Genomic DNA, 143,394 nt, shown 5'->3' with positions numbered 1-143,394 from the left:
AACTTCTCCTTGCATAAAAGTACATTTGAACAATGATAACTTTAAAATAAAAATCTCACCACGAGGTCCATGGAATAGTATATTCTAGTATATTCCATTTCCATCTTTTCTGAGCACTTTAAGGACTTCTCTTTGATGGCGAGTGAGGTTCAAAGCTCATTCTTGATCTTGGAAACAGATGCTGATGAAGATCAAGTGATATGATTGACAGCTCCAGAGCTGCTTCCAAATGAACCTTGTGGTGAGGTTGTTGCTGTTTCCAACATGTAGCCCAATATGGACAAAAAGTCCTTTCAAATCTGCAACATTTATGACACAATTGGCCAAACTCCCTCTGCTGATGAAGATCATGTAAAATGAATGAAAGCTCCAGAACAGCTACTAAATAGACCTTGTTGTCAGACTGATTTTCCAAGTTCAAGGATGAAATTTGAACCTCAATTATGACTTTGATCAACATTTGCAGCTTATGATAATTCAATGAACCACAGGCTCCTTTAACACTAAAAACGTCAAGTCACTCTGAACTGAAGGCTGTTTAAACTTGAAGTATCTCAATGTTTAAATGTCTTTTCTGTGCAAATCAGTGCCAGAAGATGTTTAAATTCACTCAGACCTTATCTGCGACTGCTGTCTTCACTATCCTACTGCACTGCAGCTCTGTTGTCAAGCTCTTAATGGGTGCAGGAATAAAATATTGTGGTGTTTGAATAAGCTTTGAATCGAATCAGGTGGGAAATATGAGCAGAGGCCAGAAAAATCAATGATGGTCTTAGCGTTTAGTGTATATGTGAATTAACAACAGCTTTTTGGATTCTGTATACATGCAGTGCTGTGAATCTGAAGAGCTACTATATACCACAATAACTGTCCTAATACAGTCATCATCAAAGCAAGCATTTCAAAATAAACACATTACTCTAAATCTATTTCCCTCTTTTAAGTAGTAGCAATGAATATCGTTTCCAGTCAGGTGTGACTGCACAATTCTGTCTGATAACAGCATGGACAGGATGCAGCATGGATTCAGGTTCTTTGTGGACATAGCAGGGGATTGTGGGTAGCCCTGAAGGGAGTTACGGCTTGACAAATATTTGAAGTGCGGCCCGGCTCTGTTTACCTCAGCCAAAGCTTCAGGTCGACACTGCTGCTACTGCATTATGCATCACAAAGAAGACAGAGCCGACAGTGAGGGCGTCAGAGTCAGTGAGATTTGAGCTTCTCATGATATATAAAATAAAATGTGTGCTTGTATCACTGCTGTTACTTGTGTTATTTTACAATCATTTGAATGAGGAATTGATTTTTTTAAGAAAACCTAAATAGAATCAATACAATTGATCAAAGGGGACATGCTAAAAGATCCCCGACCTGGATGATTTTCTTTTGTTTCTTAACTTTTCAGTATTCTTCCATATGTTCCTGTCTGTTTGATGCACCTCAGTTACACAAAACAAGTCTAAACAAACAGCTGAAGTCTGAAAATTTCACATTTTTATAACATGTACTTGCATACTGTACATCTGCATTTTTCATCTTATCAAATTCACTGACAGTAAAAGTACAAATGACAACAACATCTAATACATTAGAAGAAATATTGTGAATATTCTAAAAGTGGGACTTGAGAAAAAGGCCACCAAGGAGCGAGTTCATTCCAAATATTGAAGTAAAACCTGTGAAGGGATTCACATTGAGATGTGTTTATTTACAGTGAAATCACAGCATAAAATGTTTTTTTAAGAGGTTCAATAACCTCGCTTGATTATATGCTAACGAAATATGTCATCCACTATCAGTGCATCTCTCAGCATAATTGAATTTGTACAGTGTGTTTGATTTAACTATTGATGCCAGCTGAGCTCTAATAAAAAAAGGTATCTGCCTTCTCGATCATGTAGCTATTGCAGAGGTTGCTAACCATGGAATTGAATTGGGCAGACATATTTCTCACAGCATAATAAATATTTAATATCAAATTGATTTTTGTCCAACAAGAAAAAAGCAGTGCCACTTTTGCACTTCTACAATGGCTACAACTGCATCTGAGGAAATCCAAAAAACAGGTGAAAAGGTTTAAATTAACCAAAAGAAACCGAGCATCTCATTGAGCAGCTCGACACATCAATATCCTGCCAAGGCGTCATCGACCCAAGTGGCCCTCCCTGTAATGAGCTGAGTCCAGTGTTGCAGATCAGAGGCCAGCAGGAATAGTTCATGGGTCCACAGTGGGGATGGTGCTGACTTTGTTGTTCCTGCTTATTCGTCGCTCAGGACGTGGTCTGGGCAGTTTAGTCTGGATTAGTTCTTCAGGTGTGTTTCCCAGTGGAGGCAGCAGCCTCTTCTTGCTGTTCCTGGTCTCAGGTAACCACTGAGGTGGCAGCTCAAAGGGTCCAAACCCAAACTGTGTGGAGTCCTCAACTTCTGTAGGCGTAGCTGGTGCCACCTGTGATGAAGAGGTGTACGCGCATGTGTGGACCGGAGAGGCCCGGGGCGCTAGAATTGAAGGAGGGCCCTCTTTGGTGATGACAAGCCCTCCTCCTGGCCCTTGCAGAGAGTCTTTTTTGGTGATCACCTCCCCTCTGAGACTCCCTAGTCTTGACCCACCCTTATGGTCCTCTTTGGGTCCAGAGCAACCCCCTGATCCTTGAGAAGGGATTTCATTCTCTACTTCCTCCTCTTCCTCTTCTTCCTCAGAGGGTCTGAAGATCTGCTGCTGGCCGATGTTAAACATCTCCAGAAGCTGGCTCCCAGAGCGACCTGCTGTCTCCAGTCCCACCGGCTCCCCTATCACACCCTCCCCCCCCAGAGATGCCAGACCCCCGGTGCTGACCACGTTACGGCGGCTGTAACGTCTGTGAATCCGAGCCAGCAGGTCCAGCCAGCTGTGGCGTGCTGAGCGGTTAACAGTCAGAAATAAAAGTGGGTTGGTGAGCAGGGACACCTTGGGTAGCCAAAGGGCAGTGAGATATAGTGAGATGGGCAGCTCCTTGATGTCTGCCAAAATGGTGCGATAAACCACCAAAGCCCCATAGGGAGCGCTGCAGGCGGAGAAAGCCAGCACCACAGCCAGCAGAGTGGCGTGTAGCTCAGCCTCTCGCTGGGACACATACGGGATGGAGATACTGTTCTGGGGAGTCCGCAACGCCGCAATTATCACCTTCTTCTTCTGGCTGGCACTGAGCGCTCTGCGGATCAGCAGCATGAAGAGGAAGACCAGAGCGAGGGGGAGGATCACCGTGGTGACGTTGTAGATCAACACGTAAACCATGTGGCCCAGGGAGTGGGCGTGGTCGTCTGAGCAGGACGAGGTGACGTACACATCTGTTACGTTGGTAACAGCAAACACAGGGAGGCTCACCACCACTGCGTGGACCCAGATGTAGATGACCAGATCTCTGGATCTTGCGTCGGAGATCTTCCTCTCTAACGGGTAAAGCACTGAGTAGTATCTAGAGACAAACAGACACTTTATTAAGCATAAAAGTATCATATTGCTAGAATGCAATGCATAAAATACTAACACCAGTAACACTAGCTGCAGTATCTTGCTCTGAAAAAACATCTGCACTATATGTAGGCATGTAGTTAATCAAGTAAGTCACATAAAACTGAAACTATGACCCAGAGAGCTTCAAGTAGTTTTGCTGGGAAGACATAAAATTAATGCACCTACTGTATCAGCTGCAAAAATGTAAGAGGTGCAGTTGTTTTTCAGTGAAATATATGGAAACTAAATTTATTCTGCTGCCTCTTAACATAATGACTGTATATTACTGGGGCTTATTCATAACATTTGTCATCATCATACAATGAATGTTTTTGCTCTTGTAAAGTACTTGAAATAGGGAACTTTCTCAACAGTTTGCCATTTTTAATGTGAAGGTGTTAATAATAACAGAATAACAGAGGTATTTTTTTAATTCAGGCTATAAATCATAAAACGAGTGCAACATCCAACTCTGTAAACTGGTTTTACATTCATATGTTTTATTGGAATCGGATGAAAGGATCTTTTTTTGGCTCCATTTTGTCTATGAGGTTACCTTATGCAGAAGTTCAAAACGTGTGGGTGTTTTAAATGTACACCCACAACAGCAAAGCTATCTCTCCTCATATCTGTATCACAGATAATAATATGTAGATTGTCTCTCATCATTTTGTTGTCCCTTCATTGTAAGCAAAACAAATTGCATAAAGGACTCGTTTATTTCTCTGGATTGTCTCCTCATCGGCACATGCTGGAGTGTGTTTGTGTGTGTGTGTGTGTACATGAGCCTATGACTGTGCTGCAGTCTCAGCTTGCCTGTATATCTACCGCCTCGATTGCCCTTATTGAGAATAAATAATTCATCGGTTTGATAGCATTCTGACTGTATTAGTTGCTATGGAGGCAATATAATCTTTGCAGCAGTGAAACCAAGGCTGAGACGAGGCTGGAACAATACAGCATCTGACTGCAATCTCCATGAAAAATAAATTAACCCACACTTACAGTAAATTTGTTACAGTGTACTCTGTGTACTTATGAGGATTTGATGAAATCCTGCATGGTTTCTGAATTTTGCAGAATGAGGCTTAATAGTGTAGCCAAGTCAGTGGTCTTTTTAATTAAGACGATGACTGACTTGATATATCAAATACTACATGTGCACTAATGTAATATCTAGTGTCTGGTTTATTTCAAGGAAACAGAAGCGCAAATGAAATATCCAGAATGAGGGGACTTCTATGCTTTTAACAGTCAAACAGCAGGACAGTCATATATGCTATCGGTACTTTTTTTATGCTAACGAGATATAACTAACTTTGTGTCCTCAGAGTTAATCTCTGCTACAAGCTGCCTGGAATATGTATCATGTTGGCTAGCTAGAACCAACAGAGGATGAGCGCCACATACAAAATTACCTCTAGACTCTAATTTTACTGGTTTACAGGAAGTTGCTTTATTTCTAAATACTGAAACAGTCCATATATAAGTTATAATGACATTGTGGCAATGAGTGTTCTACCCCATAGCTGTGTGCATTAGAGCTGCGGTGATTAGTGGATTCATCAATTAGTCGATCGACAGAAAATGAATCTGCAACTATTTTGATAATCGATTAATCGCTTTGAGTCAAAGAAAAACTGCTAAAATGTGAACAGTTTCTGGTTGTTTAGTCCTCTATGATACTAAACTGATTATCTTTGGGTTGTGGACTGTTGGTTGGAACAATACAAAACATATCCGGTTACATCCTGGGTTTTGGGAAAAGAGTGACAACCAAAATGTGAAATTTTGTAATTTTTAATACTAAAAATTGGCTAGCTGAAAATTTATCAGCCGGGTGAGGTAGTGCTGGAAGATTCATGACATGACATGTGTATGTGTGTGCGTGTGTGTGTGTGTGACGATATGTAGAAAGTCATCTCAGGCTGCTTTTGGCTACAGCTTTTAGCTCTGCGGGGAGGCCTGGGACACGGCCGCTCAGCGTGGCATACACATGCTCCATCGATCGCAGCCCCCCCCCCCGCATCTCAACCACACCACAGGGTGTATATGGAGATTGAAAAAGACTTTCTCCTCTATAACAAAAAAGAGAACAATCTTCCAGCCCGTGTTTGATGTCGCTCCATTTTTGCAGCCTAGATGTTTTTACTTCCAAGCCTCCATTTTCAGGACGACAATTACTGACTTGCTGACTTGGCCAAGCAACATGTATTGATAAACCGGTCAGTCAATCTATTTCAATCATCCATTTCTCTCAAGTGGTACTTCCAAATCCAGTGAAGTGAGTGGTACGTGACCACTAGCCTTTTTCTAACACGTATTTGAAAATCAGTGCTTCTGGATGCAGAGCTGAAGTGAACAAAAAACAAAACACCACTCTTGTTTCTTTTAGTTTTTACCTGTTTTGTAAGTGATGGATTTAAACTTCAAATGCAAACAATTATCTCTGACTAAACAATGTATCTCTTTCTAATTACACTACATATACATAAAATTGAAATGTACTTCATTTCAAACATGGTTTTCCGAACTGACCTGTCGAGTGCGATGGCGCTGAAACTGAGGACAGTGACGGAGCAGAAGAGTTTGTGGAGGAACTTCATGGCCTTGCAAAGCAGCAGAGTGTGAAGCCACCAACAGCAGCGAGGGCTGGCACCGAGTACCACATCAAAGGGAACGCACACCAGGCCGGCGCAGATACCCGAGCATGCCAGGTTCTTGATGAAGCGATTGGTCACAGATTTAAAGACATTCGTGCAGCAGGTGCACCACAACACCGTGGCATTTCCTGTGGGCAGAAGGAGGGGGGGGGGGGGTGAAGAGCTTTAGAGTGAGATCACACACAGTCTCCGATATCCAAACCCTGGTAGAAAAATACTATTAGTTGCATCTTTGTGTTTGTTTACGACTTGTAACGGATCATTTATAGTCCAGTCAGGACACTTGCGTCAAAATTTGAACTACTGCAGTTTAGTTTGGCAGTGCGTCTCTGCTCATGTGATGCTCTGGAACAAATCTGAGCGAGCGTGACGCAGTCTGTCTCTGAGCTCACAAATTCTCTGGCAGAGTCTGAGACATAATACATTTGGGAAGCATGAACACACATTAAAAAGAAACATTCAAAATCAACAAACAATTGAATACAGGAGGAGGCTGTGGAGGTGGAGGGAGTTAAATTTCTGAAAGCAGGCAGCAGTGTAGCAGCGGTGATGCAGAGCTCAGTGTTGTTGTACGTAGACTGAATGAGCACTAAATGTTTATATTGACTGCTTATTGAGGGAGACAAGTCATAGACGTACATGATCAGCGCATGTATGGAAAATGTGACCCTAAAATGACTTTGTTGCCTGCTCCATTTCTGGTAATCTGGTGGCTTTGCATACATTTCCTCTTGGTTTATTTTCAGGTTTTACTAAGATGAGTTAATGCTGGCATGGATGTCAATATTTGGAATTAAAATTAGATATTAGGTATGGAGCTTTTCATATATAACTAACTGTGCAAGTGGACAAAGATCTTCAGAAACATTGCTGCCATTATTTGGTGTCTCACAGTTCTATTGCCAATGTTGTCACTGGTTCAATTAAACACAAACCACTCCAAACATGCTTGGTTGTGAATGTATCCTTAAACAATTAAAATATTAAATATTTATAAAGGTTGAGTACCTAGATTTCTCCATGTTCCACTCATATTTGTTTAGGTTTCCACTTGAGACTCCAATTTCCTAACACATTCCAGAAAGAAAATAGTCAGGTCGCCTGGAGACTCTAAATTGTCCATTGGTGTAATAAATGATGGCCGTCTGTCTAATCTATGTGTGTTAACACTGATGGAGAAAGAGTCTAAAGTCATGCTAGCGGCTCTGTGAGGCTGTATTTATGTACAGAAGTGATTTGAGCTAAATCTTAAAATCACAATGACAAAGCTAACATGATGTTCAGCAAGCATTAAGATTTTCCATGTTCACCATCTTAGTTTAGCATGTTAGCATGCTAACATTTACTATTTAGAAATAGCCGAAATGCAGCTGAGGCTGATGGTAATGTTATTGGTTTCGCAGGTGTTTAGTTGTAAACGAACGTATTCCACAGAATAATAAAATAATAATTTTGGTGGGGGGGGGGGGGGCATTTCTAAACAAACACATTTCAAGCAGCAACACTTAAAAACCTTAAAAATGTAGTTGGATTGCAGTTGCAATTTCATAAACATAATTTCTAAGAGACAGGGTTTGTTATTCAAACATTCAACATCATATATGGTTATTAATGGATTTTATTTGTGTTTATTTTCTATCTTTTCAAACCACTGAAAATCTTTGAAAATCATTTGAAAAATTTGCAGCACAAATACTATAGTTTGTCTTTCTTTTCCTTCCTTAGGGGGATTATGATGCATAATTAACAGCTCATTTGCATTTTATTCCTATTTTTCTCTCCACCTTTTATTACTGGAAGACTTTCTGAGCATATACTCGTTGCAAGAGAACCTCATTGACTGTTAACAGCCATCTTCTTGCAGCAGGAAAGGCAACAACATCAAATCTAGGTGACAATCCCTTTAAACAGATTTCCTCCTTTCCGTGAAAATCCGTAAAAACTGAACACTATGAGCCTTCATTATAGTCAATAGAGAAGAGACAGAGTGTACTCTTGTGCAACCCTGTCTCCTAGAAATTACATTTATATTGTGCTAAAAGACCTAATAGTGGGACACAGCGTGCATCAACAAATCCAGTCCAAGAATGGTTAAAAAGACAAATAAGCAATAAATATATCTTTGTAGTTTTGTCAAGATAGGGTATTTACAATTTAAAGAGCAATTGTAAGAATGGTTTATATATAACATTTTATAGAAATCTCTTTATCAATTAAAACTAACCCGAGTGAGACAGTACACGATCAGGCGCATGGAGGGAAACTGTGGCATTTTAACGTTAAGATCCCCTCATAATTTGGAGCGATGTATTAGTAATGATTGTTAATTAGGTTTAAAAAGGTGAACTTCACACTCCCTGTGGAGTACTGATGTCAGGTCGCACGGGGATACATGTGATACCAGCCTCTCAAAATGCAATTACCCACAGAGTGTTAGCTGTGATTTTATAGTCAGGAAACAGATCAAGATGTTCTCTGGTGAGTAAACCTGTTTTATTTTTTATTTTTCCTGAGGTTACGTGTTTCTGATGTCTGTACATGTTCAAAAACAGGCAAGAGTCAGTGAGAGAAAAATAAACAATCGCCATCAATTGGTTTGCAAAGAAAAAAATCGAATTACTGCCTTAAAAAGATAAATGCAGTGGTCTTAAAGGGAGATATGTGCTATAAAAGCCAGGTCAGATGTAGCAATCAATTCTTGTGGAATAGGCTTGCTGAAATTCAGCCTGAGAGGTTTTAGACGGAGCTGGAAGAAGCTGTGTTTAAGGGAACATAGTGTGCTTTGCTGCCAGTTATTCACTGTGTGTGTGTGTGGATTTTAATAACACACGCAGGACCAGTATTACTGGGAAACACTAACACAGCGGTAATTAATGAAGTACGCTCAGCCTTTTCATTCCATGAAAATGAAATGAAATGAAATTAGCACAAACGTACATACTCATACTCATTTTTTAGATCTCAGCATTACATAAAAGATGATGTTTGCAGTGATATCAATTTAATTTCCTTCACATGTAGATTCTAATAAAGACATGATAATTTAACTTCTGTTTGTGAGTTTTTGATTAAGGAAATAATAAGCTCAAACTTTTTTGGTCCTTTTTTAAAATACGGAGCAGAGGAAGATAAAGGAAAAGTAGAAGAAATGGGACAAGAAGAAGACAAAAAGTCCTACAAACTAAATGATAAAATAGGTAGTTTACTGGCATTAGAGTACTATAATCTGGCATCCCTATAGACAACATGACATTGTCTGCCAGTGCTTTTCAAAACTGTTTCAAATGAGCATTACAGAAATGATTCATATGATTATTTTGTGGTCTGCCACCTTTATGGTTAAGGTTTGGTTGGTTGGTTTAGGCATAAAACTTACTAGGTTCAAGGTTATTGGACGATCGTGGTTATGGAATGAAATGAAACCTCCAACATTGACTATTTTAATTGGACTGTTGTCAAAATCACATGCTTTGTAAGGTGAACATTCCACTCTGACCCCCCCTTCCAGAAATTTTCCACTGGTAACACAATATCACACTTCCTCCGCATTCACCTCTGAGCAACAAACATCATTTCAGTTCATTAATAATTGGGAGGTCTATGTCACGTAAACATAAACATATGTTGTTTTTGACGTCTGAACAAACAATGTACCTCGTTTGAGTCTGGCAGTGGACTTTTGTCACATTTCAACCCCAATCTCTCACCCCTAATTTGTGTGACCTCTCTGCAACTCTGTACTGTCATCTCTCTCTAATAAAAGATTTAAAAAACAAACACTGCTGCGAAGGAGGAGAAGAGAGAGAAGAAGTGGGAAAATTAAAGGAAGAACAAAAAGGGATAGAAGAAGAAGACAGGAGAAGAGCAGGACAGTTGTGGGAAATAAGAAGTCAGAGTGTTTAAATCACAGGGTAAATCTGCATTTTTAATCCCTCATCATTTTCACACTGTTTGCAAATCACCGTAGTTCAGTGCAGGAATGGGGTTTTGACAGGAGCTGTGTGTCCACCTATAGTACAGCTGCAATGGTGTGATGTCACCCCTCCCAGAAAGTGATGTATGTGGGATCACAACACAATATTTCATATTGGAAAAACATATATTTCACACACATTTTTAAGAATTCCCCACTTAAACAAACAAACAGAACTAAGAAGAGTGCTTAACTTTAGCTTATTTTTTCTATTGTGAGACATGTTATCATACCTTATGTCAGAATTATGGTGCACATCATGTCATTTTTGTATTTTGCTAAATCTAAAGACACATTTTTGCAATTGTGGTGAAAGAGACAAGTTTATAAAAATATTATTAAAGCGAGAATATGAGCTGTTTAAAGAGAAATCTATACTATAAATAATAAAATTGTGAGTGTCTAAATGCAGACAACATTGGGACTATTTTTTATTAGTCAGAGCTAGCATTGTCTGTAAAAACCCTTTATCCTTTTGTTCCTGAAATACTGGCCTGGCACTTGAGGGACACCTTGGCAACCATATTAACAGCAGCCAATGGGGATAAAGAGCAAACACTAAACATGATTGCTTTTTCCACTTAACAAATGGCAGTCCAACTACAGGTAGCAACATGAAAAACCCCAATACCTCAAAAAGAAAAAAGAAGAGGCTTCTTTTGTCTGCTTCACACACACATGAAAGTAAGGTGTGTTGTTTCTGGTTTGTTGTTAATAAGCTTCTGTTTTCAGCGAGCGCTTTGAGAAACAAGGTGTTAGAATTCAAACTGTGAAAAATCATTAACACGTTTAACACCTTCTCAGATGCATCCCTGTGGTGTTATGATTACTTTACTTTCATTGAGAGACTTTACTTATGAATGGTAACCAATTGACAGCCATGTATGTACAGCCATACCGTTGTGTAATAATTCCTCACAGAACTGATCACAATTGTTGGCAACAAGCTGATGCCATGCATTAATCTGATTAAACGCTGATCTTCACTGTGAGAAACAAATAAGGACGCATGAGAATTTATTCCTGTCTCTGCTTATTAGTAGGATTGTTTGATGGTATCACACATAGCAACCTCACTGTGACAATAAGACTCAAGAAATATAGTCACGCTAAGTATCTCCCCTTAAAACCTCAAACTTACTATTTGTGATTAAACACTATATACTGTACTGGCCTGAATACAAGACAATATTTTATTCTGGAAATTACATTTGGAAAAGTGGGGGTGGTCTTATTTAAGCACTAGACAGTTACGTGTCCACAAGATCAGAGATCCTTTTCGAATGGAGAGGGTTCCGATTACAATCTGTATATGAAGATGGACGTAGTGAGATGTGACGTCACATGTTGGTTTTCATTAAAGCCAGTGTGAAGCCCAGAGTTGCTGATGTCTTTTCTGGAAAAATTCCCGTTTGGAGCCAGGACATTCCAAATACAGAGTGCAGGGTGTTGCCTCTCACACTCTGGAAACACAACCCGCTATCTCAGACCGAAGGGAATGCTAGTTTACTTCAACACCCACACAGCATGCATCAAAGCTACTATAAGTCTTCAAATCTTATTAACAGAGCAATCATTTCCAAATTGACCACCAGCACACTTATTAGCAATTGAGACCATAATGACTCATTGAAAAAAATGACCCCTAATCCTAACCATCTCACTGCTCATGCCTAAACCTAATCAAGTGGGTGTGTCATGTAGTAAAGTGGGTGTGTTGTGTAGATACTGAGAGAATGCAGATAGGCTTACTTGGGCTCAACAGCTCCTGCAGAGAGTGTTGCATTATGGGTTGTTTGTAGCATTAATGTTGCTAGGCCAGCAAGTGTATTCAGGTCTATTTATAGTGAGTCTTTTAGAGTTAGTCATCCTTAAAAGTGTTTCTTTGGTCCAGTTTGACCTGCAGGAGCTTCTGAAGGCTTGCATAATGTGTTTTTCTGCCACGGAGGAAATAAAGTCATGACAAGTGATGTTGAGGAGCTCAAACAGACAGTCTGAAAAATGCTATCTGTAAAATAAAATACTTTTGACCTCTTCCGAGAGCCTGGCAGGAGAGAGTGTGACTATCTGTCTAAAAGGCTACAAAAATATGTGATTTATGTTTTGCTGTAATGGAAGTATTTCACTTTTACAAGAGAAAAGGATTCAAGGATGATGTCTCTCTTTTCCTTGGATTAATAGTTTCTCAGGGAAACTTTCCTAAAAGGATGAGTGTGAAAGTCTTTTTCTAAAAACAGATGTTGGAAAAGGGGGGGGGGTCATTTTATGTTTGGGCCAGTACAGTAATTGGTTAATTATTGAGTTTTAGGGGTGCTAGTTGACAGATTTTTTTTTTACTTTGGAGAGCCAGGCTAGCTATTCCCCCCGCTTTCTATCTTTATGCTAAGCTAAGCTAATTATCTCCTGGCTCCAGCTAATGCGCAGGCATGAAAGTGGTGTCAATCTTCTCATTTAACTCTCAGAAAGAATGCAAATAAGCATATTTTCCTTTAAAGTTGTGTTACTAGTCAACAGACCAGCTCTGTCTTTAATACATTTGTTTCACAATTTACATGGTGGTACATGGTTGAAGCTTGATGGACATGGACAAGACAGAAGAGGCAGAAGAGTGAAAAGAAGAAGAGGGATTTCGATCCCATGATTAGCAAGTCCTCACTCCTGAATGACAAAGGTTGTTTAACCTTTGGTTATATTTTTTAGTGTTTTAATGAAAAAGACCCTAACATTGACGAATTAATCTCTTAAACATCACTGACTTCTTATGTGTCAGTCACTACAAACTCATTCTGTGCAGCCAAACATTGTGAACTTTATTTTAAATTCTCCCAAAGTTTCCAAAGATACCAAAAACTGTATGTTGGGCTGAATATGGAGAAAATGTATATGAAATGATGCAGATGACATTTGGAATATTAGGATTTGATGAATTGGTGCAGTATTAACTAACATGAGTTTGAATATTTCACTCAGTGTAAATATTTTAAAGCTTCAACGAAGAGTTGGAACAAGTGGATACAGAATATATATGATAGTGTCAACTTTAAAATTACTTCAGGGGAAAATGGTTTGCCACAAAGTGTTACTGAATATATAAAGTATATGTACTACGAATACTGACTAAAGTTTAATGAGCACTCATTGCCACAGAGTGACTCACATTTCCTCTTCACCTCATGCATCTCTTTGTTTCAAGGGAGGAAAATTGCAAGGACATGAACTGAATTGTGTTTGTGTATCATACATGACTTCCACAAAGGGACTTAATCTGTGGAGACATTCAACGTATGTGAACCCTGACTCACAAGATTTGGACACCTCAAATCGGCTCTGGGTATTTTCACAAGGAAATTACTGGCATTTTTCAGTCACTCATACAGATTTCCTTTTGGAAATGGAAATAAGCTAAATCACACTGCCATCAGGGCAGCAAAAGTGCCTTCACGATTGAACCAACATTTCTTGTGTGTCCTTCATAATAAGCACTGTGTGAATGTCTGTCTCAGGATGTCCTTGCTTTTATCATCGTACAAAAACCTTTTTGATGGAGTAAAAAGTGGTTTGAGATTGGAGAACACATGATTTTGAGAGATCTAAACCTCAAAGGCAACCTTCTGCACGGTCATCATTTTTATCCTTCATTATTTTTTTATTCTCTGGGTTATTTACATTTTCACAGCCAGATTAAGAGTTGCCTGCTGATGAAATTGCTTTGATTTTTTAATGCACTGTGGACCTGGTTTATCTGGTGTACAGGTGAAATGAAACAGTCTCCAGTCAGCCTTTGAAACGGCTCTTTGAAGGGTGATTGATCCAATGATTTAGTCATTTTATTTATTTTTGACTTTACAATGCTCTTATTTTCCTTAATTGATAGCCATGTGCTCTGTCATTGTAAATGTAAAGTTCACCTTTTTCAGTTTTGTCAGAAAACTATTTCATTAGAACAAGTGTCATCTTTTTATTTGCAGTAGTTCTGATTATATTTGACATATACACCCAATCATACACCCAATCAGAGTGTATTACAGGTTTATTTTTACAAGCCATGAGGACAGAAATGCAAAGAAATCAGGGTATTTTGAGCTGCACCACCACAAAACTTGCTCCGTGGCACTGCACTGCACAGCAGGAGGTGGTAGTGAGTCAGATCAGTAGTCAGTTAGTCCGTTTTTGTCAGTTTTGGTGTCAGTTTCACTGTATTTCATCATTTTGTGAAAGCTGCAAAAAGCCCAGCCTTTCATTGAGCTCACACTTTTCCCAACAGCAAAACTAACAGCACTACCAATCATGGCTGAGATTGTTTTGCTGTGGGGAGACAGGATGTTACAGTCACATTTGTGACAAATAAGACATTCATGAGAATATGCAGCTCTCATTTTGGGCAGGAGGATTATGTTTCTGGCTGAAGATATGAAGGAGGGGAAGTAAAAGTCAGGACTGTGTGAGACTGATGCTCTGTTACGGTCAATCAATTCACATGGCTCCTTCCTCACTTCCATCTGCAGCAGCAGCAGCAGCAGCAGCCTATGCCTCTACTGGGACCCGAGGAAATATTTGTCTCAGAGCCAGCACAGACTCATCTTGAAGCAAACATAAAATGTGCACAAGTCTTTGCTCCTAATATTTGCCAGATTCATGGCAAAATAGGTCACATTAGCTAAAACCTGTCACCATAGAACCAAGTTCACTACACTGTACCAATTAAGGTAGTGATTTCTCCTGGTGTTGCCAACCTAAAAATATCTTTGATGAAAAAAGGCACCAAATTCACATTATAGGTTTTGCAAAGTCCATGATTGATTGATTGATTGTTTATTTAAGTGTCCTGCACCTTTCTGCTGCCAAGCCCATATAGGCTTACAGAAAACTTAACAAGACTAGGTCAAACCCTAGTATATGGCTGGACTATGTATGGTCAATGTGTGAAATTGTGGCCAATTTGTTAGGCTAGTAAGGATAGTCAGTGATAGTGTCTTTAATGTGAATACCTGGATATTAAATGTTCATGCAATTATCTGTAGTAGTCCCAGTAATATTTGCTGGTAAAGTGTACTGAAGTAACATATCACATGACATGGTTAAGCTATGTTTGAGTCACAAAAAAAAGGTATAAATGCAGTTGCAAGAACAAAACTTTCCACTCATATCTTGGGATGTTTGATTTGAAAGAGAACTTATTTCAATTCTAATTACAACTATTCTAATTATCTGTTAACTCCCCCTGCTTTTTCATCTGTTTCACTTTTCCCAGTCAATGATCATGGAGGCTGCAATGGAAATTGTAAATGAAAGTCCTGACAGCATTTTGGGTGCAAATCCAGGAGGCTCATCTCGACCCAGTTACCGCAGTTACGACCGTATTCAGACCAAATCGGGTGGTGCTGTGCACCACCGCAGGGTTGAGTGGAGATGTGTGGGGGTGCGGGCGTGACCGCTGTGAAACAATGAGAAAATGTTTTATTGATCTGATTCACCAGCTCTCTCGCTACCACCGCTCCCTCTCCTCATTCACTCTCTAGCTCGCTCGACCACAGCTGCCCTCTCTCTCTCTCGTCTTTTTTTCACCTATAGTCAAATTAAGCGCACCTGCAGAGCAGCTGCCCCACACTAAACTGATATAACAGCTACACAAGTCGCATGTTTTACCTACATGACTCATGTTTTAATGCTGTTTTTCATCGTTTGTGATGTGAAAACTGCTGGCTGCTGACAGCGCTGCCAGTCGGAGAGTCAATCACACTGGACAGTAAAGGAGGAGATGGTAGAGACGCTGGTACGGTTCAAGTCAGGGCTCTGGCTGGGCTACTCAAGGACACAGAGTTGTCTCTAAGCCACTCCTGCATTGTCTTGGCTATGTACTTAGGGTCATTGTCCTGTTGAAAGGTGAAACCTCGGCCCAGTCTGAGGTCCTGAGTACTCTGGACCAGGTTTTCATTAAGGATATCTATGTACTTTGCTTCATTCAGCTTTCCCTCAACCCTGACTACTTCCCCCCTCCCTGCCGCTGAAAAACACCCCCACAGCATGATGCTGCCACCACCATGCTTCACCGTTGGGATGGTATTGGGCAGGTGATCAATAGTGCCTGGTTTCCTCCAGCTGTGACGCTTAGAATTGAAGTCAAACTGTTCAATCTTGGTTTCAACAGACCAAAGAATCTTGTTTCTCATTGTCTGAGAGTCCTTTAGGTGCAAACTCCAGGCGGACTCTCCTGTGTCTTTCACTGAAGAGAGGCTTCCGTCTGGCCACTCTGCCATAAAGCCCAGATCAGTGGAGTGTTGCAATGATGGTTGTCCTTCTGGAAATTTCTCCCATCTCCACACAGGATCTCTAGAGCTCAGCTAACCATCAGGTTATGGTCACCTCTCTTACCAAGGCCTTTCTCCCCTGATTGCTCAGTTTGGCTGGGCAGCGAGCTGTAGAAAGAGTCCTGTTGTTCCAAATGTCTTCCATTTAAGAATTATGGAGGTCACTGTGCTCTTGGGAACCTTCAATGCAGCAGAAATGTGTTTGTAGCCTTCCCCAGATCTGTGCCTCCACACAATCCTGTCTCTAAGCTCTGCAGGCAGTTCCTTCAACCTCATGGCTTGGTTTTTGCTCTGATATACATTGTCATTGTGAGATTTTATATAGACGGGTGTGTGCCTTCCCAAATCATGTCCAGTCAATTGAATTTACCACAGGTGGACTCCAATCAAGGTGCAGAAACAGCTTAAAGATGATCAAGAGAAATGGAAAGCACCTAAGCTAAATTTCAAGTGTCATGGCAAAGGGTCAATGTTGATATTTCAGTTTTTCCTTTTTAATAGATTTGCAAAAAAATTCTAAAATTGTCATTATGATGTATTGAGTGTAGATTGATGAGGGAAAAAATGAATTTAAACGATTTTAACATAAGACTACAACATGACAAAATGTGAAAAAAGTGAAAGGGTCTGAATACTTTCTGAATGCACTGTATGGAGGATGTGCACAGTGAGTCTTACCGGGTCTGAGACATGTAAGCAACATTACAACTTGTAGTGGTCAAAGCCGGATGAAAAATATGTACACCCTGCTAACCACCATCCTAGGAAAAATACTTTCCTCCCACATTGTCATACGTTATGTCTGGAACTTTTTGTCCAGACTTGACAACTGATATATTGATGACACTGACATGTAAAGTGTTTTGAGAGGAGACATCTTGGATTATTGAGTTTGAGGTTATTGGTCAGTGTTACAATGTTTGAAATTTAACAATAACATGATAACATTAACATTTTCACATTCTTTACTAAAACGAATGGGTGTTATAGCTACAGTAGTAGAGTTAAATTGTTTACATTGACCAATGGTTTGAATGAGGAAAGTGAGCAAAATTGATGGAAAAATGAAGACTATGTTTTTATCTGTAATCAGAAGATATTTTTGCTCTCCAAAAGTTTGGAGTTGGAGATGTAAAACAACCATTTAATTATGTATTTTACATGTAAAAAAAACAAAACAAAAAAAACATTTAACAGGCTTTGAGCTATAAAGATGGAAAAGATTATCTAAAATTAACAATTCAATCCAACTGACAGTGACCATCTCTTACATTTACATTATCTGGGACCATTAGGCTGTAGTTAAAAGACACAGTATTACTTATTAGGTTACTTTTGAAAGACCTTTCTTTGGTGTAAATTGCACCAAATCTTTTAACTGCTCTTGTACGAAGGATGGCCTAAGGTTCCCTTGCATGCCCTCGATTTGGGGATTAAACCTTGAGGCTCATGGAAAACATCTGAAGCAAGTGGAAATATTTTAAGAAATAAATCCCATAAAAATCTCAGACAGAATTTTAAAGGCATTATAGCCTAAATATTTTAGCCTGCATGAGTGTATGTTACAGGCCTGCCATTCAAGAATGCACAATATGTTCATGTGTAGCCTATGAACCTACTTACCGAGCAGCGAACCTATGAGGATGAAAACCTGAATGGTGGTGGTGAAGTCCCGGTAGGCTTGCTCTCGGATGAGGCGCTGCTGGTCCTCCAGCCCAGTCCCCTCGGTAGGTGGGCTGCTGTCCCACCGGGTCGGCGGGCTCGACGCGTTCAGGAGATCCAGCCAGAGGTGGGCTGCTGAGAAATTGGCTGCACCGTCCCCGACCGTCGCAGCCCGGCTGCCACTATCCATGTCGCTTCACCCCGTGATCCTGACGGTTTTTATTTTAAGAAGGCTGGCGGGATGTCTGCAGCCAGAAGAGGCATTTCTGAACTGCTGTGCTGCTGGTGAGGATGATGAAGATGCCTTGCAAAAAGGAAAAAAAAAATCTACAAATCACAGCTTGTGTGCAAAGGAGATGTCAGTGAGGACGGACACAGGTAGACAAATCGTGCAGCTGCCAGCAATGAGATGATCTTTTATCAGTAAACGGGTCTGATAAATTAGGAAAAAACATGGTGTTACAATCATACATCAAAGCACATGGAAATGACAAGCAGTGGCAGCATGCCGCACAATTTTCCAATGCGGATGCATGGCAGAAATCAGTCAGAGCCACTGAAATCCGTGCGCAGTGAGGTGGGATGCTGCTCTCTGACACCCGGTGCACCTAAAACCACACGGGGTTGCGAGGTGTCCATTCCGGGAATGAAGCTTGCAGCACTGAGAACACACTACCATCACCTCCCGCCGTCCAGGAAAAATATTGTGGCTGACAGCCTGTTACTCTTGCGGCCGCTGCCAATCGCACTGGCAGAGGCTGTTTATTGGTGGACTGGCTGGTATGGGGAGCCTGCAACTGAATATTTCACAGCGTGAGGTGCAAGACTGAAGAGGAGAGCCCCTCCTCTTCTTATAGCACCGAGAAACTCCAATGAATCTTATGAATGTGGAGGAAGGGGAGTGTGGCCAAATGACACACTCATCAGTGATGGTCAATAAAAAAAAGATGGTAAACGTCCTATAGGTTGCCATCAACACTCAAAAAAGAGAAAAATCTATTATAATTCAATGAAATATTGTTGATTAAATATCAGTCTAAGTATTAGACCCTATCATAAATCATTGTGTAGGTCAAAAAGGGGGTGAAATTGTCAGAAATAAGAAAGGCAGGCGACTCTCCCTTCACAGCACTACCACTGTTGTCTTGTTCAGTTTGTTCTCTCGCAGGAGCTTGTGACATTCCTCTTTCGCTTGCTGAAAATACCAAAATAGGAGAACACATACCTCAGTAATAGCTACAAAATAGAATTTTATAGTTATTTTTTAATTAATAACACAGAATCCATTGTGTTGCCTTTTGGGTAGTCAACAGACCCCTCAAAGGAGATGCAAATATGGACCCATTGTTTCATAGAAGGAGAGTAACCCAAGTGATCAGTGGGTAAGGGCATGATGTAGGCTATAAATGAATGAGTCCTTCCAGTATGTGCTTAAGATTTGAACATTTTAATGGGAACATCAATCAGTAAATTCCGTCTGAAAACAAGATTAAAAATATTCAAAAATCTTAAATCATGCTTGGTAATATCATAGTACTCAAATTTCTAATTTTCTAATTCAAGCATTCACAGTCGTTAAATCAGTACACAATATATAAAATGTCTGACATTATATTCAGACTGACAAAAACAAAATTTCTCCCAAATTGGGATCTAGAGAGACGACTAAAAGAAGACAGTGTTTCTTAATATGGATGTGACTGGAGAGATGTTAGTGTCTTTGTCTCAAACTTGGATCAGAATCAGGCTGCTCTTTGATAGTCTGCATAGTTACTCCCACAGAGAAAAGGTTACACCATCAAAGTAGATTCACTTTGCTTTGAAACAGACAAAAGTCCTTCAAAATTTTTTTTAAAACTTTAACATGGGAATAAAAGTGCAATTATTATTTAAATTATCCATTTATGTCATTATGAAAAGTTTTCCTCCAATTCTGTTTCACATTATATTGTATGTGACAACACTTATTGTACAGTACGTGTAAGAAAATTCAAAGATAAATGTAGGAAGGCTGAGCAGCCACTAGATGCCAACATTTGCACAGATGTGTATTCACATTCATGGGGTTCAAGCTGGAAACTAATGAATCTCACTGCTGTAAAACACTACTAATTAGTGTAAAAGGAGGCATTGTAATTACAGGTTGACATACAGTAATAATATGACGCAATTGTTGATTGGCTCAGTGTAAGACTATGGCTAACAACACATCTTCCCATTAATTTTTTTTTGCATCCAATTATCTAAATTACTTCTTTTATATTTAACATTTCTAATCCCGCAACAATTAATGATGATCAATAAATCAGATCATTAGAAAATAAATTGGCAACTATTTTGATGACTGAATAATCGTCATTTTTCTCGCAAAAAGGCCCAAATCTCACTGTCAAGTGTGACTATTTGAAGTTTAACTTTTTGTCATATATGAAAATAAACTTGATATTTTGAGGGTTTTAGACTTTCGATCAAATAAAACACTTTTGAAAATGTTAACTTTTTATACTTTGGGAAATCGTGACAGCCCTTTTCACTTTTTTCTGACACCTTATAGACTAAACAACAGAATATTTTTCTGGTATCAATGAATTGATAACATGTAAAACAATCTAATTTATGGTCAATGCAAGGAAATGTCATGTTTTACATGAGACAAAACTATTCATTTACTCGTTTTATGATGTTTAACTTAAATTATCTTAGAATTATTCATTTGTACAGCATAATTTTGAAAAATGACAGCACAATGTAATCATATCATCACAAAGGCACTGAATTATCACCCAACAATCAAATCTTAAAAGTTTGATCACCAATACCTGTAATTAAGAGTGGAAATACTGCATTTGACTGAGGAGTGTTATAAAATAGAGAGCTTAAAGGCAGAATGAGTAGGATTTTCCTAAAAAAAAAAAAAAAACAATGTATAGACAAAAATAATCCCTCTCAATCATCCCTTTAACCCACTAGAAGTGTGTGGCGGTGCAGAGTTGTGTTTTCAGATTTTTCTGTGTCTGGGACGTTTCTGGGTGTCAACCTTTAGGCAGTGGGTGCATAGCCCCCAGCCAACAACAGCATGCAGGGTGAGGGCAGGACTCTATGATGGTATATGATGGTTTTCCAACTACACCCCCCCCCCACAAACGGTCCTCTCTAGAGCCTGTGTTTGGTTTGTCCATTCTGAGCTACTGTAGAAACATAGCGGTGCGACAGGGTGGACTCCGTGGAAGACGACCCGCCCCCTATGTGGATATAAAGGGCTCATTCTAAGCTAACTAAAACACGATTCTTTGTTACAGGTGAGTATAGACTAATTAAAACATACTTATGAATATCACATTCCATTTCTGCCAATATATCCCCCTAAATCTTATAAGCCGGTCATTTAAATACAAGAACTATCTTTGAATACATACTTAAACATAAAAAGGCAAAATATTGCTAAGGACAACCATTCTGGGCTGCTTGACACACTTGATGCAGCATTGCTTGCTAATAAGTGCTCTTGTTGTCCAAGTGCCTCTTGAAGAACTCCTGGACTCGTTCCCACAGGTCCAGCTGGGCCTCAGAGTGGGCTTTTGGCTCCCCACCAAACACCACAGCACGCCCTGCTGCTGCGTGGAAGCCAGATGGGCAATAAGGCATGTGAGGAACATCCAAAAAGTGTCCAGCTTTAGGATAAGAAACCACCTGAAACGACTCTTTGCCGTGATTCTTCAGCATTGCAGCAGCCTGCTTGGCAAAAAAAGCGCTCCTCCAGTTGCGGTCATCTTCAGAAACAGCAAACAGGAACTGGCAGCTGGCACGCTCTATTGGAATCAAAGATGCCCTGTTCTTCTCCAAGGTAGGGTCCGGTACGACATCGCGTATATCCACAAGCCCAGAATCTGTGAACCTAGCATTCTTTATGACAGGTGACAGTGGAGGAAAAACTATGTCTTTGTAGTGTAATGGAATCACAGTATTTGCATTGCAGCCATTAATACAGACAGTTGCTGAGATCCCAGAGAGGAAAGATGACATTGACAAAGCCAAAGCAACACTATGAGAGATTGATATGATGCCGATCCCAGGACCTTTGACCTGTACGGAGAGATATTGTTGTTATTGTCGTTTTATTTCATAGGATGCAAGATCAATAAATAAAAACCAATACTATCAGCAATCATTACCCATTATTCTGATAATTGTTTTCTCAATTTATCACCTTGAAAAAATCTCTCTGTCACTGCCATAGCTTTGAGTAAACAGAAAGTAACCAGTAGATGGCAACAGTGACACAAATATAGGTCTACATCTCTGATGCATTCTCACTTTATGTTATGAAATAAGACACTGTTCTCACACAATTTACAGTAAATACAGCTGCAATGTAAACTTCTGTTCCATCATTAAAATTACGTGTTATTTTGAGAGGATGGTCAAATGCAGGCTCAGTTCAGCTTCTGGTCACGTGTCTGTGTCTGTATGTGTGTTTACTGTCAGAGAGTACTGCTGGTATTGTGTGTGGCTGTCACTTCCCTATCTGTCCTCCCTGTTTTCTATTCTCTTGTTTTCTTGCTTTTTGTCTTCTCTACGTCTGTTGTCATGGTCCTGTATTTGTTGCTATTTCCCTCTCCCCCTGCCTTTGCTCCTAGCTGCCTTGCTCTCCCAGCCTCCCCGCTAACCGGCTAAAGTTAGCTCCACTTGGCTGGCCGGCAAGCTAACAGAGCTGCCCTGCTGGCTCTGTCCCCCAACCTTGCTGGTCTATTTCCCTTCCCTGGATACTATCCCTCAACGGACTATCAATATTTACTTACTGGACCAACGTTATTTGGACATCACCTTCCCTAGCTGCACTCCTCATCATACAAAATCATCAGTACTATGAGTAGCTTACGACACTCCTGTTTGTGCTCTGTGCTAATGCTACATCCTACTACTAACCCACTTGTCAACTGCTGCTATGGGACCTCTTTTCGGCCCTCTCTTATTTTTATTAACCTTAACCTTAAAAATTACCAGTTTTATCCCCCAATTAATTTATTTCTGCCCACTCTGCCAGCATCCTCCACTACCACTGATACTTTCATCATGGCCCCAGACACACCCACCATCAATATTTCTCCATTAACCCCAACATCCATCCGGTATCCAACATCCAAACTTTATGTTCCCACCGTCCCCCCTCCACTGCACCCCCCATCCTGTCAACCTAGATAACCTCAGACCTCTCTAGCATGCCCCCATTACATTGCCCAATCATCCAACCAATTTTGCCCTCCTCAACACCCGATCATTAAACAACAAAACCCCCATCCTACATGAACTAGTCCTGGACAATTCAACTGACTTTCTCCTGCTAACAGAAACTTGTCAACAACGTGATAATTGTTTTCTCCCTCAATCAAGCATCCTCCCCTGGTTTTGGCTATATCTGCAAACCTCATCCCTCTCATTGCAGAGGTGGTCCTACTTCTCCAACAGATCACTGTCCTCCCAGGCACACAACCTTGGTGTGACCCTTGATCACACCCTCTCCCTCAAGCCCTACATCCACCAAATTGTCAAATCCCCTTTCTACTGCCTTTGCAATATTGCAAAGATCAGGCCGTCTCTCACACACCCTGCTGCTGAAACACTCATCCACGCTTTCATTTCCTCTTGTCTTGACTATTGCAACTCAATCCTCTACAGCATCAGTGCTAGCTCCATCAACAGACTCCAACTGGTCCAGAACACAGCTGCCTGACTTCATACTCACACCAAATCCTGGCACCACATCACCCCAGTCCTAAAAGAGCTTCACTGGCTTCCTGTCTCCTACCGGATCAACTACAAAATCCTGGTCATCACCTACAAAGCCCTTCACCAACTGGCTCCCCCACATCTCACGGACCCTTCCAACCCTCTCGGTCCCTCAGATCCACCTCTGCTGGTCTTCTCTCCACCCCACAAGTCCAACCTTCATAGTTTTGGGTAAAGAGCCTTCTCTAGGGCAGCTCCCATGCTCTGGAACTCCCTCCCCCAAGACATCAGAGACTCAGAGTCCCTCACTGTTTTCCAATCCTGTCTCAAGACCCATCTCTTCTCCACCACCTTCTCTTAGCCCCCCCTCCCAAATCCATCCTTGTGTGTCTGTATTATGTTTGTCTGCTGTTTGTCTTACTAATGGTGCCCCTTAGTGTATAGTGTAAATTGACTTTGAGTTCTCGAAAAGCTCTATAGAAGTACCATGTGTTGTTGTTATTATTATTTCTTATTATTACCATTCAATCTCCAGTACTAACCTCAGGCTGTCTCCTCAGATATGTTACAGCCTCTTCAAAGTATTCTAAATCCAGGTTTGGAGGTTTTTTTGGTAAATCCTGGAAGCCATAATAGGCCAGCGCCAGAACAACAAAACCTTTATTTGCCAAGAGGCTGGCTCTGGGCTCTGTTAGTCGTCCACCAAGAGTGTACATATCAACAATTCCAGGGAATGGACCCTTTCCTAGAAAAACATGAAAATAAAAATAGAAGGAGAATATTGACATCTTTCCAGTTTATGTATATTTTCTCAACTCTCATCAACAAGCACACTATTAACCTGGTGGTATGAAGAGGACTCCTCGTATTCTTCCGTCTCTCACAGGTATCCTCTTCATCCCCTCTGTCATGTATCCTCTCTCATTGGTTTCAGAGGCCAAGAGCTCACCGGTCTCCCCACTTAGTGCTTCTATCTCCACTAGTGTTGGGCTGGAAACATTCTTCTTCATAAATCTGTGGTGTGGAGTCTCTGGTGCCATGGCCCACAAAAAACCCATGGGCTCCACTCCGGTGTAACTTCCTCCCAGAGATGGTGCACGACACACATCCACCTTGCCAGTTTCATCTGCTTTGTAGAGGGCGGAGGCTTTAAAAATCACCCCTTTATCATCAACTAGTTTGGACCTTAATTCCACCATTTTGTGAGGAGCAAGTCCCTCTACTTTTACTTGCACCAGTTTATCAAAGAGACAGCGAACGCTGGGGAGAATTTTTAGGCGGATCTGTGAGTAAGCCATTTCAGTTCTTCAGGTTGGATCAGTAACTCACTGCAATGGTGTGAATGTTGTTTCTCCTTGGTTTGGGCTTTGCTTCACTATTGTTGCTACAACTCTGATGTCACTGCATCTGTGAAGGCAATCAGGACATCTTATTTATTAAAAACATTCTTCACTTAAAGATTCCCTCCAGACATGTCTTAGGACATAAAAAATACTCTGCTTGGAATAATAAATTGTGTCACACATGTTTTTTTCCACAAAAAATGTTCAGTTACCTTAATAAAAATCCTTAAAATGTTTTCTACTGCTTCTCCATCATTGAAAAATCCAGAATCCATGAATATGTTTTTTTTTTATTTCAAAAGTTTAGCTGCTGGACACAAGATGTCTTCTACTTCACTGAAAAGTCCATTGTCAGTCTATGTGCACTGGAGGATTCGAGTTTTCACATCACACTTGTGTAAATTGTGTATTTGACCATAATTGGCTCCAAACTAGTTGTGATGTACACACCTTAAATTCAGATTTAAAGGGAGCACAGAGACACATTCCCCCTTTAGCAAATGAATGTGAAAACAGATTTTTAGTGTCAAACTCTGCACATACATCATTCTGATGAAGCTCAAATATTGAAGTGAAAGACCAAGAAGAAAAACAGATTTTTGAGTGGAGGGGGACTTTAACAGTATCAAAACAGTGTTACTGAGAAACTTTGCTGTGTGGATTCTCACAAATCTTCTACAATTTTCTCCTCATAGGAAATGTACATTTATTTGATGCTACACAACAGGATTTTCTAAGTATATACTTTATAGACCATACTAGGGGGTTCTTAAACTTTTTTTGTTTTGGAACCTAAATTTGATATTTTCCATGTCCCAGGTACCTAAGCTCAAGAATGTACAACTGACCACCATATTGGCTTACAGTAGCTTACTATCAATAAATAAATTAAAACTGAAATTTACAGAACTTCAGTAAATCTTCAACCTTGTTTTACATTTACATTGTCGTACATGTTTGTCTATAACTAATGAGTGCTTAAACCTAAGCACAAAAGGTGTGACATGTTTCTCTATCCATTCCTCCTTCAATTTTCTGTATTGTGTTTACAACTGAGTGACTAAACTTAACCAGGAACTAAGCATATAAGCATTGTATATTCTGCTTAGAAAAAACAAGAACAGCTAACAAAGCAACGCACAAACATTTAGAGACAGGTAACAAAAAACATGTCTGATTACATATAGACAAAATGTAAACAGCAATGAAGATATCTCTCACCTTTCATCCAAATAACTTCAATAATCATGAAAGAAACCACAAGGTGTTTCTTTAGTTAAATGTTAAAGATACTGTAGTTGATGGAGATGGATGCATTCAAGGACAAGGTAATGTCTAACTGGGTGAAAGGTTAACAGCTTACTAGAACCAGTGACAAGTACTAAGCAACAAAAACATGAAAGCTTACTTTACATTTATGCATAAATTCCTCCGGAGGATTTTAGTTATTTAGCCAGTTAGTCAGCAAGAAAATAGCTATGAAGGTTTGAGTTTGATTTTGTTTTTATTTATCGTCCATATTTTGAAGAAACTGACTATTAAAAGTAAGTTTTTTGCAAATTTTGTCACACTGTGAATGTCTATCAAACACACTATCTCCCACCGGCCAGAAAGTGACTGAAAGACATACCTACACAACTGAAGTGTATAGACGTATGTTGACGAAAGTGGCACAAAAAGGAGCACTCGAGTAGGAAGCTACTGGGCGGAACCATTTCACCAACAAAGGGGGTGAGCTCGGTTTTAGATTGTCTGTTTCTGTTATTTGTTTGTGTTGTGAATGCACAGTTCTCTGTAGGTGTCGTGTGCCGAAATATTAATTTTCAATATATGTGTTTTTAAAATCCCGAATGAATAATTTATGGTATATTAGAAAGGAAAGCAGGGGCTAACCCCCTGTAGCTGTCCGTATTTTTGCGGTTTTTTTCACACAAACTTTGTTAATTTACAACTAAGTATAATATATGTATAATGATACAGTAAAAAAAAAACTTTGTACAAGCCAGAGAGGTCCAAAGTTCAGTCTGTGAGTCCAAATAAAATTTACTTCCTTTAAAATATTGAAAGTCTTTGTAGGTTTTTCTTCACATATTCGATTCCATACTGTTTGAGTTCAACAATAAACCGATGAAGCAGGGTTTGGAGCCAGACCATTTCAATTTATGGATGTGGAATTCACCAATAATGATCAGGAGCTGAATTTTATAGTTGATATTACTATCCAATCTACTGAACACAGTTGATGCTGGACGCCAGCGTGAGAATTCAAGTTACGGTAGTTTCAAAAATCAAATACAATACTGTAAAAATGAATGAATATGTAATTATTTACACATTAAATAATTATTTGCCAATAAATATGACCCAATTGAGCTCAAAGGGAAACCATGTCATGTATGTAGGAAAGCTAAGCAGCCACTAGATGCCAGCATTGGCACAAAATATTAACCATAGACTGTATTAACATTTGAGAAAGGTTGAGAGGCCTTTCTTTTACAAAAGCAGCACATTATATTTTGCACTACTAACACAGTATTGTATTTGGAGCATGCCCTAGTGTTGTCATTGTTAACAACACAGTAAGTCAAGAATTGCTCATGAAAGGAAACTCATCTACACCACATGTTCCCCTTATGAAGTAAATTTTCTCATAAGGACCACCTTTCTGCATATAATTTCATGATAATGAGAAAAAGGCAAGGACACTGGACTTATTCAGATGTTTATCAGAAGTTATTGCTCCTTCACAGGACACGGGATTCAGAGGAACAATGTTCCATGAACAAATTAAGGAGGAAGATGTAAGAATAGAGCAGGAAGGGAGCCAAAGGTGGCTGTGGATTCAACAGCTCCGTAGAATCCAAGAACTTGTAAACAATTGATAGTGTTTGGGCCTATGAAATGAAATTATGGCTTTAACTGGTAAAATACTTTTGTATTTTAGGACACTGAGACACTGTCACCCAAACCTTGTGTGCATTTATACTATCCCTTCTGTCCTTGCTGCATGGGGCATACTTTAAGTTTCTCTTCCACTAACAGTGTTTGCAGGAAATGATTCATATTGTTGGACCTGTGCACCATTTGCTAAGTACAATAACATCATAACAAGCACAGAAACTGTTTATTTGGACAAGTATTCAAAGCACAATATAAGAAATTCCCAAAAGTAGAAGAGAAATGGGAAAGGAAAACATGGATAAGGTGTAAAATACCAAATTACATTATCATACAGATATCAAGAGGAGCTTCACAAACTTACTATGAGCTGATACAATTCTTCACGATAAAAATTATTAATAATATGTGTTTAGTCTCTTAGAGACACTGTGAGTTACTATCAGCTAGACAGTTCTGTCTCTGCTCACTTATTACTTTGTATGTTTAAGGAAAATGACTAAAGGATAAATGATTAGTGTATAAAATCAATGAATTATCATCACGTTAAAGCCGAATCCAGTTTATATCTTCTCAGTCAACATTTCTCAATAGTATACCTTATTTGAATGCCATAGCTGCCCCATATACAGTACATCATAAGTCCAGAAAATTAATATCCCATTAATTTTCTTCACAAACTTACTATGAGTTTGTGAAGTTTCTGTAGAGCAAAAACTCTTTATATCTACATAACATGATTTATTGAATGTTGTTTGATCTCTAGTTTTAGGACAGAGATGTTTTCAATTCTCTTGGGGTATAAGACTATGGTGGGGATTTCAAAAATAGGTGATGCTTCATTGCATTGACGCATTATGTTTTGCAAAGTTATGGTGCAGAGAGAACTGCGGTTAGCGATCTCACTTTCTTTTTCCCACTAAGTAATGCAAAGTAAAGTTTTCTTCCCACTCGCTCTCTTCTATCTTCCATCTGCAACCGCAATGTGTAAATACAGTACTGTACTGTCTATCACATAAATAAATATACTATATCAACACATTTACATCATCTGTCATTTCATTCCCCACCTTTTGGATTTAAAAAGTTCTTATCTCTGTTTAGATCTAATACACATACATGCTGTGATGAGGAAGTCTCTGCAGCGGTAACAGCAACAAAGAAAAGACACACGTCAGAGAGGATGTAATGAAACATCCTGACAGAGACAACAGCCAAGGCTCTGTGTGAAGCACTGCAATCACAGTGAACTATTCAAATAATATAGCTACAGGTGCTAGAAGATAATTGTCTTAGTTTGGTTTATTAACATCATTCTAACATATTTATAAAATACATCATACCATTTTATAGAACAATAAAGCCTTTGGCTTATTGTTCCTTGTGTTTACACAATCCATCAACTTCTATCTAGAAGGACACAGGCATTCAATGTTTGACATTAAGACATACTATATATTTTTAAAATGAGGACTGAAAAGCTAGAAAAAGGAAGATAAGGTAAAAACAAATTACATCATAAAGACGATTGTTGTATGATATAGCTCAAGACATCGATGTACCAGAAAACAAAACACAAAAAAGCCCATTAAGATAACCACAGTCCATTATGATAGATATTTTATTTGTATTTTAACATTTTAATTGTTTGGTCAGACAGTAATCATTAATAATCCTATATCATAAAATCAGATTAATTTTCTTGAATTTCTTAGAATGTCTCTTTCACCTTAATTTCTCTGGAGCTGAATTTGTTCACCTTCAATATTAAATGATAACTGAGTATAATACATCTGTTTGTAAATCTGTGTAAATTTGCAAGAGGTCATTGGATAAAGACAGTAACTAAAAAAGAAATTATTTTTGTTGCAATTTTTTTCTTCCTGTGCTGATAAACGTTTCTTTGTCTCCAGGGTGATCACCAACAAGAGGTCGTTTGAGGTTTGTACAAGGTTTTTTTTTGTTTTATTTTTTTAGATGCTATTAATACAGAGCATTTCAGTCAGCCATTCAGAAATCTGCTAAAGATGATAAAATGTAGCTGTACATATTTATTGAGACAATTCTCTTTCATGGCACATGCACATAATACATATAATATTACTATCTTTTATACAGTTGTTGCTGTAATTGCTCTGAATTTGGGGTGTTTTTCTTTTTTGTCGGTTCTTTTGTCTCCCCACTAAATTCTATGTTTTTATGTTGTAAATTGAGCCTTGCGGTTGGCCTGACAGAGTTTGGCTCCGCCCTTTTTTAAACGAGGTAGCCATGGAGACCGCGCGAGAGCGAGAGCGAGGCAGCTGGTAGACTGTTTCCGCTCAGCTAAAATAAAGAGCTGGCGAGTCGAGGACGAGGAGCGACGGAGCCGTACTGACGGAGATAGACGACGAAAACAGTCTCTTTTTGGTATTATTTTTGTCACATTCTGCCTTGGGTGTCTTCGTTCACACAACCGTTAATGTCTCGGATGTGAACCAGAGAGAGGAGGGCTCGCTGCTGGTAACCTTTACGTTGGTGAGTCTTGTCTTTTTTTCCGCAAGCTAAGCAGAGATAGGCCACTACGAGATCTCTTGCTCTGTCGTTCTTCTTCCGTCCGCCTGTTTTTGTCGATTGCATAATAATAAACAAGAAAAACGTTGCTCACGCAAGGGCAACATTTCAATAACTTGTCAAGGAGAATAATAAGTTGTTTGTCAACTAACGAAGTGTGTTATTAATTAAGCTAGCCGTGAGCAGCGACTAATATCTCTCAGGATAAATGTATTTTTTGTCTCTGACAGGTCAAGCATAACGTAGTTTTTACGTAGTTTTTTTTTAAAATCAGAGGACATGTTCCTATTTGTGTTTAGAGGTACAATAAAATTAACAAAACCGGTTCGAGAAGCGAGTCAGTCCTGTCTTAAAACAGTTAACAGCTGTAGCGTTACTGTATTGTTACGTTGTGGTCATGTGAACAATAACAGGGAACAACGCTGTACGGTTAAAAGGCGTTGTCGCATAGTATCCGAATATTATACGCTGTATAAACATGAGACGAACTGAAAACAAAGATCTATTAAATGTATGTGTAGCTGTGTGACTTGGTTAGAACGGGGTTTGCCGGGTTTGTCTTTGTTTTTGTCCGACACAGTGTGTGTGTGAGTGTAGTCTTGGCAGCCCAGCACTCTTTGTTTAAATAGCTCGCAGTACAGTTGCACGTGTCGAAGCGTGTGACTCCGCTTTAGGGCTCCCATGAAGGCAGATGACCACGTTTGAAACAGTTGCAGTGATGCGTTGTTGACTTTGGAGGGCTCAGATATTACTAGCACTGTAATTTCCCACTCTCCACCCCCCCACCCCCCAACCCCCAACAAAAGTTTGAGTCGTTTCCTGATGACTCGGTAGGCTAAGATGTGACATTCACCACAACAAAGGTCAGGTTATTCCAAATGTGAGCTTGATTGTTAAAATAGAGAACATACGTCAAACATATATTTGGGGAAACGAAAGAAGTCAGGGAGAGGAAGATGTCCATGGCTCATGTTTCCTCTAGGCAAATACTTTGGTGTATAGTGTTCAACACTGGATCCATTGATGTTTTGGTTAAGTCTTAATCTCTGTGTGTGATGACATGAGAGTAAGGATGGGCGATATGGGATATACACCATTAGACAATATAAATTTGTTATTGTAATTTGTTACACATCACATCACTTATACTGTTAAAGCTATTCCTGATTGGTTGTGACATTGGATTTTAGTATGATTTTTGTATCAATGTGATCGAAGTATCTTGTCCAGAGTCTCATTTGCTGGATTATCCTAAATCAGCTGATCTTGTCTGGTTATTTCATCTATTGACAGTTTCTCAATTGGTTTTCCAAAACCTCCATTATAGTATTGTAAGGCGGTTCACAATAGATAAGTTTATCCCCCCTCCCTCCCCTCACAAAATGTGTTGTATGTTCCTAAATGCAGCATGTTGATTGGTCAGTGAATGGGACATGATCAAGCATGAGAGACGTAGCAAGATTCCACAAGAGTTATGGTGGAGACACACTGGATCCGTTGATGGATGTCAAGTGGATGGGTCCTATTCATATTGTATGGAGAGCAGGAGGTCCGGCCGCTTGGTGCATGATGGATACGGCACGGCAAGTTGATAGACCGCTCAGTGTATCTGAATTAGAATAATCACGACTCATCCTCAACTTAATGCAGATGAGTCCGTCCACCGCAACGCATCGGTCCACAAAACTCAGATCAAGCTAGGCAGTGCTGATCAAATAGGAATCAAAATTCTGTTGCATTGCCTATTTCTCACCTCAAATGTTTTCAGAAACATATTTTAGTGTACTGTTCAGCTGTAGTTTGTGACCTGGCCGCCTTGTTGAAAATGTGCGATTCAAAACCAAGTACCACCCACCTCACAGTATGTCACCCACCATGTCACCACTAGCCGGGGCATTTAGTGGTCCAGTACATCCAGATGCATCCTAGCTGGAGTCTGTGTGTCTCTCCACCATTAGTTTGTGAAGGTTGAACGGTGCTCACAGCTCATTGCATGGACAGTGCTTGCTAGCTTGCTGTTCTGTTCCCAAGCTAGAGTCCACAACCCAGCATAACTGCCTTCACTGATGTAAACTGCTGTATGTTCTGTACTCACCTGCCGAAATTAAGTCCATAAAGGGATTCATTGTCGTGTGAAGTGACTTAGACCCACGCACATATACTGATATCATGGTATAAAAGGAGAGACACTGCAGTGCTGGATTTTATCCATGTAAAAACTGGCCAAAAAGTGTGATGCTTGCAGTCACTCATCGCTCCATTTTGTCCCTTAAAATTCAGCCTGTAAGATTGTTGATGGTAACTGATATTGTATGTGGAGACATCAAAATAACTTCAGTGAGCTGATATACCGTCTGCTATTATTCCCTGACATATTAAGTGTTCAGTAATGCTCAGCATTTGCATCAAATGTTTATAGGCAGCTTATTTTCCTGGACAGTGTGAGTTCTACCTTTTATGGCCTGAAACTTAGAGATGTTTTTATTTAAGAACTGGTTAGAGTCAATTGTTTAAAGTGCCACAGCCACTCATTTGACTCCCATTGTTCAGACACTGATTCGTTTTGTTTTTACACATTGTTCACACTATGGCTTTCACAGACTTTCACTGGCAGATATACAGTGTGCAGCCTTATTGGTTCTTATTTTAAAACACACTGTGTAACTGCAATGAGATTTCTATGATTCCTGGTCTAGTATTCAGAGGCTTTTCTGTTTGACGACATAGCTAAGAGAAAACATCTTGTGAGTAAAGATAAGAGCATTTTGTTTGGCTTCAATCCTATTCTCAGATATCTGTACCCTTTACCACTGTCAACATTACATATGACAGTGTTTCTCATTTTTGGTCTCTTCCTTTTTATTTTTTCATCTTTCTTCTGTCTGCTTTAGATGTCTTTCTTTCCTTCTCTCTTTTTCTCTCCTTTCCATCGTTCTGTCTGTTTCTGTCCCCTTCTTTGAGGCAGTACAGAGGGATGCTCAGGCGCTGTGGGGCTTAACACTACATAATACTTCATAACAAAGGGTCCTTTCTGTGCTGCCATGCAGAGCCCCAACTCTGGGCTCCCTCCGCAGGCCCTGGCGGGCTCCACCAGCAGCAGTAGCATTGAGGCCTATCGGGTGGAAATCTCCTCTCGGCTGTTTCTTTGGCACACTGAGTGCTCTCTGTTCCCGGACACATGCCTGTGCTGCTGCTCTCCTTGGATCCCTTTGCATTCCTGGAGCCCCGGGCAGCTGAAAAACTGCGGTAGCAGCCTGCTTGCTGGCTGGTTGTCTCACTGGTGTCTGAAGTGGAGAGTTCCATGGTTTTTTTCCCCCAAGGAGAACTAAACAAAATATTTATGCCATAAAAATGTCCACTTTTTTTAATGGACTTGGCTAGGGTTGCAACTAATGATTATTTTTATCACTACCCTTGGGTTAATGCAGTGCAAGGAGAAAAAAAGCAAATATTGTGAGAAGCTAGAACCAGAAAATGTTGAAAAATTACTTTAACAATTCCCAGATTCAAAGTTGTTGACAGTTAATTTTCTGTCAACCGACTAATCAAGTCATTGACTAACTGACTATACTGGGCTGAAACACGATGTAAACTGCTGACAAATAGCACCGCTGCTTTCATTGCTTCTCACTCACAAAAATATGAGCATAAAAGATTTCTTTTGAAATGTATCTAAATAGACCTAACAGCAGGCATAATGACAATGTCTTGCTGTTCCTTAATTTGTAAATTAAAACAATACAGTCTCATTATTATCTGGTTTGGCATGATGTGTGAGGTCATTTCAATGCAGCTTTTTTAAGTGGACATATTAGATCAGCATTGCTCAGGTAGTGACAGTATTTCCTACAAAAGGATGTCATTCTCCACTGTCCTGTTAAAATCTGACAGAGAGCAGCAGACTTAAGATTATAAACAATGTACTCTCACACACTCTCCTACCTGGCTCTTAGAAGCAGTCAAAAATTATTTTCTCCGGCAGTTAGCTTTTATAAAACAGCCTTCTTGAGCTCCTTATCATCTGTCACAGTTGTATTTGGCAGCTTGACATGTTCTGTTTCTGCAGTAGAGACGTCAGAAGACGCTTTGGACTCACTTGTCATGAATTTATTTCCTCCGTGGCAGAAAAACACGTTACACGAGTCTTCAGAAACTCCTGCAGGTTAAACTGGACTAATTAAACACTTTTAGTGCTGACTGACTCTAACACACTGACTATAAACAGACTTTAAGACACTTGTTAGCCTAGCAACATTAATGTTGTGAACACGTAATTGTCTAGACCTTGAATAGAAGACTACCCCACTTTTTCAGATGTAGTATCAGTTTTGGACCAAAACAGTAAACTTTTCAAATGCATTTATTCCTGTAGTAGTCTATTCTTTATAGCCTCTATAGTCTAAATGTCTGTTTTTATCTGGTATGTCTCTAAATGTCTTAGCACGTCGTTTGGTATGTCATTCTTTATGTCAAGCCTGAGAGAGAATAACTAAATGTCCCATCACTTGAGACGCTCACTCATCAGTGAAGGGGTTATAAACTTAACTCTGTGGTGGGTGTGACGTGATTGCTGTAACCACAGCAGCTCTATCCTTGACAAACAGCATAATTTAGTATGAAACAAGGAAGTAATTTTGTTCTCTTGTGTGAAGTCAGATCGTGTTTGCCATTCTTGCAACATCTGTTTGTGTGGGCCGACGTGTTTGTCATCGCATGCTTTTTATTAAATCTGTTGAGCAAGTCAGTCTAGATAACTTTTGCTTTCTGTTTGTCTTTATATTCATGTCAGTTGCTTTTCTGTTGATGAATTTAGTTTGAATCGTTCTGTCAACCGTCCCATTGCAGTGACACTAATATAATGAGAGTAGTCATACTGTGGTAATGGCTTGAATGTCGAATGACTGAAATTACACTGATAACTAAACATATGCTGTTTGACTGTACATACACCAATGTCATTAGTCCACAACTCTGATCTGGGTCTCACTAATATTACCCGGCTACACGCAGCTGCAGGCATGTCGTGTTTGTTTGTGGTTTGGTTCAAAAATGATGTTCCAGGAAGCAGAAACTTAACTCTCAAAGTTTAAAATAGCACCACATTCTTTAATGTGATGTATGAAGCATAACATCTTTGCCACTGTCTGACAGGAAGCCCACACAGCTGCAAGTTAGAAAGTTGACATCCAACCATAAAGTATTCCTGTGCTGTCGCTGTCAAACTGCCTGCTGTGTTATTAATTAATTAAAGGCTTGAACATAAAGTCAGTGCATTTAGATCTGCAAAAAAATGTCTGAAAGGCTCCAAGCTACAATATCTTGTTGTACCTAATTGGAATGCTATATTTTGTAGGATACCTTAGCACAGAGTTAATGACTTTCTCCTTTCTCAGAAGCTCTGTGTGAAAGCAATTAAGCTAATTCTGCTTAAGTTTTCACTTTGCAAACGTACTGGCCGGTCAATACTCTGCCCTCAGCACTCTCAGGAGGTCAGTCCTGCATTATAACTGCCATCCCAAGTGGTTATTTACATCCCAACAAGTACCTCGGAAGAAAACACCTTTTTTTTTTTGGGTCCTGCGTTTGACTTTTGTTTGTCCTTGATATTGCGAAGATGTTCCTTTGGCAAGAGCATCGCCTGAGTTAACACAGGGGCTATCTGTAACCCAGGCTGTGAGGCAGTGCTCTGATCCCAACACGGACAAATGAGAAAGTGTCTATGGATCAGATGGCTGGCACAGGTCCCCTGCATTTGTTGACTGTCTGCCCTTTGGCTCAATGCAGTACACAAACTGTCCTGCCAAGACCGGCTTACGTCACTCTCTCCCACTGGGCTGCACCGCATGCAGGTATGCCTCCCCATCATACCCATGGGGACATCAGAAAGATGGTAGGCCGTAGGGGGTCCTGCTGTTAGTGTCTATTTAAAATTTCCTGCTCATTTTAAAACACCTTGATCCTCAGGCACTTAAAATGTAGTCTCGTGTGGAAACACGCTCAGTTTAATAAAATATGCTGAAATTGATTGCATGAAACTTTCTGTGTGCATATAGCCTGCTTTGGGCTATACACGTTTTGTTCCATTATGAGTATCTAGAGGCCTAATACACGTTCAGCAGTTCTCTTTATTTTCTTACTGATTTTTTTTTTTTTTTTTCAATAAGATCTACATATGTTCATGTTGCACACACACTCACGATTGGTGTGTTTTTCTTCCCACCCATGTGTGTGCATGTGTGTTTACAGTTAACTTCCCCATCACAGTAGCTCTGGGTTGTCTGTGGCAGTGCCAGTGACCACGCAGCAGATCTGCAATCAAATTCGTAGCTCTCTAAGTGCAGCCATGCCATTACTGTAGCCATTAGCTCAGCAACCTTGTGTAGCAGTAATGGGCCCTCTCCCTTCTCTTGAGGGTATGCTGCCTGCCAGCCAGCTAGTTTCCCACAAAACGCAGATACTGCTACTTCATCCCAATCTCTCGGCAGCAACATAGCAAAGACTATATGCACCAACATCTCATATTTGTAATGATAGTGTATGTCTCGTTGTACGCCCCCCCAGTCAACCAACAAACGCTTTTAGGAAGTTAGTTAAGGTGGTGTCATGGAGAGAGATTTGTGGAGAGAGAATGGGTATATTATCGTCTGTGTGCATATGGCTGCGCTCATCGTCCCACTGCTGCTTTTTAAAGGTGGCTTACAGCAACACTTAATCAGTTGTCCAGCTGTTCAGGGAAACGGTGTCTAATTTTACATTTAACGTTTGAGATGTCTCGCAGACATTTAAAGCACTGCTACCACTCACAGTACACTTACACTTGCTGTGCTTACAGCAGAAAAAAAACATAGTTTGCTGTCTGTAATAAGTGGTGCAAAGAATAAAACAGAAGCTTAGGAGATAGACTGATAGTATTGGTTGATATTGGATATGAGAGATACTTTACATTTATGTGATTAAAAAAATGAGGAGATGTTTGAGAAACTAGCACCCAGTGCAGTTATCTTTAAATAGTTTGAACTCTATTGTTAATAACAATCTGCAGCACATGGCAGCATTAACATCACAGCTGAGCAGATGGCGGTACAACATCTGTTAAGAGTAATACATGTTTGTTGTACAAAATGCTGTACCCTGTATTTCATAACTACATTTTAAGGAATTCATGCCACGAAAGTTTTTGTAAATTTGCATTTATATAAGCACAAAGTAATATCGAACATATACCAAATAATAATAAATGTCTTAAGTTTAAGCCGATGGACCAGGTTGGGAACAGTACGAGTCATAAACTGTTTTACTCAATACGTGATGTTCCTCTGTGCTGAAAGCTTTATTTAAAGTGCAGCTTCTTCGACAAGCTCCTCTCCTGATGAGCAGGATTTTTGCAAAAGTTGCAGTTGTAATCACTGCTTTGTTTTGCACTGACTCACTCTCTCTCACTCTCTCTCTCTCTCTCACACACACACACACACACACACACACATTTTTAGCCTCTCTCCTCCTAATGCTGCTACCTCATCAGCAGCAGGGATTTGTTTCCCTGTTACATCATCTACAGCAGAGTGTAATGGCTGGTTTATTTAGTTAGATCTTGTGGCAGAGCCAAGAGTAGGGATCGAGGGGAGATCAGAGGAGAACCCTCCTGCTGCTGCTGCTGCTGCTGTTGCTGCTGCTGCTGCTGCCATTGGTGGTTTTCAGAAAAAAAGAGCTGGAAATTGTTCTCTCTGTCTGTGGGGTATTTAGGGGTGGTTTAAATAGCAGGATGCTGTTTCAGTAACCAAAGCACGAGAAGAGGAAACACACATCGAGTCATTCATTCACTTATTATCATTGTCAGTAAACCAACTGCTACTTGATGACGTGCAGAGAGTGCCTTTGCTATGTCAGTCTTTACAGCTCTCTATTCCCTCCTGTCTCTCTGTGTTGCCTTTGGTTACGTAATCCTCGCTGAATGTTGATAGTAATCTGTGTTTTCCCTCCCACCCCCCACCCCCCCTTCTCTATCCCTTCCACTCAATGTGGCCTGGACAGGTTAAGCCGTAGAGGACTCTCGCTGGTCGCCGGAGGAAAAGATGTGCGATGGAATGGTAGCGTTTCAGACGAGAGCCCTTTCCTCCTCCTCTTCCTCCACCTCCTCCTCTCTAGCCCACAGGCTGGCTGCCTCTGCGCTTCTCCTCCTCTTCACCCTGCTCCCTCATGGTCACGCATCAGGTAAGACAAACACACACACACACACACACTGTCTCTCCTCCCACATGATACACATCGACTAAACCGCCATCTTCGCCCGTCTCCAGTGAATTGATTGAGGTTATTTTCCCCTCGTCTTGGAGGTCAGTTAGATTAAATTGGCTTCCTTTACCCTTGGGTCGGTCAGGTTGTTCTGCCTCTGAGCGGCAGCCCAAAAGCTCAATCCCACCCACTCTCTGTATCCATTCACTGCCTTAATGAATCAAAACAGTTTTCCCCCGCTATCCAGTGAAACAGAGAGATAATGTTGTCTGCGGTCACATTGCTGTCATAAGGTTTTAATCAGCCATGACATTTAGTGTCCTCTGAGAGCTTTTAGCACGGCTAGCCAGTTTTGGTTAACACCCCCACACCAAACCTCAGATCAAGTATAGATATGAGATTATTATCTTTCAGTGTGAAGTGTCAGGTTGAACTATTTGTTGTGCAGGGAAGGCAAATTTGGTTCACACTTGGAAGTTGAAGTAAACACAAGTAATAGCATTTTAATAAGCACTACCAAGGGCTGGTGTCCTTTGTTTCTTAAAAAAGAATACAATGATGCCGTGTACTCACTGAACCCTTTCGCTTGTGCCAGCTTTCCTTTCACTTCAGCCCTCCAATGTTCCAGTCCCCTCCCCCAACACGCACACACACACACACACACACAAACACACACTACCTACACACATGCGCTACCCACACACACTCCCTCCACATAGCCAGCTTGTGAAATGTGCCAGATGTCCTTGCCACAGAGTGCAGGCAGACTGTGTATGTGTGTGTGTGTGTGTGAATGTGATTGTGTGCAAGGTGTGGTTTCAAGGCTCCAGGATGTTTTTAAGGCATTAATTGATTTTTCTTTCTTTAATACCTTTTAAATAAATAAAGGTTTTTATGGGTGTGGGGGGGAAAAAAAACAGAAGGAATAGAAAACGATGGGTGGATGGGCACTGCTGATCCCAAGTGTATCGTTTCTCTCTCTCTCTCTCTATCTCTCGTCTTATGTAACATACATGATTCATGTAGAGCCCAGAGGGGCTGGTATCACGTTCACGTTCTGCGTCCAGCACACTCACACACATACACTGCCTACCAATACCAATGAAAATGTGTCCTCAAATCCCCAGCCCACGTGCTCTGCGTACTGTATGTGTGTATATGCGCATGTACGCGTGCAGTCCTGCCTCCCTGTTTGCTCACATTGTGATTATTTGTGGATGTTACGGGTTGTACCCAAACATTTAGTGAGTCAGTGTATCAGGAGAAAGACCCCGTATCGACCATGTCGCTGACGGGTGCTGTATTACGTACGGAGAAATGTGCAACCAAGAATTCCTTTTTCAATACCCATAATGCACCTGCCCCTCTAAGAGTGCCAGTCAACTGATGGGAAAGGACAGTCAGTTCTCTTGACTTCGCCACCAGGAATATTTTCAACTGGTTTGTTTAATAACAGTGCAATATAATATAAGTCTGCAGTGTGAATCTACTGTCTTATTAGCTGATTTAAGACACATTATGATACATTGGCACTGGCATTACTTAATCTTTTAATTAAGCTGTTTTTCAGCCAATTATTGAAGATCCTCAGTGATGAACTGTCATAACACACATTACTTTTAGGTGTTGTCATAGCAATGTATTTTTAACGGAATCACTTCCTCATAGTACACAAAGAAGTAGTCATGCTGACTCATAGTTCAAAAGTTTTTTGGCTCTGCAAAGTGGTGTACAGCAATTGATATTTGCTCTCACATTAAATTAATAGAAGCTAAAATATTAATGACAGTGGTGAATACAGTAGTTTAAGTACAGGTTTCGAGGCAAATTTCCAGCACCAGTTAATGATGAATGAGGAGGATTTTCTTCTGATTTTCAGACTGGTTTTGAGGCCTTTTCAATTCAAGCACTGAAGTATGAACTTAAATATTAATTCAGACTTTATAAGCAACTGAGATTGAAGAATGAAATGTAAGCTCATTGACAAAAGAAGAAACTGTGATTTTTTTTTTTTATGGTTATGAAAATTATACAAGTATGAAATTAAATCCACAATTAGACGTTATCATAAAGGTGAAGAACTCATTTTAAAGCTATAAAGTCATCGTCTTATTAGTTCCTCTGTCCGCTGGCCCCTCTCTCTGCTGCTCACCATACATAATTCACATAGGTAATACCTTGACATGTTCCAGGGATGGAGATTGCTCTGGAAGTTTCATGAATATGAAATTTCATCACTGCTGACAGTCTTATTTCAGATTCATACAAATATCGGTGTGCGTTATGAATAGAAATGGATACTAAAAATACTTTACAGCATTCATATATGAGAGCAAAAGCTCTAAACACCAGAGAGCATCACACTGCACAGAACAGAATTAACCCTCCATTTTTGGTCTTTGGAGGTTTATATGTCACTTTGGGTCTTTTGTAGATATTACTCTTTAAGGAGATTCTGCTTTCAAGTGACAGGAAATTAGATGGATTGATAGGATAACAGACAGTAAGGGTTGAAGTACTCTTTGTTCCTACTTTTCCTTTTCCCTTTAACAAAGAAAGGAAAAGCTGGAAGCATTGGTGGCTTCATGTACTTTGTGGAAAGGTCAAGGCAACAATTTCTTGTACCTCTTAATTCGCTGTGTTACGAAGTAGTCATCAAGCCACTTGGAGCCGAGGTATTTTTAGATTTTAACCAATCACGGCCTAAGTCATGTCTTTTTTTTTATCTGTCATTCAGCGGTATGTTGTAAACAAGATTATCAGCAGCTGTATCTGCTAAACTAATGTTAATGCATCCCTCAAATTTGTGTTTATGATAACTGTGTGGGATTACATTTGTGTTTATGATTCAAGACATTCTTCCAAAAGTAGCAACATGCTAAACAAAATATTCTCTGCTTTCAAGCAGAGTGCCAGTAAACAAACACAGCAACAAAGCAGCTTGTTGGGTTTTGTGTATGCAAAGGATAAATGGCATCAGTCTGGAGGATTTTCAGGGCACAGTGCAAATATCGCTTGTTTCAAGTCTTTTTCTGAGTCGATCTGACATCCCACTAATGTTGGCTGCGTAGAGCTTAGTTCCTAATATGGTGTCAATTCCTTACAGTGAGCTTTGTGGTTTGTTTCAGAGGAAGTGGGCCTAGACAGTGAGTCAGAGCTGAAAGAGTAAAGATGGGAACTTATTGCGCCAAAGGGTCTATTCACATGATCGCACTGTTCTAATAGTGTCATGTGTCAGGAGGCACAGACACTCGGACCATCCTTGTGGGTCCAGTTAAATAGATAAACGATACCCTCTAAAGCCCATTGTCCTCTGAAGTTGAGTTAAAGCTGTGCAGGACAATGCCAGCGAGGACCAGAAGTCTCCCACAAACAAGCCTGCTGTGTGCTCTGTGTGATGGTGATGTTTATGTATGTTCATGTGTGAGAACGGGAAATGGCTTTCCCCGGGCCTGGAAGAAAAGTGGAGTCATAGGGTAAAGAAAAGAGCAGGGGGAGAGGGGAAGAGAGCAAGAGAAGGAGCAGAGAGCCGCCTTTCTAATTTCCTCTGAGATTTGTGTTTGTTTTTGACAATCGATTGTTGTCCGTTCTTGGCTCGAGTTAAATACATTTTTCTGAGCATGATGAGGGGTTATTACCCTGACCGATCCCTTTGTTTTGGCCACTCTTACATAAGTGTGTAGGACCAACCCAAGGATATGAGGATGTTCTCTCAGAAGTCAAGTTGCTCAAGGAAAAAAGACTCGACAACTCCCCTTTCTCTTTAATAACAGAGTAGACTCTAGTGGCTAGCATAGCGTCATTGCTCTGACCACAGAGGAAAATGTCTGAATGAGCCATGCCCTACTTCTGTTGTCTTCAAGCAGCTATGGTCTTTGAAACTTGTTGCTCTCTGTAGCCAAACAAAATGGTTTGTGTATGTACAAAAAAAAAAGGCAGTGTGTCAGCCTGCCTGCACACTGTTGCTCACCGGCCTTCGCAGAAGGACAGCGAGATCGTCTGGGTTTACAAACAGTCGCAGCCCGAGTTGAGGTGGGGTGAGTGGGGGGGTGCCGTGTAATTAACTGCTCAGAATTGTCCCCTGAAGTCCTGTTAGCAAGGCAGTTTTCAAGCAGGCAGGAGTAAAGCAATGCGTTGGCTACTGGCTCCTTTCTGAAATGTGAGAACAAAGAGGGCTTTTAGGGGGGGGTGTTGGAAGCCACAGGCCAAACCACAGCAAGCTGCAGCTCCACTAGATCACCAGCCTGCAATTAGGACTGCTAACTCACTCTGTGTGTGTATGTGAGAGAGTGTGAGTGAGTGTATTGAACACAGAACAGCCCCCTTTTTCTATGATGTCTCTGTTCTTCTCCCCCCCCCCCCCCTCTCTCTCTCTCTGTCTCTCTCTATCTCTCTCACTCTCTCTTTTCTTTCTTTCTTTCTTTTTTTAAGGCTCCAGCCATTAGCCAGGTGACACCAGAGACCATTAGCAGCAGTCTGGTCCAATCCATCAGCCTTTCTCTTTCATTACCTGTGTGTTTATCACTTGAGCCATCACTCTCTGCTCTCACCCTGTGTCATTTAACAGCTCTCCCACCCAATCAAGCCCTAAAGGGAAACTTTAAACGCTTCGCCAGACAAAGAAATACTCCATGGAAACAGATACTGCAGTGCGGACAGGCGACACAAGACCATTTCATTCACTTTAAACAGTTGACCAGGCAGTTCCATTACTTGCTGAAGATCCCAGATGGCTAGGTTTATTGTTAGCTACACTGTGCTACCTTCCCACCTGCTAACACTATATCGTAGGATGTGATTTTCATTTTTATTCATTTTTTTGTGTGTGTGTGTGTGTGTGTTTGTTGTGGTAACTAGATATGTCTATGATATCCACTCATGACAGGAGCTGTATAGTAAAGGTTAATGAATGATAAGCAGGGAGTGGTGGAACTGGCAGCACCAGGCACACTAACGGTCAAATCTGATAACATACAAAATATGCCAAGTACACGTATAAGTACACAGGGCACTATTCATAATCAGGCTCCTATTAGTTATTTGACACAGTGGACGTAATATCAAAAAACACCAAGTTACTTTGCGTCGTTCAGATTTTTCGGGGGGCTCTCTCTCCAGAACTTAAGGATTATTTTGAAGCTACATTAAGGATGGAGAGCAGAGAGGCAGTTCGTAAATTGTTTTCCAGTGAAATGCGTGTGGTTGTCTGAAGCAGCAGGCAGTCATAATGATTTCCAAAGGGCCTCATCTGAGGGACCAGCCTGCTGAGTAGAGGACATTTCTGACTAATGAGCTGCTAAATATATCCCCCAGTTTCTCCTGTCTTCTGTTGCTTTTGCCTCTGTTCTTTCTTTCGGTCTCTTTATTCATTATTTTTAATTCTTTGCTTCTCGTGTCTTTCATTCCGGGTTTTTGTTTTTAAGATCTTTGTACTTTCTAGCTTTCTTCTGTTGTGTTTTTGTATTTGTATTGATTTGTATTGTCAAGCTATCTCCTCATAATCTTGCCAAAGTGCAATTTCATATTAATCTTTTGTGTTTGACTTTCCATCTCCGCTCTTTCTCCCATTTTCTTCTTCTATCTCACCCTCCCTCCCCATACTCTCTTACTTCCTTTGATGTGTGTTTTTCAGACCCATTGAAACAGTGTGGGCTGATTTTTTTTTTTGTCACACCGTTAGCCAACACCAACATCCTGTTCAAACAAGCACATCAGCTTACACATAACGCACCAAGCATCCCACATATGCTGAATTTACCGGTGGTTGAGAACATGCATACTGTGCCAGACTGTGGGAAACCATGATCAGAGCATATGACGCGGGTACAGTATGAATGGTTTTCTTTATGGCAGAGTAAACGGTGATACCTTGATGACAAGTAAAAGGCTTTCTGTATTTTTGGGAATATTTGGAAATAATCCGCTGACAAAAAGCTCATAAAAAATCTTGATGTTTAGGACCAAGGAGAGGAGCAGTCGTCCACTAACCTTGATGACAAATAAAGCTGCACCTCGTGTCGCTGCTTCACAGTAAAGCCCTCTAGCTGTTTTACTATAGACTTTTAATGTGAAGCAGCAGCAGCAGCAGCAGTAAATGTTTGGCTTGCATTAGTGGTATTTTAAAACGGCAATTACAACTCCGAACCACAAAAATTCTTAGATAATACAGAAGCTGCTAAAGTAGTGACAGACTATAAACAACAAGACTATTAAAAACATGCTTTCTCTCTGACCGCCTGCATGACCCATCAGTTCAGTACATCAAAAACAGTGTCCACTTGTTTAAAATGAACCTATCCATAGTGTATGGAGGCTACTCGAACACAACCAGTTAAGCAGCACATGAAGCAAACCACTTATCCGACAGACTCGCTGACTTTGAGCCGAGGGGAAGGGCAGGGCTATACATGTGCTGTCCTGCCGCATTTGTGTTGCTTGCTGTTATGGGAGGAGGTGGTGTACAGCTGTTTCTCTTTAACTGATTGCATTTCAGCAGAAACCGCTCAATCATTGCTGTCTTTCTTTTGCCATTTCTGCCTCATTACATGTTTGATAAAGATGGGGAAAAAAAGGGGGGAAGAGAGGGGATGACAAGCTGCAATTCATGATAGTTTGCTGATCACTCTCCAGAGAGAAGTTACAGCTTAGAATTGGATTCAGAACAGCATCCCTGGAGCTGTTAGGGATTAAATACCCTCCTTAAAGATACTTCAGTATTGTGCATGGCTTCCGTGTCGCAGGCTTGAGCTTTGGCCTTCACTTAAAGCATGGTTTCCTTAAGCCTCTTTTCACACATGCAGTTTATCCCTGAAATGTTCAGGAACATTTCCTGCATGGGGTCCTGTGTGAATGGGAGCAGCGATGGATATTCAGGGAAATCTCTACCTCTAGTTTCCCACCTCAAGAACTTGTGTAACATATCAGGGAAAATGCCGGCACGGCTGTGATGTGAATGAAAGCAGTAACATTGCAAATATGTTTCTGGAAAGATTTGAGGGCAGAATTCAGTAGCAGCATCTTGATTCATATTTGATCAGGACTGCCTAGTTTGAAAGTTTTATTTGAATTTCGTGAGTTTCGTCCTCTTCTTTTATTGAGTTTTATGGATTGATATTGATTATAGGTATTGAGTGTTGCATGACTGTCATCTGCTGGACTGTCTCTTTCACCATCTATTCCGGTATTGCCATGGCATGTGTGAAAAGGTGCAAGATGGAAATATTCCTGAATGTAGCTGCATGTGTAAACAGTGAAAAACACTAGCAGTGCCTGAAAGGTTATCCCAGGAATTTACCAGGAACTATGTGTGAAAGAGGCTTTAGTGTCCACCCTATCCTCTTAATCACAGCTTAAGTTGAATATTTACCTGAGTACACGGTACATGCTAATGTCTAATGCTAGCTCTTATGTTTTGCCAGCAGGATGCCCCAATTAACGTTCAGTATTTCCCATTTCTTTCTCATTATTTCCTGTTTTTCTTTTGTACTGTTAATTCTCATCCCCCGCACTGTAACCAGTCCATTAGATGGAGTGTTGAGATGTTTAGTGGCCAGTTGGCTTAGCTCCCCTCTAATGCCCTCTGTCCTTATTACATCATCTGTAAACAGCTCTCTGTAACAAACAGCAACCAATGGCGAAGGTCTTTGTGGAGACTACACTTGAGTCCATTTGGATAATTGTATCCGGATTTATGAGATGCGTGTATGTTTCTGTATGTCCTGTCTTTATGTATTTCCATATTTATTTGTATAGTTTGATAGATTAATACATTAATCCGAACACTGAATTTAAATCCGGTTTAAGAATAATGACAAATGGTCGTCGTAAGCTTTCAAAGTGCAAAGATGTCTGCCTGTTCAGTCTGAACAACGGCCACAAAGCTCGAGTAATAAATTAATAATGATAAGAAAATGGAGAAATGTTAGCAACTCTTGACCTTTGTAAAGCTGCAACCAGCATATATTTGGTGTTTGTAATTATGACAATTTTATATATAACTAATGACTGAAACAGTGATCAAAACTGGGTTGGTTCAAACAGCCCAGCTTTGTGTGTAAGCTGAAATGTGTAGGCTGGAGTCATTGTGACTTATTGTAGACGTCAGGCACACTTACATGAGAAATTAGATTATTATATAACTCACTTCACTCATTTAAAAATAACTTTATGACTTGAGGCTTGCCATCATCCAAGTTGCCGTAATGAAATACATAAATATCAGTATATGTATGTAAATGACTGTATTGTTTATTGTTCATTTCACTCTCTCAATCACTCCCAGAGCTATACATTGAGGTGTGTAGGTGATGTTACCTTGTCGTCTATGCTGGCTGAATGCCCGTCCAGGCTTTGGATGATGACAGAGTTTCATATCTGTGTTTGCTCTCACAAACTGTTTACTGTGTTCTAGACGGCAATATAAACTGTACTTTGTATCTTCCTCATGATGGTAAACAGTCGTTGTTGGGAACTCTCCTGACAACTCATTTCCTGTCCTAGTGTTTTTATCTCAAGTGAAATCTGTTAAACAGAAATGCAGCACTGAGATTCTGCAACTGTATTGTAAAAAAACAAAACAAAGGTCAAATGTCAATTTCCAATACATTGCATACAGTTTATATACCAGTTTGAATTCAGTGTTAATGCGTATTCTCGTAAAGAAAATGTTCATAGCTTAAAAGTGAAGATAACAAGCTTTGTCCAACTTGTCTTGACACGGCTTGCTTGGCTGGAACATGATGTTCATGGATAGCTGCCCAAGAGCTTGATATTTTTCTTGGGAAATGATTCGTTTTCATTGCCAGATACAGGTGGAGGTTGATGATGAGCTTAGAGTTTGTATTTTCTTTCTGCAGAAACAGGGTGGGAATGTCCTGATCTTGTTTTGGCCGCCAATCCTGATCTAAGTCATTTGATATTTAGCGTGTGAACACAGTGCATCACTTGTTAATACACATCGGTATATCAATTAAATTTGCTGGCTGCTTTTTATTTTATTTTGTTTTCTCAACTGTTCCTATGCTCACAATGGTGTTCATTGGGAAATGGATCCGCTGTTTTGTAGACAGTTACCACACCCAAAGTAAGCACGTGTTAAGAAACACATCAGGTTGTACAGTAGACGGAATACAGTCTATCAAAAAATTCCTTGATCCCCCCCTACCATCCCACCAGCAATACACTCTTTGATCAGCTTACCCTCATGACTAGGAGATTAGTAGCAGCTTTTAGTACGCCGTTCATTGTGCATTTTGAGATGAGAGAAATCTGCATTACACAGTACGTTAGCCTTCAAGAGCCCACTGTTGTGAAACATGCCAGGCACACACTGACAACAAGCTGCATACCCCTTCACTCAGCGGGGCGGTCTGCATGTGTTAGAGAGGTTATACATACTGATGCTCGGTGCCATTTGTTCACCCTCTTGCTGAGCAGTTGCTCTATCAAAGTTCAGCTGGGCTTCATCAGGGTGATGATGGACACGGGGCTGTAACACCGACTGCACTGATGAATCATTGGGGATGTAATGCGGAGTGTGAGATACCGTCTCTGTCTTTGTTACTTTGAACGTCACGTCACGATAATTGTGTATCTTGTTCTATAAGTCCTTTATGTAATGGTGCTTTCTTCATAGTCAGTGTGTTTGAAGTATGTGCTGTATTATTGCAGTGACCCTTTTGACCAAACAACTCAAGCGTGCAGGTAAAGACCAGAAAAGAACAGCCAGCTGCAGACTACGCTGTTGTTTTACAACCGTTTTCAAACATTTCCGAATCACTACAGCTTTTAATAGACTTACACCGTGACTTAAACCGACACATCAACACGCCAGACCTGGTAAGCAGGGTTGAGATTATCTCCCCGACTTTCACCTTCAGCAAACGTCCCAAGAACACAGCACTCATGCTCCTGCTGGCTGGCAGGCTGCTGAAATATGATCAGTCCACAGTTGCATTGACAGTTTGAGGGGGTAGGGGGAGGGTTGTGTGTGTGTGTGTGTGTGTGTGTGTGTGTATGTGTGTCTGAACACATGCACGTGTGTGTAGGAGGGGTCCCACACACTCTTTTGTTTTCCTCTGAAAGCTGAGAAGAAGGAATGTCTGCCTCCCAGCTGTCCTCAGCGGTGAGGGTGATAGAAGAGAGAAGGGGGAGCTCACTGTTTCGCCTTTGCTAACATCCTCCCATCTGTTACTGGAGGGCAAAAGAGTGTGTGTGTGTGTGTGTGTGTGTGTGTGTGTGTGTGTAGGCTTGTATCTCAGGGTTGAGGAGAGGGTCATACAATAGTGGTACTCCCTCCTGCCCTCACCCGCTTTGGCCTCTCATGCATATTTAACCCTTCAAATGCAAAGTTGTCTGTTGTCCTTTTCGGAGGCACGCTGCTTAAATCTGTCACTGTGCCCCATCCCTCAATGAGCCGGGACAATGGGGTGTAATAGCAGCACACGTGGCTTGGTAAATGCATTGCAACAGCAGGGGAGGAATGGGTGGGGAGAAGGAGGATGTTTCTGTCTGTTTAGAGACTTCCATCACTCTGGGTGTATGTATCGTGTGTGTGTTTGTGTCTGTGTTACAGCTGCAGGAAGAGGAGTGATAAGTGGACGGCTAAGTTCTCTGGAAACGCTCTTTTGGAAATCCAGCCAGCTGTTTGACTCATGTTTTTCTGTCAAACTTCCTGTTTACTGTAGAAAATCACACTGTTGGTCTTGGCACCGGTGTACAACAGGGACGTAGGTCTGCCTTTTTTTGGTCTGGTGTTGTGACGGAATGGGTGCCCACAGCTCGGACATTCACATTCATACGTTGTGTTCCTAACCGTTCAGATAGGATGTCAGTGAGAAACACAAACCTGCTGGTTACAAAGGCACCTCAGGACAATAGTTAGTAAACTGTCCGCCTGTTTGTGTGTGTACTCAAAGGCTTTTTGTATAAACGTGCTAGATCCTCCCTCACACTGTATCCTTGTTCTTCATCGTTGGAAGTCGTCCTTCCCCCGTTTTTTTTCCTCAGATAGGTCCCTCCGCCTTCCCCTCGTAGACCCAGGACATGGAACAAGAGCAATATTTGGAAAAAATGGGTTTCATGCTTTTAGGTTTCACCTTTTTTTCTGCATTCTTTCTCCACCACAGTAATACAAGACTACCTTTTATAAGCTTTTTTTTTTCCACATTTTCTTTCCCATGACCTTTCACCTCATTCAACAAAATCTGCTTTAGTTCTCCCTCCATCTTTCGCTCTGAGTCAGTGCACAGCTGTTATGAGTGGACAGAATATGAAAGCAGATATGAGGTCAACTGTGTGTGTGTGTGTGTGTGTGTGTGTGTGTGTGTGTCAGTGTTACTGCATGACAACTTCTCACTCACTCACAGAAGAACATGACACCGCTAGTATCACTCGCCCCAGACTGTTACGCGTCATATGTTACGGTCCCGTGTCACTCACCCAGGTCCGTGTACCGAGTTGTGTCACCTCATACTGTGTGAAATCTCTCACTGAAAGCTCATCTGTGATGTCTGTTTATGTGCGAAAGAATGAAAGCGAGTGCAGGAAGATTCCTCTTTATACATATACACACAATATCGTATTTTGTAGTTGCATTATGAATAGTTTTCTAGGTCATTACTGAATAATGCTTTCACTGTCTTGTCCAGACTTTACTTTTTCTTTTGTATATCATGTTACACTACACACCCGTCCTATTACTGGGAATTGTATTATGCAAGAGATTCCTGTATCCCAGATGTGTCATACTTGCCACCTTATTGTCTGTATTGTAAAATTCAGAGGAAGAAGAACTTTTTATGCCTTTCCTGTGTATGCCTGGAATGTAATTTACTATAATACACCAAGAATACCAGATAATATACACATTTGAGAGGCTGGAGCTAGTTAATTTCTTCCATTATGCTTTAACTGCCAAATGCCTTACCGATTACCCGGAATTGTACCTGACTAATCCATTAATTGACTAACCGTTTTAGGAATTTTCATGCTTTGTAACAAAGATGAATTTAAAAAGACTTTTCCAAAATTTCTTTTATAGCATTTATCCACCAGTTGCAGAATTGAGCGGCGAATCTTGAGTCTTATTCTTTCCAACATTATCCCACCATGGGCTCTGCTGCACTGTACTGCACTCTAATAACAACAGCTTGGCTAAAAAATCCCACGGATTAGCGGGAGAGACTGGGGAATGTGGCAAAAAACAAAAACACCATCGTCCTAAAAATGACAGCAACATCATTAAAAACAACAACAACTGAGGGCTTGGAGAGAGGCCAACAAAGGAACAAAGACATATTTAGTAGGCCAAAGAGAGCATCATCATCCCCTCGGTCTTTAGCTTAATCCAACGCACAGCCCCCCCTTGGCATACATTCACGCGCACAAATTCCCCTGCTTCTCGACACACTTGCGCACACACACACACACACTGTGACACACTCTTTTTATGGCCTATTGTTCTATAGAGCAACGAAACAGCTGGTTGCAGAAGTCATCAGTATCGGATCTGCTTTAGAGCGCTCCCAGCTTGTAATAGAGGATAATTAGAATTTTAATTTGCCTGGGCGAAGAGGGCTGAAACCCTTGTCTTCCCCCGACCGTGTTTTCCTAAATCCCCCACCCTCCAGCTCTTAGCAGGCTAGTGCCATCGGTAACAGATGGGGGGGGAAAGGAGATATTCACAGCCAGGCAAGCACTTCAGAGCAAGGCAGGGGATTTTAACGCCCCCCGTGGCCTCGGTGTCCTCCGGCGCAGCCTTAAGGCGCTGCATGTTGGGATTAGGAATCAGCCTCATGTGCGCTCCGTCCTCTCCCGGCCCAGTCCTCCCACTACATGATGTCATTCTCCAACCTTTTTAGCAATTAAGCTTTTTGATCAGCTTTCATTAGCGCGCCCAAAGGATTTCTAATCATTTCACCTTCTTTATACGTCCAGTTTTCTCAACACGGTTGCATGCCAAAGCTTAAGCACTGTTAAAGAGTCTTCAGTGGGTATTGAAAGCAAGCGTGAGATAATCTCTGATGAATCTTCAGACACAAATTCGCTGGACAATTCTGTGATTAATGAATCCATGTAAGCATGTTTTGTTTTTTTTAACTTACCCACTCTTTCCACTAGCTTTCACAATACACTTTTGTCTCTGTTTTAGTCATTATTGTTTTCAATATTCTCCAAAACCTTTTCTCTTGAGCAAATTCAACATCAGACCGGTGGGAGAACAGCTTGTGTTTAACTGTGACTCATTCCCTTCCTCAAAGCACAAAACATGGCGTACTAAATCCACTCTGGCATTGCTTAGTGCTTTAATCGTTTTTTTGTTGTTTTTTTTTTTGTTTTTTTTTTGAGGGTTTTTTTTTTTTTTTTCTGTGTGTGCTTTTCAAAGCCAATATTCAAAATAGGCTGAGAGGGAGATGGAAAAGGGAGAGGCAGAAAGGTTATATATCTTAACCACTCTACCATCTCTGGATATTGAACCAGCTCTCATTGTTTCCTTCCATCATGTCTCTGCGTTTGTGCTAGACCAACCCACAGTGTGGTATGTACTGTAGCTGGCTGCTGCCTACTCTTGCCATTGTTGTTGTTGTACAGAGCCTCTCCCTCACATACAGAATTGGTCGACCTGCCACGACATGTCTCTTTTTGGCTACAGTGCTTCATGATGCTGATGTTTTTTTTTTTTTTGCACTCTTCTCCTTTTTCTCTTTTTTCTACCCTCCCCCTCTTTTTCTGCCTGTTTATCTGACGAGTACATTTCCCTGTCAGATTTTTTTCTGTTACTCAGTTACTCCCTTCACTATTTTCCAACCTCATCTCTCTCTCTCTCTCTTTCCTGGTAAAGGTGCATTTTTTTTTTTTAGCTTAGCTAATTTTTTGATGTTGAATATATTTATATATATTTCCCCTCACAGTCTTGTTCTAAGGTATGCTCTGACTTCTTTTGACAGGTATAATCCCGTGGGAGAGTGAGTTGAAGTCAAAATTCTTGACTGCTCTTAAGTTTTACAACTACTTTTAGACATGTCTTTTATCTTTCCATATTTTCGAGTCATTTCCCCTTTTTAAGCTGACATGGGTTTGAGTTGTTCTGTTCTCAAAGGTTTAGTGTGCAAGAAAAGTGTGTGTGTGCATGAATGCAGATCTATTATAAATGTAGATATATGTAGGAGCCGTCTTATTAGTTACTAATACTGTCGATATTTGTCATATCTGAGTGTGGAACGGACAATTTTGAAGCAGGTTTTTGGTTTTCAACTGAATTAGTGACAGTTTCATACTGGTACATCCTGTGCCTACAGGTACTGTCATCATGTAGCAGGCTGTGTCATGGCAGGCGAAGGCTTGTAGAAGAATATTTTTAATGCTATCTTACCACACAACCCAGGGTTTCCCTCAGGATGTTGTTCAGAAGAGATGGTAATCCACCCGGATCCCAAGCAGCTCGTCTTACAATCAATTTAGTTCATAGATGGTGGCCTAAACAAGAGATAAAGCATGTATAATGGCTTTTGTTGTGCGAACTAGAACCTCTGACTCCTTCTCTGAAGGTTATTGTTATTTTTCATTCAAGTCTAGAGCTGCAGTGACTAGTAGACAGAAAATTGAACAATTGTTTTGATAATTTTTCAAGCAAAAATACAATTTTCTGGTTGCTGATTTTTGCTTTGTCATGTATAACAGGGAATTGAATACTTGAAGGTTTTGGACTGTTGGTAAGACAAAACAAGCAATTCGAAGACTTCACCATGCCCTCTGAGAAATTGTGAATGCAATTTTCTCACTATTTTTTTTTAACATTCCATGGACTGAATCATTAATCTAGAAAATAATCAGCAGATGAATTGATAATCTTTAGTTGCAGCTCTATTAAAATGTATGAATATCTTTATGATAGTAGCAGAGGTGGTCTTTGTTTCAGGTCAGGTGGCATAACTACACTAAAAGTATCAGCGTTAGTGTAACAGATGCAAATATGGGAAGTCACCAGAACCTCTTGGTTTTCCTGGGACCAGAGGGTGAGCCTGGTTTGATTGGCTTCTAAAAGGACCACAAGCTTGAAGCTCCTTCTCTGGTCTCTTCAGTGTTTGTCATTATTTTCATCAAGCAGTACATTTACACACAGTGTGTACTCTGAGTGTTTTAAATACATGGCGTGATATTTAGTATTTAAAAACACTACTGTATACATTTGATATGAATATGAGATATGCCCATTTGCAGCATATGTGTTTGCATATTCCTGTATCTCTGAGACAATTCTGCAGATAAGAAAGCCATTCAAATACAAGAGAAGATTGATACCATTTACATTCCTCTGTCCTCTACAGTTCTATTCACCGCCTCGCATCGCACCACAAAAGATCATAATAACGTCTGTAGGCCAAAGGCTTTTGTCACAAACTGCCCCCTGTAGGTCTTTTTGTCCCCCGCCGCCTCGCAGCCTGGGGTCATCAATTCATCACCTTTACCACCTCCATTAGCACCATCTCCTCCTCAGAGGGCCTTTAGCCGCCCCGAAGCATCTCAGCGAACAACTGCTCAGGTCACGGTGTCAAATGGCACTCTAAAATGTTGGTTTGCAGATAGTGTTTCTGTGTTTGAAAGAGAGTATACATGTGTTTGAAGGAGAAAGATTAATAGCACTTTTAAATACAAACCTAGTGTATATTTCAGCCTATTGAAGCAATCTTCAGCTTGTGTGTGAGACATTAAACGTAACTCGAGGTCATGGATGGATACTGTTAAATTTTAATCAAAGTAGTTTCTGTCACAAGATAGTTAATTGATTATCTTTTGGTGTTGGACTTTTGATGGGACAAAACAAATCATTAACAGAAGTCACTTTGGTCTTCATAGGAGGCATTTTCTTCTGTTTTCTGTCATTTTCTAGACCAAACAATTAATTGATTAATCAAGGAAGTACTGCACAGATTATTCGATAATGCAAATAATCATTCGTTAGTCCTGTAACAAAATATCTTGTGAATGAGAGACAGAATTCGAGATGGTTATAGACTCTCTGGTAACTCCTTGTTTTGTTCCACTTATAACTTCTTGAGCACGCACAGCTAAATCTGTCCCTGGCTAAATTCAATAACACACCCTTTGGTATCACACGACTTAGTCCTGGGAGTGTCTTTGTTTGTGGGTGTTTATTTTGTTTCTCTGCGTACGTGTGTGTGTGTCTGCGCATGTGTGTGTGTGTGTGTGTAAGGGAGTAGGCGCTCGCACATTTGAGTGTTTGCATATAATCTTGTGCTGCCAGCTTAGAGCGACGTTTCTCCCCGGAGATTAGAGGATGTTAGAGGCACTGCTGTGGAAATAGTCTCTCTTTCAATCTCTTAACACACACACACACACACACACACACACACACACACACAGGCAAGACAAAGTGGTTGTTAGCGGTGTTGGTATGTTTGTTTATGTCAAACAAGCAATAAAGCTCTGCAATAGAGCATAGCTAATATTATTTTATAAATACCCAGACCAAGGATTAAATAATGACCCATGTAGCCATTAGTATCGATGGCATTGTTAATGTTCTTTATTGTGGGTGTGTCTCTATTTTACTAACGTCTGGGTCCGGTTACTGAGAAAAATCACTGCACATAATATGATTATATTCAATTAATCAAACGGATAAGATGTACGGATAAAACTGAAAACCTATTATGACAGAATTAATTTATATATTTGGCCCAGAGGGGTTTTTAGTAAGAATGATTAAAGTTGGTACTGGAAATTTTTCCACTGCAGCCAAGCCCAAATGCTTACATAACTACCTCACAGATGATCCAGATCAGTAGTAATAAAATTGGAATGCCTGTATCTATGATTTCCACAAGTTTAAGATTAGTAATAGTGAAATAAAGTCCTCCTCCCGCTGTTATGTCTCAGTTTACACAGGTGTTGCAATATCACGTCAGACCTGCTGGGTTTAGATGCTCGTCTCTCACCAGACTGCAGCTCCAAACATGCGCCTGTATTAACATGTGCGTGTGTTGGTGGACAACGTTCGGAGTCGCGAGAGCGCAGCACAAATTCAGATAACGTACCGCGATGAAACAAACACACAGACACGAGGAACTGGCGTGACACCGCAACATCATAGATGGAGCATGGGGAAGGAGGATCAAAGCACAATTAACTTTAGGTCTCCTGCTTCGTCCTGTCTTTATTGGCTGGCTTCGAGTCTGTCATTAGAACACGAGCCTCGCTGAAGGCCCTGTCTCACCACCAGGCAGATAGACAGGATCCTAGCGTAGGATGAAGACAGTTTAATGAGCAGGAGATAATCGAGAGAAATTAGATCTATTTGAAGCTCCTTGTGACATTTTAATCCACTGTAGACACTGAAGGTATTCTCTGTTCTGCACAGCACGGCTCTCTCCACCACACCCGCTGTGTTGATACAGTGCTTGTACCTTGTCTTAGTAAAAATGCAGCCTAGTTTCAAGTAACAATACCTCCTGAGCTTTAATTATCAGCTCCACCTGTCAACTTGACAGAGTTTCCTTGTGAAAAGTCGTTTGACCCGCTGGATGATAAAACAGAACAATATGCCAGCAGACCCACATCAATGTAATACTAAAATTTTAAAGTCACTGGAAAATTATTATTAAGACTGCGATGGAGCCAGTCATAACTAGAACTACGAGTGATCGTAAATACTTGGTTTATTTGACATAATATTGCTACATTATTCTTCAAAGAAGCAGGTCGCATGTGAAACAAATTGTCCTTGTTTTTTTTAGTGAGCCTGCAATGGAAATCCCTGAATAAATAATAATTAAAATGGGACATATTCCGTCTACAGGAAGTCTCAAACTCCACTTAGTTTTCTTTCATACCTCATAATTACCTTTCTACATTACATTATTAAAATACACTCCAGGTTCCCGAATTGGCTGCAGGCCTACGGCTGGCAGTTCCTTCTAAACAGTAAATGATCATAAGCCAAGCACAGAGTCAGAAGACGAAGCCTCAGAGAGAAACAGTCTTCCATCATTTAGGCTTTCAAGCAGTGAACTCATTCTTATTCTCTTCACTCCTTTCTGTGTCTTTTTAGGTTGTGCGCGGCCATCCGGCGTGCAGCACGGAGACCTGCTGAACCAGACCGAGGCTAACAGGGGCTCCTTTCCCCCAGGCACCCTGCTGACCTATGGCTGTGAGCCTGGCTACACTGCAGATGGACCCACCACCATTATTTGTACTAGTTCTGGAGCCTGGTCTCAACAACCTCCACGCTGCATCAGAAGCAATGGTGAGCGTGACTCGGGAAAGCATGAGGGAAAGCACACAACCAACAAGAACTGTCAGTGACAGTTCCCTGGAAATGTTTTTACTTGGAATTTTTTGTTGTTTTTAAGTACAAATAAAAAATATATTTGTCTCTTTAGTACGTACTAAAAATTGTAATTCCCCACTGTGCATGCACATATGCACATCCAATCTGTCAGCCTGTGGGAAACCCTTCCTATAACTGCAAGATTCAATTTCATCGCTTTTTGTTACTATAACATTTCATGGTCAATTTCATGGGTTGGTGAGCCATTTTTCTCATTTTCTGAAAAGTTAACTTTATGGATTTTTTGAAGTTGACCGTATGTACTCGCACACACACAACTGCATCCAATCTAAAATATTACATCAGTTCAAGAGCACACAGTATCACAGCACCAACAGTTAGAAGAGAGCCAGCAGGAACACTCTCACCCAAAATCAGAGCATTTTAAACCGCAGGAATCAAACCTGACCGCAGGTAGAAATTACTGCCACATTTTCTGTAAGCGATACCAGCCATGATTGTTAAGATTGGAAATATCTGCTGCCTCCCCAGTGTGTTCGCCCCCCACTGAACCAGAGAACGGGGGCTACCGCTGTCACCCCTCCCCTTGCCACCGCCTCACCCAGAAGACCGTCATTGAGTACTTCTGCGACGAGGGCTACGCTCTGAAGGGAGACTACAAGTTCCTCACCTGCCAGAACGGCGAGTGGGACGCTCCGATGCAGATTAGCTGTCGACTCACCCAAGGTCTGTCACATGAGCAAACTTCTTCCTGTGTGTTGTGTTTTTGATAGAGAGAACATATAACCTGACAGGAAATGTAAAATCTAAATCTGTGAACCACATTTTCAGTTCCTCTCTGTCTTCCTGTGTCTCACAGACAAGGAGCCAAGCTCTCCGCTGGGCATACCAGCTCTGTCTATTGTGGCGTCCACAGCCAGCTCTGTGGCACTCATCCTGCTTTTAGTGGTGCTGTTTGTTCTTGTACAGCCAAAACTCAAGTCCTTCCATCACAACAGGTAAGACGCACACATATATTCCCAAATTCTTAACCTCCCCATAACTATAATCCAACACCAGACTCAAAATGTCAGCAAAATAATTTATGATAATAAGGGCTGAAATATTTAACCTGTCATGCCAGGGGTTATTAGTGCTGCTGGTTTATAAAGAAAGAAACCAGTTTCTTACAGTCCCGAATCTTATCTTCATTGTACTGCAATTAGTGGTAATAACATTTTACAAGGGTGTAAAGATAGTGTTACTCCATTTGGCACAACTTTGCACATGCACTTATGCACGCAAGTGAAAATAACAATGACAAAGTGTATAAAAAGACACCTCGGGTCATAGTCAGCAGTATAAAGTACAAGCTGTCGTGTGGCTGGTGTAGACAGTTTTATTTGTTAAAATGGCGGCGTATCTCTATCCACAGAGCCGATGAATGAAAAAAGACCAGCCTTGTAAAACATCTTTTGATTCTCTTGACTTTTTGTGTTGCTTGCCTTAAAGGACTCCATTGTAAAGCCGTTCTCAGGAAAGCTGCCTTGGCAATAAAATCGGTTCATAAAATATCATCATATTTTTGAGGCCACATTTTTCCATCGGTTTTTGTCATGAAGAGAATGTCTTACTTGTTCCACCTCACCAAGCTCCTTCAACCTCTACGTCGCTCTGTGGACATTTTGTTTTCTTATGCTTTACTGAAGAGGATGAACACTTTGAAAAGGATTTTTATGAGCCTTTTTACGCCTCAAAACTCTTGAAAGTTTTTAGCTCTTTGTACTCTGCCCTTTATTATTTGGTGCTGTAAAACCACCTCCCATTATGTAACAAAGTGAAACAGCAGATTTAGCTCCTCATTCTTTCTGTGGTGACACCTATCGTTCCATCAGAAGTATTGGTTGAAACTCTTTATGTAAATAAATTGTCAACGGAAGATGCAAAAGACCTGGTAACTAGTTTTGCAAGTTGGCATTTTTGAAATACCTGGGAAATGAAAGTAAAAGTAAGAAAAAGACAGTTAATCCCATCACAGTCACACTCTCCTCTGCTGTGGCTGTGATAAAAAGGCCAGAACGATTTGATCTAATGCTCATTGGCACTCTTGTTGATTGTGTCGTGGGCCCGAGGGCTTAGTGCAGCCTGCTGTAAGGGATTGTACAGTCAACGCTAATCACCTCCACACAGAGGTTCTCTGCGGCACGCAACACACATAGCTGCATCATACCTTTCAACCTGAGTCTGGTTATGTGATCCACCGTCTCTCCCCTGCCTCTCAGACTGTTTCACTCTGTCTTTGTCTGTCCGTCCGTCAGGAGGGAGCAGGGAGTCTCAGGTCAGTCCAGCTCCATCATGGTTGAGGGCGTCCAGGTGACTCTGCCCTCGTACGAAGAGGCTGTGTACGGAAGCGGCGGACCCTGCGGCGCTTCACGTCCTCCTTCTCCTCCACCGCCTCCTCCAGCTCCTCCAGAGTCTCGAGTCCCGATCGTGCTCTCCGAGGGGCTTCCTCAGGGGGCCACAGGAGGCCAAGGCCCCAGCAGAACCCGCCACCACAGAGACTTAGACTTCTGTCTCCCATCCACTTCCTCCTCATCATCCTACTCCTCCCGCCGTCATGCAGAGACGGTGCTGGTTCATCAGGCCCCCTCTTCTTCCTCCTCCTCCTCCTCATCATCATCATGGGCCAGAGAGCACCCTGGGGGTGCATGCGCAGCCCCCTTACCGCTCCGTAGAGACTCTGAGAGCAGCGACCAGCACAGTCTGCTCTCCGTCACCTCTACGGATGACTTTTCTGATGGTAAGAGCCGACAGTCTGTGTTATTTTGCTGATTTGCTTTAAAACAAGTGGAGCCTGACCAACATCAATATTTCTATTTCATATCCAATAATGATATATCAGCAAATACTTTTTTTCACATAAACGCATTACATACACTAATATTTTTGATAGGAAACCATTACTTTATTTTTCAGTTGTAAAATGTTCTATAATTTTTTTTTTAAAACAAACTGATGTAACAGCGACGCTACTTTAAAATAATCTCAAGCACATCTTCGGCATTTCTGTCCTGCAATTACTTATCAGCTGTCATATACAGTGTGTCAACATCGATATACTGTATGCAATTAGAAAATAACAAGACACACAGAATCATTCACACACCACTTTTCACTTGGTTGCCGAGTACCAGTGAAGACAAAAATCATCTGTACAGAATAATTCCGTTGGCCAACATAATCAATACTTTTTAATAACAAATGTCACCCTGTTTCCTGTTATTTATTGTATAAAGTCAGGCCCTGCTCGAGACAATCAGTAAAGACACAAGAGGATTTTCAATGAGCAATTTACACGCTGTGCTGGATTAAGTTCATTATTAATAATGAAATTACTCACCACATTCAAATAATTATATAATTTCACCTTTACATTTCAACTGTTTTGAGGACAATAGCATCACAAGTAGCCACATAAGATCCTGTTTAATACAGATCTGTTTTGTTTTTATTTGTTTGGCTCTCGGTGAGAAAAGGTGTACTGTAACAGGCAAAAGCAGTGACTTCCAATGATTTCAACACGTTGAAATGTTTCTGGTGATGTAATGAATGGATTGCTAACTCTAGAGCCGCTGCTCTATTCTAATGTGTCTGCTCTGTTCCCCTGCAGATATTCCCCTGCTGAAGGAAGCATGAAGCCTGCCAACCTGCTATCAGCATCAGCAGCAGAGCCCCTATTTCCCTATCACTCACTGCTGACCAGGACTGACTGAGGCTGTCAACCCACTTCCCCCGACTCCCCTCAGCAGCCAGCAGAGAAAAAGACTAGAACTATGCCCATTCCCCATGCAACCTCTTCTGCCATTGCTACCCATGCAGAGCAAAGCCAACGACCAATACCCACTGCACCATAAGCAATGATGGAGCACCGCTGGACCCAGCGACTGGATCAAACGAAAGACAAGCCAGATAAACAAAGTGGTGCCAGCTCAACATAAATCCCGTAGATCCTATGTATATGAGTAAAACATACATACTGAGTCAAGGTTGTGTGCTATAGGCTATGTATTACCATACACTTGCCTCCTCCCAGGTGTAGTTCTCTATATTAACATTGCTCACAGAGGCTTCATTGGAGAAGGCTAAAGCAATTGTTGACTGTCTGGGATTACTGTGGATATAAAAAAAAAAAAACCTTGTGATGTTTTTCGCTCCTGACACCATGGCGTTCAGAATCAGAATGGTCTTCCCGCTGTACTTGAAAAGTTGTGAGTGACGGCTAGGTTTTGCGGCCCTCTTTGTGAATGCTGCATGTTGTTTTTAGTTATTGTTGTCAGAGCACGGTGGCCCACTTTGAATGAAGCATGAAGTCTCTTCTCTCTCTCTCTCTCTCTCGCTAGCTATCTGTGTATCCAGTTGGCATCTCGAATATGGATTAGTGGGATTGAGAACCTCTTCACAAGAGCTGAAAGCAGGGTGCAGCATTTTACATAGCACCATATCACAACTATAAAAAAAAAAGAACTTTGTTTTCTGTTGTACCCGCTATCTGGAAGGTGCTTCTGTCACATGAGTGGGCTTGATTGGTGTTTTGGTTCCAAGAGGCATCTTGAAACTGTGCTACATCTCACCTGTGTAAGGGGAGGGAGACATAATGTCGCAGTTAGAAGCTGAGGAGGGGGTTGTCTTTCAACAGGGTGATTGGACACATGACTAAACTTTAAGGTGGTTTGTGTTGAATTTTCTTCCCACTGTATTTATTGTTTGGTGTGTGTGGCTCTATTTGCTTTGAGTTGTTGAATCTGGGGTTTACGAGTGCATATATGTGTGTGTGTGTGTGTGTGTATGCGTGCTTGTCTGCATCTTTGTGTGTCAGCTAGACAGGAGGCGACATGTCCTCATATGGTAGGCCTCGATACAGCCATTTCCTGATTTGCCTCTCTTCAGATCAGAGGCTAGCTTCACAATGTCCCTGTCTTTCACCATAGGAAAATATCCCTCCCAGCGCTGAATAAGTCACATGAATAAACCAGCGTCACTTCAGGCAATGAGTCCAGTACACAATGTGTGTATTATTCATCTACTCTCAAACTAGAATATTTATCATTTTTCTGCTGAATGGCTGTAAAACACAAGTCTCCTTAGAGGAACCGCTTTGCGCCCACCTTCACACTCAACCGAAGACTCCACTTTTTGTGAATTGTTGACACAACTGCAACTGGTTGCAGTGAAATAATAAAAGTTTTGTTATATAGCACCCCACCCCCGCCACATACACTCACTCAACTCACTCACTCAACTCACTCACCGTTTCGATGCCAAGTGCAAAATTAAAAGAGAATCATGTTATAAGTCTTCCTCTGTTTTCATTGCCACTTGAAAAGCTTTGGTGGTTGAGCTGGTCACCCTGGAAACAGCATGACTCTGATGGATCCCAAGAATTACTTTTCAAGCCTAACTGTTTAGAAAAAAAATCCCCATCTGAATTTCTGTTCTCTTATTTGGCATTTGCGGCTGTCTACTTTATTAATGCAAACAGAATGTTGCCTTAGACATGTACATTTCTTTTTTTTTTTTTTTTTTTTGGGATGTATAATCTTAAGCCTCTGCGTTGGTTGCTTTACAATATTGCAACGTGTTCTGTTTTCCCAATGGCCTTACTCTGTTCTTTTCTATTCTATGCATAAAACTGTCTTTGTGTATTTATCAACGAGTTTAATTTTGTTGTGGACACGACTAAAAGAATGTCCATCCTTCTCTGTTCTCCCCTAGCTTTTCCAGCTACTGTGATGATGATGATGACGACGATGATGAACCTATAAGCACCTATATTTCACTATTCCTTTGCTTCCCTTTTGCTACAAGGCATTAAAATGTTATGGGATTAAACAAAAAGAAAAAAAAACTAAATTAACATTGCGTTCAGAAGCACTGTTGTACGGTGTTGCTTCCCTGAAAATAACAGGTTAAAAAAAGTACACATCTTGATTCTTAGTTTCAGTGCTTTCAGCTTCGGTTTTTCCTCTGTACATGGCAGTGGGTGTGAAAATAGTAATTTAATATTTGTATAAAGTTTAATTTAATTTTACAGTGTGTATATAACTTTCTAATTAAAGCTTTCTTTTGAATGTGGAAGATGATGTGTCATTTATTCAGGCTTGCGTTGGACTTTTTGTTTTACTGCGTAATTCTAGGAAAATATTGATCTTACTGACATATGGTAGTGATTTTTAGACTGAAACCTGGGTCCATTTCAGAAATAAGAAAACATTTCTAGAACCTCAACTTTGGCAAAGTGTGTCTGCTTCAACTACTCAAAGAATGTAATTTTTTCCTATTTTTAGGGCGCCCTTATAACATCTACAACAGATGACATTTGGACTTCCTTTTTCTCTTTTGATCACTGACAATTGCCTAAGCTACTTCCAGTTTTCCTAAAATATATACCAGTACATATGTCACAACATTTTAGTACCTTGTGATATTCTTACCAGTTATGAGGTGAGTATAATACCCTGTTGTTGTATAATTTATAATATTGATGCTGTGACATGTTTAGTATCATACAATATTTTTCATTGAGTACTCCATCTGTTCCATCAAGTCAAACATTTACCAATGCTAGCTGGAAGAACTCTTATTCTTTGTCAGAGTTCATCTAGATGGATCATAATTTTCAACTGTTGGAGGATGGACTCATGAATGATGCTGCTGTGTTTGATTAGATCCAGAGTGACCCGCATCAGGAGCACACCGGTAGATCCCTTTAAAAAGCCTCTTTAAAACTCTTTTTGTATGCTAGCAATTATGTTAAAAAATATTCTTATCACATTGGGGTTTTTTATCTTATTTGTCCTGCTGTTAAACTGGTTTTGCTGCTGTATCCTAGAAAGTGACAGCTACTGTGTTATGTGTGATCTCTTCCTGCTCTTTGTATAACATTATTGTGCTTGGGTGACACCTAGTGGTCAGAAATAGAAACTTTATTATCATAATCATTATTATCATTATTATCATTTATTTATTATTATTTTATTATATTTAAAGGTATACTATGCAGAATTTGTTGTTGGTGTTTGTAAATACAGCATTCAAAGTTTGCCCCTCCTCCCTGGCTCGAGCTGAGAGAGAAAGAGCAGTGGTCAAGCGATCTAGAGATTGAACGAAGAGAGGGAGCAGTATTGGTGAAACAAAGCTGTTTATCAGATAGATAAAACATTTTCTGAACAAATAAACACGCCCATACCTCCACGCAACCTTGTTGGAAGATGCCTCATTGCCGGATTTTGTGTGAATGCAGCCTCATCCTATCCGCTGTGGCCTCACTGCTCTGCGTGTGTGTAGTTCAGCCCCACCCTCAGTTAAGCGGACACACAGACCTGCAGCAGAGAGTAGAGCGGAGCAGAGGGGAGAGACAGCGATGTAACCTGGTCACTACGCTATGAGTCCTGGCCTCACACCCTGCAAGCTGTCATTGGCTGGGGGCTACCTTCCAAGGGTTGATGCCCAGAAGCATCCCGAACGCAAAAAAATAATAAGAAAATACAGGCAGAGGGCAGAGTCTCTGCAGATAAACACACCAGCACACGCTTCTAGTGGGTCATAAGTGATGATTGAGAGGGATTACTTTTCTATGAGTCTATACATTGGTTTTTAAGAAAATCCTGCATAGTGTACCTTTAAAGGTATACCTTTTTATACAGTGAGGAGAGGCCAACTTTGAATGCTGTGTTTACAAACACCAACCGACAAATCCTGCATAGTATGCCTTTAACATCATGAACATAGAAACATTCAGCATTTAAGTCGAAATATGCAATTCAATGTAAAATAAATAAATATTTAACACTTATAAGATCCTTACAACATAATCAAATAATATCTCAAAAATAATAATGAAGGACAACTTTTTCTCCAACTTTATTGAACAGATATTGAAAAACATAACACACACAAATAACACACAAATACAGGAAAACCATCACACAAAATAAACAGTTGAACAAAGCCATGAGGAACACAGAACAACATAAAAGGCTCAGGAATAGCACAAAAACCTAAACAAAACAAAACAAAAGATCCCAAAAGAAATAAGAGAACTGAAGACAATAAATAAGTAAATAAATTTTAAAAAGTAAAAATAAAGATTACATGTTTACCTAAGTGAGTCCTGAGTGTTGAGATGGTAGTAAGGCACTTTTGTGGTTCTTCTTATGGCTTAAAGAATACAGGAGACTTTGAAGTTCTGCAAGGTAAGGCAGCAAACTAGGTGGGGATTTATAAAAAAATGCATTTGTGGATATAAAAGTTAGCCATCAAATGTAAAAATTGACAATGTACTGAGAGGAACTGTTCTTGTGACTGAAAAATACATCATATATCTAATATCATATAAAGTAAAAGTATAAGGCCCATCAATGAAGCTAAAAATATGGGTAGCAAGTTCTTGCTGAAAGGTCTGAACCACATCACAGTGAAAGAAAAGATGAGGAATACATTCTTTCTGGTGATTAAAAAAGTACAAAGATCTGCAGTGTCCACATATTTTGCAATAAAGGAATTAACAGGATACATATAATGTAGAATTTTAAAATGTATTTCCATGACCTTATTAGAAAAAGAGTATTCATAAGTTAAATATTTATAATGTACCCATAAAGTAACATGTCATTTTTTTTTCATTTACCAGTTTTTTACATTTAGTAGTCATCTCAGCACCCTTCACTTCTTTGCACTTTTTGCATCCTGTTTACAGTTCACTGAAACGGTTACACCCATGACTGCAACCCCTGACATGGAGAGAACTCTGTTGTGAAGTTTGCAGACGACACCACCATCATCGGCCGGATTTCAAACAACAATGAGAGTTCATATCAAGAGGAAATCAACAGTCTTGCAGAATGGTAAACAGAGAACAATCTACTGATCAATGTCAACAAAACTAAAGAGCTGATTGTTGCTTTGGAAATAGGAGACAAATACACACCCATGTCTACATCAATAGAGCTGTGGTGGAGCAGGTGAATAGTTTTAAGTTCCTGGGTATCAGCATCACAGAGAACCTGTCATGGACATCACACATCTCCAACCTAGTAAAAAAAAAAAAAAAGCTCAGAAACAACTGCACTGAAACTTAAGAGGGAAAAAAATTCCCATCTTAAGTTGTTAACTTTTACAGAGGAGCAATAGAAAGCATCCTGACTGGAAACATCACAAATTGGTATGGGATGTGCACGGCCCAAGACAGGAAGGCTCTGCTGTGGGTGATTAAACCGCCCAGAACATCATGGGTATCCATCTACCGAGCATCAGTGATATCGGTGAGGTGAGGAGCCTGCACAAAGCCCAAAGGATACTAAAAGACAATACTCACCCCAACCACAGCCTATTCACCCTGCTGCTGTCTGGCAAGAGATACAGAAGTATCCATTGTCATACTACCAGACTACAGAGCAGCTTCTCTCCTTAGACTCCTCAATTTATCCTCTGCACTACAGTATCATATTATATACTAATCTACTTATATCATTTCTGTTTTTGTTAGTAGCATTAAGGGACTACAAACTACATTTTGTTATCCAATTTTGTTTTGTAAAATGATAATAAATGAATGTTTAAACTTTAATTATTTTCTTTATGTTGTGTGTTCTACATCATTAATACTGTAGCACTTTGGGTTTCACCATGCATGAAAAGTGCGGTACAAATTAAATATATTATTATTATTATTATTATTATTATTATTATTATTATTATTATTATTAAGTAGTAGTAGTAGGCTAGCAGTAGAAGTATATAGACATCCCTTGTATATATTTCTGCAGATTGTTGCGTTGTTATTGTTGTGTGAGTGCATTCACAGCCACTAAATCGGAGTCAAATCCCTTGTATGTATAAACATAGGCCTACTTGGCCATTTATATGATTCTGATCATATTCATAATGTTTATAAGAAACGGCACTAATATAAGCGGTAAGTGACGTCACGTTCGGAAACCCGACCCCTGCTCTGCGCCTCTCTTCGTGTTCTGCAGCGTCACGCTCCGTCATACGTCACGTGGGTTGTGTTTTTTCTTTTTGTTTTTTTTTTTTTTGCATCCGTCCCCTCCCAGAAAAGCAGAGGCTCCATTTTGTTAAATTCCTTAGTTTACGGTCACTGTCGACAGCCAGCCCCATAACATCGCAACAGCCACTGAAAAGGTATTTGCACGGTGGTTTAAAGTGTTTTATAATATCCTGCAATTGTTGTTTTGTTATAAACTTACATACTGTGTCGTTTATTAGTATCGTGAGCTTAAATTACCCGGTAACAACGGTTTGGTTGAATGTTATAGCTAGGCCCCTCAGGCTGGCTAACGTTAGCTTGTTTCCGAAACGACTCAGGTCAGATAAAAACGGCTAAAATAAGGTTTTTGTGTCTAGATTGATCATGTTAGCTTAGTTAATGTCTGTACGCTCGTTTATAGATAACTACCAACAAGAGCAGCATGAGCGGTTGTCGTATCTTCATCGGCCGGCTGAGCCCCTCGGCCCGGGAGAAGGACGTGGAGAGGTTCTTCAAAGGATACGGCCGCATCCGAGACATCGATCTCAAGAGAGGCTTTGGGTTTGTGGTAAGTTAGTCAATGGAGACATGTTAAATATGTCCCATAACTCTACATTCAAAAAACGGCAATAGAAACTTTTTTAAACATTTTATTTTTCTGCATACCTTCTGACGTATATACTGCAGGGATGTGCCGGTGTTGTGTCGAAGTCTGTTTCTCCATCTATATGTGTTTCCCCTAACCTAAACCTACATCCAGCCTCATCCATAATCTCAACCAGTCATCTTCTGAGGTGCTTAACCTGAATCCGAGCTTACCATAACCCCAAACAGTTATCTCTGCAACACCTAACCATTATAATTTTGTTATCCTGTTCCATGCAGTATTTATGTAATTTGTCTTTCTTGTACGATTCTGTTAGTTATACAACATCTATAGCATGTATAGCAGGCTCTCTTTCTTCCATTTTTTTCCCCTATTAAGGGAGGATTCCATATTCAAATTGAGGATTTAAGGACTGAGGATGTTGTATTTCTGTACAGACTGTAAAGCCCCCTGATGCTAATTTGTTAATTGGGCTATTGGGCTATACAAATAGAGTCGACTTGACTAACTATAAGCTAACCCCTACCGTGGAGTGGGTGTTACAGGAAACACAATTTTAACTGGAGGGGAATATTATCTGACAGGGGAACGGACTTTGACACGACGCCGCTGTCATGTCCCAATTGGTTTTCAAGCTAACTGTTCCCTATACGTGTGCATGCAGTGTGTACACCAATCAGCAGCAGTTGTGGTCTGCCTCCGTCATGTTGGCCAAGGTAGATATGAGACTACGCGACTTGAAAATCACCAGTAATATGTTTGTGAATGTGTGGTGAATCCGGTGATAGTCAGACCACAACTCCTGCTGTTAGGTGAACACTGTACGTGCACGCAAATGGGAACCAGTTAGCTTGAAAATCAGTTGGGATATAACACCAGTATCACATTTTCATGCTACGATTATTACAGCTGAATGGTATAATCACGATAATCAATAACATTTCCTGAATTCCTGCTGTTAGTGCTAAAATATAATTAAATGACTTTAATCTATGATCACCAACAGAGTGTGTTGCAGGATTGTTGGACTCTGCATAAGAAATCATATCAAAAACAGTTTAAACTCTTGTGTGTGGGAAGGTTGGGGGGGCAGTGCATGGACCAACTATTTATTCATGCAATTAAAATGTGTTGTATCAGGATAAATATCGATATGGAATATGAAATGATCTATAACAGGATATGAGATTTTGGTCATATTGCCCAGCCCCGTTCACAGTGTCCTCTGAAATGAGGATACACTCGGTAATGATGGTAATAAAAATGGTTGCCAGTATTGATACCGTTGGCATGTTTCACCACCCTTCATCATAAAACATTTTTTCAAAAAATGATTTACAGCTTGTCACTATTGCCTATTCTGTTTCCCTGTACTTGTCAAATGCATCAATAGAAATATTTAATATTTGCAAAACGCCTTGAAACATAAATTGTGCCCCACTTAAATACTACATTCTCTGCATCTTTACACAGTTGAAGTGACATGTATACTTTTAAAGAGTCATTATGCATACTAAAATATGGTTGATTTTGTGTGCTGTTGATGCATATCATTGTCCCACTCTGCAGTTCTCATGGTGGGTCTTACAGTTGCTTAAATTTAAATAAATTATGGATGATTGAGCTTCAGAAGAAAACAAAAAAAAAAAAAATACTTAGAAAGCCACATTGCTTTGTGAAGTTTAATTGGGAGCAGCATTGTAAAGTTTGATTTATACTGACATATTCAGTCAGCAGAGTATGTTGATTTATTGTATGTTAATTGTACAAACCAGTGTACTGCAAATAGTAGTACCCAGCTTATACTGCACACAATTAGTATGTATTATGGGAATGAAACACAGCAGTACTCTTCCTAGGATGTACACCTTGAAGCTAAGGAAAACTGGAATTTTTAAAATGGTTTGGTACCGTTTTCCCAACACATCTGAGAGTGACACTCAGCAGGGTTTTGAAAAAGCATAAATGTAAAGAATTGCAGTTATTAATGTCGTCTGTTTTCTGTTTGTTGTAGGAATTTGACGACCCCAGAGATGCTGAAGATGCCGTGTATGAGCTTGATGGCAAAGAGCTGTGCAACGAAAGGTAGGGTAGGGTGTTTGCATTACCTTCCACACTTGCTTCCCGGCTGTTTCCATGGTAACTGTTTTTAAACTTTTGTGATTTCAGGGTGACCATTGAGCACGCTCGTGTTCGTCTGCGAGGCGGACGTGGCAGAGGAGGTGGCGGCGGTGGAGGAGGACGTTTCTCCGATCGCTATGGCAGAGGCTCTCAGAACAGTCGGAGGTAACAGTCTTCACACCTCGGTCCACCTGCTTTATGATAGACAAGCTTAATTTGAATTTAATCTGCTTTATGATGGCAGACAAGCTTAATTTGAATTGAATCTATCAAGTACCACATGTAAAAGTGAACACACAAGTCCTACACTCTCCATTTTAAAGATCCTTGACATGAATTAGCCTTGTTATTGATGAGTAGCTAATGAGAGCTCTCAGGCTCTTTGCTAAAGTCTGTATCTCAGCTCCACAATGTTAGTGTTCAGTTGATTAAGTCGTCTTTCCCTCTCTTTCAGTCGAAACCCTCCTCCGATGCGCACTGAGAACCGCCTGATCGTGGAGAACTTGTCCTCTCGTGTCAGTTGGCAGGTTAGTATTTACACATGTTTTTATAATACACAGCAAGCCTCTAAAAGCTGCAACACCTGTTATCACCACCAACAGTCTGCCTCCAACAATATACATATAAAATTGTAGAATTGCTGCTTAAAAAATCAACATAGAAACTCTGTTTCTGGACATTAATAAGACTTAAACCAGCAAATATGTGTAAATAATCAAACTATTTTACTGTGATTAGGCCCAAATTGTACAAAATCATCACTCTAATGAATCTGCATTGTATGCAGTTACGTAATAAGTCAAAGAGCAATAACAACAACAAAAGACGTAATTTGTTCCTGTTTTTCAAATTTTAACCAATTCTTCACCCCTTTATTTGCCAGCCTGACTGTTGTGTCATATGGAAGAGCTCGCTTATGGTGGAGTTAACCCCTTCTGGGTCCTTCTGTCTGGGTTGAGCCTGTGGTGTTGAGCCAGTCTGTCCTACTCCTAGTTGATGCCTGCTGGTCATGTGAGCGCTCGCTCCACACTAGAGGCGCTGGCGGCCCCTACGCTCGCTCGCAACGCCCCCTGTCGAAGGCAGGGGGGCGCCAGGTGTGTGGCTGAGAGCGAGAGAGAGGAAACAGAGAGTTGGCAGAGAGAAAGGAGAGGAAAGAGCGAGAGTCGATGGTGATGGTGGTGGCGTATTGATCGATGGTTCGTTAATTTGAGGGGCTTCGATCGATCGATATCCCCCCCTCCCTTCCCCCCTCTGGTGTTCCCGCACATCGCGAGCGAGAGAGAGTGTGAATTCCTCCCAGGTGCCCATGGATATAATCTGCTGTTATCCCAAAGGGTTTCGCTCTCAGGTAGTAGTTTCCTCTCTTCCACCCTGTTCACTCTCTTTACTGAGGCGGGGTGCCGAGACAGGGGCGGTCCCGGCGCGGAGCCCTGTGCCCTCCTTGCCAGGGAAAATGGGGCTCTGAGTGCCAAACGCTGCCCAAGCGGCGCCACTGCAGTTCACTTCATGCAGATGGTGTTCATCTCTCTGTAGTAGTTATGGGTGGGTCCAAGAATCTCAAAGCTTTTGCAGATACTCAACCTGTCCGCTAGATGTACTCGTCTAAATTGGTTGATACTAAATTGCACTTTGCCTTTTTTTTTTTTTTTTAAGGTTTTATCATTTGTTGTAAAAAATGTTTATTTGAATAACTGACTGGTTGATCATTCTTTGATGTCCTTGGACTCATCCCTGCAGTAGCCTGTGTAGTCCTCTCAGAGAATCTAACCATCTCTCCTTTTGGGTAAATCAGTCCTGTTTTATGTCTCAGCTGTGCTTGTGTCCCGAGCCTCTCCGCAAGTTAACTGATGTTTACGTGTGTAGGACCTGAAAGATTTCATGAGACAAGCTGGAGAGGTGACATTCGCAGACGCACATCGACCCAAGCTCAATGAAGGGTAAAGCCATTATGTATGAAAGCAGAGTTGTGTGTGTGTGTGTGTATGTGAGCTCATTTTTGCAATTTTGAGGAAAATCACCACCCAATTCATGTCAAAAAGCATTACCGAGAATACAAATAATAATAACGTCTTATGTTGTTTTTCCAGGGTGGTTGAGTTTGCCTCTTACAGCGATCTGAAAAACGCCCTTGAGAAATTGTCTGGAAAGGAAATCAATGGCAGGAAAATCAAGCTCATTGAGGCAGCCAAGAAGAGGTGAGTTGTCTGCTGGAACCTCCATCGACTGAATACATCAATACATGTTAGAGAAGTCAGCTGACGCTGGCTGATGCAAGCCTTTTTCACTCATCATTGGCTTAGTGCTGCTCATAGCTTCCACTTTACACTCATGTTGCCCTTTTATTCATAATCAGAGCAACAAATCATTGCCCCTCCTACTTTTGAGGAGCTGAGTTAGCTGGAGTTAGCATTTTAGCTGACAAGGATCTTGTTAGAGAAGAGTTAGATGTATGAAGAATGTTCAGAGAGCTCAAGGCAAAAGAATATATAACTATACATACTATAAATATAAAAAACTGTAGCCTAATGTTATTTTTCTACTGTTTTTGCTTTTCCAGGTCAAGAAGTCGTTCCCGGTCTGAAAGCTCTTCTCGCTCCCGCTCTCGTTCTCGCGGTCGCTCTCCCTCACGCTCCCCGAGACGCTCCCGCAGCCCGGTAAAGGCTCACAACCGCTCCCGCTCTCGCAGCGGTTCCCCCGCCGGCGGCGCCTCATCCCCAAGCAACAAATCAAAGGAGCCGGCCAAACGCTCCTCCAAGACCAGCAAGTCCGCCACCCCGCCCTCCCCTCCGCCTCCCCAAAGAGCCTCCATGTCCCGTTCCCGCTCTCGTTCACGCTCCCGCTCTCGTTCTCCCTCTACCGACAGCCAGCGCTAAAAAGCTGCGCTTCCGTTTTTAATAATGGGGAACCAACAGTAGAAACAACTTGTTTCATCAGTAGAATCAGCTCGGAGGAGTTGGCACACGGGAGCTCCTATGAAACCCTCTGAAAGCTGAGACAGAGTTTGTTTGTTTCTTTTCCTGTCTGTATTTTTTTTATCACAACAACTATCCACAAGACACATCAGACAGGAATGACTGATACATATTAAGTCAGATGGTCCATTTTCATCGTAGGGCATTTAAATTAAACCAGCTTAACAGGAGACACTCGTTAGACAGTGAAGCTGTTTGCATTTTCCGTCATTACCCATCGAGTATGAATCCTTCCTGGGCCCATGGAAACGATTTGTAAATAATAAGGCTTGTTATGTTTACACCCAGTTACCCCTCACCTCCGAATTTATCCATCCCTGTTTTTACAACGAGACACACACCACTGTCTGTCAAAAAAATAAATAAAAATGCACAAGTGAACCAGTGTCGGGTTTCACTTTTTTGGGCTTGTAAAGTTATGAAGCTCTACACTTTGACAGACTTTGAAGAGGGAATCTGTATTTTTCAACAGTACCTGGATGCTTTTGATATGTAGTGTGACCACTTTATTTACTTTTTTTTGTGATACTTTTGCTTGTTTTTGCTTGTCAGTGGAAGAATTTTTCAATTATGTCCTTATCGCTCATGTTCTCACCTCTTCTCCCCTATTTTTCGACCTACTGTACCCACCACAGATGGCATGTGATCTTTATGACTATATAGTTGTTCGATCACTATTTCAAATCCTGTTATTTAAAATATTTAAATTTTTGTTTAAAGTTCATACACAAGCAGCATTATGACTGGCATTGGCAGCTGTGTACAATAATGCACATTGTTCTACCAGATAAAAAAAAGAAACTGTTATTTTCATGGATCTTAAAAATTTAGTTTGAGTGACATTTTTGTTGTGAGATGCATAACTGTTCAGGTTATGATCAACTCTAATTTCAACACTTAAACAGTGTTGCTTACATAATATGGTTTATTTTACTGTTATGAAAGCGTATATATATAAATATATTTTTTTTTTGGTTTTGGATTCGGGGTTTGTGTACAGCATTGCAGACTTTTGTTTTAAGTGTTTAAATGTAATTCCAAGAATACTTGTTGGTACTGTGACTGTTAATGTGGTTCAAATGGACAAATAGACAAGTTTGGGGGAAAAAAAACAAACACAAAAACATTTTGTACATAAGGGTTTTATTTTCAGTGAAAAATATGGATGTTTGTATGGTGTAGGAAGACAAGTGACTTAACAATAAAATCATTTTAACAAAATCACGCACTTTGTGTTTATTAGTGCTTTGATAAGTTGCGATACTAACAATTTCAAAATGACATGTACAGCACAAAACGGTTTCCCTGCAGTTATACATCCTTCATATGCTTCAAGTAGAGCAGGAGTCCTTTCAGTGACCCACAAGTCTTTTCTTACTCAGTAAGCGTTCACGTCTGTAGACGGAATTTTGGCGTTTTGAGGTCTGTCTATCATACAGACGCCTCTGTAGGTGATTTCAACTCCTCTTCAGTAGTTGTTGGCTGGTACGTGTCTGTAGGTCAGACAGACAGAGAAAGCAGAGTTATGAAGTGTCTTAGTTCACATTAGAGGCTTGTTAATGCCACATTTTAAAAATCTAAAAGTGCAATATCAAATGTGAAAGTTATTAAGTGTGTTGTGGGGAAAGCCTGCATACTCTCTTGTGATGGCTGTTAACAAAACTGGTGTCTCCACACTATTTAGATTGGGTCACAAACAATTGTAAAGGTCATTCTATAAATTTCTATATGGTAGTTTTGACTGTCAATATGTGGATTTCAGCTATCAAACTGTCATAATAGCATCAAAACACTAGTTATATGTGGAAAAGTATGATAAACATTTGCAGTGGTAATATTGCACAAATTACCAACCACAATCTGATGGGTCACAGAATTTGCTTTAACAAATGAACCAGGGATGTTATCCAGTTGACATTTTAACCACTACATATAGAGGACTTTTTGCACTTTATTGTGTTGAAGATTAAATTTTAAATGGATAAAATTATTGCTCATCAATCTACACTCAATAATCAAGTGTCAAATCATAATGTCAAAGTGAAAACATGTGAAAATAAGTATTCAGATCCTTAATTCTGTACTTTGTAGAAGCTGCTGTGGCAGCAATTACAGCTTTGAGTCTTGTTGGGTAAAGTCTCTGCAAGCTTTGGACATCTGGATTTGAGCAGTTTGTTCCAACTTTCACAATTTTATCACAGACAGTTCCTTGGACTTCATAACTTGTTTTTTTTATCCTGACTTGCAGTGTGAATTGTGTGAATCCAATTTGTCCAATCAAATCCTAGACACGCCTCAGGGATAATTAAAACAAACATGATACATCTGATCACAATTTGGATGTCTAGAAACATCTTTTCACTTTGCCATTATGGGTTACTAAGTTTATTGAGGTCAAGATCTTGATTACAACAGAGAGAAAGAAAACAAACACTAGTGGTCTTTCCCCCATGTTGCTATGGAAACCAACAGTTGGTTAATGGTATTTTGTCGACAACCCTCCACACAGTGATGTATATCCAGTGTCTCTTATCAGTTATTAGCTTCAGTCTCGTGACCTCTTCTCACAAGTAAGGCTGCTAATGGCTAATTAATAACTAATGACTATTTTCAGTATCAGTTAATCTGTTGACACTCATTTTTTTATTTTATAAAATGTCAGTGAACAATGTCTATCACAATATCTCAAATTTGCTTGTTTTGTTTGGCCAGTAGTACAGAATTCAAAGATATCCGGTTCACAGTGATATAAAACAACAAAACCAGCAAATTCCCACATTTGAGAATCTGCATCTGACTTATTTAAAAACCTTTAAAAAAATCTAAAACTCAAATAAGAATATTTTTTAAAAAGGCCTGTATTTTCTGTCATCTGTTTTCCTTTATTCCACGAACTCTTTATAAAGCTGGTGTCAGTCTTACTTTTCTCTTTCCGTGTGAACCTTTGGTGACATCTGAACAGCACGACGAGCAGCACCCCCTCCGTCAGCTGGAAGGACAGGTAGAAGATGGGGAAAAGAAACAGAGGGCCTATTGTCGCTGGAGTAAAGGCCATCTTCAGAATGGTGGCGCACAGCTGGGTGTTCTGACAGCCTGTTTCCATAGCAACGGTTCTCCGTTCCCTGAGGGAGAGCGAGGCACGTATTCATAAGTCATGGATACATAAAAGAAAAGCTCATGATTCTTTATGGTTAGACATGACTAACGCTACCTGCCATAATATCCATCAGGGCTTGAATTTCACACAAATACCTCTCCTCCTGACTTACGACTGGTTGAGTTTGAAGAGCGAGGAGATGATGTAGCCGAAAGTGTAGCCTATGAAGGGCATGAGAGCACCGATGGCGATGACGGGAGGATTCAGCACGGTGAATATGGCGCCTCCGATTTCAGTGCAGGTAAAGATGCCGATCACCGTGGCAGAAATCATCGATATAGAGAGGCCGACCTGAGAACAGCAGGGCAGGACACAAATCACACTGTAGATCACGGGGTATTCAATACAATACAATACACTTGACAGGTTTCCACCACATCAGATGTCCAGTACATAATGATATTTCAATACAAAAACTCTCTTTTGTGCATGAACAGCATTTCTATTAATGTCAGAGGTGACACGTCCTTAAACTTGGACACAAAAGGCGTGATGCCACTAACACTGGTGTGATGACCCCCTGGTGTTTGGCCCTGATTTACCCCTCTGCTTCGTCTCTGCAGGTGTTCGTTTGGGCAACTGGCGACACCTGAAGGCCTACAGGGTTGCCAGGTTATTGAAGTCCGAGCTGCAGCTGCAGCAATCTCTCTCTCTCTCTCTCTCCCTCCTCTGACTGCTTGCTGCTTTCTGTTTTCTGTTTCTCCCTTCAGGCGCCCGTTCTGGTTTCATTTAGTTATGCTGCCTTAGTTATTTACTTTGCTTTGATGCATCTTCCAACACACACACACACACACACACACACACACACACACACACTCACTCGCCACTCATGCATCACATACACTACTGATACCATTGATTTCCACTCTCCATATTTTGTTCATTATTTAATTTGGCTTAATTTGTTTAATAAATGTATCTTTTGTTATCTCTTTATCATGGTGTGTCTTCCTTCTGTTGTTGCCACTTGTAAATGTTCATTAGTGAGTTCTTCACTGTATTCATTAATGAAAATGTTTGATTTTTACTATTATTCTGCTCGAGGCTTGATGTGCTGACTCCAGCTGTTTCAGTTTTGTGGTTGTTTTTCACGTTTTGGAATTTTTCAAATGTGTTTGGTGTTGGAGTGTTTTTTTATGTTAGCCTACTGCTCTTCACTGGGGCAAACACAGACCCAGTCAGGTTACAGGGAAAATTTGTTCCCTTTCTGGATTAAATTGTTATTTGATCCAGAGTCCGCCTATTGAGTATTGATTCTATAGATTGTTATATGAAAAGACCAAAACTGACAACGAACTGATCCTACTAACAAGTATCGCCTGTGTAGCAAAAACCTGATAGAGCCTATTCCTCTGCTACTGAGCTTTATTGTCCAAAAATGTATAAAAAAAAAAAAACATCAATGCGCCACATTGTTGCGGTGGGTGACTTGTTCCTTCATTCCCACAGTTTATTTTGAGTAATTTCCACTTACACTGTCCTCCTGCTGTGAATAATCACTAGTGCATGTTAATCCGCAGCTAAAAATAGTTCCCAACAAAAACACAATTTGCTCATGTCTGAGTAACATTTCCTAAAAACAACAATGCCCAGCTTCTTAAGGAAATGATTATGCCTTTAAAAAAAAAAAAATGAAACTACATATTTGTGATCTGTTAGATTTATGTCTTTAGTAGGAAGCAATAGGCTTGGGACTTTTGTTTTTTTGTCTTTTCATGGGTTTTGGAGACAATAACAAAAATATAAAATAATTCTAGCCTTATCCTTTTAAAGTGATTAAAGTGATTAAGATGGAGCCTCCTAAAGCTGCTGAGTTGAGCCACGCCGTTGCACTCACACACACACACACACACACACTTTGATGTTATTTCAGTGATGTAGGGCTGCATCTTTAATGATTTTCACCATTCTGTCTGTTTTTCATTATTTGACGCTTTTTTTAACCCCATAAAATATCAAAAAAATGACAAAAAAAGTGAAAAATGCCCATCAAAAGTACACAAAGTCTGAACAATAGTCCAAAACCCAATATTACTCAATTTACAATGATATAATACAGAGAAACTCTTCATATTTGAGAGCCATCCAGCTTTATACATTTTATAAATTATTAAAATAAGTGGTCAAAAATGTTGTCTATCAATTTTCATTTTTCAACCAATCAATTAACCAATTGTTTCAGCATTGCAGTGATCATCTGACCCTCTGTCCCTGCTGTTAATGCACAAACCTTTGTGATGGTCTTAGAGTACTGTGGCCTGTAGTAGTTGATGAGGATGCCGATACCACAGGGTATGAGGATCGTGAACAGTGCTATAATGATGTCAACATAGGGCACAGCGTTCTGCACATTGGCAAAGCTCTGACAGTAGAGGTAGAGCAGCAGCGGCATCATGCCCAGAGCCAACAACGTGGAGCAGGAAGTCATCACAATGCTGAGGGGGAATGACAGAGGTGGAACAAAACATTCTGGCTTGAATTTGAGTCAAAGGATAGAACGACAAGGTGGCAAGGATGGCGGGAAAACACCTGATACTGGCTCAGAATTCATGTCATTTCAATCTACCAGTGGATGGGACCAAACAGGCTGATCGAGCACTAGTCGTCTCAATATCTGCTTATCAAGGAATGTGATATGGATATTCCCTGATTCTTTTGTTGACCTCTGACTTTTCATCAATCAGTTCAAAACGTCCCCTTGAGCAACACTTTGGTTAGAAATGAGGAATCTCAAAAACTCCTGAATAGATGAGAGAACAGCCTCAACACAAGGTCAGTTTAGTTGCTGATTTGGAGCTTTCAAGTAACTTTATTTATCCCTTTATCCCCAGTTTGTATGCAGCAGCTCACCAGCCAGATCAACAGATACAGACACATTAGATTGGAAAGTACTGAAAGTAATGAACTTTGAAACTCAGCTACATTCAAGCAAACATGGGTGAAAAGTTCTTAATGGAAATTGAAACATCTACAATTTGCATGACAAACTCTGTCTGCTGATGAAGATCATGCGATATGATAAAAAAGCTCCAGAACAACTACTAAACAGAGCTTGTGGTGAGATTGTTTTCTCAGCTGTTGTTTTCACAGTTAAGGCTGAACTTTGAACCTCAGCCATTGGATAGATATTCATGAAATTTGCTGTTGATGTTCAGAAATCCTAATTTAAATTTTCTTGGCGACTCACTTGACCTTACTGTTCATGCCACCATTGGGCCAAAATTCCCATTTGCGCACAGAAATGTATTCAGAGAATGAATCCACTTCATTGAACTCCCCACCATCATCCAGAGGTCACACAAAATTGCTATTGTGTTATTTCCATGCAACACTTTGAAACGGTGGGTGTAATGAACATTGTCGCCTCCAGGGGCTGCAAAGGCTTCAGACTTGTTAATTACAGGTTGAGTATTTTCTCAGACTATACTATCTGTCAGTCTGTTGTTTCAAGGTTTACAGTCCCTTACAGGTACATGGTTTATTGCTCTGAGCTATTTAACAACGTGCTACAGTGACCCTTACACTCCAATAACGGATTTAATGTTAAGTCATCTTGATTGTGCTTTTAAATCTGCTGAGAAATATATCAATATTTATATTTTTCTTTGTTTGTGAACATGAGGTGACTGATCATTTTTCAGTGTCAAAACATACACAAAAAATTATGCAAAAATCTATTATTGTCTAATTAATTAACTTAGTAGTCATTGCTGTTTTAGTCATTGGCGCTTCCATTAATGCCTCCAGCCGTCCTATCAGAGCTGGCTCTATAGCTGTAGGACAGATAAGATCTTCAGACATCAGATAGAGCAGGAATGTCTGGAACAACACGCCACCATAATGTACACACCTGGTCCTTGATGAAGGAAGGACTTGTTGTTTGTTGTCTGGTGTCGCCTGTTTATGAACATATTATAGTGTTATGATCAGGTGAGTAATGTCCAGCAGGTTATTCAACTCTTATGTTGACAGGAAACGTGCCGTAAAGGGTCAGTTCACCAAAATAATATATTTTCCCACTAAAAGTTTTCAGTCATACTGTTTTGTGTTTATTATTGGGTCTATTTCTTTGGTGGAAGGTCGCTCTATTAACAATAGTTCATAGTGAAATTTGTGGATTATCCAGAGAAAGAAGGACTGCCATTTTTCAATGTTTTGAGCAGCACAAATTTAAACTTCATCCACCTCTTTTGTTTTGCCGCAGCAGCAGAAGTGTCAGAAGTAGATATCTCAAAACATCTACACATAAATTAAAACTATCTCCACAGCTGGATATGATTAGGGGGTGAGAGGGTATACGTTTCTATCATCGCTCAGAGAATCATTAATCGTCATGTGTCATCCAGTTTCTTTGCAGTCTGCAAAGAAAACAGCAAAGATCAAAAGTCTGATGAATCAGATTCTCAAATCTGAGACTCTGGGTAAACTCTGCGGTCAGTCTGCCGAGGGAAGGTTGTGAAACATTCAGCTGTCAAACACGGGCTGCGAGATTTTGGCATGGTGGCGGGAAAATTTCAAAAGGACAGAAGTAGTTTATTGATGGACTATATATATATTCTTTAAGCACATATATACTCACATATTCTTAATATACTAGATATATGTTCTTTATTTGATTACTCTATACATGTCTTTTAAAGCTCATATTCTCTCGTTTTTGAAACTGTTTAGCTAACATGACTCAGATGTGGAATTAGTCCTTGTAGGAGACAACCGCTAGACAAAATCAATAGTCCGTCAAGCATAAACAGACAAAGTAAATAAACCTGTGAGCTACTCATTATGTTACTGTGATAGTGGTGGTTATGGGGAGTTAACTGTGACAACAAGGAAAGACCAATGAGAGATGTAGGAAGGATCAGGAGATGTTGTGTTCATATCATATCATTCTAATGTATAAATGACACTGTATTTCCTGACGATGTATGTATTTCATAACTCTTTGCCAATTGTCAGTTCAATAAAGATCTTATACTTTTTTTGACAGTTTTGCCTCTGAACGATTTTTGTTTTCCTAAAGTTCATTTATTTGCCACCACAAGAAGATACTTTAAACTAAACCATCAATCATGTGTTTATATGAACCTCAATCACCACTTTTTTTTTTTTTGTATAGCATTTTCTTCTTAATGTAACTTATACTTGTGTGTGTACCTGAGGTTCATGTCCCCCTGCAGAGCCAGGGCCAGGAGGTTGGAGAGGGTCCCTCCTGGACAGCATCCACAGATCAACACCGTCACAGCAGTCATTTCAGCCAGCTGGAACGCCTGCAGCACCAAATGTAATAGCTTTATAACCAAAGTACTAATACCGATAAAAAAAAATGACAGCAGTGCTCACTCTGATGCAGGCTACGGTTTATAAAATATAAATGAAAATAAAAGAACACACAATGCACAAGAAGGGCTGAGGTCAAGTAGAGGACACCGTGTGAAGACATAAAACCCGACAGATGAATAATAAATCACACTAAAATAATCATTTACATGTCATGTTCTTGACTTTGGCTTTTGGAAATCTGCGAGAATCTTGAACACAACAGTCTCACCACAAGATCCATCTCGTGTTTTTTCCATAGCTTTCAATCGCATCACACAATCTACCTTATGCTGAGACTGCAGACATGAACTTTCAATCTTATACATGAATGTTCTTTCTGTATTAATCACTTAGCTGATTATAACTTTTTTTTCTTGAATGGTTCCTGTTTTTGTCTTGTTTTATTATCATCTTATTTTACTGCTCTTTAATCATCACTGAGTGGAACGAGAGAAGTTCTGCTAAAAAACAACAGTTTCCAGCTGTGTCTAACAATAAGGGCTTGTTGTATGAGTGTGTGAATGAGAGGCAAATGGTGAAGTGCTTTCTTTATTAAGGTAAAAAAGTGCAGTCCATTTATCATTTAACAGAGAGAAAATGTATAGATTGTATTAATATATTTAGTGTAATGGGATTTTTAGACTGCAGCAGGTATTATGTGCTCCCTGTGTAGTAATAGCAGCAATACAAACCTTAGCTAAGCAGAACGCTGTGAGAGGCATGATACCATACTGGGCCAACACTGCTATCACCACTCCCTTAGGTTTCACTATGTGACGCTGGAAAGAAACGAAAAGATGTTTCGGTGTAGAAATGATCACAAAAAGTCCAAAAATCCTTCATGAACACATATATTAAACTGATAAATATGTACGGACAGAATGAGGCTGAAGTTACCTTGATCTTGGACACCTCCATGGTGCATCCCAGCGAGACCATGGTGATGAATAAGAGGACTATTAAAAGTATGTTGATGATTTTGTCCATTGTAGGCGGCAAAAGAGGCTTGAAAGCAGCAGAGCTGGTGTTAGCAGCCGTCATATTGAACATGAAGCTGTCGTTTTGCCACAAATCAACATCAGAAAACGGATCCGCTGTGTCGTCCATGATGGCTTCCTTGTAGGAGCAGCATTTGAGGACAAGGAGAAAAGTAAGAAATTAGATTGTGTGCTGGCAATGACTTTATTATCAAGCTTCATGCCTTTCTTATTTCCTCATCTGTCAGTCATGTACAACGTTTCAGCTTCTCTTTTTTGATTCTACAATCAAATAATCAGAGCATGACGAGGCTTAAGCTGCCAGAAAGGAAATCCAAAATCCTTCAGAAGGCATTGCTTGTTCCTTGCTGCGCTGCAAGTTATATCTTTATTAATGACAAGCTGAGTGCAGATGCTGTTTCATCCTAGTCTTGATGGACAGAGGAGGGTTTGCAGTAGTCTTTTTTTTTTTTTTTAAAAAGTAAAACTCTCAGGAATTTGACAGCATGGGGTGGTAATACTGGTGCAACAGAGGACACATGTAGAGATAAACTCAGCGTTATGTTTGTGAAAAGTATTTTCCTTGACAGTTTTTTGTATATGTGAAAGTTTTTCCACATAGCTGGTACACATTGCAACTGCAGACTGCAACTGTTGAGCACCTTTCCATAACGTGGATGTTCATCATCATAATCTTCCTGAGAGATCCGTAAATCAAATACTTTTATTGCCACTAACTGTTTTCATAAAAAGCTTTTCTTAATTCATGCTTTCTACGTGTTTTTCTACGAGAGGTTTGTTGTTTCTGAAACTGGCAGAAAGGTCGCTCTTGTGTTGATAAAGCGGTACTTCTCATCGGACAAGATCAGAATGAGTACACTCTTGTCCAGTTCATAGTACACATTATATGGTCCTGAGAATCTTACCTAATATTCACTGCAGCTTTACAGTTAGACATATGTCATTTTACACTGTCAAGACATTCTCAAACACCCTGTAGTTCCAATTGTAGCATTTTTGGTTAAATATCAAGAAAATAAATACCCTTAAAGTGGGAAACAAATAAAAATTGATAAATATTTGTGACTTTTTGTAGCATTAGAGATGAATTTCAGCTCTATTACTATTGTACTTGTAGCTGAAAACTCAGTGTTTTTGTTTTATAGTTGATACCTGCACTGTCTGTATGTCTTTAGCAGATATAGAATGCAGCTTGATTCTTTCCAGTGTACCCGCTATTGTCCAGAGGAATGAAAGATAAAAGAATTAGGCTGACAATATCAAAAGGTGTCAAGAAATCTGGGAAGAACTTTGCTTGAAAGTGCTCTAAAATAAAAGTTACACAATGTTAACATCAACTTCCCATGAGTCATTTCAACTAAATTAAAAGTCACAAAGATTTCTCAGTTCACTCATACGTTTTCTTACTTATATTTCATAGTGTTTACAACAACAAGCCGACTGCTTGACATTTAACTAAAAATGCAAAGACATAAAGGTGTTGAAAACCTTTTGAATGACAGTGTAAATACATATTTCTGCAGAAAGTCACTTCAATCTGGTTAATCTGTACATGACTGCTTTGCTTCTCTCAAACCTTGCTCTCCTTTGTGCTTTGATGCGAAGTTAACCTCCATCTCCATAGCTGACAACCACATCCTCCCTACTGACAGGCTTCATGCTGTGTGCAGAAAGATTACTTTCACAGGATTTTTGTATATCTATTTCGCACTCATAAAAAGAAACACTTGTATGAGAGCAAAACAAACAAACAAACAAAAAATACCACAAAGCTCCATAAATGTGTCGTGCAACTACATACTGACATCTTGACTGTTCTGAAGGTGAGAATTGCACACCTATTCTTGGAGGTCAGTTTCTAAGAAATAGAAGAAAATCCCATGTGGATTCTCCAGAAACATTTATCTCTGCTTGTAGTTTAAAGCTGACAGATATGTTTGCAGATATATTTCATACATTGTGTTACCTGTTTGGTCAGAGGTTCCTCTTCTTTTCTCTCTTCTGTGCTCTCTGAACAAATATCTAGTCTTTGTATGTTGTCACTCTCTTTTCTGTCAGTCATTGATGACATGTGAAGGCTACTGGTTGTACAGAAGTGCCATCTAGTGCACAGCTGACTTCTGCAGCTTGCAAGGAGAGCAGGGGAGCTCCTCATATCTGATCTGACTAAAGTAAAAAATAAAAAAGCAGATTAAAACAATATTTCTGGAGAAATACTTCTGTTTTTTGGAGATGAAAAGGTGTCTTTGTGTTTTAGTGTGTCATTGCTGACTCAGTTTGGTTAAATACATCTTCCAAAACATGATTTACATGAGGACACAAGGCCTAGAAAATTATAGCTGTGATCATAATCATTTCTCAGGTACGTTTCAACTGTGGGAGAACTGGCTTCTGTGAAAAGAGTCTGCAGAGTGTGGACATCTCTGAGGAAGAAGATCCTGCAAAAAATCCCCAAAGCTTTTTTTTGCTGCTGCTTTGTGTTGGACTTGTTTACTAGTAACCACAGTGAGTCATGAAATGAAGAGAAGGATATCTAAATCATGTCTCCGTCCTGTGAGACTATAATTCATGTTATTTTTCCAATTCTGCTGCAACTTGAACTGCAACAGTTTCTGTTTTAAATGTTGAGTAAATGTTGTTAAATGATGATGTTAGAAGGAGGGCAAAGGTCAAAAGCTGCAACTTTTTTTGTTCAAACAAGATGCAGACTTGAGTCTGAATGCCCTGCTAGTGGCACCTAGAGGCTGCAATTTTCATTACACTTCACAATATAAGACTGGGAGATGGAACAAACATATAGAAAATGTTACCATTATTGGAGCCATATCAAATGTGGGGCTAAAAATACTTGTTTTTCTTCATCTACTGATCCACCACATTTAGTTACAAAATGGTTTCAGCCAGAATTTGTCAAAACAGGAGTCTTTTAAACACAAAATGATGATCTAGTAATTAGAGATCTACTGTCTTGCTTTACTGCTAAGTGAACGTTTCAGTGTTATCACCATCCATGTTGGCAACAGTGTTCTGGCTAGCAGCAGATTAGCTTTTGCCAGGAACAAACTCTGCACATGATCACAAATTACGTACCGTTCACAGATTGTTACTCTAAAGCTTGTGCCAAGGTTCCTGATGGTTTGATGAAATTCAGCTGTTGCTGGCTATAGACAGCAAAATCCTCTGCAGAGGAGTATGAATGAAAGTGGGAGATTCCTACTGCATGTTGCGCTGTATCGGCCCCAGAGAAGCTCCTACTCATGTCCTTTGAGCTTATAGGGAAGGGATGATTACCAGGGGCAACTGCCTGGAGTCCAGAAGCTCCAGAGACCTGAAAGCTCCAGTCTTACTGTGTGTCAACTGTCTCATGCTAATGTAATTGAAAATTTGTTTGACATTATGTACCTCTAAAGCAATATCAACTGGTATGATAAGGGACTTAAAGTTGATCCTGTTTTATTTCCTAATCTTGACCTAAACCCTGTCTTTGAGATGTCAAAATCTAGTTTTTGAGACTTTCATTATGGCAGTTTTTTGCATATTCCTAAATTAATTTGTGTTTAATCAAATTACCACAGAGCAAACCTGGGACAAGGCATTATTGGTCATTTTACAGTAGGAGGAACGAGGTTTATTGGGGGTCCAGCATCTCATTTTTGCCCCAGGGCCATGCCTTAAAGGACCAGTGTGTATGATTTAGCAACATCAAGCAGTGAGGTTGCAGATTGCAACCAAGTGAATACCCCTCCCCAACCCCCAACCCCCAACCCTCCCTTTCAAAGCATGTAGGAGAACTTACGCTGGCCGTGAAACTTGCGAAAAATGTGAAAGGCCCTCTCTAGAGCCAGTGGTTTGTCCGCTCTGGCCTACTGTAGAAACATGGCGGTGCAACATGGCGGGCTCGGTGAAAGAGGACCCACTTCCTATGTAGATATAAAGGACTCATTCTAAGGAAACAAAAACACAATGATTCTTATTTTCAGGTGATTATATACTAATTAACACATACCTGTAAATATTATATTCCATTTCTGCCGATTGACCCCCTACATCTTACATACTGGCCCTTTAAGGAGACATATTTATTTTTTATTTATTATTTATTTAGGTTGGTTCTACTTGCCAAAGGCATAATATGAATTGACCTAATATTCATAGCTACAGGGTTTGGAAAAGGCATATTGTCAGTCCCAAGTGAAGTGTGTGCCTCTTTGCGATGAGACTGACAGGATGTAGGAAGCTGGAGAGAGTAATGTAGGTGGATTTGTGGTTGGCTTCTGCTAAAAAAAGTCACCACCAAATAAATCTCTGAGCAAGATCTAGTGGAAAATACTGCACTGACTACACTCCGTCTGACTTATTGGTGAATAATCATGAGTCATATAGAGATTGTTTGAAAGTTGAGGATGCAAATAAGTCTCTACTCCAATGAGACAAAAAAAAACCTGTTTGTCATTATCTGCTGCTCCCTGTTTAAAAAAAATCCATTGTACTTATTTTTCTTCCTCTCTTTACCCTCAATCTCACATTCACACACACCACATACTGTACATACTGACATACACATAATTACCATCACACACAATTCAGAGAGCACTTTGCCTAATTAAACCTGCAGCCTCTCCCTTCCTCTTCTGCCTGTAAACACCTTGTATTGTCTTATTGTATTCTGGTTTGTCTTGAGAGTCTTCACAATCTGTTCCTTCCATCATTGTTTGTCTACTTATATGTGTTTGTCTAATCAAATGTTGTTACATCACACTGCAAAGATGAGTTGGAGTATACCAGTCCAACACCATTTGATCAAAACATCACAAGTAGCATTTAGTTCTGCAAAATTGTTTTGTCCGACCAACAGTCCAAAACCCAAAGATATTCAACTTACTATCATGTCAGACCAAGAAAAGCAGCAAATTCTCACATTTGAGAACACAGAACCATCAATTGTTTGCCACTTTTACTTGAAAAATTACTTAACTGATCGTTTAATTATCAAAATGGCTGGTGATTAATTTTCTGTCGATAGACTAATCAATTAACTGACTAACTGTTGCAGCTCTATACTGTATTACTGTAAATGTCAGCTACCTGCATTCATTCATCAATTATTGACTGTGACTGCACTTCATCACTCCGCACATTTCATGTGTCTCTTCAAGACGGCAAACTTTACATATTTGATCACTTGTAAGTTACATTATCTGCTTATGGAAGAGTACATGTGCTCTCAAGCGTTACGGCACTGCACCATAAATTGACAACATTGCATAAACTGCCTTGGAAAGTGCATTACGCTCATCCAAGGCACTTTACGTGGAGAGAGAAACCACTCTACCCTAAATCTGATGGTATATATCAGATGGTGCACCCCCCCTCCCTCCCTTTCATAAGTCATGCACTGACAACAATGGCAAGAACACAAAAAAAATCTATAATGGTGAATGCATACTGGGGCCCTTCTAGTGTAGTCTGCAATATGCTGGAAGGGGACAAAAGGAGGGCATTTTAATGGTTAGTCCAGGCTAGCCCAGTAAGGACATAGGGGGAGGGGAGAGACTCTGCCTGGACTGATCAGCCTCTCCAGTTATAATTACAGTCTGGTGCTTCACATGCCTGTTTTTTTTTTTTTTACTACTTTTTCCTCCTTCAGCCCCAGCCACAGCTAATCAATGTCCTCTCTCGATGAGCTCCCTGCAGCCTGAATATTATGGGCTGAAATGGTGCTAAAACACTTCATAACTCAACTCAAGCCTGGGGGGGAATAGCAGTAAGGGTGTGGCAGATGAGAAAGTCTCGGTTTCTGTGAGCGCCGCCTCATTACCATATCTTTTTTGTAATATTACCCATCCCTTGTGGTATTTAAATTCAATTGTAGTGCACACATATAGCTAGATGCTTTCCTGGTGTCATCCATGAAGACAGAGAGGCTTCATTGCAGCAGATGCATTATTAAAGCCTATCCTTATTGTGTTGTCATCCTTTATATAGGCTATATTGTTACAGGCCATATTTCTGGGTGACCCTGTTAGCCTCTGCCGCTGCAGGACATATAGTATAATTCTATAAAATGGTAGATAGGGTGTAAAATTGACAGAGAGGACTAGAAACAGAGACAGGATGATCCAGATGGGCTAGAAGGTGGAGCAAGAGATGGCAGAATGAAGGTCAGTGCAGGTCTAAGCTCTGTGTCTGCTGAGAGGGCGATGGAGGGCAGGGTGTCGCCCACAGCTGGTGTGGCCTCTTGATCTCCAGGGGAAATGGATGAGGCTGCTCCCAGCTTGTTTTTTTTTTTTTTTTTTTTTTTTTTTTTTTACACATTTACTGATCCACTGTTGCAGTGCAAAATAATCCACAGTGTAAGCTCCTTATCTACAGGACTATTTTGTGAAAAAGGAAGACCAGAGCAGATTATTCGCAATTTGTCCTGAGACCAGCCCCCACAGTACATAACACTGTTTTTCCCCACCAGCAGGATGTAAAATAGTTAAATATATGTTGTGGAGACTGAGTTCCCCATCATAATGGATATATGTCAGGTTTTTGACAATTATTTTCATTATTGATTAATCTTGATTGAATTGATTATTCAGTTGTTTGGTGCATGAAATATCAGAAAATAGCAAAAAAAAATGCCCATCAAAATCTCTCAGACTTGAGAGTGACGTTATATTGCTTGTTTAGTCCAACCAACAGTCTATAGTTAACTTTACCATCATAAATGGAAACAAACAAACAAACAAACAAACAAAAACATCACACAAAATATTCACGTTTTAGGTGCTCAAACTAGTGAATTTGTTTTCTTTGCTTGAAAATTAATCAATTATGAAAATTGTTGCCAATTAATTTTCTGTCAGTTAACTAATTGATTACTTTAGTAATCGTTTCAGCTCTATATCACAGTCCAGCTATATGGATTTAGAGTGAGAGTGAATAAAAGAAAAAAGAAAGAATAAAAAGGATAAATTTCAAGTGATAAGAGGAAGGAACCACCTGATTGGTGCATATTTGTAGGCTGTTGTAACTGGACCTGTGTGTACGTCTGAGTTTGTTTCTTGAGTGTATTCTTTAAAAATCCACGTGTCTCAGCCATGGCCCTATTTAGCTCCTCTGACATACAAATACGCCTCCAACTACAATTCCCATAATGCGTCTGAAAGAAAAAAGGCGTTATGACGTCTCAAGCACCCTCAACGACTCCTGGACATTGTAGTTTACAAATAAAAGAATCTTGCTATTTAATTAATATTTAAACAACTAACTGGTGTTTCCACCGACAATCGGTTGAAAACATCTATATTTAAATCTTTCTACATTGAAAATCTATCGAGAACGTCAGATTTATTTGATACTTTACGGTAAAACTTCACGAGCGACTACAACTCCCATACGTCCCCGGGATGTCGCGCATGCGTGCTGTACAGCGGCAGCCTAGTGTGTGGTGTGTAGTCACGTGGAGACGGTCCTCCTCGGGTCTGTCCAAACAGAGCGAGCTGTTAGCAGTCTGTCTGTTGGAGCGCCGCTTGGTGCTAAACTGATTCATGTTGTTTTTTTAGCCACCCATCCCTTTAAACTTGACTATTTTATCGAAGAATGAGTGATAACGATGATATCGAAGTCGATAGTGACGTGAGTATGACCACTTTTACCATTTTTAACGATGTTATTTTTCTTGCTGGCTGGATTTAGCCGAACTAGCTGCTCAGCTAGCGTTAGCTACCAATAAGCTGGCTAGCGTTCTGTCTGATAAGTGTTATTTCTCGGGAATCTAGTTTATAGATAAGCAACACTAGTTTTTCTTGCTCAGAAACATTTTTAATTTGCTAAATTATTTTACTCTCTAGTGACTTCAGCGAAACAGTAAGATTTGCTGAACAATTATGGCTACAATTGTACTTTTTGTTCTGTTTCTTTGCAGGAAGAATCACCGAGATATCACTGTGTGGTGCGTAATGCTGGGGGGATTTGTCCAAATGTCGAAACATGTTTCTCTGTTGCAAAGTGAATTAATCCACCAGAGTCTACTCTTTTCTATTTTATTTTATTTTTAATTATGTTATTTAATCGATTGGTAAGATTACACTGTGGATGTTGATGTGACTTCAAAGCGAATGTGAAAGTACTGCTGCCTTGTGGAAAAGCTACATTTATGTTATAAATTAATATTTGTGCACGGCAATTTCGCGTCATTTTTCATAGCGTTGAATATCCACATCCATAACAGTGCAGCGATTGTTGCTCGGCAGCAGCATTGCAGGGTTTCCCCCATGCTGTGTGTACGCGGCCATAGGGACACGGTGACACGACATCTATATTTAGACCAAAGCTTTATCCCGCTACAAAGGCTTTTCTGTTGCATGTTTATTATTTTTCCCGGCTAATACAAAGCTTTCCGTGCTCGGTGGCAGCCGGTTAGTCGCTCCGAGTCGACTTCCCCGACGGTTCACTTCATACCGCGGGGATTCCGCTCATGATCAGGTTTGCAAATTACACATCTAGGTCATCTGAGCAGAGAGAGAGAGACCGTTTACATTTAGTGCTGCATCCACGATGAGGATGTAGTGGCGGAGGTATAGATGCTGTTGCATGTTGTTAGAGGAGCGGTGGCCGCGCCTGCATCTCGGACAAGCCTTCGTGTCAGGAAGGGCTGCAGCGGGATGTCTTCCTGTGTTGCAGCCTGTGATTAGAGCCATCTTCTCTCGACAGGCCACTAAAGGGCTGGCAGCCTAAATGAATGACGTATAGCTGCATCGCATACACACCCTGCACAGGCTGCACAGCACAGTCTCCTTACCTCCAGTCAGATCTCCACAATTCAGATTGAAAGGGACATCAAAGCATCTGTAGTATGAAATTTTATCAGGATGTCTTACTGATATTCAGACAGCAAACATCAGTCAGAGCTTTTTTTTTTTTTTTTTTTTTTTTTTTTGCTTTTGCCCTCCAGCAGACCTTTCTTCACCACAGTTACTTTATGCGTTGGTGCAGTCCAGAGCTCAATTGCACAGTCTCATGAGAAACCTTAACCCGATTACAGTTGAGTTAGTGATATTTAACTTGATTACTGAAGCTATAAGCATAAATATGTATGTTCTGAGTGTCATAGCTGCGTGTGCTCCTCAGAGTTGCTTCAATATCTGTGTATTTAGTCCAAGATGAAGGAAAATCTGCACATGTGCAAACAGAGCTGAGCGGTTTTAAGGAAAAATGTCAAATTAGGATTTTACTGAGCAATATTGTGATTTTCTATAAATTAATTATAGCCCCTGATTTGGGGTCTATATGAAACAAGATTGTACCAATCGCAGACTTATCTGGTTTGATAAAATCAGATAAAATAATGCAGTTGTTTGATTGTTGAGTTTTCTGTAGAAGAGCTTATATTTATTAAAATATTACATAAGTAGTTTACTTGACATGACTTAGTAATATTCAAACATAGTCACGACATTCAAAAATTGCTTTATATTTATTGATTACAGCGGTGTAGCAGGAGTGAAACCTCCTAGATTATCTATGTAGAAAAACACATCCCGCTCATTAGTTGTTCAAACACGCAGATGATACAGAGTGGTGTTTCATCTCCCCATAAAACCATCTTTGGCCAAGCCTTAATGTACATATAGTGGCGTGCAGAGAGCTCATTAACCACTATACAGCCAAGACTACTTGTTTTGTGGTTTTGCCAACTCTCGGAATTAATGTTAATAAGCTACAGATGAGTAATTTTTATAGAGTTGTCATAAGAGACGGTGAATTCAGCAGCCACCGGCTTAAACTCGCACCTGCTTGTTAAGACACAGCTAATTATGCTATAAAATTTGCACTCTTTCGATGTAAAAAAGCCCTAAATACATCGAAAGAAGTTAAAAACCTAAAGCACTAATGTTGGGCACAGTGTGGCAGACGTGAATAGGTTTCTATACATAGATAGCGGGTCTGTCGTCTGCAGATAGGTCTCAGCTAGTGAGATAAGAGAGCGATTGTCTAGCCACAGAGACGAGTAGATGCAAAGAACCAAAGACTTCACATATCGTACGCATTGTGTCATGTTTAGAAGAAGTACTTTATTGATCCTCATGGGGAAACTGATCCTTTGCATATGACCCATCCTATACACACACACACATACACACACACACACACACACTAGGAGCAGTGAGCAGCTGCAGTGCAGCGCCCCAGGACCAACTTCTTTTTGCCAGTTCTTTGGTCAGGGGCAATGACAGGAGTATCAACCCTAACATACATGTCTTTGATGTATGTTAGGGTTGAATATAGAGCTAAAATGACAAGGCAACTGACAGAAGGTGAATCTGCAATCATTTTGACAGTTGAGAAGTAGTTTTGTTGTGTTTTATATCATTTTGAAGTGAATATTTGTGTGTTTTGGACTGTTAGTTGAACTAAACAAGACATTTGAATACGTCACCACAGGGTTTTGAGAGCTCGTGATGGCCATTTTTCACTGTTGACATTTTATAGACCAAATGAGTAATTAAAGAAAAAAAATCATTAGATGAATCAATAATTAAAGTAACCGTTATTTGCAGCTCTACTTTGACACAACCTCAAACTATGAAAGGACACGCTGTTTATTTTAAACGTTATATTTTTTGCGATGGTGGCCTCGTTCACCCACTGGAGCCTCCGGTTTATTGGTGTTTCCACTGTTATTAGCGTGAGAAAGGTTTTCCACGTTGTCCAGCAGCCTGACAGAAGTGTAGGCTCTCGTGCAGAGAATGCGAGACGACCACCAGTAGCCGAAAAGAAGCAGCCACCAGCTCTTCCACTCGGCACCTGGAGCGGTTATGTAATGTGTCATGGTCAGGTATGAATAGAACGGAGGCAGCAGCTCAGCTGGTGCGTCGTTTTAGGCAGCCAGCAAAAGGTATCGGTTTTAAGATGAATACATAATGGTTGCACTTAGGTAATTGGACACCTGTTTTTCACGCTGCCTGATGTACTTAACAACTCAGATACTATATAGCACGCAGCTAAGAAGGCACCACAACATGTCTGAGTACAGTTACCTGTATTTATAACAGCAGATTGATTCAGTGAACCATCACAGAGTAGGTCATTGGCTTTTCTATCATGATTAATCGGGCGTTTAACCCAGTTTGTTTTTTTCACATCCATTGAGATGTTAATAATACATGAAATGAGTTTTGCTAGGTGAGACTAGAGGTTGTAAATAACTGGGTAAGCTTAGAAGTTGTACATCATTTTAGAAAGTATGTTTGCGAGATATATATATATATATATATATATATATATATATATGTACATCTCAGTGGGGTTATCCTGATGTAAATTTGACTGAAATGTACTGTGAGACAGTATACATTTGTCATCTATTAGAGATTCTCATCATTTAGGATGTAACTGTTGCTTTAATTTCATTCTATGATCTATGATGAAGTGCTTTCATCTGTCAGGTATTTAATTTGTTGGATTTTCCAAAAACAGACTTAATTCTGTGGTTATTTTATCTGTCCAACTACTCTTTTAAATAAAATATACTATATCACAATATATATTGATATCATGATTATAAAATTCAATATACCATGACACATTATTGTATTTGTTGTGCCCACCCCATCAGAAAGTATAGAAAAACCTTTGTCGTCTCACAGAATCCAATATTTATCGCTATTAAAAGGAAAAATGGTAATAAAGTAATATGATAGACATTGGCAAGAGATGTTATAAATTAATATTTTATTCATACATGACATGTAATATTACAAAATATATGTTTTGTAATGAAAACTAACAAACATGCTAGTGGAGGAATCATTTTGAGCAGAGGTGACAAGCTACGCAGATCCTGATGCATCTGGTCTCGTGATCGGTTTAGTTTCTAGATGAATGCTTAAACACCAGCCACACCCATCAAATATGTAGCATGTACTGTGTGAACCACAACCTCTGCCCCTTTTCCAAACAAGAGTTAACTTTTGTTTGATAAGTGGAGGTGGTCTTTATTTCAGACGTCGTGGCCCGCCTCCACTATAAAGCACTGCGGTTCACCCTGTAGTGGGATTATAGTGTTAAACTAAATACAACAACGTTTGATAGAGCAGTTGAAGTCTGTAAAACTAAAACTTTAGCTTTGTCAGATCACATGACTCTAGAAAAGCTTTTTTTTTTTTTCACACAGGAGCGCGGTTAAGAGTGTTAGAAGTGGCAAATAGCAAAGTGTTAATTTAAATCACCGAGGGCACTTAATGGCCACAGTTGCCTTGTAATTTTATATGGAGCAGCTCCAGAGAGAAGTGCTTGAATACATGCTTGGATCTTAATTAACTTTCAGACATGAACATTAATAAATTCATTTTTTTTAAAAAGAATTAGAACAGTTCTTTTTTCAGCTCATCCTCATAAACACCTCAAATGTTTTATGAGTGTTGTGTCACCAAACGTGTTCAACACCACTTTAAAATAATGATAAATGCTAAAAGTGGAATTTAATAACTCCACAGTACAAGTGTGAAGAATATTCCAGGTTATATTATAATTGAATGTCTCACCAGTCCTAGTTGGACACAAGAAAATCAGCCAAGTGTACTTTGTGAACCTGCTTTCTATTCAGTGAAACGGGCACATATGGAAATGGCTGCCAGACCTGTAATTGTGCGTGCCATCAATACCCGTCATGTGTTTGTTTATGCCAGAGTTAATGGAGGGAGTGGAGTCACGCCTCTCGTGTATGATACCAGGAGGCACATGGGTCCCGGTGGATTTGTCTCTCCTGCTTTTGGTTTATGGCTCTTGCGCAACAGGCCGCAGGAGCAGTTGTCACCATGCCAGCCAGACTAATCACATGACGAGCATTGTGGGGGGAGAGAGAAAAAAAAAAAAAAATGCAGTTAATTTTATTAATGTGTGTTTATGACGGCCTCTGTACAGTATGCATGACATTTAGGCTAATACTTGACTTGGTGGGGTTGTTTTCTAGCATTAAGTGGCTAACTCAACAGCATGATTTTTATATTAGTTTCAGGAGTTCGTAAGTGAGTCACTCTCAATGTGTCGCCCCTCCCACCAAACACATGACACGCTGAAAGCTTGTCCTAACCTGTGTGTGTGTCGTCTCACTTGTGGCCGCTTTGGTTTTTATTGCGACGAGCGGGCAAAAATGAGTCAGATGATAGCGGGTCACATGAGTTCTACCATGTCCCGTCTGCCTGAGGCAAAGTTGTAACCACATCATCACCGTCGTCGTGCTGTTTCATTGCTAATATTTTAAATCAGGCTTTGCTGTGTTGGAGGTGTATGAAGAGAGGTGATTGGATGTTGGACTCAAATCTGGTGACAGCTGGGATTAGGCAAGAATCAGATTTGATTGGAGGCTGTGATGATTCGGCCTGTAAACAGTTCAAACTGATCTGCTCGGCCCGACCCCTGGTCATGTGATCACGGCAGCCATCTTATGCCTTTTACAGTGTAATTAGAATGCAAATGTGTGTTTGTAATTTTCAGCCTGTTAGATGTTGTTTCCCAACAGCTTCAAGCCCTGCGTGTTAATGGAGAATATATTAAAAAATGAGGGATCAGGTTCCTGTGATTAAGTCAGTTATTTAACTTGGCATGAGACGTGAAAAATGTGGAGTTTGATTCACTACAGCAGCCTGAAATTAAGCACAAAAAAAAAAAAAATTGACCCAGTGCAGCGAGGTCACATGATTTTTAAAGCTGTTTACTGCAGAAAACACAAGACACACTGGAGAAGCGAGTAGAGGAAACAGAGCCGCAGCTGCTGAACCTTCAGCCACAAAAAGGCAAATCTCCAGTGACGACTCCATAAACAGACGTTTCATCAGGACCTCGTCGGTCATCGCGTCGTTTAATTCAGCCGGGTGTAATCCTCAATCCAGGATCCGCCGTTCCCGTCCGCCCTCCTCCAGTGTCATGCCTTTGACCCGGTCGTTAATTTGAACGGCCACTCCCGTGCGCTCCTGCGGAGAAGGAGGGACAGAAATGCACCGCGGGGTCGGCTCGGGTCAGGGTACGGAGGGGGGGATGGAAGAACAGGGGACAGCACGGGGTCAGAAGCAGAACGGCCACAGAAGGCAGCAACTTGTAGTTTATTTAGTCTTTTCTCTTGAGACAACTGGAGGTTGTTGGCTGACAGTGATGCCAGCAGTTAGTTGATTAGTAGGATGCCAGAAAATTAAGTAACGGCAATTTGGATGATCAATTATTTGTGACAATGTCTGCCAGGAAGGTTGTTTTTTTTTTTATCTCCATTTGTCTGTTAGCAGGATATCCTCAAAACTCAACATTTTTTTTTATAGTGAAATTTTGCAATTGCAGAACATGACTTGGGTGGATCTTCCTTAATGTTGCCAAGTCATTTTTAACACATTTCACACAGCTCACGAGCTTCTGCGGTTCAGATAAATGAAAAGAGTTTTGTACATTTCTTCCATGATTATCATTGTGTGTATTTTGAACCTCATCCAGAAGCAAAGTTGGAGGCATTTTATGATATTTCAATCAGGTTAGATGCAACCGTTGTGGAGAAGAATAATGTTGAGCTTGTCTAGTTTCTCAAGTAAATAGACAGAATATTTGCTAGTTACGGCTTCTCGAATGTTTTGACACTTGTCTCTCTGGTAACTTGTAACATTTATAGATGAGTTTGATTGATTTAACCCTCAGAATCCCTAAAACACAGCAAACAAAGAAAAATAGATGAATCAATCTGCTTCTTGTACAGTTGGAAGTTCATCTGGTACAATTTGAGTTTTTTTTTCTATAATTCACTTTTATCTCACTCACCAGCCACAGTAAAAAAAAATAGGAATTATTTTCCTACCTTTTAAGTAGCTGACTGACAAAGTTTACACCAAACAACAGCATCCAAATTCAAGTTTTGCGCATCAGTTTCTAATTTTTATGTAACAGCCCGACGTTGCACGAATCCTAGCTTTACAACTTGAATTTTTCTAAAACTCTGCAACCAGGAAGAATAACTGAAAGCAGCTTATGTTGATATCAAACATCTAGAAAAGTCTATCGTGGATGTTGTTGGCGTTTTTATTAAAAATCAGACGTAGCTAGTCACTGCCGTCTACCTCTCATATGACGATATTTGACTGCATTCACTACACAGACTGTCCTAGTCGTAAAGGCAGAGGCGGGAACTTGGCAGCAGAGCGGTTTGTGTAGGTTGAGCGGGTGGGGGGGGGGACGGCCGGACACCCGCCGTCTTCTACCCACGCTGCTCCGCTGCCAGGCTGAAGGCCTTGTGACTCTCTCATTGCAGGCAGACAAACGGGCACACCACAATGCGCTGGAGCGCAAACGTAGGGACCACATCAAAGACAGCTTTCACAGCCTCCGGGACTCGGTACCCGCCCTGCAGGGAGAAAAGGTTGGTAAAGCTCAGCCTGGGAGTCCTCCCGGCACACAAATGATGGTCACTCATGTAAGATATTTTTGTATTTTGACAATTTGTTTGCTTGAATGTGCTGTGTGTTTAATGACTGTTCATGACGTTTAGAGGTGAGGGCTTTTCTACTGTGAGGTCATTTTAATGTTTTTGGAGTATATTCAGAGATGCAGATGTCTTTTTTTTTCTTGCTTTGTATGTGTGTCAGTGGAGGGAAATAGTTGAAGGAACTGGGAGGAGGGCAGATGGTGGAAGAGTACAGATTGGCAGCAGCAAGACAGTGATGCAGTCTAAATACTTGGACCAGCGTCAGGAAGTTATTATGAGGAAATTTTGTTGCTCTCTTCCTGTTTTGACATCCATGACATTGAGAGCATTTGGAGTGGGTTCAGGAACTGGGCACACATTGTATTTTCCCCTAAAAGACCAGTTTGAGACACACACACACACACACACACACAGCATGAAGAGGAGGAAGGGAGGGGGGCGGGGGGCGGGGGGGGAGTTATGAGATGATGTGAGTGATGTTTGCTGATAATTTGTAAAGTGTTGAGTTACAGCCACCTCAGCGCTCGACCCACACCTCTCTCCCACGGCCGTACTGCTATTACGGCTCTGTCTTAGAGCCAAAACGCAGTATTTTCTCTTGTGGAGGAAGAGGTGATGGATATTAGGGCTGGGTATTGGACTTCAGTTTTTTTTTTTTGCTACAGACTGAAATGTGTCCTTAGAAAAGAATTTAGGAGACTGCCAAGTAGCGAAACCTGGCATCGAATGTCTGGTCATATTTAATCCTGTTTACTTATTCTTAGATCCAAAAATTCCTGATTTGAATCAGAATTTTGCCCATTTTAGATGATTTTATTCAGGCAAAACCCTCTCGCAGCTGCATCTGTTTAGATGAAATTTCAGTTAATAACTTTGGCAAAAGGATTTTGTAAAAAAAAAAAGAAAAAAAGAAAAAAAAAAGAGTTCATAGTCCTCAAATGTGAATATTTGGTAGTTCTATGTTAAACTCAGTGCCTTTGGCTTTGGGAAGTTGTTTTGAACATTTTTCACTAGTTTCTGATGTCTTTAAAGAGCAAAGAAATGAGTAGAGAAAATAAGCTGCTGATCCTGTTAAGTTGATGTCTCATTTATAAAAGTATTTCAATCTTTTAAAGTTTCATTTTCCTACTTTGGCTATCAGTCATAGTAGAAAGAAACTTTATCTAGCACACTCATATACCCAGCCCTAATTACTAATGCTGCTACGTCAATGAATGTACATGCCAGATGAAGCATATCAACAAGTCTGCATTGATAAGAGATGTTGCAAATGTTTGTCATAATATAATAATCTGTATCTGCTGTCCCTTGAACATGTGATGTGAGAGCCAGCCAGTCAGCTCAGGGGGGGATTTGCTGCAGTACTTTTGTTTGCTGTAAATTAGACGAGCCCCTGACAGTAATGTGTCAGGGTTGTGACCTAGCTCGTGGGACGTCAGGCTGTGAAGTGCTGGAGGATTTTAAGAGGTTAAGAGGAGACAAGCTGTGCAGGAACACACAGCGTTGTCCTAGATTCTCCCCCCCCTGTAGTCCTCCTGCAGTAGTTTGAGCCTGCAGCGTGTCGGCCTCAGGGCCAGCTTTTTTAAAAAAATTTTTGTACAGTCATGACAGTAGCAGAAGATTTTGTGTGAGAAATGTTGATAAGTACTCTGTATACTTGCGTCATTGCTTCAATTTTTGCATGTGTCACTAACAGCAGTCTACCAAACAGGCGTCTCGAGCTCAAATCCTAGACAAAGCCACAGAGTACATCCAGTACATGAGGCGAAAAAATCACACGCACCAGCAGGATATCGACGACCTGAAGAGGCAGAACGCGCTGCTGGAGCAGCAAGGTAACAATACTGCTTATTTCAGACGTTTTCATCATCTTTTTAACCTTCAGGCTGGGGAGACTCTACAGCCGTCGGCCAATTATACAGACAAATATAAAAAAAAAAAACAACGAGGAAGATCTGTGCCGGCTCGGTGCAGTCGTGAGTGTTCAGTAATGTTTGCCTGCTGATAATAGTCGGGATCCCTGTGACCTTTTCAGATATGTTTGACTTTAGCAAATCAGATTTGACCTTCAAAGGCTACTGAGACTGGGAACAGGAAAGGTGGAAATCCAAATGCCTCACTTCCATGTTGGAGCTGATTGCATGTTGGAGTGATAAAAAGAGCACGCGGACGGACGGTTTCAGAACATTTAGTCCCGATCTCAAATCAGCCGTCTGTGCCGCCACAACAAAAGAAGAAATTAGAAGCCCGCCCTCACTGCTGGAAAGCCTCTATTCAACTTTCCTTTGTTACTCACTTCTCACTGACGTTTTGTTCGATCAGTCTTTCTTCAAAGCGGAAACACTGTGGGTTTCTGTTCTTATTCTGAGCCAGACGGGTGTCTGAGTATTGTACTGGATAGTTAAATTTTACCATCTTGACATCAGATAACAGATAAAACAGTGATGTTTTTTTTTTTGTAGCAATCATCAAGAATTTCCCATGAAGCTTTGACAGTGAGCCAAACACTGAAACCCAGCAGCGTCACACAGAGCACCAAGACTGAGAAAAGACATTTAAATACATCAAATAATAATATTATCAGTTAGATGAGGACATTAAAGTGTGAAAAGAAATACAATATACATTATTATACTTTTACTTTAACCTCCAATCATTTCTTTAAAAAAGAGAAAAGCTTATTTTTCCTTTTACCTCCAAGTTGATCAAATTAAAACTTAGTTTTTTATCTCTTTTAGCTCATTTTATTCCATCATCTTATCTCACCCAGCGTTTGATTCAACGTCTTCTAATTGTGGTGATTCCATTTGAACAAACAATATGTTCAGTCGTCTTTTCCCAGCCTGAATTTTTCTTCACTGACTCATTATTTTGATACTTTAACGGACAAAAAGATCAGGTGTGGTGCAGCTTAAAGGAACAGTGTGTTGTCGATCTTCCTTCATTCGTGTTTCTTCTTCTGTGTTTTGCAGTCCGTGCTCTGGAGAAGGTGAAGGGCTCCACCCAGCTCCAGGCCAGCTACTCATCGTCTGACAGCAGCCTGTACACCAACCCCAAAGGCAGCGCCGTGTCGGCGTTCGACGGAGGCTCAGACTCGAGCTCCGAGTCAGAGGCCGAGGAGCCGCCCAACAGGAAGAAGCTGCGCGTGGAGGCCAGCTAGACGGGCCACTCTACTAAATTCTGGCAACAAAAAAAAAAAAAAAGGCCGGGCGGCGGGGCACGAGGGAAGGTGAGAGGAAACGCAGCCTTCAAAGCTCTCGAGGCTCATCGACCTTTCCCGCCCCACCCCACCCCCTCCACCTCCTCCCCTCCTCGCCATGCCGACCCACCCACAGGCCTCCCTCACCGTCCTCCTCGTTCTCTCTCCTCCATCTCTGGGTGGACTCGCACTGGAGACTCATGACCCCTCGAACCCCCTCACACCGCCGCCGCCACAATCGTCCCTCTTTCCACCCAATCTCCAAGAACAGGAGGGAGGAAGCCGGCAGGGTGGAAGACGACCGCTTCGATCCATCTAGAGAGCTTCAGGTTTTTTTCCCCTTCTTGATACACCCTTCTTCCCATCCCTCTCCCTCTCTTTTCTTTGGTTCTCCGTCATTGGTATCTCCCCCCTAGCAACGTCAACAATCCAAAACCCAAAAAGAGGCAGCTTGGCTACTTAAGGACTTGATGCTTTTTTTGTACCCTCAATGTAGCCCCTCCTCCTCCCCGGGTTGTTTTTTTTGGGGGGGGAAGGGCGCGCCAGGTGTACTCCTCCAAGCACTGCTATATTATATATATTTTTTGTTTTTGTTTATTTTGTTATTCTTGATAAAAACCTGTTTAGAATTTACACACACACAACACCTAGATAAATCGTCCTGGACAAGTTTACCTTTTTAAAACAAAATAAAAAAAAAAATAAAACATTTGTAGCTTACTTTTTCCACTAAAGAATGTGAAGATGCTTTGAAGCAAATGTTAAAAGTGATACCCACCTCAGGCCCACAGGATTGCAGAGGTTTTCTGCCTTGACACGTTTGTTAACACAAGATTTGAGAAAAAAAAAAAAAAAAAAAAGAGACGACATGACTCCTTTGTTGAATTTGATGTTTTGAAAGAGAATATTCCTAAACTTGTATCGTATTTTGTCCTTTAGCTTGAAGTAGTGAATGACTTTAGGTGGCTGAATACGTTAGGCATCTCGTTTTATATATTATTATTAAAAAAAAAAAAGAAGCCTTGATTGGATGTTTTCAAGTTCAAAAGTATGTTATGCATTTTGTAGTAATTTCACAAGTCATGGGAAAATGCCAATTTGTCACTCGTAGTTCTCCTTTAAGGGTATGAAAATAGGTATTGAATGTCAAAAGGTAGCTCCCGTCTTTTGCAGTACAAGGAGGCGAAATGAGTCCCTGTCAATGTGTTGTGCTTTACACAGTTAAAAATCATTGTTGCTGAATCCCCCCCCCCTCCCCCCTCCCCCAAGGAAAAAAGGAAGCATTTTGCGTGTCTAGGAAACGTGTGTGTATGTATATTGTTTCCATTTTATTTCCATTTAGGAGGATATAATTAGTGTAATAGGTCTTTGTTTGTCCGATTCCATTCCATGGAAATTACAAGTATGTTGTACATACTGCCAACAATTGTCTTGCAAGTTGAGGCCTACCTTTACTATGAGACTATAAAATAAACTATTTTATCCTTTAACACGCTCCATGTGGTTATTCAACCGTTCAAATATGAAAACGTCAACAAACGCAGCCATTAACTATAGAGTGTTTTTTTCAAAATAAGCTGCAGTGAATTTCACGATGGCTTTGAAAGGTTGTTTCAACACATTAAAGAGGAGCTTTCAGGACTGCGTGTACTTGATGTCATAATTTCAGGTTTTTCTGGTTTCCATTGATGCTGGCAGGTGTCTGGAGTAAAGACTGACGGCTGAATGTGCTTTAACGTCTGGTTATGTAACAACTCTCCTCTTACACCCGTGTAGTTTTCTAACTATGTGGTCAGGAGAGGAAACCGGGCCAGATGATGTGTTCATCTGTGACCAGCAGCCAACCTGTTTTTACTGTATGTACACAGTTCATCTGTCTTCTCTTATTTTAAGATCTTCATTTTTTCCCTCTTCAATAAGTTCAGGGAACCGTAACGTGCTCTTAAAGATGAAAATGTTCAGCTGACCGGTTTCAAAATAAGAGAAACATTGATTACAGCTGAAATAAACATTAGTACCTCATTGACTCACTGAAATAGTTTTTATGTGTTGGTCATTTATAAAGACATTAGCGTGTCACATTATTAGAGTACAAGGTGCGTTTGTTCTGAACATTTCTGCCCTGACGAGGACGTTGTGGTTGAAACCAGTTGATGTTTTGAATCAATCTGACTCGATGAGAGAAATGGTTTCACTTTCAAGTTTTTTTTTAAAAAAAGAGATGAAAATGTTTCACAATAATTCAATTAAAAATCTAAGTCACAATTTGCACTGGAAGTGGCATTTTTATAATCAAATGTTCTGTAGTTCAAGCATTTTTTACATTTATTTTGAAGGATTCTGGCACATTAACAGCTCATTTTCAACATCCGCCTTTACTCTCTATTACATGATGTGTGTTTTGAGCTGCACTAATCACAAGAGGACATTGAGTGCCTGAAGAACATCTTTTCCTGCTCTCACATTCATTCACTAATGTTAACAGGCTGCATTATAAACAAGAGAGAATATCTTGACTCAGATCAGAGGTTTGCAGTCCTGCTAAACTTTCCATACCTGCAAAGCATTAAGACTCTCTGCCAGAGATTCTTTTCCAAAGGTGAAATATTAAAAGACCAAACAATAAAAGTGTTTTTAGTTGTTTAAACTACAATTTGTCTGAAATGTTCTACCAATGATGTTTAGAAGTTGTAAAGCATTTAATAACAGCATTATGAAAAGTGTTATATAAAGTTTTATTAACTTTCAGAGAATGACAACAATAGGCATTGCAAGCAAAAATTCTGCTTAATGGGTAGCTGTGCACACACACACACTGTTAACCTTTATTCAGGCAAACGCCGTCTAACTCCAGCCCTCGTGTCTACTGAGGGTCGACCACCAGACCGGTTCTCGGGCTCTTCTGCATCAGACCTGACTGCTGTTTGCAGGTTCGAGTCCGTTCCCCAGAGCAGGCTGGTTCACACACATAGAGAAGTCTCCGCTGAGGACTAACTAGGACTGACGGTCGGCTGATCCGGCGGCGGCGGGGGCAGCGGCGGGGTCCGACGGTCTGTCGTCACCCTGCTGCCTGTTGTCGTCGGGGACAGGCAGCCGGTGGAAGCGCTGCAGGGCCTGAGCTACTTTCTCTGGGCAGATGTTGTAAACTGGATGAGTCGGAGCCTACGAATGGAGAACAAGAGGAAAATAAGACATTTACTGTAGCAGAACGTTTAGTTTGAAGCCTCTATATCTGCTCTGATCTGGTGTGGGTGTAATTACAGTTCCAGTATGTACAGTTCCTGTTCACTGCCTCCGCCGTCCACAGAGACTTTTCATTGATTTCTTGACAATGAAACTGGCCTGTTAAAGAATCAATTTTTATCAACACTTCTAATCAGTGGAGTATATGAAACTCACAAACTCAAATAAATGAATAAAAAAAAAATAATTCACCCGTCAGTGTGTGTGGAGGCAGACTATGTGGGCGTCTCAGAGAAGTTAAAACATGTAGTTTTAAATCGACATGACGAAAGAAATACCACAAACAAAAACATTTCTCAACAAACAGCTGTAAATATATTACGACAGCCCCGTGATAAATACTACTTCTTCAAGTTTGTCAACCAGACTCTGTGACGGTGGATGAAAACGTTACAATGCAATCTAATGCAACACCACCGCAGAGTGCAGCCTCAGAAAATTTCCAGAGTTGAATCAACACTGATGTCATTTGAGAGAGAAAAAAAAAGAGAACATAATAAAGCTGACAGACGGTGTTTGTTGCAGGACTCATGTATGGATCAGATTGTACGTTTGTTCCTTTCTTTATTTAAAACTATAAAGTCATGTCACTACAGATGAGATAAAAAAAAACCAAACCGCTGCTGAGATGCACAACTATGCTGACTGTTGCATTATGTATCATAGTGTAAGAGCAGATATGCGTATGGGAAGGACTTGCTTTAGTGCCAGTAATACAACAGGAAACAGGAAAATAAAACCAACACCACTGCGGGGTGTCATTCACATCTTTAAGTGAAACCACATGTCATTTGTCTTATTTCGATAGCTTTAACTTCCCACCAAACATCTGTCTGAGCCTGTCATCGAAACCAAACACGATCAGAAAATAATCTCCGGAGACCGTCGCGCTGAAAAAAAAAAAATAAAGGCATGTCATAAATTTAAAATGCAAATGTGAAGGAACGATTTCATGCTTTCTTGACTGTTAACGCGTGTACGTGAAACTGGGTTCAGATGAGAATGCGTTCTGCACGCTGCTGATGTGAAAACCGAGCCAATACTTTAATAATTTACCACATGGAGGAAAAATGAGAAGATGAAAGAGCATCAAAGGCAAAATGAGCATCTGATGAGAATGTGTTTTTTTTATTTTTTTAAAAGCCTTCATTTAAATTAATTTCGACGATGTTCTTTTTGGTTTTTCCACGACCTGCTGATACACACGACGTCTGCAGACTCTGTTATTCAAACCATTCAATCATCAGAACTAATCACATCATGTTGTTTGGTAATAAGTTAAATAACACTATGACAGCCAGACTAATGCTGGTCTTTTTTTTGACATTTGAGGATAAATTACATTCTGCTGATGCTTCAGCAGAATGTAATTTTCCTGCTATATATTTACATATCCAATCAGGGGTTGTTTTTTTTTTGCAGGCAACCCTCCAATTTGGTTATCAGACAGATATGACAAAGATCTGTGCTGGATGCAGCGTATTTTAAAAAACATTATTCTTAGCAGATTCTGCTAAGGTGTATTTGTACTGCAGGAGGATTTCTGCAGGTGCCAGAGGGAACATGAATGAATTGTAGAAGGAGAAGTTTGAGCTACTTGTTTTAATCCTCCGTGCTTGGACTCAGGCTGATCTTTTGCATATTTATTGTCACAAGAACCAAAAAACTACCGGCTATGACAGGCTGACTGCACACCGCCCACCAGCATGAGGCAGCTAGTACACCTTAAAGCAAGACTTCCTGTAGCCTCTACTGGTTGCCTGACAGGTTCACAGTGACTCGAGGAAGTCACAGCGCCCGTGCAAGAAATAGTTCCACACAAACCTCTGTGAACAACCACAAACTGTCATTTTTATATATGTTCATTATATACATTGGTATGTATATATATATGTTCTTCAGAGGTGCTGGTAGGTGGATTTAGTTACTGTTGGACTGAGCTAGGCTAGCTGTTTCTCATCTTGAGAGTGGTATCAATCTTCTTCTCTAACTCTCAGCAAGACAGAACAAAACCTACAGCAAACAATACCAAACAGTTTCTAGCAGTAAATAATCTATACTTCTCCCTCCCTGCCCTGCTGCAGACTCACCAATCTGTTCTCCTCCTTGCCAAGGATCGTCTCATGATGGAAGTCCATGTTCCCAAAGTGCTGTGCTATCGAGAGGCCGCTCAGGCAGTAACACGTGTGGTAAAAATCTCTGGATCTGGACACATGAAGACATGATACAGGACAGTGACGGGAGTTAAACCGTGTAAATCAGAAGTCTGTGTAGAGAGAGAGAGAGTGTGTGTGTGTGTGTGTGTGTGTGCAGATGGTGTGGTACTGACTTGCCGGGTTTATCCAGCAGGCCTCCTGTTGGGTTCTGGCAGCACAGGAGGATGTACTCCTGCAAGGCCTGCTGCTCAAACATCCACCGCTGCAGACTCAGCTCCGACTCTCCTTGACGACATCATAGAGGCAAACAGAAATGTCATTAATATTTTCAGTTTTTGCTTTAAAAAAACAAACAGAAAAGATCAAATTAAAGCCGTACATTCAATCAAAAAGATTGAAAAATGGGTGAAAAGTGAAAATCCTAGTGCATACATTCAATACAACCACTTTATAGTTGACTTTGAAGGACTCTGCACATTACCAGCTTTTTCCTTTCTATTGTACGATGCATTTAGTGAGCTGTGTTAACTACAACAGGACTTTCCTCACTGTGAACTGTGACCATCGTTGTCTTCTCGCAGCAGAAAACACACAGTTTAAAGTCGTTCTCTCCGTTTAAAACAAGCTGTGAGGCTTCTGGATCGACAATTTGCTAAAACTGAAACAGATGAGTCTATATTCATTCTCTCCTTACTTCATATCAGGCTTTCAAGGCTCAGAGCACAACCACACTGACTCTCATTCAGTGCAGCCAACTCGATGGAGGAAACACAACCCAGCACAGGAAAAAACACTCCTGTAATTCCACAAAAAAAAAAAAAAAAAAAAAAAGCCACCTGGAAATCAAATCCCTGCTGTGAGGCGCCAAGACTGACCACTACGCCTCTGTGATTCTCCAGTACAGCTCTGAAAACTTTACACACTTTAGAGTTTTACTGTTGTCACTGATTTTATGCTGATTGTGTGGAAAAAGTTTCAGGCCGAGTGAAACCATTTCATGTCATTATCCTCCCATATTGTCTTCAAAAAGGTGAAAGCAGTTAAGCACTTTTCATTTTTTCACGACGCTCGTTTTCACAGCTTTCTTTATGAATAATGGTGACACATGGTGCTTGTGCTGCTGGGACTTAATGAGGAGTACCTTCTTTGAATAAGGCTCTGTGGAGTAGAGGTAGGAGTCCAGCCTGCCAGAAAGAGTAGCAGCCATCCACCAGTTTATTACAGCGGCCCTGGAAGCCTCCCTCGAAGCGCATCTGTCTGCTGACCACCCACCGCTGAGGACGACACACCACAAAACACATTTAATATGATTAAGAAGACGTTTTAAACACGCGCACACACACACGGCGCCCACGACAAGAGAGTTTCCTCTTCGTACGAGAGCTGAAATCCCACGGGGGGGTCGTGCGGGACCGGAGGAGAGCGGGTGTAATTCATATTTTCTAAATGGAAAGGATTTCGCAATATCGCTGCCATGGAAACCACTAATTGGTGCCCGTTCAGTCTGTGCAGCTTTGGATTGAGTTATTATGGAATATTGAGGGGGGGTTTAATACCAGCTGGGGTGTAGTCTGTCTGAAGGTTGGACGGTGTTTAGATTATTAACTTCAGTCGGTGGATTCATCTCAACACACTGAAGACCAGAGAGGCAGATGGGAAAAAAAACTCAAGTGTTCGACTAAAAAGAAAGAAAGAAAGAAAAGTCGAGCAGGGGGAAAAAGATCTGTGGGTTCTCGAGGCTCGCTAACGTCGAGCTTGAGCGGGATTTACTGTTTCGTACGAATGCCAGTTTCTGCAGAGTAGACGCAGACAAGTTTAACAGAAACATGAGGAATATGCTTCATATTTGATGTTTTATGTTCATTCTGGCCTTCATTCGTTTTTAACAATTAATACCTTTACAATGTTAGCGAGATGTCTACATGCCAACGTCCTTTCTGTTTCGGTAACAGGGAAATAAAAACTTTTTTTTTTTTTTGAATCTTTTATCAGTAATCTACATCATAAATTCTTTATGCATACTGAGCAGAAGCCTCAGAACAAACTGGTTATTCACTGGCCCGGGCTGCTGCTTCCTTTTTTTTCTACGCTTGACGGGTGATGTGTCAAATTGTTCTCTGCAATAAAATTTTTCATACTCAAATGAAGCAGCTGACTTTGATACACATGTTAATAATTAACGCCGCTTAGACATCTGCGTCATACAGCTTCACGCTGACGCTCGTTGCTTCTGAACATTCAAAAGCACTTTTTAAAAAAAGAAAATAATGTTTTATTTTCTTCATTTGGTATTTTTTTTGCAGCCATGTTCTCAAATTCCTATTAAAAAAAAAAAAAAGGCCGATGACTACACTGTTGATTGTCGTCATTATAACTGCAGCGATGCCAGAACTGAGAGTTTCCATCAACATGAGTCTCTGTGTTAACGATTATTTCGTTCTTTCGGGGATGAAAGTGGGATTGTTTTCATCCAGTGTGACTCATGCTAGATCACTTGATAAAAAGACAACTTCATAAAAGCCGTTTCCGTTCACACCCACTGCCATACCGCATTATTGTAAAGAAAGAAAATGACTCTCATAAAAAAAAAAAAGAAAATCTACTGTGCATGAGAACACTCAGACTTCCTCTTCTTTTCACACAGATGTTTTCACACTCATCAGATACTATGAATAAATACCACAAAAGTCACTTATTTTTAACAGCTGATGATCTTTTTTATTTTCTTCTGATGTTTTTTTTTAGATTCGTATGTTCAATGTATTAATCATTTAGTCTAAAAATCTCTCAAAACATCCCAGAGCCCAGTATGACATCTTCAAATGTCACTTTTTGTCCAAAACCACAGTTGAGAACAAAAATATTAAAAACAGAAAAGTGGAAAATCCTCATATTCAACAAAGCTGCCAGATTTGATGCTTTTTTTTTTTTTTGCTTAATAAATGACAATTCATCTGTTTTCAAAACTCTTCTATCATCTAATCACGATATTAAACGTTGTCAGACTTGTTTTGTTTGTTCACTGCTCTGACATTTCAGTGGTATCTGCTGTGGAGTGATGACAAGTGTTGTGCAGATACAGCAGGTGAGTCATACTGCTGGAGATATTCTGGACCTGGTGTTGACTTTCAACCTTTGCTGCACCACCAAAGTCCGTCTCCGCCCCGGCTGGCACCTCCTGCTCCACGCTGACGCCTGGGTTAAACCGCTGATACAGAAATCCATATGTTGGAGGTTTCCAGGGGGACGGACGGTGACACGGGATGTTAACCTGTGACATTGGCCGCTACCACACGACTGCACAGTATAAAGAAGGAGGGGGAGGGGAAGGGGGGAAGGTTACCAGCCTGCTAGCATGCAGTGAGCAGGTTTTCTGACTGGTTGCATGCAAATTTTAGCTTTATTATTAAACAGAGTTTGAATATGTGCTAAAGTACGGTGGCGGTTGCTGAGATAGCGCTTTACATCCTTGACTTTTTGAATTTTAAGTAGTAATTCTTCCTGAATGATGACTGTAAACAGCGACAAACAAACACACTAGCTGTGTTCCTTGTTTGCTGCGAGCTGACACACCGTCTCTTTTGTCTTTTCTTGTTGACCTTAAGCTCTGTGTCAGTAAGCATCTGCCCTGCTGCAGACTCTCTGAGCAAAACACTAAAGCTCCATCCGCACTAAAGGCTCCGAGGCTGCTGTTCTGCAGCTGAATCTGACCTCTTACTTCTTCTGGAAGGAGGCAAATGACAAGAGAATCCCCCCGCCCGCCCCCCGCAGGGATCAAAAGCGAGTCTGGATGGTTACAACACACCAGCCACTGTAGACAAACTGATGGAAACTTTGTCCCTCCGATATGCCAAGAGCCTGGTGGCAACGTAAACAACTAAAATGAAAGAATGTCGCTTCGAGCTCCAGCTGGAAATAGTTTTATGCCGCAAATAAAAATAATATGACTGAATACGAGGAAACAGATCTCAGGTGCGGGACGAAAGTCGGTCTAAGAAAGGAAGAGAAACAGATGCTGTGAGCGTTCCTTTGTGTAATATTTTAAAGCGATCCGGGTCTTCGGCAGGACATTATCAGTGGTTTTATTAATAAAATCTGGCTCTGGGTTGTAACGCTGCCTTCTTATTTTTATCACAGCCGTGTGTGTTTCTACTCGGCCCTTCACAGCCTCTAAAGGGATATTGCTTTAGCACAAAGGCTCTGTTGTGACGGATATTGATAACATCCTTTTTTTGGTTGGAGCCAAGTGGTATCTGAGGTTACTGGGTGCAGAGGTTATTCATGTCATTCTTTTGTAATGAATGTCTACTAGAAAAAGAAGTGAAGTGTGGCTGTGAAAATGTAATGCGATGGGAGTTTCTCACCAGCAAGGCTTTGAGATCCAGCATGTGTTCTTTACCCAGGATGACGAGGGCGGCCGTGCCACAGAAAGTGTAGCCGCCGTGGGCCTCCAAACCCGGCACTCCGCTCAGACCACCTTCCCAGTTCTGACACCTACACGCAGACGAAAACAAACTATAAAACACTTGTTTGCTGGACTGAGAACAAGACAGATTGTGATTTATGGAGAAATACTGTACCTGAGGATCCAGTTAGTCGTGTCCTCAAACAGTTTAGGTGTGAGGATGTTTGTGAGCGATGCTACTGAGGCTGCACAATACGCACTCCTATAATAATAAAAAAAAAGTGGGGGGGAAAAAAAACAGACTGATACAGATCAACAAAGAGAGACAGGGTTGAGCAGGAAGTCTGCTCTTCCTACACTTACACATTATCTTCCAGCACGCTGTATTTTTAGACTGCCAGCAGACCAAATATAAACAGCCGTTTTGCTTTTTGTTCTGTCACATTGTTTCAGTTTGTACTACCTGAGTTTCCTCTGCTGTCCTGAGCTTGTAAAGCTTTACGACTTAATGACTCATCGGGAATTCAAAGATAAGGCTGGTGTCAACGTCGCCTTTTATTATCATCAACAAATCTCCTGACGACACCAGAAATGGACAATTAATTGATGTTATTTATGAGTAAGGCTGCAACTAATAATTAATGTCATTATCAATGAATCTACCGATTATTTTCTCGACAAATTGACTAAGTTTTGCGTCTATAAAACGTCAGAAAATAGTGAAAACGCCCGTTCCCATTTCTAAGTTCCCATGGTGATGTCTTCAAATTTATTGTTTTGTCGAGTCAACAGTTCAAAATCCAAAGAAATTCAATTTATTATTGATTATTAAAGTAATTACTGATTAACTTTATGTTGACTTATCAGTTATTCCACTGATTGTTGCAGCTCTGTTCATCTGTGTATCTAAAGTCTATTATAGCCAAACAACTCTGCAGTTGTCCAAAAACTATGACAAAAGGCATAAAGGCTCAAATTGTTGTGTTTGACTGACATTTTCTGTCATTACAGAGAACACAGATGGTGCAGTTTCAATAGTGAAGTATATTTTCTAGTGTAAATATGAGAACATTCCCGAGAGCACGCTCAGAGGTGTCTGTCTGACATAAAGCTGCTCCCATGAGATTAAAAATACAGTCGCAGATACACTGGATAAACTGGTTTAATCAAGGACTCTTCAGGGGATTTGTAGATGATAATAAAAGGACAAAATAACACTCGTGTTACTAGGAATTCACAGCAGACACGAGACGTCAGCGACGTGTAAACGCTACTGAAGTGTCCACACTGTCAGCAGCACAGTTCCTGAGGAGCTTCACCTGGCTGACTGATATCAAAGATTTACTGGACAAAGTCATTCATTTACTTTCAGTAAGTAATTGAAATAGGTTCCATGTGGAGCATGCATAAAGAAGTGTTTTTATTTATTAATGCATTCATTTCCTCTTCTCAACGTAGCTGTTTACTCCTATAGTGAAAGCAGAGAGCTGATAATGAGACTGGAGGGTTTGATAAATCATTAATGAAATGGTTGATAAGTTCTCAACATGAAGTGTATTGGTGAGAAATGTGCTTATTGGTTGCCATCCAGTGGAAACCATTTCAATTTGGTGATCTTTGAGCTTTCAGATCAATTAAACAATAAAATGCTTCCTTTATGAGTTGATAAGAGTTCTCCTGCCTCTAAAAACCTGCTGATAGAACCTTCTAGATGATCTCTCTCAATTAAGACCAGGCTGCTTTAAAGTCGACGTTGTGGAGATGCACGCTTCTCACGAGGCGGCGACTGATAGCGAACCAGTTTAAATAAAACGTAACGACGGCTGAGTGTTAATTGGTTGGCGACAGATAACAGCCTCCGTCGAGAGTGAAGACGTAACTTTGACTTTTAAGGCTTGTTGTTCAAACGGAAGACGACACCTCAAAAGGTCCTTATTGAAAACCCCACTGCCCTCACAGATTCAAAGAGAGAAAACACACACATGTCTATGCGAGTGTTTCTCCTCTTCTCTATCAACACCAAAGGGGAACAAAAGAGCTTCAAATATATAAAAAAGAAAGATATACATGCTTTTTTTTAAAAATCCTACAAATTTGGTGGAAAGAACCAAATGTGCAAATTTAGCTTTAACACCGAGACATCACAGGAGAATGAATAGCACTGTAGATATGAAATTTACTCTCATTTATGATCGTGAAGTATGTTTTTCATTTTGTCATCTCACTCTATTGTGATGTATGAGTCTTCCTGTTGTTGTGCTAATAAAGCAAATACTGAATCAGGAGAAGGGAACAGAGGGTGGAGGGAGCGTTATCTTCCCCCCCCCCGAGCTCTCTCACCTGACATCCACCTCCCCTCCGACGTGCATCACAAAGGAGCCATCTGGCTGCTTCACTGACCATAGGAAATCTAACAGCTTCTCCCTGGAGAAGATCAGCACAGGAGGAGAGGAGTAGATTAGAAGGAGGAGGAGAAGGAGGAGGAGGAGGAGGAGATATATGGTGATGTGGATAGAAGGGAAGCGATAAGGCAGAGATGGAGGGAGGGGAAGGAAGAAAAGTGTCAGTGCTGCAAATTTAATAAAGCGTTGATGCAAAGTCAACACCTGCTGCCTAATCCTGCTTCACTTCAATGAAAAAAAAGAAATCAAACATTTCAGATAGAAGTGAACAGAAAACGAGGTGTAATCAAATACATATAATTAGCCACTGGTTAAATAGCACCATGGAGATATTTCTGTCATATTCTGCTACAACTGTAACAACATTATAGTTAGTGTAGTGTAGTACTCCAAAAAAATGAATTATACATACACTAACTGATACAAAATTAATGGGAAAAAGCCCTTGCTTTAGTATTTATTTATAATCTGAAGGCTGCGACTTCAGTACAAAAACACTGATACCCTTGATGTGACTGCACATATTCAACAGCTGTATTTATAGTACATCTTGTGACTCAGAGTTATGTTTCTCCGCCAACGCCACCATGACAAAGTTCCGATCTTGGCATCTGAAGTGATTTACGATATGAAAAACTTGTGAGCTTTGAAAATCCAATGTTTTGCTGACAACAGAATTCATGGTCTACATCTAAGCTGCAAGTTAAGAGGAAGTGAGATGTTTGTGTACAATTTCCTGACATCGTGTTCGGTGATATCTAGCTCATGTCAGTCAAAGAAATACACGTCCGATATGACTTATGACTCCTGTCTGTTCACATGTGTGTGGATGGAATTCCTGGGTCACACTGGTGTAGTTACTGACTTAACGTCATGGTTGATCTTATGATGAAAAAAGGGGGGGGGTAATGTGAGAAGAAAAGTTTCAGTCCTGGTATGCGGGACCGCAGGGTGAAACGGAGCTTGTGCGACCATGCTAGTACCTGTCTATAATGTTATAGGCTTCCTCTGTGCCGATGATGCAGAGGGCGTTGACGGCGGCGTAGGTGGGTGCGAGGTGGGCGTGCTGACCCGGTCCACCGGCGAAGCCTCCCGTTGGGCTCTGACAGCGTGCCAAGAACTGACACACACTGGAGAGGAAAAAAAAGACAAGGAAGTATGAACAAAAATGATTCCAGTTGTATGACAAAAAGTGTTCAACAAAGTGTGTCTTGCGTATTTGCTTCCTGCATCTCCACTGATTATGTAACCATAACTAATGGAGATTTATGGGTTGAAGTTGTTAGCGTTAGACAGTGGTATAAAAGTAAGTAGTTTCTGCTTGAAGAAATCAATGATAACATTTCTTCTCATTATCAAAACAATCAGCGGTGAAGTGGGACTGAGTTTATTGGAAATCCTGCCTCCCGCAGCTCTGCTCATGAATCATGATGCCCTGTTTTGTAACTTCAGGCTATAAATCTGTCTGAAAAAAACCAGTCTGTAAAGAATAAAATGCAATTAGCAGTCCACAGATAATACATCTAACAAATCAGTTGGTGCACCTGACGAGAACATGCTGGTTTGATCTCCATGACTACGCTGTTTTGAAAAACTATGAATAAATAATTAACTGTCAACAGCAACCGAAGAATCATTTAACCCAGATATTGATATGTTACATCTCTTACTATTGTGTAAAAAAGTGAGTGTGACACTGTAGTATCTCCAGTCTTAGAAAATCTGGGTGATGATTGATAGTGAGTGGAAAACAGGAACTGCAGCATGTTCATGTACGTTTATGATGTGATTGAGCCTCTCAGTTTATGTTTCAGATTAAGTGTGCTTTAGGGCACAATGTTTACATAAAAATCTGTTATTCTTGTCCTGAACACAGATACAATATACATAGCTTGCTAAATTAAAAGTAAAATTCAATCACTGAATGATGGACTAAAGCGGTTGCTGTTCTCTTTCGCTAACCCCAGGCCAACTGCTCGCTTTCTACAGAGGTTGTACTGATTTCAGTGTGAATATGTCTAATTGGGTATAAAGAAAGATGAAGCAGAAAAAGCACAAGCATGCACAACAAACTTTCCCTTAGAGCTGGAATGTGGGACTTTTGATTAATTACAAAAACACTGTCAGCGCCTGCGTACATCTCTCCCCCCCCCCCTCTGTCCCCAGGAGCATTCTGTTAAGGGCAGAGGGGAAAAAATGTGATAGAGTCGTCAGATGAGGTAATTATCTATTTGTAGCCTATTTTCCCTCACAGAAATGTGTACTTCCAGCGCTTCCGGTGCACAAGTCACCACCATTTAAAAAAACTACTGTGTGCTGTGAAAGACAGAGAGGTTTATCTGGCAGTGATAGGCTTAATCAGCATTGTGTCAACACGTTTGGCAATGAACAGACGTTCATTTATATGTAAAAGTTCCGCACTGCAGGTTTAAGACTTCAAAAAAAAAAACATTGCGAACATTTTTCTTTCATGAACGTCACTTGGATAACACAGTCTGAAATCCATCAGAGCATCGGAGCTGTAATTCTGCATCTCAGGCTCTGCAGAACCCAAAAACTGTGAAGCAAGCACCGCTGGGTTAGTCCCTGTAGCTGACGTGGCATTGAGCACAGACCATCCCGACCACAATTTCCTTTCTTTCCAGCCTCTGTGCTCTAAGCTGCAACCCTCACAAATGTCCTCTTCATCCTCCGCCGTGGAGAGAAATCACAAAACTGCGAGGATGCCTCCAGCCAACTGAGTTGGAAGGGAAACCTAACTCTGGCCAACCAGCCCGGTGCCAATACTGACCTGAGAACAGTGTACATTTCATGGGACGGAGAGAGCAATCTGTGGTAGGTTGCATTGTTATAAATCCTTGAACAGGGCCTGTGTGTGTTTTTTGTGTGTGAGCACGAGGGCATCACAGTGGCACTGGGCAGTGCCAGCCGGTGTGTTGGCAAGCCTCACAGTAATAATGAGAGTGTGGGTTGGCAGCCTGGCATCGCTACTTGCTTTGGGGCTTGCAGAGTGTTACTTTCGATTGGCAGTTATTTTAATCAAATGACATTTTGGTGGCAATACCAGCAACACGGTATGAAGTTACAGCTGCACAAACATGTCTTAAAAACATATACCTGTCTTTCCTGCTTAAGGCTGCGTTCACACCGAGTCAGGCGGTGCAGCGTTCAGCCGCAGGGTCGAGCGGAGGTGTGTGGGTTTATGGGCGTGTTAATTTGTGCTCTACAATGCAACCGCTGTGAAACAATCAGAAAATAATGTTTTATTGATCTGATTCACCGGCTTTCTCACCACCAGCGCTCCTTCTCTTAATTGACTCTCTAGCTCACTCGACCACAGCTGCTCTCTCTCTCTTTTTCTCTCGTCTTTTTTAAAATGAGTCAGGAGGCCGACAGCAAAGTCTAACTTTACTAATGTTATCAAGCTTCTTTGACCTCCCTCATGGCAGAGTTTATAACTCTTGTCAGTCTGATCTCCTGCTGTGATTGACCACCGCAGCCTTCAGCCGCAGTGACGTCAGGTTGTGTTTCTCCAAAAGTTGATTCTGGCTCAACTTTCCAGCCACAGTCCAGTGCGGCACCGCAGCCGAGCCGCACTACCCCCATTCTAATGAATGGGACGACTGGTGTTTTCGCCACACCGCCTGATTTGGTGCGAGTGCAGCCGAATACTGTCGTCACTGTTGTTAATCACAATTATCGGTCTTGGTGATTTCGGGGAAATCATTACTTTCACCGCGGTTTTGTCTCCATGGCTATTAATTACAGAGGGTGTTCGATTACAGTGAAAATGAAGATTAATTGTAATTATGCAAACTACAGGGGCAATAAAAGATAAAACAATGCAGCTGTGACTAGTATCATACTGCACTGGAAAAATAAGCAGTGGCATTGCACGTTTTATTACTCATTATAATATTATTTAAGAGCTATACTTTTCAGAAAAATGTCCTCTCTCTCTGTGTTGGATGATTAGAAAGAACTTTTTCCTTTTTGTGGCTGATTTTATTTGTTTAGTGCTTTGTAATGTGATGTTGTATGTTCTTTTCTGACAAATGTTGTGTCACCACGCAGAATTTTTGGTCCATATAAGTCAATTTGGGTTAGGGCACTTGAAAATGCACGACACAATAAACAAACGATTAAAATACTACTATTGTTGGAATAAGACCATTTAAGGCTGGTGTTTACTCCATCAGCACTGCTGGTCGGACGCTCCAATAGCTTCAGATGCCCCGCCTCCTCCCACATCTATCTGACATCTGATCGGGAAGGGGGGGGGGGGATTGTCCCTAACAATTTCTGTGACTTGCCATTTCACACAGTGATTGAACAGGCGTGTAAAGGTGCAAAGGTGTAACACTGGGAACGTCTTATAGGAGCGAGTGAAAATGCGTGCAGCTATCCCTGTATTTCCCTTCTATGAGTTTGCGTTTCATTCCATAACACATAAAACATTTGGTTTCCAACAAGGTTGAACAACAAGCCTTAGGTTTTGCTGCTGTTTATTCATTATCTGTCAACATTTTTGCACTGCAGCAGCTACTGTAATAATTATGAGAAATATGTAACAGTAATAAAAAAAAGTCCTTGGCAGGGCACAGGCTTTATTTGGTTCTGTCTTTGCCCTCTGATAGTAGACTAATGGCAGAGTGCGAGTTGGTGTGCGTTTGTGTGTGTGTTTGTGTGTGTGTGTGTGTGACTCACTCGGAGGCGACAGCAGCAGGAATGGGCTCCTCTAGTAACTCCAGACTGTGAAGAATCCAGAAGCAAAGCCACGGTCTACTAGCATCCAGACACTGCTCGCACAGAGACAGACAAGCCCACACATACACCACATGATCAGATGGGCATCAGATGACCAATTATAGCAATAAACAAAATAGCGGGATCGGTCAGATGCAGAGATGGGAGAACAAGTCTGCCAGGCACACAGAGCACACGGGTAAGGAAATGACCGAGCTGAGGGCGCATGGAAAAAAAGGTCACACCACTTATTCTCAATGGTTGGTAAAAATGTGATGGTGTTTATAATACAAACAATACGGTAATGTGATGACTTTTCTGCTGTTTTTTTAAAAAAATTTTTTATATAACATCATAACTTGGCTTCTAATTTCCACTGCTGCGGTCGTTTATTGAACATATAGACACAGCACGATGTCACTGCACGACAAACACACTTGCTGTCAATCTGCTTTTGTGGCTTCAAAGGGAGCACCACTGAAACCATGAAGGCTGAAGTCAAATCGGTTGGAGCTGGAGGTGGGAAGGACAAAAAAATGCTTTACTCTTCGTTTTTCTGGCGAGAGCAGAGAATAGTTCACACACACACACAAAAACACAGAGGCGACCTTCCCGAGAGCAGACAAGCATATTTTTTTTTTGCAAAGTGAAAACAATGGTATTTCTATTTAAAGTAGAGTGAGAGGCAGTGAGTGTTACTGTCCTTCAGGTCTACACTAGTTTTACTGACTCATAGGAGCTAATGCAAACTAAAGGGTAGGACTAAATCCTATACATCCATCAGCCACGACATTAAAACCACTGACAGGTGAAGCGGACAACGCTGATTATCTCCTTACAATGGCGCCTGTCAAGGGATGGGATATATTAGGCAGCATGTGAACAGTCATTTCTTGAAGTTGATGTGTTGGAAGAAGGAAAAATGGGCAAACGTAAAGATCTGACAAGGGCCAAATTGTGATGGCGAGATAACCGGGTCAGAGCATCTCCAAAACAGCAGGTCTTATGGGGTGTTCCCAGTAGAACTGAACCATGGAGCAATGGAAGAAGGTGGCCTGGTCTGATGAATGACGTTTTCTTTCACATCACGCAGACGGCCGGGTGTGCGTGTGTCGTTTATCTGGGGAAGAGATGGCACCGAGATGCACTGTAGGAGGAAGGCAAGCCGACAGAGACAGTGTGATGCTCTGAGCGGTGTTCTGCTGGGAAACCTTGGGTTCTGGCATTCATGTGGATGTTACTTTGACACGTTCCGCCTACCTAAAAATTGTTAGTACACCCCTTCATGGCAACAGTATTCTCTGATGGCAGTGGCCTCTTTCAGCAGGATAATACGCCCTGCCACACTACAAAAACTGTTCGGGAACGGTTTGAGAAACATGACAATGAGTTCAAGGTGTTGCCTTGGCCTCCAAATCCACCAGATCTCAATCTGATCGAGCGCATGTGGGATGTGATGGAAAAACAAACCCGAACCAACGTACAGGACTTAAAAGATCTGCTGCTACCTTCTTCTTCTGGAATCCATGCATCTACAGGTCAGAGCTGTTTTGGTGGTACGAGGGGGACCTACACAGTATTAGGCATGTGGTTTTAATGTTACAGCTGATCGACGTACGTGTCAACAAGTTTATAAAAACACACACGGCAATAACATTGCAGCGTGTTTACCAGAAGTGTGATACTATACCTCATAAGCATCTGATAAGTGACGTAAGCCCTTCTTGAGATACTGGTAGTGTTGTTCCCGCAACAAACTTGGCCTGAAGGACAAACACAAGACAGAAGGATCGATTACAAACAGGCAGCAGCATCAGATCATGTTGATGCAGACACGTGAGAAACATATGACAGAAGAGTTCTTGTTCTTGCTACTTTGAATAATCACCTGGAACTGTGCCTGCAAATATCAGGTCATAACACTCCAGGTAGTAAAAAATGGAAATTATGTTTTAAACAATCAGCTGGCCCTCAAGTCATTTTTCTCACTTTTAGCCCTGCACTCCATCCATATGACGCTTTACATTTTCATTTTCATTAAAAACTGAAAATCCAGGACTGTATCTGTAGATATTTTTGATAAACAAATCTAGAAATAAATCTAAGAGAAACAAATAAATACAAAAGGCAGCAGCATCACCGTTTATTCTATTTATTTTACTTCAAGTGTGTCGACTCATCTGCAGCTTCACGAGTTGCATTTTCTTCTGAATTTTTCATCCACTGTCTCACGCAAATAAAATCATCACTTTGCTCTGATTTACTCCTTTCACTTATCAAAGTATTCATTGTGAAAACCAATAAAAACTGATAACCGTGAGCCACACGCTGTTTCCCTGCATCACTTTAATGTCAATGTGCATGTGTGCGCCACAGGAGCACCAATGCAACTTTCATCTGCATCTGTAGAGCTCCTTGCACACACACAACACACACACACACACAAAGACAGCTGACACTCTCCGCCTACCTCACCACCCACCCAGTCCTATTATTGCCTGCCCTTTTCATGCAGCGAGCGCTACGACGATTGTGATTACACTCTTCCTACACAGGGTTAGTCACAGATCGCTGCCAAAGGTTTCATAGCAGCGATTCTGTAACACAACAATGGTCAGAGGGGAGGCACAGGACCGGCGCGAAGCGGCTAAAAAGCCAGTCGACTCGGCTGTTTTGATGTCGAGGACGAACCGGGCTACAGACGAGTGTGCGAAACCTATAATCTCAATCTCAAGATGAGCAATCTGAAAAAGAAAAGAGGAAGAAAACACTTTGATGTTTTGGGCTTCATAATATACAGCACTGATATATTACTATCTCTACTTCCATTAAAAAGATTGTGTTTTCATAATCTATTATTGTGCTGATTATTTTTCTGATTAATCAATAGGTCTATAAAACATCAGAAAGTAGTGCAAAATGCCCCAAACAATTTTGTGTCCAAAGTGATGTCATCGTGTTTTGTCCTGTTAAAGACAATCTGTGATCAAAAGAGTTGCTGATCACTAATCAATTCATCAACTAACCATTTCAGCAGCTTCAAAAAGCCTTATTTGTATCAGTCTCATATTAGTTCTACTAGTAATGTTTGGCAGATCATGGAAGGTGGTATTTTTGTGCCTTGTGTGTAAAGTACATGGTAGATACTGCTGAGGTCATTGAGGTCATTATTGGATTTGGACTGAGGAGTTCACACAGAAATTACACATGGTGGGTTTTTAAAAGGTACAAAGCAACAAAAAAGGAAGATTTTCTCCACTAAAACTAAATCCTGGCATCATACAGGGAGACAGAGTTTACAGAATGTATGACTGAAAAATTGAATGAACAAGAAATTATGACATGAATATGAATTTGGTTTCTAGCATAAACTCTTTATATACAGTCGATGGTTTCTAGTCTTGGGGTGGAGTTGCGGTGGGGAAAGTTGGATTCCTGACCTCAATATTTCTAAAATCCTGTCTACAGCTCTGATAGGACAGAGTCACTGAAAGGTGGAGTGAGCACTCATAATTTTCTTACATGAATATGAGAAAATGAATCTTTTATTAATAAAACAGTCTACTTACACCTGCAGTAATATCTGTGTGTTTAAGTTGACTTATTCAAATTAAATAAAGGAAAAATTTAAAGACAATTTAAAAAGTGCTTGCCCCATCTAGAGCAGTGGTTCTCAAAGTGGAGTCCGGGGACCCCTAGGGGTCCTTGAGGGGGTTCCAGGGGACCCCAGCAAAAAGGGGAATTATTTATTTTCACTATGATTCCATTATAAGCAACATAATGACAGAGTGTATGACTGTTTTGAGTCATGGGTTTCATATACTTTCTTTAATAAAACATCTAAAAGCAAAAATCTTATCAGATGGGGGTCTGTGGTCAGTTTAGGGGTTCTTGACATGAAAAAGTTTGAAGCACTGATGTAGAGTATTTATGAATTCTATATAAGTCTTTGCTCCTGGCTGGAAGCGCCCTAAAGGACTCCAAGAAATTTCATATAAATGAATCATCAGTCTACCAAATGAAGTTGGTCTTTTGCTTTACAGCCAACTTTTAGGCAAGTCAGCACATTTGCACCTGTTTTGCACCAGCATTTGTTTATTGGCAGATCTGGGTAGCAAAATATTACATATCAGCGTCATGTTTGAAAGAATACACCAGTGCATCTGCAGTGCAAACTGCTTCAAGTATGGTACGCAGGCCAGAGAATTACCAAAGACTGCAGTCCTATAAAACACCACCTGGATCGTCTCCTCTCATTTTCACCTTTGTCCAAAAGTTGAAAGTGAACCTTTCCTCCTATACAGACAACAGATGACACTTTTAATCACATGACCTCTACTCATTAATACAATCATGTTTCTTGTAGCAGCATAAACTGAAAAAAAAAAAATTTCCCCATTGGCAGCAGCGCCGGTGACATTCAGGTCCGAGCAGTTGTCATAGAAATGAGATGAGTCACCCTATTAAAGGGAGGACTGATAACAGCTGATAACGGGAGCAAAGTATGTGGGCTGATCAACACACCGTTTAAATAACAGCCATCATACATCACTGCACAGCCATCTCTATTAGCAAACAGCCACAGCCAATGAGCAGTGTCCTTGGAAATGTGTCATGATCGCAGTAGATGCATCCAGCATTATGACAGTCCTATGAATAGACGATCATCATTACTATGGCGACACAATATCTGAGCACTTTGTCGCTGCGGGTTTGAACATGCATGTGCATGCTTTTATGTAGCGCTGCAGCTAATTATTTTCATTATTGCCTAATCTGCCAGTTGTTGATTTATCGTAATCATCAAATGTCTTGTTTTGTTCTATCAACACTCAAAAACCAGAGATTTTCAATTAACTGTGATGTAAAGACAAGGAAAAGCAGAAAATTATCAACTTATCCAGCAACTTAAGAGCTATCAAGTGTCATTTTGCTTACATGTTTAATCGATTATCAAAAAAGTTGCTGATTCATTTTCTGTCGACCGAGTATCGCTTATTCATTGCAGCTCTACTTTTATGACATACAGAGATGTTGTCAGGCAGATTTCATAGAATCACTGCACCAATATCTATCTCACACGTCTGAAGTTCATTTTCTGTCTTCTTCACATAAAAACATGACTTTCTCAGTGAAAATATTGCTGCATTCTTCTCTTACAAGCTAGCACATGATATTGATGATGATGATGCTCTAGCTGAACTTAAAACAATGGAATATTTAGTGAATTTATGATTTGTTGTTACAATATAAAACAATCCATCTCTTTAAAGAGCAATAATGGTGTAATTTACTGCCTTTTTATTATATTTTACATCTAAGTTGTTATCTTACTCCAGTCATTTAGAAATATGTGTCATATATAATCTGATTTTTTGAACCTTTAGTTGTCTTTGATAGCTGAGACAAAAAGACAGGGAAGTGACATAAATGTCTTCAGGGAAGATTTTTCCCAGGAAGAGACTTTCATGTCAGGTGTAAGATGTGGGGTGATTGATGTTAAACGTAACATGATGTAAAAACGACAAACCTTTTTGTTTGATGGAAACACAGACGGAAACTGTTCATGAGCTGCAGCACCACTGTGAGTACTTACTGTGGTAAACTGTGTATTTGCTTGTAAACACTGATGACTTCTTCGATGCTGCGTTCAACTTTTTTCTAGTTAAAAAGAGAAGACAGGAAGGAAGAGAGAGTGTAAACAGAGTAACAGACAGTGTGAAGCTGAAGCTTAAAGGCATGGATACGTATCCACCAACCAGCTAGTCATTATTATTGCATGTAGGATAGTTCATCTTATAAATGAAAGAAGGCTCAAGGTGTAGACTGATTCAGTACACTTCAACTAACCTGGGAGAGAATTTGAGCATTTGGAAGAGCCTTATCACAAAATCAGCTAGTCTATCTTTAATTCTTGTGTCATGTTGAGCAATTTTAGACATAAACAACCATTAACTTATCTAGAGCAGTTCTGTGCTGCATTTTCTTGGTACTTATCATCTGGCAGATGCAAATTAGTCATTTACATTAATGTGTTAAAAATGTCAGTGTTGTTGACATGGAGTGTGAAATGACTGGGAGCCACAACAGGTGTTATACACTAAAAGCTTTGAGAAGTACCAGGCCTGTCACGTCAACTACATTTGTTGGATGATATATTGTCACAGAAATCATTGCGATAAACAATATTATTGTCATTTTAAGACCATTTTATGCCACAGTTGCAGTGAACATGGTAACACTGGTTCAATTACCATACTTACCTTTTTGGGAAAAAAAAAAAAGAGTCCTTTTCTGTTTGTCTTAAAAAGAAAACAAACTAATAAAGCTAACTGTTGTTGAAAAGGAATTCACTCACTACTGTTTACAACTTCTTCCAGGTTAGTGGGGATGCATAGTTTCTCAAAATTAACATGAAACAACTTCGTAATATTCCCTCAGAGTATGATGATTTATTGTTGTCACAGCTTGCTAGCTTGCTATGGTATTAAAAACAAGCACTAAATCGCCTGTTTCATGATTATATTTCAGATTATTTACCTCAAATAGATAGACCACACACAATAAGTTACGCTGTTTATTCTGGCATCATGTTGGCTAAAATGTTGGCGACATTCTTATGTAAAATAACACGTATGTAAACACAATGGGCAATGTTGAGGTCAGCAAAAATGATCGAGGTCATGTCCAAACATCGTACGATCATTCGATAATGTAATTATCGTGACAGGCCAAGGAACTACTGGTTTAATCCTTATTTATTTTCTAGACTTAGGCTATCATATATTATTTAATGTATATTATATTTTAATCTGAAAAGTAACTACAGCTGTCAAATAATGAACATTGAAATAGGTTTTTCTTGCCATAATCATTTCTCCTGTTCATATTGACCATTAGATGATCCATTCATGACGTACTTATAATGTAAGTGATGGGGGACAAAATCCACAGTTCTTGTTTTGGAAAAAAAGCATTTAAAAGTTTATCTGAGGCTAATATGAAACTTCAGCCGTCCAAATGGGTCAAATCAAGTAGATATATTTCAACATTACAGTCTTTTTAGTGCCAAAGTCCCTCTTTTTGTTACTATACTTCCACCACAGCTCAACAGGGAAACACTGTCTGAGGAAACACAAAGAGAGAATTTGATGCTAAAAAAGACTGTAAATGTCCACTTGATGTGACTAACTCAGACTGCTGAAGCCTCATATAAGCTTCACATCAACTTTTAAGTGCATTTTTGCACAAAATGACTGTGTGGACACACTGAATTTTGGCCCCATCACTTACACTGAAAACGCATTTGAACGGGATCTTTAATAGCCAGTATGACCAGGAGGAATGATTACAGCAAGAAAACGTCTTTCAGTGATCATGTGGACACCTGACTGCTGTTTTAACATCAGAGAAGAAAAATTGTGAACCTATCCTTTAACGCCCACACATTAAATGTACGTGGGCAGCGTCGTACCAAGCTTTGGTTTAATTTAACGCCTCTTAGCTAAATTAAGTCAAACTTAATCTCATTGGGGGACGTGCTAGCTATCTATGAACTAAAGCTTGCTCATTTAAATTGGCTAAAGCGCTGCCAGCAAATGAACGCAGGCTCATTTCAAGTCGTTCTTCTAATCTAGACAGTGAATAATTTAGGGTGTGACAGTTGGATATCTCACTTTTCCAGCCTCCATTTGAAGTAGAAGGACTGTTAGCATTAGCCACATTACCTAACAGAGCTAATCCGCTCACCTGCTCCACCGAAGTCACCGTTTCCACCCCGTCATCCGCGAACATCTCTGCTGAGTGACACTCGCTGAAGCACCGCAGGGGCGTCGGTACACCGTCCATGATGATACTAGGACCCGTTAGTTGTAAGGGAGGCCGTTAGTTTGTTTTGGTAGTTTCTCACTTTCACTGACTGGACTCTCCGCTCCCTTCCTGCAGACGGCTGGAGTGCGGCGGAAACTGCGCGCACGCCCGCTACGGCGTCTCCAAGGGAACAAACATCTGCCATTCACTAACGGCTCACAGTTATATTATCGCTTGAAAAGGGTGTTTTAACGTCAGTTTTAGAGTAAAATACCGGTTTATGATTGTGTGTCTTTCTCATGGTCAATGTCCAAGTTTTTTATCATCCATATTCTCTAGTTGGTGATTTGTTACTGACGTCGAAAAGCAGCACTTTTTCCACCGTTAATCTGCATCAAATCAGCAACAAACACAATAGCGCCGGAAGTGTAGCGATCTACCCTTCAAAATAAAAATTCGAAAGCGGTTGGGGGGGGGGGGGGGGGGGGGGGGGGTAAACCTTCAAATCAAGTTCAAGTTATTTAATGTTACATCTCATTACATTACACAAGTATAGAGAGTAAAATGTTTCAGCTCCTCCACAATGCAGAAAAGAAAAAGAAATATTTTAAATAAAAAGCAATAGTAAGAGATAAGAGTACAAACAAATATATACAACATGAATGTATGTATGTAAAGTGTGCATGTGTCCTACCTATAATACATGAATAAATATCTATATGTGAATAGTATACAGCATGTGCATGTACAAATATAGGTATGTGCTTATGTATGTGTGTGTGTGACATCAGGCAGGCTACAGGTCTTTAGTATCCATTGTTCATAAGCCTGGTGGCCCGGTGGAAAAAACTGCTCTGGAGCCTGCTAGTCCAGGCCTTGAGGCTGCGGTACCACTTGCCAGATGTCAGTGGCTGAATCAGTCCATGGTTGGTGTGGCTGGGATTCAATGGTTGGATTAACCTGTTTGCGGGCCTGTTGGGCCTCTGGTGCCTCCAAGTACCCATGAAGTACAATGCACACAGCACACCATAAATGGCAGCTTCTTTAATATCTTGCAGATACCCAGAAACCAGCAACTAGGCCAGTCCTAAGATGGGACTTTAGTGATTCCTACTGAGAAATCAGTTTGCATTTCCTGTTTTTTCTCTATTTCCAGAGAGATGTCACTTTTTTGCATTTTCTGGCCCTCCCTCCTTTTTTCTAGCCATTTGGCTAGAAAAAATCATTACTTTAAACATAATGATGATATGACAATATAAAAACAAAAAGAAAAATTTCTTAAAAATATGAATTGCCTATAGCATACAGGAAGTGGGGTACCTAAGGTAAATTACAATTAATGCTTCAGAACCATGTTAGAAGTGTTAATACAGACACAGCAATTAAGCATCTGACAAAAAGTGGATAATATGTACACAATTGTACAGTGATAATATTATTATTAACTATCATACATATGAGCAATGGAGCAGAATCAAAGCCACATTAATATGTTCACAGATGGCTTAAGATGAGCCTTTCATTAAAGCCTGGATTCAATTGACAGATGAAAATAACCTGTGTACAGTGTGTGCAGGTCTGGATATGTGCATAAGCGCCCACTATCAGTATTTCTACATACAAATGAAATACATAACTAACACACCATGAAAAATGGGGATTATACTTTATTTTACTACCAAAACATGAACCTAACCCTCGTTCTAAAATATCATAATGTTCACCAGTTGTGCTTTTATGTAGGAAACAATAACCGGAAGTGTACTTTTCTCACTCGGTCTCACTTGACAAGTGGTCCACCGCACCCACTGGAGGCTGGAGGCTGCCTGGGAAGCTGGAGCATCCCTGTTTTGTTTCCCCACCGACCCAGCATCAGTGAACAAAAAGAAGCATAGCCAAAGCCTTATGCTGACCATCTGAGCAGACATGGGATGCATGTGGGGAGGGATTGGTCATTTATCGCAGAGCTAGCTGACTGGGGCTTTTTTCATTTAACACTACATTCAACACCATGGCTAAACAGTACGATGTGCTCTTCCGACTCCTGCTTCTCGGAGATTCTGGGGTTGGGAAAACATGTTTGTTATGCAGATTCACGGACAACGAATTTCACCCGTCTCACATCTCCACCATCGGTAAGACTCCGCACCGCCACCAGGAGTTATTTCTTGGATTTCACTCCTCACTTGTGTTAATTAGCACTCACAGCACTCAATGGTCTTTCAGCATTTTCTATGGATGCCGTTTGCGCATCTTCCTTTTATTGTGGCCATTGAATTGTCAACCTGAATTCCACAATGATATAATCATAAATTTTGAGGAGGTTATTTGTTTTGATTTGATTAGAGTTGCGCATGCACGTGGAATAAAAAAAAGGGTATAATGGGATTGCATTGGTTGGGGAAGCCCTGAGGGGGAAAGAGCCAACACTTGGCAGTCATGCAGATGAGTTTACCAACTATCAGCACTTGGCACTGACAGTGCAACCAAGTGCCATACAAAATACCAGCCAAGACTTACTTTTATATCTAGAAATAGGCTTTTTTTAATCTCAGGTGCTCATGTTACCAACCAAACTGGAGTCCAGGGACCACTAGGTATCCTTTTGGCATGCTGCAGGGTATTGCTGATCAAAGTGGGGGGAAAAAAGCTTTATTTCTTAACTCATGCATGATAGCTCATTGCACTCTGCGATATATTACCCCTCTAATGAGCCATGAAATTGTATATTAAATCTTATCTCAACTTATCTCAATTTTTTTTTTTTTACAAAGAGGGTCCTTAGTGTCAAGGAAAAATTGAAAAAACAACTGATCTCATAGTCAACGTGAAGTTTCTGGAGGATAATTATGGCACAAGTATGACATTTTGTATTTTGCATGACATGGCTAATTTTGACAGATCCAGCTACTTCTTTGTGTAATTCAGAACATGCAGAAAAAACTAAAAAATTATGTCTTCCTCCTATTCTTCATGGATACGCCACATCCCTGAAAATGGTATTGACTCAGCAAAGCTAAACCTTTCCTCATAGTTGGACTGTGCAGTATATAGACTTTCATAGTTAGGAGTGCAGATTGTGGCAGGCACATAACCATGCTTTACTTTGAAGTGAAGGAAATAAGGATGTACAGTACAGCCTTTGTTGACATGCTGCGATGATGTCTTTTATATCTTCTTCTGTGGAAACTGACCTGTCTTTCCTGTGTGTATGTCTGTCTGTGCTCCATCATAGTGCTTCCTATTTCTGAGGAAGCAGCTGCTTTCTGACGTTGTTTTCAGTAATTAGCCATAATATGGAGAAAACAAAACACAGGCATCCCCGTGGGCAAAGTTAAAGTCAGTATGTTCCAACTGGATTTGATGGATAACTGCCTCTTTTATTGAAAAGATAGAGAACATGTTGTCTAAATAAGGTCAAAGCAGTGAATCATGAAAGCAGTGGTCGGTGTGTGATTTTCAGACAGATGTTGCTTGAAAAGATCAAACAGGAGCAACAGTGAGAATATGATTACACTGTTAATTATTCATTTTAGCATTATTTATTAACATTATTTTTGGACTACTGGTGTGTTGGAGTGCATGGAAGCTTTAATGCTAAATCAAAGGCTTTATGATTTTTGAGTGCTCATTGAACTCCTGCAAACAGCCCACAGGCACAGCATGAGGCTCAAACTCAACTTTCACACAAGCCTCGTCACACCGAACTTTGTTACATCAATTGCTTCTTCGGTTGTTTCACCTTCTCCAGTCAGTGATGATATATGCCTGCATGCATACTAAGACGGCAGTTCGCTGTTTTAAGTCATGCACCTATGGTATATATCTACAGGAAACTTCTTCCCTGTAGAATGATGCTGATACATGACAGGTCTTTCTCTTCTCTTCTGAAAAGTTCAGGCAGTCTGCACACGTTAAAAAAAAAATACCTCGGCAGACTTTTTGCACTTTTGTTACATTGTGCCAAGTGTTCACAATCACAGCTGGATGTGTCAGAAACCAGGCTCTTGTGTCGGTGTAGGCGCTGCAATCCCGATATTTATGCAGGACTGAATAGTTTGAGGCAGCAGAATGTGTCTATAAGCCGTGGTGGGAGGTCTTTCATGGGCCTGCAATATTTCACACCCATCTCCTCAGACTAAACAAGCCCAACAAAGTCTAAAGAGAGAGAAAGAGAGAGAGAGAGAGATCAAGAGTGACCACCATCAGTGCTCTCCTGTGGAGGATCAATAAATAATTTCCCAACCTTCACTGTGACGGAGGGATATAAATTCTCCCCCATGTGTCCCTCATGGGGAGCTCCATTATTCATCAGGTCTCCTTCCAGTCCACTTGTTCATTTTTTTTTACTCTTAATTATCTCAAAAACTGCAGGGACCTGTCACCCATGGAAGGTTTTATTCAGCAAAGCTCCTCAAGTTTTTCCATAAACATTAGAGGAATAAAAAACGTCTTTTTTAGCAGAGGAAGAATGACATCTCCTGTTGTTTCGCAAACACAGAAATTCAAACACTGAGGGTTATAAGCCAACAGTGTGATATTAAATAGATGTTGATACAGTATATGGACATCCAATATGTGACATTATGGCCATTAAAGGGGACCTATTATGATTTTTGTGGTTTTCTGTTATGATATACTATTATAATGTCAGATATCTATGTTAAACACTGCTAGTCATGCATGCACATTGTCCACTTGAGTAAAGAGCGCAAAAAAGGAGCGAAATCCTATGACTATAGTTTGTTTCATTTTTTGTTGACATTGTCTCCGAAGACGGAGGAAGTCTTCTGCGGTGCAGTTCTGAGAGCTGGCCAATCAGAACAGAGTGGGTTCCTCAGGAGGAGGGCCTTAAAGAGACAGGAGATAAAACTGCCTGTTTCAGACAGAGACTGAACTGAGGGGCTGCATAAAGAGCCAGTATAAGATAAATCAGGAGTTTTTTAATTCTGTAAATCATGCAAAGATATTACAGTACAGCCTCAGAATAAAAAAATATAGACCTGTGTCCCCTTTAATATGATGCTACGCTCTTCAGTCTTCAGGTTTTCCGCAAGATTTTGGAACATGGTTATGGGGGTTTGCTCCCATTCAGCCACAAGAGCATTAGTGAGTGGAGCACTGATCTTGGGTGATGAGGCCTGGCTCGCGGCTACAGTTCCAGTTCATCCCAAAGGTGTTGATGGGATTGAAGTCAGCGAATGGGACTCGCTTTGTGCATCGAGGCATTGTTCCCTTAATTGGAACAGTACACAAAAGTAGTTTGTCAAAGTCTCCACTGTTTCCAGAGTTGTTTGTTTCCTGTGCTCTAATTGGGCTCAGGAAACAATGTGCATTCATGTTCAACATGACCTTCTCCTGGCTATTAAATGCTTTTTGGCATTCAACAACAGCTCAACATAAATCCTTTAAATTGATACAATAAATAGTTTTTACAGGCTACATGGAATGTACATATTTTATCCGTGTGCAGTTTATAACTGGACTCCTTCAGAAGTTGAAGGGCAGTTAGAGCGTGTATTCACCGTGTCAAAGAATTTCCCACAAAAGAAAAAGAGTTGAAACCACCGAGCGAGAACTGCATTTAAATTCAAGCTGAGATTTTTGTCTTTGCTTTGATCCATCAAGGCTTTTTTGAAAATAAATCACATACACAGAATCAGGATAACAAAAAAGCCTATATGGCTATAGAATCAACAAAGAATATGACTTTATTCTCTTGTTAGAGCTCACACAGAAATAAAAGCACCATCCACAGCCCCCCTTCAATACAAATCAATAAAAATCAAAGTACTCCGAAAATCATTGGAGCAGCAGGAATTCTGATATTATCCTGACTACTAACATACTCCTCCAGGTATCCCATTTCATTTTAGCAGGTCACTCTGTTCCTCATAAGACTTTTATCTGGGCCCCAGAGTGCACATTTCTCTGGCATAGAGCAGCTGTGGAGATGATTTAGTAATGTTATTCAGTCACACCGCTGAGTTTAATCTTCCTCGCCGTTACCTCGGCGGTCTCGTCACAAGACTCCTCAGAGCTCCTGGCTGTCACCACACCTATAAAGTATGAGCCCGGCCCTGCCCTATGTCATATCTCAATAAGCAGCTGTCCTCACGGTAGTGATCCCAACGGTGTAACGGTGACGACCTGGTCATACACTTAACCTGCCACTGTTAGATGAGCTCATTAGTCTAAACGGCCAGGCATGGATCTCAGCCGCCACAGATGCTTAGCCTCTTGTAAAGCAGTTATCATTGAACTCAGTGGTGTTGTCATTGGCTTAAGCTTTCCCTGGCTTTTTAGGAACGTGAAAGGTTTGATCGTACATTATTTATACAAAGGAAGTTCTAGTTGTTTGTGTGTGTATGTGTGTGTGTGTATTAAGACTTCAGGAAAACACTCAGCCAAGATATATAGCCTGGCACACATCGTCCTATTAAATCAAAATTTGTAGTTTTTACACTTTGGTTGTTAATGGATTAAATAAACAAAATATAAAGTGTTAATTAGTGAGCTTTGGTAGGCTAAGTTTGTTACTTTCTGACAGAGACAGGCTAACTCTTGGCAAGAAAGCAAATAGGTGTATATCTGTGTCAAACCATTGCTGAAAGGTTTTGCCTCATAACTTTTAAACTATAAAGCGTGGACTTTAATCTGAAAGAATAAGGATTTTTGATGCTGATACCAGTGTCAGTATTTGAGAATGTAAAATATATATTCACAGATATTCATTTTGCAACAAACGTGATTGATAAACATCCATCCCTTTATATATATATATATATTTGAAAGAATTGCAACAAAGATATGTACTGCGCAGGAAATTTGACAGTTGAAAAATAAATTTGTCAGCGCTCTCTGGTGGCCAAACTATGTCACAGCTATGTTTCTAAATTCCAAATATATACTGTATATTTGGCATTTCTGTAAGGCAATTTCTTGCCACTTATTGGCCATTATATACAGCCATACTGACATATCTGCATTAGCAGATACAGTATATCAGCCTGGCAGATTTATTGTCAGGTAGTCAAAAAGTTAACTTTTCCTGGATTTCTTGGTTTAAAAGACTTGAGTTTTTGACAAAACTGTTTTTTTTTTCAGTTTTAAATTATACTTATCCTCTTGGAATAGACTGTGATGTTTTTTGACTACAGTCCTGATCTAAATATGAACACAGTGTAACATTGGTCTGATATGAATTAATCACTAGGAGTTATTGTATATGTTTTAATTTCATAAGGTCAGTAAACAGGAAGCTCAGTTGTTCAGTACGGATTCGTGACAAGTTTATTATTGGAAAAAAATGTTTGTCCTTTGTCCTGACCTAAAGACAACAGCTGTCAACAGCTGTTGGCTGTCCTCTGCTGGTACTGATAGTCATGGATGACAGAGCCTTTCCCCAGTGAATTTGTGTCAGTGCCAGAGCATCCAGCCGTCCATCCATTAGTGAGCCTGTCACCATTACCTACAACACACTGACACGTGTCACCGCCTAATCCGTCCTGCGCAGTCGAACACAGTCTTCCTGGTAATTAGTCAAGTCAATTTTTGGTGTGTACCCATTAGTTTTTACATGGCTTTCACTCTGCCGATTGTGAAATGCTGCCATGTTAAATTAACTGCTGTCTCTCATATTGTGCACATCGTGCTATCTCCAGTGTTACAGTTTCCTCTGAGGGGAAGCTGTACAATGAGTCTTTTCCCAACTTGCCTTCATGATTGAGGATTTAACATTTCTTCAAACTTTACATGCAGAATTATTCTTAAAATTTGGCAAATGCAAGGACCAATGTGTAGGGTTGTTGCAGTAAAAATAATAGTTTATCCCACAGACACAATTCAATTCAGTTAATTTTACTGTATTTTACCAGTATAGTCTCCTCAGTACCAACACTGCCTTACTGGGAGCCTTGGGTACAAATATTGAAAATAAATAATAAAGACATTAACACAATTAAGAAATGTAAAACAGTAGTCGATCAAATGTATTGATGTACAGATTTCCATTTCCATTTGAAAGCCTCCTTACTTGTTCGTTCCCTTGTAAACCTGTTTAACTGATTCCAGATAGTAGCACCATAATACTGAATAAAAGCTGCTCTTGAATGCAATGTTTTTTGCATATGCATTGTCCTTTATCCTGAAACAGTGACATTCATGACTGTCTGCACAATTTCTTATGCAGATGTGACCTCTGATGTAGTGTGGGGTGGACCAAATAATGGAAACACCCCCAAAAAACTGGAATATCAAACCTCTAAAATGGTGTCTGATCTCTATATACCTTCAGAACAGCATCAGTCCTTTGTGTCTAGCTGTCATGCAGTGTTTGCACTGTGGTCTGCACCTCACCTGCTCTATAAAATGGCTTCATTTTGCTTGGCTGATATGAGACAATGCAGAACAATCAGATGGCCGCCCATACAGTTTATTTGTCTAACCACAGGCAACAGACAGCAGTGTGGGTCGAGGCATCGTTGGGTTTTCTCCAAATATAACTCAGTATGTACTCATGCAGAACAGTGACTAACGATTATTTTCATTCTTGATTTATCTGTCAATTATTTTCTCGATGAATTGATCAGTTGTTTTGTCAATAAAATGGTCAGAAAATGATGAAAAATGTTCATCACTGTTTCCCAAAGGCTAAGATGCAACCTTAAATTGTCTTGTTTTGTCCCAACCAACAGTCCACAACCCAAAGATATTCAGTTTACTATCACAGAGAACTAAAGAAACAAGAAAATATTCACGTTGAAGAAGCTGGAACCAGAGATTTTTGGCATTTAAAGAAAAAAAAGAGTCAAAGTGATTAATTGATTAAAAACTCATGTTGGAGAGATTTATGGCTGATTTTCAATGATTCTTTACGACTTGCCTGTGTAGCCATCTTGATTTATTTTAAAATTTCCTTGATTTTATCCAGTCCCTTACTTTAGACACACATTGTACAGCTTGAGAATCCATTAGTCCGTATCTGCATGATGTTTAAATCATCGCTGTTTGCATGGATGATTTCTGACTGGAGCTTACAGTAATACAGTGCTAATACAGCTGGACAATGACACAGGAAGATGGCCTCTCTTTCATTAGTCTCCTCTCTCTTCTCAAGCCTCAGGCAAAGCAAGTCACTGATTGTTATGCTGACCTTTCCTTTAGTCTTGGTCTGAATGCTCCCTAGTCAAAGGCAAAGGCCGTCTCACCACTCACGCTGTCAAGTCAGTGAGCTCCAGCCTCTGCGGAGCCTTCGCTTGACTCCAGCTTGTTCTCAGCAAACATTCAGTCTAAAATCAGGCGGGCCAGCTATAGTACATCTGTCAGCTATTTCCTTGTGTCTGTTGGAACACAAAACTGGCAGAAATGCAGCTATAACAACCACAAACGGCGCGTTCCTCCAGTTATGTGAATCGATTGGACTCAGTAGCTCTTTCCCTGAGTGTGACACATGGGTATTGAGTGTCAGGTTAATTGGGATGAACTGTTAATTGATTTCTCAGGGATTAGTGTGGTCTATAGGAGCCTGTGGTTTTGCTTATTATCAACTTAAGTGCATTAGTCAGAGGAGACAGTCATGAAAAAAAACCACAAGGACAAAGAAGAAAAAAATCAGGAGAGATTTATATTCAATTATATAAAAAAAAATCTGCTTCTAATTTTTTTTGGCATTTTGATTGAATGACAACCAAGTAAGCTTGAAATGTTTTTGTTATATTGTAGGAAGAGTAGAGAGTAAAGCTTTAATGTCCCAGAGGGGCAATTTGGCTTATAGACAACAGTCAGGAGAAATAATCAATACTTGGATTCATTTTTTGTTATAAAAATGCAAAAATCTCAACTTAACATCAGCACAAAATGACTTCTGTCCACAAACAGCTGTACTTGTCCTCAAAAATGAACATTGTGCAAAGTCCTAATAGAAATATAAAATTAGCCCTGCGTGTGATTTTCTGTCTATGAACAATATCGCACTCTGAAATAAATCAGAGATCACTGAACCGTGAGCGACTTCTTGCTTAACCCCTCCCCGCTTCTGCTCTGCTTCTTCACGTCTGCTCCTCTGTGGCGTTATGCAGCACTCTTCTTCCTTTATTTCACCTCCCATGTGATCGATGCAGGGAACTAAATGAGGACTCAGCTCGCCGGATCATTAGCCCGATCTTCTAACAGGCTGATTATGCAGGGATGATGTGACTCTCGTTGCGATAATGCCTTCTATGATGTTACAAAGCTGCAGCAGATACTGGTAAACCTCTGTCTGTAGGAGACGTGCTGGGTTAATTGATTTCAGTCAGTTACTGGGTAGAAAGTGCACCCGTCACTTGGAACAGTGCTTCAAAGCATTTAGCCTGAGCTCTCAGTGAATGTAATATTATGTTTCCTAACCGCATCTTCTGTTTGTTGCAGGAGTGGACTTCAAAATGAAGACACTAGTAATAGATGGTATCAAAGTGCGGATACAGATATGGTAAGAAAAGTGGATTGGACACGATGTTGGAAGGATTATTAATGTTTATAGATATTACACAAGTAGATCTGACAGAGGGGCTGTAACTTTAATCATTTACGGTTGTTTAATCAGCCCTATGTTCATCTATAATCTCATTAATGTATCTGTGTGTTCATATGTGTTTGTGTGTCTGTACAGGGACACTGCAGGCCAGGAAAGGTACCAGACCATCACTAAACAGTACTACAGACGAGCACAGGTAGTTTGATCTTAAGTTTCCTCTACTGGCTCTGCAGCTGCAAGTGATTTTCCACACATTAACGTGCTGTAATATTATTACTACAGAGTAGCATAACATATTTAATCTGGAAATTAAATTTGTTACAGCTTCATGACTAACTCATGCCTAATGCTTGGCAGCGTTTCAGTTACTGGTGATTTAGGTGCACTCAATAACAATAAGGATGGAGGGGATCTGTATCAACGTTGCTACATATAGCAGCTTTAAAACCTCAATATAACCTTTGTGAAAGGATTTGTATGATGATGGTTTCATTCATGAGACCACCCTTGAGACGATGTAGCGTGCTATCTCATGGTATTGTAAGTGTGTTGTTTTTAATATTTAAGACCACATTTCCTTCAGACTTCTTGTAGAGGATGTTGCTGCTTGCCATCCTGCCAAAAATAAACAACTACCACCACCCTGGAATTGCAGTGTACATGCAATTTTCCTTTGCTTTAGGCTGCTGAAGAGGTTAAATATGCTGGAATTGACTTTTCTATTTACCAGAAACTGGTAATGAAATTGAAAGAAAAGTGTCCTGTTCCTGTTTTGTGCTTTAAAGCATTGCAGCAGATTTCTTTATCCAGCCAATGGCATACAATGTAAAATGCATTGTTTTTAGAGGCTGGAAGTGGCAGCTTGGTTTGTTAGAATTAAATATATAATAATGTTTTAAAATGTATTGATTGGCATCTTTACAAATGACAGGAAATTGAGAAATTTATTTTGAAGATTCTTTAAAGCTTCTGAAATTGAACACGTTCTCGTCTGTTTTTGAAATCTTTGACTATCACTCTTCAGGGAATCTTCCTGGTGTATGATATCACAAGTGAGCGATCGTTCCAACACATCATGAAGTGGGCCAGTGACGTGGACGAGGTGAGTCACGGAGATGAGGGGATTTAAAAATTCAATATATCAGGCAGAGTGGAAAATCAACAGGCATTTTTCCTCCACATTGTGGAAAGGGCAGAACTGACAGAAGCACTTACTGTGCAGAAGCCCCAGGTTGAAAAAGAACAGCTGCCTGACATGGTGTAATAAAAACCAAATGCTTTGGCCTGACAGATGCTGTGCTTATTATGTTCCATCTTTATTTTCAAATACCTGTCATCATATTTTTTTTAAATGTGTAGCCATAAACATCATAGAGAAGAGATCGCATTTTTTCCTCTAGCAGTCACTTTTTTCTTTTGGCTTTGAGTTGAAGTAGTCATCTTCCCTGCATCCCTGTCATTTCCCGGATGATTTTGTGCTATTAATTTTGTCATTATGCACTAATTTCCTCAAGAGGTCTGTCCAAATATATACTCTATTGATCTTGGCACACTTCCCACTTACTTTTAATCTTGGTCTCATTTCCTGAGCACTCTTGCCTCTGTGTTCGTTCCCCTCTCTCTTCCTTTCTCTTTAATTCTGTTTCTCATTTCTCTTCCTTGTCTGTAAATATGCCTCATTTCCTTCACATTCACATGACAAACCCCTGCAGTATGCTCCCGACAAGGTCCAGAAGATCCTTGTAGGGAACAAGTCGGATGAGGTGGACAAGAGGCAGGTGGCCACAGAGCAAGGTATCAAGGTGGGTCAATGGTTGAACATTTCACTCAATTAAATATTCAATAAGCTGATACAAAGCATGTATGATACTGTCAGACAGAGTGGAATTTATAACCTTAAAGCTGCTTAAAGGGATACAAATAGGAAAAGTGTATGTTAACGGATAAAGCTCAACAAACACAACTTAAAAGGTGACATAAGACAAGACAAAAGAGTCTAGTTGCAGTGATGTAGTATGTTTGCGACCAGAATTTGGGAGTCTATGATTTGGATTGTGTTCTGATGGAAAAATTTTGCACTGTAGCTTGTAATATTTAGGGATGATGTGAGAGAGAAAACTTGGTTCGGGTGTTGCTAGAAGCTTGAGGTGTAGTTTCTATCAGGCATGTGTCTCTAATCTGTAAACAAGCTCAAACGGTCCTGGCGTCAACCTCAAAAAACAAGTGCAGACAAAGACTGACTCATCTGTCTCCTGCTGCCTCACATTTTACACTAAAATTTGCACTTTTTTTGCAGGAAAGTGAAATGTTGTTGTTATTGTTGTTGTTGTTGTCACTGTCATCTGTCTTCCAGCTGGCCAAAGCTTACGGAATGGACTTCTTTGAGACAAGTGCCTTCACCAACCATAATATAACAGAGGTGAGATGACATTTAGAGTCGCTGCTCAAAAGGAACTCGTGACATTTCATGACTATGCACACAATAAAAACAAGATCAAAGCAATGCAGTCATGGTTATGTAAGGGGAGGAAGCAACTTGATAAGTGACAATGCATTTGTGGCTGTGTTTCCCTTTAAGACTTTCACACGATTGGCTGAGCAGGTGCTGGCAGCCAATAAAAAGGACCTGGATCTTCTCCGGATGTCCATTAACGACGAGCTTAATCTTGCTGCTCTGGAGGAAGAGGAGGGACTCTGCGACAGTGCGGCTGGTGACCAAGGCAAAGGCTGTTGGTGTTAAACGACTAACATGAATTTAAGTTATATGTCTTCACCAGACATTTTGCGCACTCTTGGAAAAATGTGTCTTCTTTTGTGTTTAGCTGAAATGAAGAGGCGCTCCTATAGCTAGAATCCTGAAACCAGCTACAGTATGTCCCTCGCTTTCATGGAGCAACGCCAAAAATGCTAATGAGCCATTTGAGAGCAGTTTCAAGGACAAAGGGGGAGACATTTTTGCCACAAAGTGCCAAGTGTGTGGTGAATTAACCAAGTGAAGGTCCAAATGTCAAGGTTTTCCTCATAATGTTCATTGTCTAAAGCACTAATTCCTGCTCAGCTCAGTGTGTCTTTGATCTAACCAAACGCAATCCCTATCCACTACCAGCCAGGCATTTGCATCCAATTGAAAAAAAAAATTAAAATAAAAAGCCACTTGCTGAGCTGCAAAGTTGATTTCTTTCCAAAAATGTGTACAGTAGTCCTGATGTAGAGGACAGGGAATGACTTGGAATTGTTCACCACTGACTTGAAACTTTTCACAATGTTGTTTATCACATTTTTTTTCCCCCCAGGCGCTGTCTCTGATATGAATCATAAGGCTGGGTGCCTTGCACATCAACAATGTGATTGATTACATTTGGCCTTCATTCACCTCTTTAGTATTTTCCTTCATGTGGGTGATTGCACTGATGTACTCACAGCCTTTCAACCATCCAATGCATCAGATGTAGTGTAAGAAATTACCACAAGAGGGTGCTACATGTATTGCAAAAACAGCGCACACACACACCTGAGAGGTGTCCAGTGTTCAGTGATGCCAGTACACTGTTTTATCTTTTCTTTCTTTTCTTTTTTAAATTTTTTGGTGGTCAATGCAGCTGCAACGGTTACCTTTAATGGTATGAAAGGATTCTAAATATATGCAGCCATTTTTTTTATAATTTTATTTTATTGTTACCATGCAAATGTTGGCCACACAGACACAGGTTTTGCAGCTTGTAATATAATCCCTTGTAGGGCCACACGCACACTCTGATAATTTGCAGTGAGGTGGTTAACTGTGGGAAACATTGAGAGCAAAGTTATTTCATTTCCTTGTAGCAAAACGGAAGGTATTTTTCATCATTTTATAGTCTTTGTTTATAGCAGACAGTATGCTGTAGTACAGATAGTTTGATAACTGCCCATTGCATGTACATATCAGGTTTTTCAGATCATCATAGACTGATAGAATCATGAGCATACACCATGAATATAATGTATTACCATTAGGGGGCTGTATAAAAAAAAGTCCAGTGATATAGATGGTCTGAAATATTCCGTCTGTGAATATAACAATGTCTTGGTCATTATGTCCTTTTCTCACTGTTTTGTACAGAGTCCAGTGGAGATGCCATTTCTTTTTTTTTTCCCCCCAGACTTAACAAGTGACAAGCAAGAGTTTTGCATGTGATCCACTCTTTTTTTTCCCCCTCTTTCTTTTATTGCAACTTCAATGAAGTTAATAATCATCTGACCGTGTTATAAGAAGAGCATTTGACCAGAGTTGCCTGTTGGAGACTTACACAGAATGAACATCTTAGGACTAACTTTGGCTACATTTCTTTTGCAATTTATTATGACTAAATGCTACTCAAAACAGTTGTTAATGTGTGCAATGTGTGAAATGGCAGTATGTTGTATTGAATGATGTGCTGGACTAAGCTCTAGATACACAATGTATCTGTGTTGTTTTCAAGAACTTTTTTTTTTTGCCCCTCTTTCTTTTAGACTACTTTAATTGTATTTGTGGAAATATATTACATGCAACATGTAAAATGCAACATGTTATTATTGGAGAGAAGATGTCAGATGTTTATGAGTAAATACTTGCAGATATATGACTCTGTGCCAGGTTGTCTTCTTGGTTAAGGTGAGACACAGGAATCCTTCAATATGAGACAGAGATACAGTCCATACTGTGGCACTAAGTCACTCGGTAACAGGAGAACATGATCTTAATGTAGATTAATAAACACAACACGTAAAATACAACAGTGGACTGTAGACGGTGCATATCTTCTTCAGTCATACATTTACATCGAACATCCTAAAGCTACACAGTCACACAGCGTGATATACATTATGTTTACAGCTGTTGTGGAAAATACATCAAGTGCCAGTAGCACACTGGTCCAGTCTACCATGCAATTGCAGTGCAGATGTGATGTCATTGCAGGCCAGAGGGACCAAAACAGTGAACAAATGCTCGTAACATCTACCGCTGGTAGCTGATAGCATCTACATTCAATTTGAATATATATAGAAAACCAGGTACACGCATATCTTACCTGCATGTATATATTTTTTATTCAGCTTCTAAACTTGAAAGGGGAACAATGAGGGATGAGTAAGAAATTATTACTATTAATTCACTGTAATGTGGTATTAGATGTAGAGGTGGTGAACAAAATACTGGAGAAAATACATGAAATTAAAGAAAACAAACAAGAAATTAAGGCTGAATAATATGGTAGAAAATCAATATCACAATATTCATAAGAAAAACAATCCAATATACAGTAGATTTACATTGGTGGGAGATTTGCATACAATCCTTTATCGCAAAGTTCATTTTAATATATTATTATTGGTAAATTTATTGGTAATTTTATAACCTATGTCTGCTTTTGGCTAACCAAATAAATCAAGCAAAAATCAAAGTACTTCATCATAATAATGTTAAAAAAAAACCTTGTAAATTTATTGTTCTCTTAAAGCAGTCTTTCTTACTGATTTGTAACATTACCCACATTGACCTAAGCCAGAAGCAATAGTAGAGGGAGAGCTACTTTGGTATAAACAGAATATAAAGATTTGACAAACTCCAGTCTCCTTCAAGGATAGAGTTTGCTCAGTTGTCAAGGAGATAGCTAAGCTGCAATCATGTGACCTTGATATGGTCAGGTGGTACCTGACAACTCAGCAAACTGAGGACGACCATGAGGTGTCATTGAAAGAGCTAGTAAGTTGACCTTGACTGATGTTTTTGTTTACATATTGCAATTTCCAAAATCAAGAATGAACTTTAATGCTCAAGTAGAGAAAAATCTCTGAAAGTTGACAGATTTTTATCATCTTGCAGTATTTATTGTCATACCACCCAATCCTATCCATATACAGTATATTAATGTATGGCAAATCACATATAAAGTATGCTTTACATCAGAAAGCTCTTCACAGGCTATTTAAACAGTACTCTGGACAAAAGATACTGTACTGACAGAAAAGAGCTTTAACAAACGTTTACGTCACTTCCTCATTCGACCACTAGATGACAGATTCACTCCATTATCTTGTTCTACTCCTCAGCTTCTCAAAGCCAACCTTTAGACTGTAAAGTACATAAAAATGTGTCATGGTGAGGAAACTTTTAGTCATTTGTATTACATAGTGTTATATAGGAAATATTTACAATAATAAACAGAACCGCCACTCACCACAGTATCATGTAATTGATATCTGGTGGTCACTTTTATTAAAATAACTTGAATACTTTGAACAGCCTAAACCCACATTATTACTAAACCATGTAAAAGCCAGACTGTTTAAACACAGCACAGTATCCTACACATAAATGTAGTGTACACAGCAGAATTGTAGTCATATAAATTTCTCACTTGTAGTCAGTGATGGGGTTTTCTCACTAAGTATTACAGGGGAGAAAAAAAACTGCAAAGCTTTTGTTCATCACCTCATCTGAGTTGTTAATATTGTGAACTCATTAAAGCTCTTTGGGTGAAATTAGCATAATGATGAATATGCATGTGGAACTGTTGACAGATATGACAGCTCAGTATCTATCACGAGGCTGAGTGACACACAGACACACGTACAGAATAACAAGTCAACTTGCACAGTGACACATCACCCACGCATGCACACACAAACACACACACACACACACACACACACACACACACACACACACATATATATATATATGTACACATAAAGGAGTTCCATGTTGCTGTTGTGAACAGTGATCGTCATCCTCATCAGTTTCACACAAACACAATCCCCTACCACATTACTCCAGGTCCTGCAGCTGTCTGACATTGGACGTATGGTGTATGTATGTGTGTGTTCGTGTATGTGTATATAAATGGGTGTGAAGGTTTGGGAGTTAGGGTGATATAACTTTATCTGTGCATGTGAGAGTCAGAAGGGAGGGGAGAGATAGGCAAGCACTCTGATAAGAAAAGGTATAGAATACAGTGAGGAGAGTTAGTTCATGTTCACACAAGAGCTGAATTCCCTTGACCTTTACAACATACAAGCTTTGATTTGTACAGTTCTGTCAACACGGTGCTTCACTGGCGTACTGCCTCTGTAATGTTATGAAACAGCCAT

The 143,394-nt window shown here is 40.3% G+C and overlaps 8 protein-coding genes and 2 long non-coding RNA genes across 17 annotated transcripts; 5 read left to right on the top strand and 5 right to left on the bottom strand.

The window, feature by feature from the left end:
- Positions 1-1,544: 1,544 nt before the first annotated feature.
- Positions 1,545-18,941, bottom strand: gpr176 (G protein-coupled receptor 176). Its single transcript, XM_067572116.1, has 3 exons — positions 18,058-18,941; positions 6,029-6,281; positions 1,545-3,452 (listed from the first exon to the last, which is right to left on the bottom strand). Exons 1-3 carry the CDS (start codon positions 18,284-18,286, stop codon positions 2,216-2,218), a joined length of 1,719 nt encoding a protein of 572 aa, XP_067428217.1. The 5' UTR covers positions 18,287-18,941; the 3' UTR covers positions 1,545-2,215.
- A 583-nt stretch (positions 18,942-19,524) lies between these two features.
- Positions 19,525-26,865, bottom strand: acot20 (acyl-CoA thioesterase 20). Of its 2 annotated transcripts, none has more exons than XM_067572648.1 (4): positions 26,797-26,865; positions 24,665-25,230; positions 24,366-24,568; positions 19,525-22,179 (listed from the first exon to the last, which is right to left on the bottom strand). In XM_067572648.1, the coding sequence occupies exons 2-4, from the start codon at positions 25,119-25,121 to the stop codon at positions 21,589-21,591; spliced, it is 1,251 nt and encodes a 416-aa protein (XP_067428749.1). In that variant the 5' UTR covers positions 25,122-25,230; positions 26,797-26,865; the 3' UTR covers positions 19,525-21,588. The 2 variants fall into 2 exon arrangements, with proteins under 2 accessions (XP_067428749.1, XP_067428750.1); XM_067572649.1 differs by lacking the exon at positions 26,797-26,865 and adding an exon at positions 26,388-26,784.
- Positions 26,866-30,360: 3,495 nt separating this feature from the next.
- Positions 30,361-63,270, top strand: susd6 (sushi domain containing 6). Its single transcript, XM_067571690.1, has 7 exons — positions 30,361-30,578; positions 38,646-38,825; positions 56,917-57,111; positions 57,688-57,882; positions 58,016-58,154; positions 59,454-59,935; positions 60,806-63,270. The coding sequence occupies exons 2-7, from the start codon at positions 38,687-38,689 to the stop codon at positions 60,829-60,831; spliced, it is 1,176 nt and encodes a 391-aa protein (XP_067427791.1). The 5' UTR covers positions 30,361-30,578; positions 38,646-38,686; the 3' UTR covers positions 60,832-63,270.
- A 3,941-nt stretch (positions 63,271-67,211) lies between these two features.
- srsf5b (serine and arginine rich splicing factor 5b) lies at positions 67,212-73,249 on the top strand. Its single transcript, XM_067573423.1, has 8 exons — positions 67,212-67,335; positions 67,602-67,748; positions 69,802-69,872; positions 69,957-70,073; positions 70,363-70,435; positions 71,772-71,845; positions 71,996-72,103; positions 72,466-73,249. The coding sequence occupies exons 2-8, from the start codon at positions 67,623-67,625 to the stop codon at positions 72,779-72,781; spliced, it is 885 nt and encodes a 294-aa protein (XP_067429524.1). The 5' UTR covers positions 67,212-67,335; positions 67,602-67,622; the 3' UTR covers positions 72,782-73,249.
- Positions 73,250-73,795: 546 nt separating this feature from the next.
- Positions 73,796-84,431, bottom strand: slc10a1 (solute carrier family 10 member 1). The gene is made up of 8 exons (XM_067573422.1): positions 84,321-84,431; positions 82,254-82,472; positions 82,049-82,135; positions 81,192-81,304; positions 78,268-78,472; positions 76,150-76,328; positions 75,803-76,002; positions 73,796-74,373 (listed from the first exon to the last, which is right to left on the bottom strand). Exons 1-8 carry the CDS (start codon positions 84,423-84,425, stop codon positions 74,312-74,314), a joined length of 1,170 nt encoding a protein of 389 aa, XP_067429523.1. The 5' UTR covers positions 84,426-84,431; the 3' UTR covers positions 73,796-74,311.
- Positions 75,929-76,973, top strand: LOC137169960 (uncharacterized). The gene is made up of 3 exons (XR_010924566.1): positions 75,929-76,017; positions 76,111-76,278; positions 76,601-76,973. It is a non-coding gene; the product is annotated as an uncharacterized lncRNA (long non-coding RNA).
- A 5,372-nt stretch (positions 84,432-89,803) lies between the features above and the next one.
- Positions 89,804-102,494, top strand: max (myc associated factor X). Of its 7 annotated transcripts, none has more exons than XM_067573088.1 (5): positions 89,804-89,980; positions 90,270-90,296; positions 97,632-97,793; positions 99,517-99,640; positions 100,778-102,494. In XM_067573088.1, the coding sequence occupies exons 1-5, from the start codon at positions 89,945-89,947 to the stop codon at positions 100,963-100,965; spliced, it is 537 nt and encodes a 178-aa protein (XP_067429189.1). In that variant the 5' UTR covers positions 89,804-89,944; the 3' UTR covers positions 100,966-102,494. The 7 variants fall into 7 exon arrangements, with proteins under 7 accessions (XP_067429189.1, XP_067429190.1, XP_067429188.1 ...); XM_067573087.1 differs by having other exon boundaries at positions 89,805-89,980; positions 99,502-99,640; XM_067573091.1 differs by having other exon boundaries at positions 89,807-89,980; positions 97,632-97,739.
- On the bottom strand, positions 100,386-100,693 carry LOC137169756 (uncharacterized). Its single transcript, XR_010924533.1, has 2 exons — positions 100,589-100,693; positions 100,386-100,536 (listed from the first exon to the last, which is right to left on the bottom strand). It is a non-coding gene; the product is annotated as an uncharacterized lncRNA (long non-coding RNA).
- A 1,228-nt stretch (positions 102,495-103,722) lies between the features above and the next one.
- Positions 103,723-125,941, bottom strand: fntb (farnesyltransferase, CAAX box, subunit beta). Its single transcript, XM_067573086.1, has 12 exons — positions 125,706-125,941; positions 123,553-123,617; positions 119,647-119,719; positions 117,918-118,009; positions 114,194-114,340; positions 113,149-113,232; positions 110,984-111,070; positions 110,768-110,897; positions 107,545-107,677; positions 106,577-106,688; positions 106,338-106,452; positions 103,723-104,166 (listed from the first exon to the last, which is right to left on the bottom strand). Exons 1-12 carry the CDS (start codon positions 125,802-125,804, stop codon positions 103,999-104,001), a joined length of 1,305 nt encoding a protein of 434 aa, XP_067429187.1. The 5' UTR covers positions 125,805-125,941; the 3' UTR covers positions 103,723-103,998.
- Positions 125,942-127,561: 1,620 nt separating this feature from the next.
- Positions 127,562-141,002, top strand: rab15 (RAB15, member RAS oncogene family). The gene is made up of 7 exons (XM_067572902.1): positions 127,562-127,900; positions 136,176-136,236; positions 136,417-136,477; positions 137,306-137,383; positions 137,994-138,083; positions 138,635-138,700; positions 138,860-141,002. Exons 1-7 carry the CDS (start codon positions 127,777-127,779, stop codon positions 139,019-139,021), a joined length of 642 nt encoding a protein of 213 aa, XP_067429003.1. The 5' UTR covers positions 127,562-127,776; the 3' UTR covers positions 139,022-141,002.
- Positions 141,003-143,394: the final 2,392 nt, after the last annotated feature.

This window comes from Thunnus thynnus, chromosome 18 (genome assembly GCF_963924715.1).
Source record: "Thunnus thynnus chromosome 18, fThuThy2.1, whole genome shotgun sequence".
NCBI classification, from domain to species: domain Eukaryota; kingdom Metazoa; phylum Chordata; class Actinopteri; order Scombriformes; family Scombridae; genus Thunnus; species Thunnus thynnus.
Note: the sequence above shows the minus strand (reverse complement) of the source record. Positions and strands in the feature narration are given on the sequence as shown.

Excerpts from the sequence above, each read along its gene's own strand:
- slc10a1 (XM_067573422.1), bottom strand. The coding sequence starts at position 84,425 with ATGTCATCAATGACTGACAGAAAAGAGAGTGACAACATACAAAGACTA. Across the intron at positions 82,136-82,253 it reads TGGAGGTGTCCAAGATCAAG|CGTCACATAGTGAAACCTAA; the intron begins GTAACTTCAGCC and ends GTTTCTTTCCAG. Across the intron at positions 74,374-75,802 it reads GTTCACACGGAAAGAGAAAA|ACACGTACCAGCCAACAACT; the intron begins GTAAGACTGACA and ends TCTGACCTACAG.
- fntb (XM_067573086.1), bottom strand. The coding sequence starts at position 125,804 with ATGGACGGTGTACCGACGCCCCTGCGGTGCTTCAGCGAGTGTCACTCA. Across the intron at positions 119,720-123,552 it reads CAAATACACAGTTTACCACA|GCCAAGTTTGTTGCGGGAAC; the intron begins GTAAGTACTCAC and ends TTTGTCCTTCAG. Across the intron at positions 118,010-119,646 it reads ACTTATCAGATGCTTATGAG|TGTCTGGATGCTAGTAGACC; the intron begins GTATAGTATCAC and ends CTGTGCGAGCAG.
- acot20 (XM_067572648.1), bottom strand. The coding sequence starts at position 25,121 with ATGGCTTACTCACAGATCCGCCTAAAAATTCTCCCCAGCGTTCGCTGT. Across the intron at positions 24,569-24,664 it reads AGTCCTCTTCATACCACCAG|GAAAGGGTCCATTCCCTGGA; the intron begins GTTAATAGTGTG and ends ATGTTTTTCTAG. Across the intron at positions 22,180-24,365 it reads ATCTGAGGAGACAGCCTGAG|GTCAAAGGTCCTGGGATCGG; the intron begins GTTAGTACTGGA and ends CTCTCCGTACAG.
- max (XM_067573087.1), top strand. The coding sequence starts at position 89,945 with ATGAGTGATAACGATGATATCGAAGTCGATAGTGAC. Across the intron at positions 97,794-99,501 it reads CACAAATGATGGTCACTCAT|CAGTCTACCAAACAGGCGTC; the intron begins GTAAGATATTTT and ends TGTCACTAACAG. Across the intron at positions 99,641-100,777 it reads CGCGCTGCTGGAGCAGCAAG|TCCGTGCTCTGGAGAAGGTG; the intron begins GTAACAATACTG and ends TGTGTTTTGCAG.
- gpr176 (XM_067572116.1), bottom strand. The coding sequence starts at position 18,286 with ATGGATAGTGGCAGCCGGGCTGCGACGGTCGGGGACGGTGCAGCCAAT. Across the intron at positions 6,282-18,057 it reads CCTCATAGGTTCGCTGCTCG|GAAATGCCACGGTGTTGTGG; the intron begins GTAAGTAGGTTC and ends TTCTGCCCACAG. Across the intron at positions 3,453-6,028 it reads AGCGCCATCGCACTCGACAG|ATACTACTCAGTGCTTTACC; the intron begins GTCAGTTCGGAA and ends GTTTGTCTCTAG.
- srsf5b (XM_067573423.1), top strand. The coding sequence starts at position 67,623 with ATGAGCGGTTGTCGTATCTTCATCGGCCGGCTGAGCCCCTCGGCCCGG. Across the intron at positions 67,749-69,801 it reads AGAGAGGCTTTGGGTTTGTG|GAATTTGACGACCCCAGAGA; the intron begins GTAAGTTAGTCA and ends TGTTTGTTGTAG. Across the intron at positions 69,873-69,956 it reads AAAGAGCTGTGCAACGAAAG|GGTGACCATTGAGCACGCTC; the intron begins GTAGGGTAGGGT and ends TTGTGATTTCAG.
- rab15 (XM_067572902.1), top strand. The coding sequence starts at position 127,777 with ATGGCTAAACAGTACGATGTGCTCTTCCGACTCCTGCTTCTCGGAGAT. Across the intron at positions 137,384-137,993 it reads GGGCCAGTGACGTGGACGAG|TATGCTCCCGACAAGGTCCA; the intron begins GTGAGTCACGGA and ends AAACCCCTGCAG. Across the intron at positions 138,701-138,859 it reads CCAACCATAATATAACAGAG|ACTTTCACACGATTGGCTGA; the intron begins GTGAGATGACAT and ends TTTCCCTTTAAG.
- susd6 (XM_067571690.1), top strand. The coding sequence starts at position 38,687 with ATGTGCGATGGAATGGTAGCGTTTCAGACGAGAGCCCTTTCCTCCTCC. Across the intron at positions 38,826-56,916 it reads CCCTCATGGTCACGCATCAG|GTTGTGCGCGGCCATCCGGC; the intron begins GTAAGACAAACA and ends GTGTCTTTTTAG. Across the intron at positions 58,155-59,453 it reads AAGTCCTTCCATCACAACAG|GAGGGAGCAGGGAGTCTCAG; the intron begins GTAAGACGCACA and ends TCCGTCCGTCAG.